Below are 102,603 nucleotides of genomic sequence, written 5' to 3'. Positions count from 1 at the left end.
TAAAGAAAGAAAACCCAAAAGGCAGAGCCTCTTGAAGTGATGGCCTTCACCGATCTCCTGGGTGGAAATGCTCTTCTTGCCTCTTGGGCCTGGTGGGCGAAGGTCTGCTGGCTGCTAGCCCACCAAAAGAGATGGGCCCCTCACTCCAGAGCTTTCCAAGGTGGCCCATTCTGCTGCTGGACGGATTGAGCCCGGTTCCTGAAATTCTTCCCTCCCCACAGCTGGGTTCTTCCCCCTGAGTCCTCACAGGGCAATGGCAGTGACTTGAGGGCAGGGACCACGTGTCCGTCTTTCATCCTAGAGCCCAGCCCGGAGCCTGACCCAGAGTCCGTGCTCAGGAAACCTTTGTGGAGCTGAGTCACTGGAGAGATTTGGCAGAGAAACTCACCCAAGCCCGAAGCCTCTGGAACCTCTGGGATATTCTTCAGCAGATCGTCCTGCTTGCTCGGCGCCTGATGTGTGGGGGGAGTGGGCAATGGTGCTTAATCACGTTCTGTGTCAATTAAGTGTTTGGCTCGGTGCTGCCCCTGGGAGGGACAGGAGGGCGGTGATCCCACGGGGGTCAGGGCAGCCTGGGCGCAAGTCCTGGGATGGAAACTGTGGGCAGGAGGACGGGCTGAGTGTGTGTGGATTCTCCTCTGCAGACCTCAATGGCAAGTCTGTTATTTCGGAGATGAGGGTGCTTGCGTCTCATTAGAGCAAATCCCAAACCCTCCTCCTGGGGCTTTCAGGTGAGAGGCCGGAACGGTTTTTCAAAAAAAATTAGTTGTGTTTTCTGGGGTGGGGATGGGCCACAGCTGTGTCCCTGGCCCCCGTGGCTGACAGGATCCAAGGAAGAGCGGGCTTCCTGATCTACCCAGGCAAGTTGGGTGAGCGGGAAACGGGAGGCCAAGTGGGCTCCAAGAAGTCTCCTCAAGCATCCAGAGGCTCACCCCAAACCTCGGTGCTTGTGGAAGCTCATGGGCCAAGTCTGGGGTCTTGCAAGTAAGGGGGCTGCTTCCACTGTGACATCTTCTCAGACCCAGACACTTCTACTTACACGGACCCCTGTGGTGACACTGGGTCCACCTGGATAATTTAGGATCATCTTTTTTTTTTTTAAGTAACTATTTCTTTTTTTTTTTTTAATTTTATTTATTTATTTATTTATTTATGCCTGTGTTGGGTCTTCGTTTCTGTGTGAGGGCTTCCTCTAGTTGCGGCAAGTGGGGGCCACTCTTCATCGCGGTGCGCGGGCCTCTCACTGTCGCGGCCTCTCTTGCTGCGGAGCACAGGCTCCAGACGCGCAGGCTCAGTAGTTGTGGCTCACGGGCCTAGTTGCTCCGCGGCATGTGGGCTCTTCCCAGACCAGGGCTCGAACCCGTATCCCCTGCACTGGCAGGCAGATTCTCAACCACTGCGCCACCAGGGAAGCCCCAGGATCATCTTATTTTAAGGTCACTGATTAGCAACCTTTTTTTCCCCCTTGCCAGGAAACCCAACATATTCACAGGTTTGGGGGTTAGGATGTAGATATTTTGGGGGGCCATCTGGCTCCTCTCTGTCCCAGAGCCTGGCACTCAGAGGAGGCTCTCGCTGTATTTGTTACCGGCTGGGTGGACAGTGGTTGACGGGTGTGGGAGGACAGAGCTGCACCCAGTACCTGGGACATCCCCTCCTCGGGGCATTAGCAAGACCTTGAGATGAAAACAAGCCTCGCTCTGGTCTCTGGAGCAGCTGTGCCCACTCGTGCCTCTTAGAATGACCTATAGGCACACACACACCAAAAAAGAAACGGGAGAGAAAGATTAAAAATAGATTTTATTTAACCCAATATATGCAAAATATTACCATTAAAGTGATTAGTATGTATTACTAATGAGATATTTTACATTCTTGTTTTTCATTTGAAGCCTTTGAAATCCGATATGCATTTTGCACTTAAAGCACATCTCAGATCAGACTGGCCACGTTTCAAGGGCTCCAAGAACCACATGTGGCTAGTGGCCACTGCATTGGGCAGTGCACATCTAAATCACTAGGCATTCACAGAGAAGGTTTGGTAATTTAGAAGTAACAACTACGTACTCCAGGCCAGGACAGACCCACTTAGTAAGTTACAGTCACTGTAATTCTTATTCCCTCTCCCTCCCTCTACTTCTTCTTTCCTCCATCAGCCTTCTGGCAACTGGGCTGTGAGTTTAATTTTTATTTACTTATTTATTTATTTATGGCTGTGTTGGGTCTTCGTTTCTGTGCGAGGGCTTTCTCTAGTTGCGGCAAGTGGGGGCCACTCTTCATCGCAGTGCGCGGGCCTCTCATTATCGCGGCCTCTCTTGTTGCGGAGCACAGGCTCCAGACGCGCAGGCTCAGTAATTGTGGCTCACAGGTCTAGTTGCTCCACGGCATGTGGGATCTTCCCAGACCAGGGCTCGAACCCGTGTCCCTTGCATTGGCAGGCAGATTCTCAACCACTGCGCCACCAGGGAAGCCCTGGGCTGTGAGTTTAATCTCAGCTCTTCTCCTTACTGACTGGGGACCTTGCCTGAGTCACTCACCCTTTGAAGCTTCCGTTTATTCGTCTGTAAAATGGAGATGGTAATCCTTACTCGCTGATAGTCAAAAGGACCAAACAGCACGTTCCTGGCCCTGGCTTCCGTGGACACTCCTGTTCTCTGCACCATCAGCCTCAGACCCTCAGTGGCCCCGCACTGAGGGCAGTTGCCAGGAGCTTCCCTCTAGCGGAGAGGCAGAAGGGGAAGACTGTATTATAACTAGAAAATACTGTAAGGCCAATGGTAAAGCTTCAGTGGACTAAAGTCAGAAATATATATATATATTTGGCAGCAACATGCGGCTTATGGGATCTTAGTTCCCTGACCAGAGATCAAACCCGGGCCCTTGGCAGCGAAAGCGCGGAGTTGTAACCACTGGGCTGCCAGAGAATTCCCTAAAGTCAGAAATATAACCCAGGGACACAAAGGAGATGAGAACCCTACACAGGGCCTCTGGGACTCTGAGCCTGAGAGCAGGACAAAATCTTGTGCTCAGGCACCTGTCCTGCATCAGCGCAGCCAGTTCTCCTCAGCTGTCCCACTGGAGTGAATTACATTATGGGAACCCCTTGGAGATACGGCAAGTTCAGTTCCAGACCACTGAAATAAAGCAAATATCACAATAAAGCGAGTCACGTGGATTTTTTTTTGTCTCCCAGTGTGTATAAAAGTTATGTTTACACTATGCTGTAGTCTATTAACTGTGCAATTGCCTTATGTCCAAAAGAACAATGTACATACTTTAATTCAAAAATTCTTTATTGCTAAAAAATGCTAACCATCATCTGCGCCTTCAGTGAGTCGGTAGTATATTCAAAGATCATGGATCATCATGACAAATATAATAATAATGACAAAGTTGGAAATATTGCGAGAATTACCAAAATGTGACACAGAGACATGAAGTGAGTAGCTGCTGTTGGAAAAATGGTGCCAGTAGATGCTTGATGCAGGGTGGCCTCAAACCTTCAATTTGTATTTGTAAAAAAGGCAACAGAGTGGAGATCAGTAAAACAAGGTGTGCCTGTAATTCCTCTGTAGTTGGGTCGCTGTGTGTCTCGAGGGACTGGTTTCATCTCCAGGAGCAAGTGGGGCAGGGAAAAGACCTCCTGAGTGGGTCAGTAGGTTGCAAGGATAAACAGAGGCATCCTGGCACTCAGTCATAAGGTCCCAACCCTTGTTCTGACTATTTGACACCCCCCGCAGGACAGTGACAGGCACCTTGGAAGCATCCTGTACCAGCTCCAGGAATTCTGGACTCTGGTGCTTTTATGTTTTTCTGCTGGACAGCAAAGGGGCCTTGTTATGCAGGGTGATTAACCAGTCCTGGAAGGGCTGTGTGCTTTTCTCAAGTTCATCAGAGGTGGGAGAGTCCCTGCTCTTTGTGGCTTTTCTTCACTGCTCTGCATCACCTACTTGCTCCTTAAGGGATGGGAGGGGACACATTTTGGAAAATAAAACTGCGGGGCAGTGTAATGATCAGATGCACACTTGCGGTTCTCTGTGAGGTAAGTGGCAGTGAATCAGAAACTCTTCTGGATTTGGGTTGAGTTCTATAAGCCTGTGTGAGTACGTGGAAAATCAAGGCTTGGTGTTTGGGGAACCCAGGAAAATTCTGGAAGTTTCCATTGTCTGGGGAGTTGACAGAGCCTGTGTCCCCAGGACTCCAAGATATCTCGGGCTCTCCACAGAGGGAGGACTTCCCAGCAGAAGTGCCCAAATCTCCAGAGCCCTGGGCAAGTGAGGAAGGCTGAAAGGAATTTACAAACAGATGGACAGCTGTGTCTGTCCACTGGGCAGTAATTGCATCCTATTAGCATTGCTAATTTGCATTGTTATCAGTTTCTACAACTTACAGAGTTGTGTTTTTTTTTGTTTTTTTTTTGGCCGTGACCCGTGGCTTGTGGGATCTCAGTTCCCCTACAGGGTTTTTTGTTATTTGGTTTCTTTAAATTAATTAATTAATTGATTTATGGCTGTGTTGAGTCTTCGTTGCTGTGCGCGGGCTTTCTCTAGTTGCAGCGAGCGGGGGCTACTCTTCGTGGCAGTGCACGGGCTTCTCATTGAGTATCTTCTCTTGTTGCGGAGCACAGGCTCTAGGCGTGTGGGCTTCAGTAGTTGTGGCTCACCGGCTCTAGAGCACAGGCTCAGTAGTTGTGGCGCCTGGGCTTATTTGCTCTGCTGCATGTGGGATCTTCCCGGACCAGGGATCGAACCCGTGACCCCTGCATTGGCAGGCGGATTCTTAACCACTGCGCCACCAGGGAAGCCCAGGGATGTGATTTTTGGTTGCTCATGTCAAGATGTCTGTGTGAGAAGCTCTGTAGGTTACTGTTTTCCCTGTGCGCACCCAAATAAGCAATCTGTGGGCACTGTACGAATGTCATGGTCCTCATGAAATGTGCCTCCTGGATTTGACACCCATTAACGATTCTTGTCTTTACCAACCTTTACAATGATGGTTGCAAAATGGAAATTTTCCAATTCAGCATTCCTTCACACATACCGGTCTGCAGTTGGCTTTCTACGATAAGCAAGAGCCCTCCTTTCTCCCCCACTTATTTATTTATGTATTTATTTTTGGTATGCCCTCATGATTTTTTCAAAATAAATTTATTACAACTTCTTAATTATCTTGGTGCTCAAATTGTCCCAAGTGTGATCAGTGGGAGCCCTGTCAAGCTGGCTCCTGGGTCCTTTAGCCATGCACCATCATTTTTTTTTTTTTTTTGAATACTTCCTTACTTTCTGGTATAACAAGGTATTTCAGGCTCATCTTGGCCTTTCCTGTCCCAGTCCTGGAATCAGCCATTTTTCCAAGGAGCCCTGGTTCCTGTTAGTGAGGAATGGTGTTAAGCACCAAGATCTGGGCAGTAGGTGTGCTCATTTTTGCTGTGGTGTCTTTGAGACTCTTCCAAAGGACAGAGCTAGAAAACAAATACACGTATATGCACACGCACATTCATGTACCTACAGGTATATACACATACACAAATGCTTGTATTCACACCTGTGCCTGTTTTAGAGACCATGTGTCCACACCAATACCCCCATTTCCAACCCATCCTCCTGTCCATATTTGTATTTCTATTTTCAATACCAGCAACACCTTTATGCATTTGCTCAATCCTATAATATATCCTAAAATAGCATTAGAACTGCTGCACAATGTCCACTACAAACAACAAATCTGGTAAAGAGTTCCAGAGTTTTCCCTGTTCTGCTGACCTCCCCGCTCCCCCCCGCAAAGACTAAGAGTATATAGTGAAATCCTGGATTCACAAACGCTGGGGGTACTTCTCCTCAGTCTCTTCTGTGGGGTCATGATATCCATCAGCAGTACAGTTGGGTTCATTTGTCTCAGTTTTCTTCAGTTTTAGGGTTTTTATCTTTCCGTCATCGTTAATTTGCTTTTATTTTTTGAGTATGTAGAAGGTGCTTCAAAACTTGAAACTATATAAACAGGTATATTCAGAGGACTGTCACGCATCCCAATCTCCCTCTTACCCTGTTTCCTCCCACCTCTTGTAGACAAACATCTTCATTGTTTTCTGGTTTATCTCTGAGTTTCTGTTTGTAAAGATAAGCATGTGTGCGTACACACACACACACACACACACACACACACACACGTTTTCTTATTTTTTTTTCCTTAGGCAAAAGGTAGCATACTATATATGCTCTTTTGTACTTTGCTTCTATCACTTAATAATGTAGCTTGGAAATGACTCCATAGCTGTTCACAGAGAGCTTCCTCATTCTTTTTGGCATCTGTAGTGTACTCCATTGTGGAGATAAACAATAGTTAATTCAACCAATCTCCTATGATTGATCGGTAATCAGTGACAATTTCATTTGTCCCATCTGTGTCTTTTTAAAAAATTGTGATAAAATACACATAACATAAAAATTACTGTTAACCATTTTGAGGTATATAATTCAGTGGCATGAAGTACATTCACATTGTTGTGCAACCACCATCACCATCATCTCCAGAACTCTTTTAATCTTACAAAACTAAAACTCTGTCCCCATGAAACCATAACTCCCCATTCTCCCACCCCCAACCCTGGGCAACCACCACTCTACTTTCTGTCTCTATGAATTTGACAACTCTAGGTACCTTGTGCAAATGGAATCAAACAATATGTGTCCTTCTGTGTCTGGTTTATTTCACTCAGCATAATGCCCTCAAGTTCCATCCATGTTGTAGCATGTGTCAGAATTTCCTTCCTTTTTAAGGCTGAATAATGTTCTGTCTTCTGTCCCTCTTAAAAATGAAGTTTTCCCCTATTTGAATTGGGTTGAACAGTAAGAAATGCAAAAAGTGAGCAATTGTACTGAGCTGTATAGTCTGCTGTGTCTAGCTGGGGAGTTATTATCTTAATTATGTGCAGAAAATTTGTAGTGTGTAATCCTTTCACCTAAAAAACTACTGACGAAAGAATTGATAATGTATGCTCCCCTCCCAGGAGATGGGGAGCAATTCCCACCTTCCTCCCTCTTGAGGGTGGGCTAGGCTTAGTGACTTACTTCCAAAGTAAAGAGTCTGGAAGGAGAAAAATAGTAGCTTTACAGTGGAGAAAACTGGCAGACACACCTTGACTGGGTGATCAAGGTGAATGTTATCCGTGATGAGTCATGAGGAGGTCAGGCACCTTGAAATGATGTGGTAAGAAGAGCACCTCACTTCTGTGGGGTTATTCCCCAAACCTATAGCCCCACTCTAATCACAGACACACAAAAAACATCAGAGAAACCCAGCCTGGGGGACATTCTACATGATTCCTGACCTGTACTTCTTAAGACTGTACTTCTTAAGACTGTCAAGGTCTTGAAAAACAAGGAGATTGAAGACCCTTTACAGACCAGAGGAGACCAAGGAGGCATCAAGACTAAATGCCATGTGGTCCCTGGATGGAATCCAGGGACAGAGAGAGGACATTAATGGGAACACTGATGAAATCCAAACCAAGCCTGGAGTTCAGTTAGTAGTAATGTCTCACTGTGAGTTTCTTAGTGACAAATACACCACAGTTATGTAAGATGCTATCAGTAGGGGAAACTGGGAGAGGGTATGGGGGTACATGCCGTACTATCTTTGCAACTTCTCTTTAATTCAAAAATTATTCCAAAATAGAAAGTTTATTTTGGAAAACTGCTAAAGATCAGAGAGCTGGTACATTGGCTCTCAGTATATTGAAAAATACAAACATTTGTTAAATAATGGTGAGGAACATTCTGACCAGAAATTTTAAAATATATATTTATTTATTTATTTGGTTGCCCTGGGTCTTAGTTGTGGCAGGCGGGCTCCTTAGTTGTGGCATGTGAACTCTTAGTTGCGGCATGCATGTGGGATCTAGTTCCCTGACCAGGGATTGAACTCAGGCCCCTTGCATTGGAAGCACAGAGTCTTAACCACTGCACCACCAGGGAAGTCCTTTGACCAGAAATTTTTTGAAGTAGAAAATATTATTTTTTTTGGCTGTGAGGCTTTCAGAATCTTTGAACCCCGGCCACCACAGTGAAAGCACCGAGTCCTAACCACTGGACCACCAGGGAGTTCCCTGCGGGGAACCAAGTCTTGAAGACTAGTCTTCAGGCTCACCCACGTTAAAGCGTGTGTCAGAGCTTCATTCCTTTGTAAGGCTGAATAATCTTCAGTGTGGTGAACTTTCATATGGAACTTTCTCCACAGTTTGGACAGCCAGTCAGATGCTGTCAAAACTTTATAAGTTGGGACTTCCCTGGTGGTCCAGTGGGTACGAGTCTGCGCTCCCAATGCAAGGGGTCTGGGTTCGCTCCCTGGTTGGGGAACTCGATCCCACATGCATGCCGCAACTAAGAGGTCACACGCCACAACTAAGAAGTCCACATGCTGAAAGTAAAAGATCCTGCATGCCACAGCGAAGATCCCACATACTGCAACTAAGACCCCGCGCAGCCAAAATAAATAAATAAATAAGTAAATAAAAATAAATCTTAAAAAAAAAACTATAAGTGTTGGACATAACACACACCTGGGGCCTAGTTCTTAAGACATGGATTGGCACCACTCATAGACTTTTGGGGTTGATTGGTCTGGGGTGTGGCCTGGAGAGTCGGTGGGTTCCAAGCTCCCAGGTGATTCTATTTTGCAGTCAAGGTTGAGAACTGCAGCCCTGGGGCCTGCTCCTGAGAGTCCCTGAGGGCAAGGGAGCAAGAGTCAGGGAAGGCTCCCTGGAGGAGGCAGTATCCAAGCAGAGGGGAGGCCTTAGGGAAGGCATGGGATAAAGAGCCACATGGAGGGTGGGAAGGAACAGGCCTGACACCCCTGGATGCCAGTTGGTATCTTTTGGGTGCAAACAAGAGAAAAATGCAGTCCAAACAGTCATGCGTGCAAAGGGAGTTTACTGGTGTCTCACCTGGAAGCTGGTTGGAAACACAGGACCTGGGCCCCACCCAGGTCTCCCTAGATCAGAATCTTCATGTTAACATCATCACCCAGGTGGTGGTGTCTTTGCACCTCAAGGTTTGAGAAGCATGGCTTTAGACGATGGAAAACTGAAACTTGGAACAGAATATTCTGGCTAACCAGGGGTTTTTCTACAAGCTGACACAGTAATTGTACCTGCAGATCTTGTCTGCAGATTTTCAAGCCTTTGCATACAAATCCCAGGAATGTTACTCATTTGGCTCCAAGCAAGGAGCAGGCACATGGCGCATTGTCACATGTGGGCCCCTGGGAATCCGAGGGGACCTGGGCTGACACCTGGATTTTCTTAGGTTCATCCTCCTATAGGAACATGACTTAGTTGTCTCGGATCTAAGCATATTGTGTTGCATGAGTGTTTGGCTCCTGGGAGGAGCTGGGCTAATCAGTATAAGAAGAAAATCAATTTTTAATTGATCATTTGGAATTGTTTATTTCCATACCTGTCTCTGATCATTGGTCTCTGTGCTCATTTCCTACAGGACAAGAAGTAATGAATTATCCATTCCATGTGTGTTAAAAGAGTCAGCCGATTCTCGTTGTTCACAGTAGTTAAGTCTCTAAACTCACTGTGAACACTGAGTCAGGGAATCAGTCCTGGGGAAATACAGGGTCAGGTTCCTGCGAGCCTCTGGTCACAAAATTTTGTCAACTGATCAATACATAACCTTGTTTTGTGAGAGTCTCTGTTTAAAGGCACCTTATTTTACATATATTGTTGGGTCAGTATCATTGAACTCAAGGCCCACAGCACTATAACTCCCACCTGAATGAAGCTTACGTAACACGGGTATTTTCTCTGTGGGGCCCGTCACAGCCTTCACATGCTTAGGACACTAAGCCATCACTTCTGCATTTTCGTGCCATTTTAAATGGTGCAACTATCAACAAATACTCAAAAATTAGCAAAAAGGTGGCATGAAAGAGACCTGGAAGACACACTTACTCACAGTATGAGAGCTGAAAACTCACTGTGATCAGGAGACATGTTTTTTGCTGCTCTGCTTGTCTGTGAATGATCTCAAAAATGTCCAATATTAGGGAGTTCCCTGGTGGTCTAGTGGTTAGGATTTGGCACTTTCACTGCCGTGGCCTTGAAATAGGAGGGAAGCAGTCAGGGTACAACCTTTGAAAGAATGATATAGCCTGAAGACATGACATAAACTGATTAAAACCAAATGGGTCCAAGATGGCGGACAAGTCAACTTCCACTAGACCTTGAGCCTCAGTATACGCTCACTGTAACACATCAGCAAGCTAAATGACACACCCACAGGCTCCATGACTGTTCTAAGGCGACCATAAGGATCAAAAAGTGAGCGGTGGCCCAATTCCTGGAAATCCCCGCCCCTTTGCAAAATAGCTGGAGTACTCCTCCCACTCATTAGCCTACGAAATTACCCACCCCTATAAAAACTGACAACTCCATACCCTGGTCCCTTTCTCACCGTCTGAGATGGCCCACACTCTGTGGAGTGTGTTTTTCTCTAAATAAATCCACTTCTTACCTATCATTTTGTCTCTCACTGAATTCTTTCTGCGACGAGACATCAAGAACCTGAGTTTCATTAAGTCCTGAAACCAGATGTGTGATCTCAGTTGGAAGACTGTAGGTTTTGGCTGGGTTCAAGTCCTGGAGGCGTGGGTTCAAGTCCCAATCAGGGTTTTGGCCGGGTATGAGTCCCAGCTGCGTGGGTTCAAGTCCCAATCTGGGTTTAGGATGGGTTCGAGTCCCGCACAGGCACGTGGGTTCAAGTCCCGATCTGAGGTGCATGGTTTCAGCCTAGGTTCAACCCAGGTTCAATCTTCTGGTTGGGGAACTGAGATTCCACAAGTCACGTGGTGAGGCCAAAAAAAAAAAAAAGCATCCAATATTGCTTTTGTGGTTATAAATAAATTTTAGCAAGTAGGTGAGTTCGTAAATATGGAATCTGCCAATAATGAGAACTGATTTCCCATACTTGGAGGAAAAACAGTTTTTACCATCATGAATTCCAGCTGAGAAGTCTGGAAGTTGAAGGCTGAATAATTTTGGAAGGCTGATTCTTTTTTTTTTTAATGGCTGATTTGGGCAAATAAATGCCAGCCAATGGGGAACAGTGCCAGCACAAGCCCCGTTTTTGCTCTATTGCCACTGCTGCTCCCTAACCAGGGGCAGCTCAGTCTGCCACCCCCACTGGATGGACCTCCCCCTGCCACTGCCCACCTCATCGAGAGACGCTCAGAGATCAGGACAATGCCAGGCAGTGGGAAGGCTCCAAAAAGCATGTGACACGTGAATGTACTTATGAATGAGCGTAGATAACCTGTCCACACGGGTGTCGGTTTTCCTACTATTGGAAAAAAACCCAACAAAAGAATTTTTTAAAAGACTAGGACAAAAGGAAGAAAGAAGAAACCTCTTACAGAACCTTGCCTCCTTGACTGCATCCCTCGAGTAGAAAGGAACACACTGAGTCTCACCAGCCCTTTCTCTGAAACCCAGTGTCTGAGGGAGCGGAAGGTCGGTTATCCTAAAATCTGATAAAGAATCTAATATTCAAAACAGCTCAGTTATGTGCACAGCCTTGAAAGGAGACACAAGCCAGATGTTCCCAAGATACGCCGGAATTATTCTGTTATCTTAAGGAGACAGTAATGTTTTTGAAGAGTGATGGGGTAAGACAGCCGAAGATTTTCTGTCCTTCGAATGTATATTTATAATCACTCCCAGTCTCAGTCATTCTGTTGCTCCTCTCAAAGGCATCCGCAACAAGACCAGGAATAAATGCAGGCACTCCTTCAGGCACTTGTCAAATCCAAGGGACACAGGTGGGAACTCCGCACATTACGCCCCTCCCCTGCAGCTGGGAGAGCCGAGAATGGCAACCCACTGGGACCGTAAGAGAGGGTGCAGCTTCCCACGCAGGAATTGATGATTATGAGGAACAAGAGCCATCAATGGTTGGGTTGAGCTTTTCCTCCAGAATTCAGCTCCATCTACCTGTCACAAAAAACTGAATTTATTTTTCAGGAAGACTCAGCAAGATTTCTTTCTAGCAAAGACCTGGAAAATCAGGGTGATTAAAAAGCATTTACTGGGCTTCCCTGGTGGCGCAGTGGTTGAGAATCTGCCTGCCAATGCAGGGGACACGGGTTCGAGCCCTGGTCTGGGAAGATCCCACATGCCGTGGAGCAACTAGGCCCGTGAGCCACAATTACTGAGCCTGCGCGTCTGGAGCCTGTGCTCCGCAACAAGAGAGGCCGCGATGGTGAGAGGCCCGCGCAACGCGATGAAGAGTGGTCCCCACTTGCCACAACTAGAGAAAGCCCTTGCACAGAAACGAAGACCCAACACAGCCATAAATAAATAAATAAAATTAAAAAAAAAAAAAAGAACCCGTATAATTAAAAAAAAAAAAGCATTTACTGCAGATGTTTTTACCAGCTGTGATAAAGGCAACCAGTGCAAAAGATTCCCAAGTAGCAGCATCTATGAGACAAATATAGTCTTAAAGGACAGATATCAGAACTTCCCAGGGTACCTGTCCCCCAGGTATCACTAAGCAGGTCAGACTCATGCTGATGGTGGAAGTTACTTGATCGAGGGGTACAAACACATGTGGCATTTTTATGGAGTGTGTACCATTCCCTGTTTCTCATTCTGAATCTCTTTACCTGAATCTCTTCTATAGATCCCTGGAAAGGGGGTGGGCTTCCTGGATCCCTGAGAGAGGGCACATAAGGAAAAGATGGAGCTATTTAAAGGAAACAATACACACTATTTATTTATATAAGTCTGTGAGCAAATTGCAACCTGTGCAGTTGAGGCAAATTATGTATAGACTGTCTACTGCTACATGTGAGTACCTGTAGTTTATAGATTGCCCTTGGGAATCTTGGATTTGAGACCAGGCAGCTCGGATTTCGATAGATAACTCCGGCACTCTTCTTCCCTGTGGCCAGCAGCCTGTCCCATCCATACGTTGCATGTAATTCTTTGACTTTCACAGGATAAAGGGGCATTCTTTCACAATGAAGCCGTCTCAGATAGAATCTATGTGTTCTACAGTGATTTCAGAGTTAGTTGGGAAAGAAATTTTTCTTTTCCTTTTTTTTCTTTTTCTTTTAAGCTGAGAACACAACTGCCAATGCAGCCTTTACAAAATAGGACATTGCCAAAAACAAAAATATTTAGGTGTTTCCCTTACAACGCATTTATGTAGGAAAGATCTGGATGTCTAAGGAAATATAATTAGAACATAGTTTTATTTATGTGTTTATTTATTTTTGGCCACACTGTGCTGCTTGTGGGATTTTAGTTTCCCAACCAGGGATCGAAACTGGGCCCTCGGCAGTGAGAGCGCAGACCCCTAACCACTGGACCACCAGGGAGTTCCCAGCACGTAATTTTAAGAATGCAATAGAACTTAATAAATCTCAGAAATGGCTAGGATAATCCAGTGTCCTGTAAATAAAGCTGAGCCCCCATTTAATGAGGCTAGAAAGTGACTAAGTCCTATCTGTTGTGTGGCAGGGATAGTTTCAGAGACGGGAGCTTTGGGGACGGCCCCCGAAGAGGGTGTCCTGGGGCCTTTCCCTTGATCTTGGGCAGAAGCTCCCACAGAGTCCCGGCAATACAGCAATATTGTGATGGTAGGTGTTATGATCATGGGCAAGAGATAGGGCAGCCAGACTGAGCCGGAGTGCAGAGGGACATGCCACCCACATGCCACGGACCTGGGGAGCAGGGGCCTACCTACCCCAAAGAGGCAGGAGAGAGAATAGACCAAGGATGTGGCATCAGTTGCCCTGACTTTGCACCTTCCTTCACCATTTGCTGGGGGCCTGGATACAAATGACAATCCTCCTGAACCTCTGCTTCCTCACTCCCAATCAAGCGGGTGATACTTACAGGGTGTGTCCCGAGGTCATTCTGTGGCTCCAATGAGTAATGTTGTGGAAGGCTTCGTTTTAAATATTTGGGGCAGAGGCAGCCGTTGGTATATCAGGTTAAAAGTGTCAACAAAATTACCCCAGTGGGTGTTGCCTGTACTTGGGTTGAATAGTGTCCCTGCACCCACAAAATGCATGTCCAATGGGAACCCCAAAATGTGACCTTATTTGGAAATGGGGTCTTTGCAGATGTAATCAGTTCAGATGAGGTCATACTGGACTAGGGCGGGCACTAAATCCAATGACTGGTGTCCTTATAAGGAGCCCCGTGGGGACACAGACATACACAGAGGTAGGGGACCATGTGACAACGGAAACGAAGATGGAAGTGTTGCAGCTACCAACCTAGGATTGTCCAGGACTGCCTGCAGCCCCCAGAAGCCGGAAGAGGCAGGGAAGGATTCTGCCCTAGAGCCTTGGGAGGGAGCGTGGTACTGTGACACCTTGATTTAGGACTTCTGGCCTCCAGGACTATGAGAGAAGACACTGCTATTGTTTTAAGCCCCCCAGTTTGTGGTGATTTGTTACAGCAGCCTCAGGAAACAAACACAGTTGTCCAAAAGGGTTAAACAGTTCTGCCAACCAGATGACAGATCCCCATGTCCCTGGGGACACACCTTTGCCCTCCTGCCTCCTGCACAAGCGAAAGCTTCAAGGTGACAGCAGATGGGACTGAAGCCCAAGAACAAACCTTCGGATTGGTTTCCAGAATAAGCAGGGACTTCGTTTTATTTACAGCATCTGCGTCAGTGCTTGGCACACAGTAGGAACTGCAGGTTTCTTTTCTTTCTTTTTTTGTTTTTCTAATTTTTATTGGAGTATGGTTGCTTTACAATGTTGTGTTAGCCTTCACTGCACAAGGAAATGAATCATCCATACACATACAGATATCCCCTCCCTTTTGGAGTTCCCTCCCATTTAGGTTAGTTACTACAGTGCATTAGGTAGAGTTCTCTGTGCTTTACAGTATGTTCCCATCAGTCGTCTATTTTATACATAGTTATCAATAATGTATATGTGTCAATCCCAGTCTCCCAACTCCTCCCTCGCCACACCTTTCCCCCTTGGTAGCAATACATTGTTCTCTACCTCTATGTTTCTATTTCTGCTTTGCAAATAAGATCATCTAGGAACTGCAGGTTTCTTGAATGAATGAAAGCCTGAGTATGGAGAACAAGATAAATAAGTATTGCTGCTATCCAAGTGGAGGGCAACAGGCTAAATAAATAAATAGTCTATAGACAAAATGATTACGAATGTCATGAAATACCATGAAGGAAATGCATAGCATGCTAACATACAAAAAGATGGAGAGACCTAGGACAGAGTCGCAGGGTGGCCAGTCGAGCAAACTAAGAAACAGAGAGGTTAAGCAACTTGCCCAAGGGCACACAGCCATCCTATCCTCTAACTCAGCCAGAATTATCAATCTACATTCGAACCTGATCAATAGAGGCTTAGGACTTTTATTGTCTTCTTCACCAACCCCCCATGCAAATAAAATCAAGGCCAAATTCTTAAGATAAAAAAGTCACTTTGATTTTGATAGGTTATTTGGTTCAAATGGAGGGAACTGAACTTCCACTGCCAGAGTCCTGGATTAGTAAATTATTAGTCATTTTCTCTATTAAATATGTGCTTGGATTCCTTAAAAAAGGCTTTCTAACCCCTCAGTAATTCACACGCTTGTAAATCCTAAGCCAGAAAGTCAGCAAAGGAGTTAATAACTTACTAAAGTGACAGAGTAAAAATTTAGATTAAATATCACAGTGTCTCTCACATTTGCTTCCTTGCATTAGAACCTACAATCTTACTATTTTACACGTTTCAACATTCAACTGCGAGCAAGTGCAGCCATTGGATGAGGGAAAGAATTTTAGTACCTTTACAGCTCCCTACTTGTATTGCCACTAGTCTGACAAAAAAAAATTAAATTACAGGTCTTTTCATTTTGCTTTATGTATTTTTCTTGTTTGAAGTATAGAGAAATGTTATTTCACCAGCGGTAACAGCACATGGCATAAATACAACTTTATATTTTCGATACCTTGCAGTGTGATTCTGATCAATCTTTAAGGTTAAGATTTTACTTGGTAAAATTTCTCAAATAATTGTAATAGATTTTTAAGAGGCAAAATAAATAATTGAATAAAATTCATGTCTACAATGCATCTAGAATGGATGAAAACAATATGAGCTCTCATAGGAAAATGGTGTTAATCTTGAACAAATTACTTTGTGAGTTATTAGATAGTACAGGGACCCCCCGCCCACACACACACACCCCATTTGTGTTATCAGCAAATTTTGAATTGACTCTCTTTGGGAACATTAACCACAGTAAAAATGGTCTGGACAAAGTGTATTAGTAAAAATCTCTTTATTAATTAAAAAAGGAAAAAAGGTAATTGTATTCTCTGCCAGGTCGCTTAAATCACTTGCTACTTGCAGATTCTTGCAGCTGCTTGAGATTTGCTCAGATCTTTGGGAAAACTAGTTGAAGACAAACAAGTGTGAGCCAGCAGTAAACAATTCAGAGTGTACCTGCTGGAGGGTTGAAGAGCTGTTACTTTGTGGAGAGAATCTGCTGAAACACCGCCAGACCATGCCCCTCACCCCCCACCCTACTCCCACCTGGTGTTTGTTTTCCAAAGCTACCTGAGCGTCCACAGCTCCTCACTGAAGCCAGCAGTGAGTCGAGCAGGAGTTTGTGGGAGAGAGGATGGAGGGTGTCTCAATCTCGGCATTATTGACATTTGAGGTTGGATTCTTTATCATGGAGGCTGTCCTGTGCCCTGTAGGATGTTTAGAAGCATCCCTGTCCTCTACCCTCTAGGTGCCAGTAGCACCGGAACCCCTCAGCTGTGACAACCAAAAGTCTCCAGATGTCTCCAAATGTTCCCCGGGGGGCAGAATTGCCATCCTCTCCTTGAAAGCCACTGTGCTAACTCAATCAGGCCAACTTTGGGGGCATGTGCCACATGAGCAAATAAAACTACAGGCCACCTGGTTAAAACTGAGTTTCAGATAAACATTGAATAATTTTTTAGTGTAAGTATGTCCCAAATATTACATGGTCCAGCCTGGGCATCCTGTATTTTATCTGGCAATGCTAGGTGGACTTGGGGAGAAATAGGACACTGAAATGAGCCCCGTTACGGAGCCAAAGTAGTCATCGATTCTGAAACAATCCAAAGATTAGATTAAATCCAAAGTAATTTCCAGAAGGTAATTTCCATCTCTTAGCTCCTGTGTTAGGACTGAATGCAATAAAATGTTTGTGACAGAACTGAAAGTGTCCTTAAGATGTGTTCCCTTTTTAGGTAGTTTGAAAAGATAATCCAATTTTATGATTTTATAAAACCACTACTGCTAAACATTTACTTACATGTCTACACATTTTACTTTTTTGTGCAAGTGAATTTATAAGTGAATTGGGTTCACTGATTTTTATTCTTTGAGTCCAGACTACTTTTAAAAAGATACAGTTATTGGAAAATAGTCTGGGTGAATTTTTTCTTTTTAAAATAAAAATAAAACATAACAAACTGTTTATGGTTTTAAAAAAAGTAAAACAATATAGAAATGTATAAAGTGAAAAGTGAAAGTCCCCTCTCCCACTATCTCTGATGCCCTAGACCTATTTCTGGAGATAACCACTATCAACAATTTCTGATAAATTATTGTGTTCTACCAGAAATTTTCTGTACATAATCAAGCAAATAAACACACCTGCCCTTCTGTGGTGGGCAGCCTTTGAGATGGTTCCCAGTGACCCGGAGTCCTGGTATTCGTGCCGGGGTCATCCTCGCCCCTTGAGTGTGGGCAAGATTCTGCTCTGTAGAATGCAGCCAAGTTGAGGGATATACTTCCATGATTAGACTACAAAAGACTGACTTGCGTCTCGTTAGCAGACTCCATTCCTCTCAGTGTTTAATCTTTGATGAAGCAAGCTGCCCTGTTGGGGAGGTCTCCCTGGCACGGAGCTCAGGCCCTCAATCCAGCAGCCCTGGAGGGACCGAATTCTGCCAACCACCATGTGAGTCTGGAAGTGGATTATTTCCCAGTTGAGCCTTCAGATGAGACCTTAGCCCTGGATGACACTTTTTTTTTTTCTTTTAATTTTATGTATTTATTTTTGGCTGCGTTGGGTCTTTGCTGCTGTGAGGGCTTTCTCTAGTCTCTAATTGCGGCGAGTGGGGGCTACTCTTCATTGCGGTGCACACGCTTCTCATTGCAGTTGCTTCTCTTGTTGCGGAGCATGAGTTCTAGGCAGGCGGGCTTCAGTAGTTGTGGCATGCGGGCTTCAGTAGTTGTGGTTCATGGGCTCTAGAACGCAGGCTCAGTAGTTGTGGTGCATGGGCTTAGTTGCTCCGCAGCATGTGGGGTCTTCCCAGACCAAGGATCAAACCCGTGTCCCCTGCATTGGCAGGCGGATTCTTTTTTTTTTTTTTTTTTTTTTAAAGGTATCAGCTAACACTTGTCAGAATAACCATCTTTTTTTTTTTTTTCAGCTACTTTATTTATTTATTTATTTATTTTTGGCTGTGTTGGGTCTTCGGTTCGTGCGAGGGCTTTCTCTAGTTGCGGCAAGCGGGGGCCACTCTTCATCGCGGTGCGGGGACCGCTCTTCATCGCGGTGCGCGGGCCTTTCACTATCACGGCCCCTCTCGTTCCGGGGCACAGGCTCCAGACGCGCAGGCTCAGTAGTTGTGGCTCACGGGCCCAGGTGCTCCGTGGCATGTGGGATCTTCCCAGACCAGGGCTCGAACCCGTGTCCCCTGCATTAGCAGGCAGATTCTCAACCACTGCGCCACCAGGGAAGCCCCTGGCAGGCGGATTCTTAACCACTGTGCCACCAGGGAAGTCCTGGATGACACCTTGATTGCAATCTTCTGCAAGACCCCAAGTGGAGGACCCCCCTAAGGAATGCCCAGATTCCTGACCCACAGAAACTGTGATGATAAATGCAGGTTGCCTTAAGCTGCTAAGTTTTGTGGTAGTTAGTTACGTAGCAATAGGTAACTGGTTGCTAGGTAACCTTCCTTTTACACAAATGGGATTTGACCCTCCAAGCTGTTTTGACTGCTCTGAGAAATAAGGAACAAGAGCTGGTCTAAAAGGAGAAACACCAGAACAAGGAGTAAGGAGTCAAAGTTGATGATTTCTTGATCACTAAGTATCACAGTCCAGCTGTGGTATCAGGGATGGATCGGGTACACAGCAGTGCCCTTGTTTAACTGCATTTTTTTTTAAAAATTAATTAATTAATTTACTTATTTTTGGCTGTGTTGGGTCTTCATTTCTGTGCCAGGGCTTTCTCTAGTTGCGGCGAGCGGGGGCCACTCTTCATCGCGGTGCGCGGACCTCTCACTATCGCGGCCTCTCTCGTTGCGGAGCACAGGCTCCAGACGCGCAGGCTCAGTAATTGTGGCTCACGGGCCCAGTTGCTCTGCGGCATGTGGGATCTTCCCAGACCAGGGCTCGAACCCGTGTCCCCTGCATTGGCAGGCGGATTCTCAACCACTGCACCACCAGGGAAGCCCCTAACTGCATTTTTTTATGCAACAATAACTTGTTGCCCTAAAGGTGTGGGGAGATATGAAGTGAGTATCAAGTTACAATCTAACATTTAGGAATAAGTGCAAAAAGGCAATTAAAACCAGAGAAGGGCCCAAAGCAAGACCTTTCAGCGCTGAGTCAGAAACCTGGGAATGATAAAGATTTCTGTGAGCTTCGCTCATTGTGAGTTACTTAGTACTTCCATGGAACCATTATTGCAGCAGCTAACACGTGGGATCACGTGTCTGAGTAAAATGAAACATCACAAATATCTAGGTGTCAATAACTTTAAATATGGAATAACTTCCCCTGTTTTATTGACATTTTTACTACAGGTTTTTTGATATAATGATCTCAATATTTTTAAAGAGCACTTTTACAGGGGTTCTCAAAGTGCCCACTGTCACAGTTTCCTGGCAAAATGTCAGAACATCAAGAGCCGAGCCTTTAAACCTGAGTTTCAGCCTATCCTAACCCTGCTTTTGCTAGTAACACAGAGCTTTAATTTACGGAGAGAAACCAAGCCCTTCAAAACATCATAGCTCTGGGAGGATCCCACATGCCGCGGAGCAACTAAGCCCGTGAGCCACAACTACTGAGCCCACGTGCCACAACTACTGACGCTCACGTGCCTAGAGCCTGTGCTCCGCAACAAGAGAAGCCACTGCAATGAGAAGCTTGTGCACCGCAACGAAGAGTAGCCCCCGCTCAACACAACTGGAGAAAGCCTGCATGCAGCAATGAGGACCCCATGCAGCCAAAAATAAATAAATAAATAAATTTATTTAAACAAAAATCATAGTTCAATTTGTTTCTGTCTTACAAACCAGCAATGTGTTTCTAAAACACACTGGTTGCCACTCAAGCCCTTCAAACGCAATTACTCTCCACTTTGTATAATCGATGCATTTCAGCCATGTTGACCGTAAAGCAATTCCTTTATAGAAACCATTGGTTTTTATGAATTTTTTTTTTATGAATTATGGTTTTCTCAGGGTATATGCCCAGTAGTGGGATTGCTGGTTCATATGGTAGTTCTACTTTTAATTTTTTAAGGAACCTCCATATTGGTTGTATCAATTTACATTCCCACCAACAGTGCAGGAGGGTTCCCTTTTCATCACACCCTTTCCAGCATTTATTGTTTCTAGATTTTATAATAATGGCCATTCTGACCGGTGTGAGGTGATACCTCATTGTAGTTTTGATTTGCATTTCTCTAATAATTAGTGATGTTGAGCATCTTCTCATGTGCGTCTTGGCCATCTCTATGTCTTCTTTGGTGAAATGTCTATTTAGGTCTTCTGCCCATTTTTTAATTGAATTGTTTGTTTTTTGATATTGAGCTCCATGAGCTATTTATATATTTTGGAGATAAATCCTTTGTCCATTGTTTCATTTGCAAATATTTTCTCCCATTCTGAGGTTTGTCTTTTCGTCTTGTTTATGGTTTCCTTTGCTGTGCAAATGCTTCAAGTTTAATTAGGTTCCATTTGTTTATTTTTGTTATGTGGCACATATATACAATGGAATATTACTCAGCCATAAAAAGAAACTAAGTTGAGTTATTTGTAGTGAGGTGGATGGACCTAGAGTCTGTCATACAGAGTGAAGTAAGTCAGAAAGAGAAAAACAAATACCATATGCTAATACATATATATGGAATGTAAAAAAAAAAAAAAAAGATACTGATGAACCTAGTGGCAGGGCAGGAATAAAGATGTAGACATAGAGAATGGACTTGAGTACACGGGGAGGGGGAGGGGGAAGTTGGGGCAAAGTGAGAGTAGCATCGACATATATACGCTACCGAATGTAAAATAGTTAGCTAGTGGGAAGCAGCAGCATAACACAGGGAGATCAGCTCGGTGCTTTGCAATGACCTAGAGAGGTGGGTTAGGGAGGGTGGGAGGGAGGCTCAAGAGGAAGGGGATATGGGGATATATGTATGCATATGGCTGATTCACTTTGTTGTACAACAGAAACTAACACAGTATTCTGAAGCAATGATACTCCAATAAAGATCTATTAAAAAAAAACTTTACGGACACTTAAATTTGAATTTCATATAATTCCCACATGTCATGAAATATTATTCTTCTTTTGATTTTTTTCAACCATTAAAAAATGTAAAAACTATCGTATGGTTCTCTAGTCAAAAAAAAAACACATGGTGACCAGATTTAGTCCATGGGATAGAGCTTGTCAACCCCTGATCTAGATGGCACATTTTGTTCTCCCAGCTCCCAAAACTCTTTCTTCTGGGTCTGGATATTTTCAATGTCTTTTAGAGTTGGATTGCACAGTTACATATTTGCAGAAGGTGCAAACATGTAAAAGATTATTTTTTTCTGTTCATTAACCTGGACTTAAAAAAAAAATCCCACCTGTCCTTTGTTTTTTTACTGGTGAATTTAGTCCATTTACATTAATTGTCATTACTGACATACCTGGACTTGTTCCTACTATCATTTCAGTTTATCTTTTCTATTTCCTTTTAGTCCTTCCTTACTTAAAAAATGGATGTCGATATTTCCCCCACAATAATATAAGACTTTAGCACACCCTCATTCCTTGGTCTTCTCCCATCCCATGATGTTGGTAACTTTTAATTCTGTCTTATTGTGGATATATTTTCTCTATTTGTCTAAACTTAGAGATATCTAAAGAACAACAATAATATTTTTCAAGGAATTTTAGCATCTGTACTTCCTATATCTTTGTAGCTTCTCTTGTGGTTTCTTTCCTCTTATTTAAATACTTCATCCCAAACAATTTTGCTTGGGTCTTGTGTCTGAAAGCTTCTGAGGCCTGTATGTCTTTAGAATATTTTTATCACATCCTCATTTTTTGAAAGCAGTTTGACTGATTACAAAGTTCTAAGTTATTTTCCTTTAATATTTTGAAAATACTATTCCATTGTCCTTTCCTTTTTTAGGCTTGCAGTTTCACTGTTGCAACATTTATTACAAGGTCCTGGTAGTGATCTTTTAAAATTATTAATATTGAGATATGATTCATATACCATAAAATTCACCCTTTCAAACCACAATTCAGTGATTTCTAGCATATTCACAAAATCATGCAACCATCACCACTCTCTAATTCCAGAACATTTTTATCATGCAAAAAAGGAACCCTGTACTTATTAGCAACCAATCCCTGCTTCCTCCTACCCCCAGCCTCCAGCAACCACTAATCTAATTTCAAAACGACTATGTTGGGACTTCCCTGGTGGTCCAGTGGTAAAGAATCCGTCTTACAATGCAGGGGACATGGGTTCCATCCCTGGTCAGGGAACTAAGATCCCACATGCCACGGGGCAACTAAGCCTGAGCGCCACAACTACTGAGCTCACGTGCCTCAAACTAGAGAGCCTGCGTGCCGCGAACTACAGAGCCCACGTGCTGTGGAACCCGCACGCCACACGCCACAACTAGAGAGAAGCCCGCGTGCCGCAATAAAAAGTTCCCGCGTGCCTCAACGAAGATCCCGCGTGCCACAACTAAGACCCGAAGCAGCCAAAAATAAATTAGTAAGTAAATAAGTAATTAAAATAATTTTAAAATCTTAAAAAAAAAAAGACTATGTTTTTGCCTATCTGGACATTCCATATCCAGAAAACCATGCTCATTCTCCACCCCATTAAACAACCTCGCAGATCAAGTCTTTACCATCTTTTCCTCTTAGGGGTTGTATTGTGTCTCAGTCCTAAGCCCCAGCACCTCAGAATGTGACCTTATTTGGAAATAGGGTCATTGCAGATTGAGCCCTAATCCAATATGACTGGTGTCCTTATAAAAAGGGGGGATTTGGGTACAGTTAGTCACACACAGAGGGAAGACGATGTTAAGATGCAGGGTGAAGATGGCTTTGTGACTGGAATCTACGAGCCGAGAAACACCAAAGACTGCAGCAAACCCAAGAAGCTGGAAGAGGCAAGGAACCCTGGAGCCCTCAGAGGAAGCACGGCCCTGTGGCACCTTGATCTTGATTTCCGGCTTCCGGAACTGTGAGACAGTACATCTGTGTTGGTTTAGCAACTCAGTTTTTTGGTTATGCAGCCACGGGACAGGAGACCCTTCTCAGACTGTCCTCCTCCAGCGGGGTCCTGGGGGGAGCAGCGGGAGAGCAGCTGCTCTGCTCATGTCTCACAAGCGCTGGGCTTTGGGGCCCTCCTGATTGTACCTGGGGACACCTGGACCAGAAGTGTGGGGCCCCTCAAGCACAGGGAGCAGGCAGGCACTGCTGTTCCAAAGGTGGTGGTGGGTAGAGGCCAAAGAGGAGCTCACCGCTCCCCTGTTCTTACCTCTAAGGCCACGGGCTGCTTCTGTGCCAGAAGATTCAAACAGCCCTGTCACCCAGGAGCCCCTGTCACCCAGGTGTGCTCACAGGTTGTCCCTTTTGCCTCTCAAGCTCTTCCAGGGTTGATCAGGGGAGGGAGCCACTGCTGTGCTAATGCTACCTCTTGGTCTGAACAATCCCACCCACCCATCATATATATATATTTTTTTGTTGGGCATTTTCTCTGTACCAGGTCCTGTGCCAGTCACTGGATACATACGAGGTAAAAATACAAGATATGCCAGCCTTCAGGTTGCCCACAGCCTGGTGAGGGAGCCAGGAACACGTTTCAAGAATAGAAAGTAAACCAGTCACTCCCCACTCACACTCTGGATTAAATCTCTTAGCTGCCCCTGCCTTCGGCCCCAGCGGCGTTCCATGCACCCCTCGTTCCCGGCATGCTAGTCCCTGGCCTTTCCTCAGTTCCTTGAACATATGCCAAGTGATGGAGGTAAGAGAAAACATTGTTTTAATTTTATAGATTAATTGAAACCCAGAGGGGTTACATAGTGCACCTCAAATAACTCACCTGAGGGATACTGAAGAGGGATTGAAACTCAGGCCATCTGTGGGGTGGAAATGGTTGGTTAACAACACCCCCTGCCCCGCCCCAATATCATTCTCCTCTTCTTTGATAACAGAAGCTTGAACTTTATCTGGGCACACTGCCACCTGCTTCCCTGGAAACCTTGTGTGGCTGTGTAGCTCCCTAAGCCCTGGGTATATGAGACACAAATCAAAGTGTGTGTAGTTCTTCCAGGAAATCTCCTGCAAAGGATGGGGGCCTGCCCTCTCCCCATGCCTCTCCTTTCATCTTGCCACTTGGAACACAGACTGGATAGCCTGGACCATGAGGATGGGACCACACTCTAGAGGTGGTAGAGCAAGAGCTGGAAAAAACTTGGGTCCCCAACAGCTTTGCCAAGTAGCCCTAGAGTGTCTGCTTTGAATTTCAATGTGAGAAAGAAACAAACGTCCATCTTGTTTTAGCCTCTGTTATATATTTTTTTAACTCTTATTTGCAGTCAGGGTGGGTTTCATGGGTGCATCACTTTGCAGTGGCCCAGGCTCCCTCACTTAGAAGGGGCCCCACCCCTTGGTTGACTGCTCTGCTGTTGCCATCTTGAAATTCTTAATGATATTTTAACAAGGGGCTCTGTGTTTTCATTTTGAACAGGGCCCTGAACATTCTGTAGCCGGTTCTGTTTGCAGCTGAACTGAATCCTAAATGATACAGTCTGACTCTGAAGCTCATACTCTTGCTGCTCTCTGGACAACTGTCCTCTGGGTTACCCAGGTCTAAGATCAACCTTCTGTGTCTGAAGTGTAGGGAACATGGGTTGTTTTTGCCTCTTAGTGTCCATTGGCCTTTCCATTAGAAGGACCCCCAATTTCCTTTGTGGTTGTGGGTTTGGGAGGGGCGACCTCACCCCAACTCCAGGGCTGGGAATCTGAAGTAGGCCCAAGACAATCAATGTTTTCCATTCCCTGGTCATAGGGTTGATTCAGGATGGGGACATTGACCCACTTGCAGCTAATGACAGGCAGACCTAGAACTTTTTTTTAATTGAAGTATAGTTGCTGTACAATGTTATATAATTTATAGCTGTACAATATAGTGATTCACAATTTTTAAAGGTTATACTCCATTTATAATTATTATAAAATATTGGTTATTTTCCCTATGTTGTACAATATATCCTTGTAGCTTATTTTATTCCTAATAATTTGTACCTCTTAATACCCTACCCCTATATCACCCCTCCCCTGTCCCTCTCCCCACTGGCAACCACTAGTTTGTTCTCTATATCTGTCTGCTTTTTTTTTGTTATATTCACTAGTTTTTTGTATTTTTTAGATTCCTCATGTAAATGATATTCTATTTGTCTTGTATCAAAAGTATTTGTCTTTCTCTTTCTGACTTATTTCACTTAGCATAATGCCCTCCAAGTCCATCCATATTGCTGCAAATGGCAAAATTTCATTCTTTTTTATGGCTGAGTAGTATTCCATTGTATATACATACCACCTCTTCTTTATCCATTCATCTGCTGATGGACACTTAGGTTGCTTCCATGTCTTGGCTGTTATAAATAATGCTGCTATGAACATTGGGGCACATGGGCAGACCCAGACCTTTCGTTTCATCTGTAGAGAAAAGGAGCTCCAACATGGATGCAGAGAAGCTAAAACCTGAGGACACCGTTTCCGCCCTTGGATGAAGTTTTCTCTCCACCTGGTCCCCGACCCTGACTTTCCAGTTACTAGAACCAATAAACTCCACATCCACCACTACCACCACTATCTTTTTCTTTAAAGCCATTTAAATTGTATTTTCTGTCACTTGCAATGGCAAAAGTCTCAATTAACTCAGAAAATTTTCACAGAGGGAAACCTTCACGCTAATGTCTTAATGAAAATATTAACAGGACTATCAGCTTTGCAGGGTTTTGATGTTTTGTTTTGTTTCTCAGCCACTTTAACACAGCAAATCATGTTTGGGAAAATGATCAAGATGCCTTTTAGGACCTGGGCAGCTAAGAGTCTGTCTAGACTCTCCTGCCTCCATATCACAGTGGAATAAAGAGTCTGTTTACCTAGAGTGTACTTTTAGGTCTTTAAGAAGGATACTCAGAGGTACACCAGATAAAAGATAAGTACAATGAACAGCATAAAAATTGTCTATCAATTTTATTAAACAACCGTTTCTGCCATCCTCAAGAGGATAGGAAACTGGAAAATATCACAATTTTGACTTCTCTAAAATGTTTAGTCTCAAGTTGATATAATTCATAGAGCCAGTAAAATTTAATCTTTTTTGTGTGTCTGTGATAAAGTATACATAACATAAAATTTACCATTTTAACCATTTTTAAGTGTACAATTCAGTGACAGTAAATACTTTCACAGCATCTATAACCATCACCATTATCTATTTCCAGAACTTTATCATTATCCTAAACAGAACTCAGTCTTTATACTCTAATATTTTAAAATTACAACAAAGAACACTGATACAAGACAAACTTGATCCAACTGGGAAACGTTTCTATTTTAATAGGTTGACTCCTTCCTAAACACTGTGATAGCAAACCTATATTTATGCCAGAACTCTGGAAGCATTCACATAAGTAGGTAAAGGGTTTTCAGATGTTAATAATCTAAGATGCGTCTTAGAGCTAGAATTTGAATCTGTCATTCCTAATATCTTTTCTTTTTTTAATTAATTAATTAATTATTTATTTTTGGCCGTGTTGGGTCTTTGTTGCTGCACGCAGGCTTTCTCTAGTTGCGGCGAGCAGGGGCTACTCTTCGTTGCAGTGCGCGGGCTTCTCACTGCGGTGGCTTCTCTTGTTGCGGATCACAGGCTCTAGGTGAGCAGGCTCAGTAGTTGTGGTTCATGGGCTCTAGAGCACAGGCTCAGTAGTTGTGGCGCGCGGGTTTAGTTGCTCTGCGGCATGTGGGATCTTCCCGGACCAGGGCTCAAACCCGTGTCCCCTGCATTGGCAGGCAGATTCTTAACCTCTGTGCCACCAGGGAAGTCCTTGTCATTCCTAATTTCTTACTCCCTATAACATTTTACTCTCTTGCCCAGTGGGTTAATAAATTAAAAATTGTATTAAAACTTATAAATCCAAGACGTACCCTGTATTAACATCTCCCCTCATAAAATTATTATTTAAAAGGGAATCTGTATGGAATCACTGTTGTAAACTTTAACATCTTTTCTCTCTAGTTATAGTTCAAAGAACATCATGTTTTCAACATGTTTTCAAGTTTTCCCCCTTACAATTGTAAAGAGACTGATAAAATAAATATGTTTTGTTTAGTGGAGAGGTTGGCAAAACATAAATAAAAGGATATGACAGTCTTTTTTCCTATTAATCCGTGGCTTGAAGCCTTTGAAATAACTTGATCAGTGGTTGGTATTGTGTGATATGGTGACCCCCAAATGCCTGTCAGTTCGCTGGCATGCCATTTTTCAACAGCACTGTGTAATTATGGTGGGCTTTATTGACATAATAAATGTGAGAGCACAGGTGGTATCCATTTCCATCTGTTTAATTGAAGAAATGAAAGATCTTTTAATATGGAGTTGACATGGAGAATTTGTCAAGCCACAATAAAATTTTGCAATAGCTGTGACCTTGGGGTCAGAAAATGACTGATCAAGAGGAAAAAATTTTTATGACATAGAAGTGACTATAGTGACTTATTTTATTCTTAGCTGTGAGGCTGGTGGAGAGAATGAACTGCTTCCCACCACCGTCTGTTCTAAAGCTGAGTAGGAAAACCTATACAAATATTGTCTGATGTCATAAGCTATCATTAAAATATGGTCAACCTCTATTTCAAGAATGCTGAAAAAAAAGCGAAGAGTCCTGGAATTCTACTATACTAGGTAGCCCTTTTAAGCTGACATCAGTGTGCACAAACACTAAGACATGAATAAAACGCATCGGTGATTTTCTTTGAAACAGTACATGAGGCCACATACAGATAACTTTTTCTCATACAACTCAAGATGTAAATATCAAAAGAACATTTAATTTAAGGGCAAAACATAAAAAGTTGTGCAAATTCCAAGGATCTTTTTTTAAATTTTTACTTTATATTGGACTACAGTTGATTTACAATGTTGTGTTAGTTTCAGGTGTAACCAAGGATCTTTTTTTTAAAAAAAAAAAGCTGACTGCTTTCGATCAATGAATTGGAACAGAACTTTGTGCCTTCTATTCATTGCCTCTCTGTCTTAGCTGTGGTAAGAATTAAATGACAGATGGCAAAGAAAACTTTGGTGTGTCTTTAAAGGTGATTCATGCTGGGAAAACTTGAATTTAAACAACAGATAATAATATGTGTTATAAGGGGTACCTTTTTTCTCCTCCTCTTCCATAAACCAGAACTTTTAGGATGGTATAGATATTTCTGGAAGTTCTCTGCAGACTTGAAGTGTTGGGTTTTCCAATGCCGAGAAGTTCACAGTTGCCTGGCTCATAGTTTCGACAAGAACAATGAGGAAATTTGAGGTTCACTTAAAAAAAATAATGGCTTTATGAGATATCATTCACATATCACACAGTTCACCCTCTTAAAGTATACAATTGAACCATTTTTCGTATAGTTAGAGTTGTGCAACTATCTGGTTCCTGAAATTTTCCTCACCCCTTAAAGAAACCCGGTACCCATGAAACAGTAATTTGCCCCTTTCTCTCCCTCCCCTTAACCCTAGGCAAACATTAATCTACTTTCCGTCTCTACGGATTTGTCTATTATGGTCATTTCACATAAGCGCAATCATATAATGTGTGTCAGTTTGTGACTGGCTTCTTTCACTTAGTATAATGGTTTCAAGTCCCTCCTTGCTGTAACAGGTATCAGTACTTCATTCCTTTTTATGGCCAAATAATATTCCATTGTATGGATAGACCATTTTCACTATTTCTAAGTACATCCATCCATCCGTCAGTTTAGGGACATTTGGATTGTTTCCATTTTGGGTTATTATGAATTATGAACATTCATGTACAACTTTTTGTGTGGACATATGTTTCCAGTTCTTTTTTTTAAAATTAATTAATTTATTTATTTTGGCTGCGTTGGGTCTTCATTGCTGTGTGCGGGCTTTCTCTAGTTGCGGCGAGGGGGGGCTACTCTTCGTTACGGTGCTCAGCCTTCTCATTGCGGTGGCTTCTGTTGTTGCGGAGCACAGGCTTTAGACGTGCGGGCTTCAGTAGTTGTGGCATGAGGGCTTAATTGCTCTGCGGGTTGTGGGATCTTCCCAGACCAGGGATCGAACCTGTGTCCCCTGCATTGGCAGGTGGATTCTTAACCACTGTACCATCAGGGAAGTCCCAGACAGTAACTCTATGATAAATTGTTTGAGGAACTGCCAGACTCTTTTTCCAAGCAGCTGTGCCTCTTTCATCCCCACCAGCCATGTAGTAAGGTTCTGTTTTCTCTGCATCCCTGTCAACACTTGTTATTGTCTGTCTTTTTAATAATAGTCATCCTCATGGATGTGAAGTCGCATCTCATTGTTGAGGCTCTTTTTTCAATTTGCATGATTCCATTGCCTGTGGACTAGATGTTTCTCCTCCATTCCCCCTCCTACTGCCCAGCCCTTCCCATAACTCCCATTGTTAATTTTAGTATTATGCCTATTTTAATACCTCATAAAGACCTATTTCCCTCATCACACCCTGTTTCCTAAGCCACTTCGAAGGCCGTCACAATTCCTTCACAACTTTCACTCTGATTGTGGCACCAGGTTGGAACATTCATTACTTGGTGGCATTTCCATGCCTCCTACCACATTTAACAATTCAATTGAGACCCACTCCCCCCACAAAAAAAGTGATCTTAAACGTGTAGAAAAACCAATTCGAGGGAAAGAATTTCCCAGTTGATGACCTGTGTGTGTCTGCTGCGTGGAACTTGGTGACACCTGTAGAATGCTGCTGAGGCTGCAGGACCCTGCGTGGCCGTTTCCATCTGAGCTGTACCAAGGAAGGACAGAAGCATTGACACTCCCAGGAAACATGTGAGGGTTCTCTGCTTCTTTTGTGTACTAGAATCTGGTTAATTTAGGGAAAGTTGAGTTGAAAAGGAGAATGGTAGAGCCATTTCAACTTGTTTTCATAGGCTGCCTGGCCCCAAAATACTATCAGCCAGGAATACCTGTTATGGTATTTTGCAACCCATTTTAGTGATGGTTATCAATGGAATGTAACCTTCTATGATTTCCCATCCATTATTTCATAGGGATGAGTACACTAACCATGACCCTTATGAGTTTAAAATAAAAGGGGGTGGGGGAGGAGTCATGTTTATTTACATTTTACATCGAGTAGAATAACTCTTCTAAGATTGTTACAGCAAACTAAGTTAGAACTAGAAAGAACTTGAAGAAGCCCTAAAATACAAATCTAATTGATCTCCCCTCATCACACACAGCAACCTCTATACACCCCAAGTGAGCAAGATGCCCCTCCTCCTTTTCAGCATTGCCACATTTTAGAGGTTGATATTATTCATGATTATCGAATGATTCTGTGCAAGTTGCCACATTAGCAGTGAGAGGATTCTGACATGAACAAGCTTTCAAAAGCTTCAGTCTAGGAGAGACTGACATATAAACAAATAAATAGACTGCATTTTCCCACAGGGTTTGGACTTTTGTATTCATCTCTGTCCCACTGGATCTGTCCAAACCTTTTATTTGACACATAAGGAAAATGAAGCTCAGAGAGTCTTGACCGACACAGCTAATTAGTGGCAAAACTGAAATTTTGACCGCACAGGCTGACTTTTAGTTTCTAGAATTCATTTATTTTCTCGTTTTAGACAACTGTGCGATAAAACAGCTAAGATGAGAGAACTCTGACTAATGTGCACTGAAATTAAGCATGTTGAGAAATATCCATGGTCCTTATCCCAGAGTGATCATTAAAAATAAAAATGTCTTTTGTAACTGAGGTTTTCTCTTGCTTCCTTTAGCATTTGCCCAACGTGTGGACAACACAGACAGGCTCTTGAGCTCTGAGCAGATTCCTAAACATGTAAAATAAACTGAACACAGAACAACATCTGGGATTTGGACCCAGAGGAAGGAAAGTGTAGGGCTGCATGTGGAAATCGGCTTTTCCCAAGCACCCATACTCTTAGCTTGGAGTAATTTGGACTATAAAGTCACCTAATTGGGCAGTCGTCATTCACGATGGTGTGGTGGCTTCATGTGGGGTAGCTCTTAAAAATGTCTTCTAGAAGTAACAATGAAGTACTGAGTGTCAGCCTCACTGACAATGAAAAACATGGGAATAAAGACTGTTGTCACAGGACCAGTAGCTGTTCCGTATCTGTTAAACTATTTGTATATTTGCAGTGCGGGAAATTCATTACTAAACATAAATTCATTACCTCTCTAAAAGTCTTGGGGGGAAGGGGCATATTTTAGAGAAATGGTGGGAAAGAGGGCTAGAGTTTTAATTTGAGTCCAAATTCTAGAACGTGATGAATTCCAAACTAAGGAATTGTTATTTTAATCCTGGGATCTGTAAACAGTGGCTCACAGGCCAAATCCGGCCCACTGCCTGTTTTGTAAATAAAATTTTATTGGACACAGACATGCTCGTTTGTTCAGGTATTGTCTATGGGTACATTTTACACTATGCAGGTAGAGTTGAGTCATTTTGACAAGACCATCTGGCCCACAGTGCCCTTTATATGATGACCCCTTACAGAAAAAGCTGGGCCCCGTAAGATAGGCAGGATTGAAGATTTCACAGCAGGGGAATGCTGGGATGGGAGCTGGGAGCTTAATCCAGCAGGAGGGTGTAGGGGGGCTGGACCAGGCAGAGGTAAGCTTCCAACGTGACACCACTGGGGCGAAATGAAGCAACAGAAATGGGAAGACCAGGGCAGGTTCAAGAGGTTTTCTAAATATGTGGGAATAGGATCTAAAAAAGAGTGGATATATGTATATGTGTAACTGATTCATTTTGCTGTTCAGCAGAAACTAACACAACATTGTAAACCAGCTATACTCCAATAAAAATTAATTTAAAAAATTAATTGCTTATATCTGGAATCTAAAAAAACAAGGGTACAAATGAACTTATTTACAAAGCAGAAGTAGAGTCAGGGATGTAGAAAACAAAGGTATGGTTACCAGGGGAATGGGGGGGGGAAGGTAGGATGAACCGGGAGATTGGGACTGACATATACACTACTATACACTACTATATATAAAATAGATAACTAATAAGAACCTGCTATATAGAACAGGGAACTCTACTCAATACTCTGTAATGGCCTAAATGGGAAAAGAATCTAAAATAAAAAAGAGTGGATATATGTATATGTATGTTATAACTGATTCACTTTGCTGTACAACTGAAACTAACACAACATTGTAAATCAACTACACTACAATAAAAATTTAATTAAAAAGTTAAAAGAAAGAAAGAAAGAAAAGATTTTCCAAAGAAAAATAGAACCCAACAGCTGATTAGGTGAAGGTAGAGTAGAAGATGCAAGGCTACATTTCAGGCTCTGAGCTTGGGTTACTAGTGCACGTTTATGACAGAACGTGAAGAAGAAGGGCCGGCCTGAGCTTCTGAGTTTAGTTTTAGGTGCCCTGAGCTTAGCTCCACCTGGTCCCTCTAGTGGGTAGAGATGCCTGCAGCCGGGTGGCACTATGGAGCTGGAAGCTGAGAGGTCAGTGATGTGGTTCATTGCAATGTAGCTGGTAAAGTTGTTTGCAATAATTTCAGAAGGTTTAAAAAATTGTATATGTCTAACATAAACTGTGGTGAAACTGGCCCAGGACAGCCCTCCAGAGAGGTGGGCCTTCCTAATGTTGTCACAGGAGTAACCCTCCAGTGGGGCGGGCTGGGGGGCAGCCGGGTTCTCTTCCCCAAATGGAAGCCTGTGTTTTGTGTGCTCATGACCTCCTTCTCCTCCAGCTCTCCTTCCCTCAACACGTTCTCTTTGGTACAGTGCACAGCAGGCATGTAGGGCACAGAAATGACACACTGCAATACGTAGCATGGACCACAGACACCAAATGACAGGCACCGTGGCTCGATTCCAGACCACCGCAATAAAACTGAGTCGCACAAGTGTTTTGGTTTCCTTGTGCATTATAAAAGTTATATTTACACTATGCTTAGTCTATTAAGTGTGCAATAGCATTATGTCTAAAAAAAACAATGTACATACCTTAATTTAAAAGTTCTTTACCGGGGGACTTCCCTGGTGGCGCAGTGGTTAAGAATCTGCCTGCCAATGCAAGGGACACGGGTTCAAGCCCTGGTCCAGGAAGATCTCACATTCCACGGAGCAACTAAGCCCGTGAGCCACAGCTACTGAGTCCACGTGCCTTAACTACTGAAGCCCCTGCGCCTAGAGCCTGTGCTCCACAACAAGAGAAGCAACCGCAATGAAAAGCCCGTGCACTGCAATGAAGAGTAGCCCCTGCTCGCCACAACTAGTGAAAGCCCTCGCCCAGCAACGAAGACCCAACCCAGCCAAAATAAATAAATAAATAAAATAAATTTATAAAAAAAAAAAGAGGGCTTCCCTGGTGGCGCAGTGGTTGAGAATCTGCCTGCCAATGCAGGGGACACGGGTTCGAGCCCTGGTCTGGGAAGATCCCATATGCCGCGGAGCAACTAGGCCCGTGAGCCACAATTACTGAGCCTGCGCGTCTGGAGCCTGTGCTCCGCAACAAGAGAGGCTGCGACAGTGAGAGGCCCGCGCACCGCGATGAAGAGTGGCCCCCGCTTGCCGCAACTAGAGAAAGCCCTCGCACAGAAACGAAGACCCAACACAGTCAAAAATAAATAAATAAATAAATAAATAAATAAATAAATAAATAAATAAATAAATAAATAAATAAAGAGAGAGAGAGAGAATCATAATAAAACTAGGTGTGACTGTGTTCCAGACCCTGCTCCTGACTCAGTTTAGTTTATTTACTGTAGATCAGCTCGTACATCAGGCTCTTAGTAGGTTTTTCCGTTTCACTTTGTAGTTAAACCCTGATCCTTAACTAATTTCATTCATTCGCCAACGTTTACAGTTTCCCCTCTCAGTTACTGTGCTCGGGGAACAAATCAAGTTTTTGTTGTTGTTGTTTGAGCCCCTCGGACTTGAGAAGGAATCTGTTCTTCCCACAGCTCCTGAATCCTGACTCAGCAGTTTGCAGGGAACATTCCTGGGCTCGTGGTCCTCAGGTTACTCCGGAGTTGCTACTGCTTTGTGTTTTTATGAACGCTCTCTTTTCCGATGCAACTTCAAATTTTCCTGAATCCGGCTCCCCCCAAATGCCTCTCATGTGCTCCAATAGCTCTTCAATTGCTCCATTTTGCCCCTAAACCCGATTTCCACATTTAGTTTTTCCAACCCCATTCACGGGTTACTTCGCTTCTCTTCAGAAAAATTTTGCAAAAATTTACACAAATATCTGTAAATGCTAGTGCATCTACATCTGTTTTTTTTTTTTTATGGTTAATTGATTTTCTTTCTTTTTTTTTTAGTTGAAGTATAGTTAATTTACAATGTTGTGTTAGTTTCAGGTGTACAGCAAAGTGATTCGGTTATATATATACATATATATATTTTTCAGGTTCTTTTCCCTTATAGGTTATTACAAAATACTGAGGACATTTCCCCATGCTATACAGTAGGTCCTTGTTGTACAATCTGTTTAAATGTTGGCTGGTCCCATTACAGACGGAAGAGTGGAGAGTGAGGCTAATAATTAAGTTGCCTGTATTTCAGCTCCTGGGAGGGATATTGTAATCACTGGACCAACTTTAGAAAAGTTATTTTGTTGTTGAATAAATAAAAGGTGGTCTTGTAATTCATTAAAAGAATTGTCAATTTTTTCCCCACCAATTAGTACGTGTGAAGTTGATTACTACATGTTTTCCCTGTCACGCCTTTGTGACATGCTCCTTGATGGTCTGACAGCTGGCATGCTCCGGGGAGGTGACGGGTGTAGCCTCACGCCATTTCTTTAGCCAGACACACAAGCTATTTCAGTGCTGACCTTTGTTCACTCACCCTCGACTTCTACATCAAGTGGCAAGGCTAGGCATTCCCTGTCCTTGCTTCTGTTCACATCCATCCAAAATATATTAAGTTAATTCTATTGTGAAGAACAAAGCAAGTTCACAGAATTGCTATAAAAATGGAAGAAATGAATGCTTTACGCAATGAGGGCGGGGGTCCCAATTTTATTATTAACATCAAACAATCCCATTCTTTCAGGCTTGTGTTTTGAAGCAGCATGTCTTATGAAAAGCCTGTTGTATCCTGGTGAGGCTGACTATGCTTGCTTAATCTTAGATAGCTCTCAGCAAAAATTATTTGCTAAAATATGAAAAAATACAAACAAAAATTTAAACCATTATTCCCCCACTGAGGCTCAAATGAAAAGTGCATGCAAACTATTTCTATACCTTTTTTTTTTTCTTTAGAATTGACTTAAAATCTTTAGGGAAGATCAACGCATGTTCTTGTAAAGACAAAGACTGGAAAGGAATATGGAAAAAATTTTAAAGCTTTCTCTATTAAATTTTAAATGGTGGGAATGCAGGTACTTCATTTTCCTTTCCACTATTATTTAGGAAATTAAAAACTAACAAAGGAAGGAATTCCCTGGCTGTCCAGTGGTTAGGACTCGGTGCTCTCACTGCTGGGGCCTGAGTTCAATCCCTGGTCAGGAAACTAAGATCCTGGAAACCGTGCAGCCCTGCCAAAAAAAAAAAAAAAAAAAAAAAACCACAAAAAAAACTATGTTTTGATAACTACATAAGACTTGCCCCTGATGTTGTATTTTTCTTTTGTCTTATATGGTTGTGTAATAAGTATCAAAGTTGTTTTTCCTTTTAAAGAAAGAAGCTCAATAATTTAAGTAATGCTACATGTGGACAGTAGTTTGTGACAAATTTAAAGGATTTTGTTATTGGATCTTAACTTATTTGCCCCTGATTAGTACTCTATTAACAAAAATTAGTTTATAAGTCATTAGACTAAAAAGATTTCCAAATGGTACTAACTAAAAAGCTAGCGATGTTTTGTCAGGTTCACCTAAGCTCAATATTTAGCACATCAAGTTATACATATAGTGTATATCTATATGTATATATCTGAAATGATATAAATAGCATCATCAGTATTTATCGTTATTGTTCTAGCAGCCTGGCCTTCCTTTACACTCCCCCATCAGGTGACAGGGTCTGCATCCAGCACCCATTCCCCATCTAAAAACCTTATGAGCAATCATGCACCCTTTCCTTCCATGCACTATTCTTTTGAGATAGAGTCACACGCAGTATAAGAAATAATAGAGATCCCTGTTACACTTGATCCACTTCTCCCCAATCAGAACATCCTGCAAGCTCACAACTAGGTTACTGAAGTAGACACACCCAGTCTTTTCCAGATTTCCCCGGTTTCACTAGCACTTGTTTGTAGGTGTGCATTCAGCTGCTGCACTTTCTATAGCAACGCCTCCTGCATTTCTGCCGTGTTTCAGCAGAAAAGATCCCCAGCATCTTCCTGGGCGCCTGGTTCTTAGCACCCCGGACTCCCGCCCCGGAGGGTCCTCGAGTCTGGAGGACAGGCTTGGGCCCCCGGGAAAGGAAAGAAACGGGAACCACTCGCGCCCAGCCTCCCGGAGTCCCGCTCCTCATGACCCGCACTCCAGAAGGACTGAGGCCCTCAAGGCGGCCCGAGGGAACAGGGCAGGGCCGAGGGCGGAGTCAGGGCGCAGGGGCGGGGCTGGATAGGAGTTAGAACTCTGGGGGTGTCAGGGCGTGTGTGGAATCGGAGTTCGGGGGCGGGGCGGGGCGGGGCGGGGCGGGGGTGGGGTCGGAGCTGGGGGTCGGAGCAGAGCCCGGGCGTGGGTGGAGTCGAAGCTCGTGGGGCGGGGAGGAGCGGATTCGGGGGCGAAGTCTGAGGTCGGCGGGGGCGGGGCAGAGTCGGCGTGGGTGGAGTCGGCTCTCGGGACGGGCGGGGCCAGCGCGAGGCGGGGCGGGGCCTGCGCTAACGGTCGCGCGGCATTCCTCGCGCGACGGTAGTCGAGCTGTTGGGTTGTGGGCCGAACGCGCTGTGGAGAAGCGGCCAGGCGGGGCCTGTGTGTGGTGGACCGCTGTCCAGGTGCGAGGAGCGGCTAAGCGAGCGCTCCCGGGAGAAGCCGGCGCGGACGCCTGAGGTGAAGCCCGGTGGCGGCGGGCGGCGGGTCCCGCGCGGCTGTGGGCGGTGGATGGCTGGCTCTCGTCCGCTCCTGAGGGCGGATCTCAGGGCTGCGGCGTCCGCGGTGGGAGCGGCCTCCCCTCCCAGCTGCCCGCGCGCTTGGCAGGTGGTGGTGAAGGCGAGGCCCGCGCCTCTGAGCCCCCGGCCCCGAGTCCTGGCCGACCCTCGGGCCACCCCCGTCTCCCCGCGCGGTGGAAGCCGGCGGGTTAGGGTTCGTAGGACACGCCCGGATGCGAAGTGGGCAGGTGACGTCGGCTTTTAGTCCAAACACGCGGGGACACAGTCACGTAGCAACACGCAGAACACCTTAGAGTGTGGACGTCCGCGTAGAGCGCGGCGAGTGCAGACGCGGGGGTGTAATCATGCGGGATATATACCCACGTCCTGCAGTGACTCAAAAATGAATTCCCCCCAGAGACTGGCTTACGTTAGGGTTCGCGCTTCGTGTTGGACATTCTGTGGGTTTGACAGATGCCTGAGGACACACAGGGTTACAGGATCCTTCAGAGCAGTTTCACTGCCTCGGAAACTCCCTACCCATGACTCACCCCTCCCTCCCGCAACTTTAGATGGTGTGCTGTCTCTATAGTTTTGCCTTTTCCAGAAATGTCATAGAGTTGGAATCTTCAGAATACATTTTAAAACATAGAGTGAATAGGGAGAGTCGCATTTCACCTCAGAGTTTCAAAGGGACCGCTTTCAATCTCTGTTTGCCAAGCGCTGGACTTCTCATCTATAAGGTGCAAAAGTGTGAGGAGGGCATGAAATGACAAACTTTGGGAAATGGTATTTGAATGCAAGTCATGCATGTTTCCTCTTTCTTTCCTCCCTCCCTTCCTTCCTTCCTCCCTCCCTTCCTTCCTCTCCTTCCTTCCTTCCTTCCTTTTTTTTTCTCTCCTTCCTTCCTCCCTCCCTCCCTCTCTCTTTCTTTCTCTCTCTTTCTCTTCTTCATTCTTTTTTTCAAAACAGCTTTTAGTTAGAAATTTTGAAACTACCTTGAATGGTTACTAACAAGCATTCTTCTAGAATTTCAAACTACAGGGCGTGCCCTGGTGGTCTAGTGGTTAGGACTTGGCCCTTTCACTGCCGTGGCCTGGTTCATTCCCTGGTTGGGGAACTAAAATCCCACAAGCCGCACGATGGGGCCGGGAAAAAAAAAAAAAAAACTTAAAAAAAGTGCAAAATTTGCTGAGTTCCCATTGAAGCAGTAAAAGGAGTAAAATCTACTTTTTTGAATTGGATTTATAAAGATAATTGAGCAACTGTTCCCCTCTGTGAGAGATGACCAATTTTGTCAAAGTTTGTTAAAAAATCTTTGGTTTGTGATGAAAGTTTGGCGGGATTTCCATGTATAGAAATAACCACATAAAGAGGACTTCTCTGTAGTAGCCCCAGCACAGAGTAAAATAGCAAATTATAGGACCATCATTGCTGAGCTCTTTGAAAGCTCTATTTATCTAGAATAGCAGGATATAAACTGTACTTGTTTCTATAATTTAAATGCTGGATATAAATGTAAAATTAGCTGTTAACTAAAGTTCTATTTATCCAAAAAGTTAATTATAGCAATATTATTCTCAAATTACAAATCAGGTTGATTTTAGGACTCATTCATTAATTTAGTCAGCAAATAACCAGTAGCTCCTATGCATGATGCACTAAACTAGGCACTGTAGGACACAAAAGGGGGCAAGATAAGGCACAGCCCTATCATCATAGACCCCACTCTGTAATGAGGGAGAAAGACAGCACACAAGCAACAATTATGAATTAGGAATGCTAAGAGAGGGAATAGAGGCTGGGGGATACTTGAAGGAGGGTAGTAGGAAAGTCTTCTCTTTGAGATCCAAAGAATGCTGAAGATCCTGTCTTGAGAAGATGTGAGGGTGGCATTGGAGAGGATGCTCAAGGAAGAGGGAACTGTGTATACCAAGGCCCCAGGTCCCATCTGTGGAAAGGAGAGCAGCCGCGGTGTCTGGAGAGTGGTAATGGGGGTGGGGGGTGTGGGAGGCAGGGAATAATGTGAAATGAGGAGGAGACGGGCAGAGGCCAGATCAGCTGGGCGTTACAAGACTGTAGCAGATGGGGCTTCCCTGGTGGCGCAGTGGTTGAGAATCTGCCTGCCAATGCAGGGGACACGGGTTCGAGCCCTGGTCTGGGAAGATCCCACATGCCACGGAGCAACTGGGCCCGTGAGCCACAACTACTGAGCCTGCGCGTCTGGAGCCTGTGCTCCGCAACAAGAGAGGCCGCGACAGTGAGAGGCCCGCGCACTGCGATGAAGAGTGGCCCCCACTCGCCGCAACTAGAGAAAGCCCTCGCACAGAAACGAAGACCCAACACAGCAAAAATAAATAAATAAATAAATTAATTAAAAAAAAAAAAAAAAAAAAAAGACTGTAGCAGAGTTTGGATTTAACTGCGTGCAACTGGGAAGAGTTTTAAGCAAGGGAGAGACAATCTAAGTTTTTAAAGAATTCTCAGTTGTGTGGGGAAGAGATGGAGGAGACACGAGTGGAAGCAGAGGGTGGTAAGGTCAGGGAGATGGGGGGAAATGATCAGATTCAAGAGATAATTAGGAGGGAGAATTGGCAGGACTTGGTAAGGATTGTTTTGGATCTGGGCGGTGAAAGAGAGGAAAGGTTAATGATGACAGAGTGGATGGTAAGGGAATTTTCTTTCTTTCTTTTTTCTTTTTTTTAACATTTATTTACTTGGCTGCTCTGGGTCTTCGTTGTGGCTCTCGGGATCTTTGCTGCCGCATGTGGGATCTTTAGTTGAGGCATGTGGGATCTAGTTCCCTGACCAGGGATCGAACCCGGGCCCCCTGCATTGGGAATTCGAAGTCTTAGCCACTGGATCACCAGGGAAGTCCGGTAATGGAATTTTCTGTTGGCAGGGTCTGAGGTAGCTCCAGGGCACCAGCACAGCACCTGGCACACAGGCCTCCGTGAATAATTGTTGTACTGATAGGAATGGAAAGCACATACAGGAGGCACAAACACACACACTCCTTCCTGGCCCTGGAAAAATGTCAGCAAAGTTTATGAATTGCCCCCTTCAGCCCTCTGCTCGCAACTCCTCCATCCTGGGCCCAGGACTCTGACTCACTCTGGCCTGCTCAGAATTTGAGACCATGGCATCAAAATCAGAAAGTTGGTGGGGTTTGCCCTTAGGGTCTGACTGACAGCCTCAGCTGACCTGTGGGTCAGAGCCAGCAGCTAGCAATGCCTCTTCCTTTTCTGGGTCCAGAGTCCCCTTCTCTTTTTCCAGAGCCACAACGAGAGTAAGGACCAAGCAGTGCAGCTTTGTCCTCTGGAGGAAAGCTCTAGCAAGTAGGAGCATGAGGGGCTTGGGCCCTACCATGCCCTCATGAAACCTAAAGCAAGGGACCAGGAAGGCCCTGGGAGGAATGGGCCAGGCCAGGCTGGGCTCTGATCCAGGCGGGAGGTAGCCCTTCAAAAGTAGGAGGAGGGCACAGAACTCAGGGAAGGGAATTTGGGAGACCTGGGTTGGGGGGCTGTCAGAGATGGTCATGGTGTATCTAGTGTCTGTAGTATAGGGTCAGCCTCATAGTAGACACTCCACAACTATTACCTGTTACATTGCCATCATGTTACCTTAACCAGACTAGTTTCACCACCACCTCTTCTTTACTTTTACCCTTATCAAGTATCTGAGTCAGTGGCCTTGAGGCTGTATACATCTCTAGTCCCACATCTGGCCCTCTGTTTTCGTTGCTCCTCTCTGACCACCCCCCATCCTGATTTAGGGACTGATACATATCAGACACTCAACCAATGCATGTTGAATGAATAAACTATGTATAAAAACCAGGTAATTGCAGTACTCTAGATGAGGAATGACTGAGCCTTGGGCTGAGGAGATGGCATTGGAGATGGAGAAAAGGAGATATTTAAAATATATTTGGAAAGTAGAAGGGACAGTAGTTGCTCTTGAATGGTGTAATCTCTGTATCACCATATTGAGCTCTTTATTTCATGTTAATTTTGTATTTCTCAAAATGTCCATGTAGAGAAGCAAGTTGTCATTTTTTTGGTAGACAGACACTAAGGTATATCACCATATATTTTGAATAATAGTAGAAAGTGAAGGAACTTCAAAGAGTTCATGTGATATCACTTGTAAGTCAATAACCACCAAGAGATATTAAGGGGTAAAAATTTGGAGAACTCAATATGTAGATGGATAGTGTTTTTACACAAAATCTGGCTACTGAATAGTTCTTCCTCTCTAACTTCAAGTGTGTAGCACTTGACAGGCTCTCAATAAATGTTTGTTGAGTGGATGGATGAATGAATGAATCCATCAGGGTTTGTCAAGAATTTCAGAGACTGAAATTGCATAGTAAGCGAGATCAGACTAGGCTGAAGAATAAGTAGGACCTTAAGGCTGCTTAATTCCCCATTGTTTATTCTGGCTTGAATGCAGAAGCTGCTACATTGGATAAGAATGAAAAGCAGTGTTCTCATCTGTCAAGAGCCTGTGAACATCTAGGCACCTTACGTACATTATTTTGAATTCTCACAACAACACTGGAGGGTAAATATTATCCATATTTTGTGGATGAGAAAATTAAAGCTCAGTAATTCAAAACATTTGGCTACAAACTAGTGGCGCTGGAATTCATAATCATATTTGACTAACTCCACAGTCTTCCTGAAACTTGTATTATGCGACATGTCCTGAAAGTGCAGCCTGTAGCTGAGGGCATTCACTGTTAAAGAGGCCACGTAATATGAAGTGAAATGCAGTAAATCTGCTAGTTTGGTGTAGCTGACAGTTGTTATTACACTAAAACCTTTTCTAGTGATGATATGGAGGGACAAGCCACCATTTCATTTATTTGTTTATTGAGTGCTTTTTATGTGCAAGGTAGCATTGAAATGCACATACAAAAAATTTTTAAGATGCTACCTCTGCCCTGATGGAGCTTACTTACCATTCAGAGGTGAGGATAAAGTACTACCTATCCCCTTACACAGTGTAACTAAATGCATGATTCGAGGTGGTTACAATAGAGTTTTGCTATGTTTTTTTAAAGTAGGCTTTATGGTAATAAATATTTAAATCTGCAAATGTCCCATTGAATCATCTCTCATCTGAAACTAAATTTGCAGGGTGCTCAAATATTGCTAAATTATTTTTTTGAAAAGTGAAAGTCAAAAATTGAAACCTAACTATATCATTCAAAACTTTAAAAGGACATTTTGAAACATGCTTTTTACAGGTTGAATCTAACTTGCATTTCATTGTTGTAACATAAAATTTTCCCAAAGAATGAGTAGAATATCCAGTACTTTCCTAATAAATACTTTTTTCAGTCTTGGAATTTTTCAAGGTTTATTTCAGTTGTTTAATTTATGCATCTAAATTATATTTTCTAATATGCAGGTAAAAGAATGGCTAACTCCATTGCATCAAAGAACTTTACTGCACTTTCAGACCTGCATCCAAATATGGCTAATCTGGTAGGTTTCAGCGGTGTAGTGGTTCATTTGATCTCTGTTGAAACTTTAGGTGGTAATATTACATTATGTCAACATTATTGATTCGTTTCAACACGTGCTTGTATAATTGACAAGTATACAGATACTCACTGCATTAGTGATTGTTAGATATTAAACACTCCTAAACTTCTTTGTATTTATGCCAGCTAAATGAAAATTAATCTTTCTTTTGTCTATGGATTAGGAGATTGTAGATATGACTAGCGATTGTTAAAAATTATCAAAAGTTTACTTGTATTATATTTTATTTTATTTATTTATTTTTGGCTGCGTTGGGTCTTCGTTGCTGCAGGGGCTTTCTCTACTTGCTGCGAGCTGGGGCTACTCTTTGTTGCGGTGCATGGGCTTCTCATCATGGTGGCTTCTGTTGTTGCAGAGCACGGGCTCTAGGCACATGGGCTTCAGAAGTTGTAGCTCGCAGGCTCTAGAGCACAGGCTCAGTAGTTGCGGTGCACGGGCTTAGTTGCTCTGCGGCATGTGGGATCTTCCCGAACCAGGGATCGAACCCCTGTCCACTGCATTGGCAGGCGGATTCTTAACCACTGCGCCACCAGGGAAGCCCTTGTACTATATTTTAACTAAATATTTAGTAAGTACTCAAATTTAGCATTATAAAATTAAAACATTGTCGTTCAGCAGTATCTATTCTCTAGTCAAATTGTACAAGTTATATACTGAAATACTTGCTATTATGCTGCTTTTATGAGATAAAGGTACACAAAAGATGTATTTCTGAAATCATTATGTGAAAATTCATTTTGGGGGAAGGGGTTCTGGGGGAATCAGTCATGTCAAGTATGCCAAGATTGTTATTTATTTAAAAGAAATCTAGGTGGAATCATCTTATAAGGTGAAGAACTCATTGTAAAGCAATTATCATACTGCCTTACTTTTCCTACCCCCAGCAGTCTGCTGTTTACATTTGGAATTTGCAAATCAGATTTCTTAAAATGGGATAAATTTACATATAACTTCAATAATTTGCAATTTAAACTTTATTAATGTTAAAAATAATTATTGATTTTACAATTTTTCTTGAAAGGTAAACTATTTGTTAATTGCCTCTTCAGTTAGAAAATCTTACTCAATATTTCCATTAGTTGTTTTCCCAACAAAATTCAGTGAGATCTGCATGCATATGGAATTTAAAGAAATAATAGCAATGTGTCTAAATGTAATAAGACTAGCTAATAGCTCAGCTAGGATGTGGTAGTCTTAAAAGCTTGAATGTATTTTATTTATATTTTTTTCAGATTTATTTTGGCTGCGTTGGGTTCTCGTTTTTGTGCGCGGGCTTTCTCTAGCTGCAGTGAGTGGGGGTTACTCTTCGTTGCAGTGCGTGGGCTTCTCACTGTGGTGGCTTCTCTTTGTTGCGGGAGCACGGGCTCTAGGCATGCGGGCTTCAGGAGTTGTGGCTCGTGAGCTCTAGAGCACAGGCTCACTTTGTTTTGTGCATGGCTTAGTTGCTCCGTGGCGTGTGGGAACTTCCCAGACCAGGGCTCAAACCTGTGTCCCCTGCATTGGCAGGCGGATTATTAACCACTGCACCACCAGGGAAGTCCTTGAATGTATTTTAAATGTAACAGATTATTGCAAGGTTGAAATCAGTTGCTAGAATTAGTGATATAAATTCATCCTTTCAGAAAAAGGTAGTTATTTTTATTTCTTAAAGCATTTAAAAAATACTTAATTTTTCTTTGTCACTGAAGAGAACATTAAAAATTTTAAAGATGTTAATATCTTTAAGGTTTAAGATCTAGGACTTCAGAGCTTAGATTTATTAGCAGCAATATGCAAGTTTTGTTACAATCTAGTTTATGTTACTGTCCAGCATGTTTGCATTAAGAAGCTAAGCAATTTTATGTGGATTGTTAGAAAACCCTATATAAAAGAAAGCTTTGAAGACCATGGCAAATTAAATTGCATTATACATGTGCTTTGAATGAATTCAGTAAGGACTGATAGCATAGGGCAGTTACTGTGCTCCACCTAATGATTGAAAATAAAGTAGAAACATACTAAGTATTAAATGATTATATTTGTAATATCAGTTAACTGTCTTATTACTTTGTACTACTCCTTGTGGAGCTGAACATTTATGAAGTTGTTTTAGATGTTTGTCTGGAATAAATACATTTAAATGGTTCCTAGTTAAAAATGTTTGTTAGAGCCAGTAAAATATAACAAGTCCATGAAATTAAATTTACCATCTCCATATGTGTTTAATATTCATCTTCTATAACCTTTTTGTTTTTCAGAAAATAATCGGCATAGTTATTGGAAAAACAGATGTCAAAGGCTTTCCAGACAGAAAAAGCTGAGTTCTATTTAACTCTTTGCTCCATTTTTCATCAACTGTGGCTTATGACTACAACAAAGTATATTTAAGTGATTAAATTTCTCATGCCTGTTTAACTCCCTAAGAGCAACAGCCATGTTCTCTATTGCATGGTAAAGTACTTGATTTAAGGCCACATGTGTGGCCTTAAATCATTCTTAATGATTTTATTTGATATCTCTAAAACATAATTTTAAAAGCTGTGTATACAGTACTAAAATAGCTAAATTGGTCAACTCATTAATGTGTATCAACGAGTACTTATTGAGCACCTCCACTTTGTAAAACCCGGTGTAAAGGTAAGAGAGAGAGATGTTGTATGTAGTCTCATCATCCTCAGTTATCAAAGTGTCTGAAAGGATGGACGTGGAGCTAGTTTGACTGGGCTCAGCACCGAGTCATCTGAGATCTATTCTATGTACAGCTGTGAAATCGGGGTAAATAAAGCTGGGATGAGAATTAAATGAGCTCATACATGGAAGGGTGTGTAAGGCACAGTAAGAACTCCATGTTAACTATCAATATCAGCCTAAGAGATACAAGTACACAGGTTAATCTTCATAGAAGACAGAAAGTGATAAGGAGGAAGGTTTTCCAGCAGGGATATGTCGTGACAGTGTTGAGCGAGAGAAGTATGGCAGCAGTATCTATGTATTTACTCAAAGAACCAGACAATTCAGTGGAAAAAGATCATCTTTCACATGTGGAAAATACAGTTAAGTTTGGCTTTAGTGGTTCTTATTGAGTTGCTTGAACTGTGCAAGAATTTTAGGACTATGGAAACACAATCCAAGACTAAAATTGGATTTTTAAAATCAACTGACCCTCAAACTTTTGTAGTTTACATGCAGAGATAAACTATAGAATGCCAAAAGTAGCAATTCACTATTATTAGCTTTTAAAGTGTCAATGCTTTTTGTTAAAAGGTACAGTATAAGTCCTTCTAAACAGCCTGAGGGAATCCGAGCTCTAGTCAGCCAGCCAGTAATTTTGACAGAAGAAGACAATTAATTGTGGCTGTGTTAATTGACTTATGGTGTAGTGATAGGTACCTTTATTTTTATTTTATTTTTTATAATATTCTGTTGTTAATTTTGAGGTAAATAGCAAAGATGTCATCTCCCACCCATACTCATTTGTCTTCTCTTTACTGAATCATAATTAATTAGATCAGAATTACCACTTGAATAGTTTGAGAAATCCTGCATCTCTGTTTTCTAAGCTGTAAAAGGAATAACTTGAAATATATGAATTAGAAAAGGTCAATATTTAAATATTTGCTTAAATTACAGCAATTAAATATAATTTTCACCTATTAGACGGTGAGTGTAGGGCACCATTTCTGTAGTGTTTGACTATTTTTTTTTAAAATTTATTTATTTATTTAATTTATTTATTTTTGGCTGCGTTGGGTCTTCCTTGCTGTGTGCGTGCTTTCTCCAGTTGCGGTGAGCGGGGGCTACTCTTCGTAGTGGTGCGTGGGCTTCTCATTGCGGTGGCTTCTCTTGTTGCGGAGCACGGGCTCTAGGCGCGCGGGCTTCAGTAGTTGGGGCACGAGGACTCAGTAGTTGTGGCTTTGGGGCTCTAGAGCGCAGGCTCAGTAGTTGCGGCGCACGGGCTTCATTGCTCCGCGGTGTGTGGGAACTTCCTGGACCAGGGCTTGAACCCTTGTCCCCTGCATTGGCAGGCGGATTCTTAACCACTGCGCCACCAGGGAAGCCCTGACTATTTTTTATAGTTGTCTGTACAGTATTCCTTTTTTGGAGAAGATATGCTTACTGACTTTAAAAAACATTACACATATCAATATACTGTCATAAAAAATTCAAGCAGTGCAGAAGGTCATAGAGTCAAAAAGAGAAATTCTTCATTTAACCCTCAACTTTTCCCATCCCAGCCCCACCCCAAAGGTAAGCACTAATCACAGTTCAATAGATATCTATAATGTGCATTTGTATGTTAGGTTGTATTACTTTTTTTTTTTTTTTTAATTTTATTTATTTATTTATTTATTTGGCTGTGTTGGGTCTTCGTTTCTGTGCGAGGGCTTTCTCTAGTTGCAGAGAGCGGGGGCCACTCTTCATCGCGGTGCGCGGGCCTCTCACTGTCGCGGCCTCTCTTGTTGGGGAGCACAGGCTCCAGATGCGCAGGCTCAGTAGTTGTGGCTCAAGGGCCCAGCTGCTCCGCGGCATGTGGGATCCTCCCGGACCGGGGCACGAACCCGTGTCCCCTGCATTGGCAGGCAGATTCTCAACCACTGCGCCACCAGGGAAGCCCGGTTGTATTACTTTTTAAAAACTTTTTAATTTGAAGTATAGTTGATATATAATGTTATAGAACTTACAGGTATACAGTATAGTGATTTACAGTTTAAAAGTTATATTTCATTATAGTTATTATAAAATACTTGCTGTATTCCGCGTGTAGCTTATTTTGTACCTAGAAGTTTGTACCTCTTAATCCCCTACCCCTATATTGCCCCTCCCCCTTCCCCCCTTCCCTCCTTCCCCCCTTCCCCCCTTCCCTCCTTCCCTCCTTCCCCCCTTCCCCCCTTCCCTCTCCCCACTGGTAACCACTATCTGTGATTCTGCTTTTTTGTTATATTCACTAGTTTGTTATATTTTTTAGATTCCACATATAAATGATATCATACAGTATTTGTCTTTCGTCTGACTTATTTCACTTAGCATAATGCCCTCCAAGTCTATCCATGCTGCTGCAAATGGTAACATTTCATTGTTTTTTATGGCTGAGTAAAAATTTCATTGTGCATATATATATGTGTGTGTGTGTGTGTGTATATATATATATATATATATATATATCTATCTCACAACTTCTTTATTCATCTGGTGATGGACACTTAGGTTGCTTTCATGTCTTGGCGATTGTAAATAATGCTGCTATGAACATTGGGGTGCATGTATCTTTTCAAATTAGTGTTTTGTTTTTTTCAGATATATACTCAGAAGTGGAATCGCTGGGTCATACGGTAGTTCTATTTTTAGTTTTCTGAGATGCGTCCATACCGATTTGCACAGTGGCTGCACCAATTTACATTCCCACCAACAGTGTACAAAGTTCCCTTTGTACATTCTCACCAGCGTTTGTTATTTGTGTTCTTTTTGACGATAGCCATTCTGACAGGTGTGAGGTGATAGCTCATTGTTGTTTTGATTTGTATTTCCCTGATAATTAGTGACATTGAACATCTTTTCATGTGCCTGTTGGCCATCTGCATTTCCTCTTTGGAAGAATGTCTATTCAGTTCTTCTACCTAGTTTTTAAATTGGGTTGTTAGTTTTTTTGATGTTGAGTTGTATAGGCTGTTGATATATGTTGCATATTAACCCCTTATTGGTTATATCATTTGCAAATATTTTCTCCCATTCAGTAGTTTGTCTTTTCATTTTGTTGATGGTTTCCTTTGCTGTGCAAAAGCGTTTAGGTTTAATTAGGTTCCATTTGTTTATTTTTGCTTTTATTGCCTTTGTTTTAGGAATGGATCCAATAAAATATTGACACAATTTATGTGAAAGAGTGTTCTGCCTATGTTTTCCTCTAGGAGTTTTATGGTATCTGGTCTTACATTTAGATCTTTAATCCATTTTTAGTTTATTTTGTATATGGTATTAGAGAATGTTCTAATTTCATTCTTTAACGTGTAGCTGTCCAGTTTTCCCAGCACCACTTATTGAAGAGACTGTCTTTTCTCCATTGTAGATTCTTGCCTCCTTTGTTGTAGATTAATTGACCATAAGTGTGTGGGTTTATTTCTGGGCTCTCTATCCTGTTCCATTGATCTATGTGTCTGTTTTTGTGCCAGTACCACTGCTGTTTTATATTACTTTTTTAATTAGGATTAATCTCCAAAATTTACAAGCAGCTCAATAACAAAAAAACAAACAACCCAATCCAAAAATGGGCAGAAGACCTAAACAGACATTTCTCCAAAGAAGATATACAGATGGCCAACAGACACATGAAAGAATGCTCAACATCCTTAATCATTAGAGAAATGCAAATCAAAACTACAATGAGGTATAATCTCACACCAGTCAGAATGGCCATCATCCAAAAATCTAGAAACAATAAATGCTGGAGAGGGTGTGGAGAAAAGGGAACACTCTTGCACTGTTGGTGGGAATGTAAATTGATACAGCCACTATGGAGAACAGTATGGAGGTTCCTTAAAAAACTAAAAATAGAACTACCATACGACCCAGCAATCCCACTACTGGGCATATACCCTGAGAAAACCATAATTCAAAAAGAGTCATGTACCAAAATGTTCATTGCAGCTCTATTTACAATAGCCAGGACATGGAAGCAACCAAAATGTCCATCATCGGATGAATGGATAAAGAAGATGTGGCACATATATACAATGGAATATTACTCAGCCATAAAAAGAAATGAAATGGAGGTATTTGTAATGAGGTGGATGGAGTTAGAGTCTGTCATACAGAGTGAAGTAAGTCAGAAAGAGAAAAACAAATACAGTATGCTAACACATATATATGGAATCTAAGGAAAAAAAAAAAAAAAGGACATGAAGAACCTAGTGGCAAGATGGGAATAAAGACACAGACCTACTAAAGAATGGACTTGAGGATATGGGGAGGGGGAGGGGTGAGATGTGACAGGGTGAGAGAGTGTCATGGACATATATACACTACCAAATGTAAAATAGATAGCTAGTGGGAAGCAGCCGCATAGCACAGGGAGATCAGCTTGGTGCTTTGTGACCACCTAGAGGGGTGGGATAGGGAGGGTGGGAGGGAGAGAGATGCAAGAGGGAAGAGATATGGGAACATATGTATATGTATAACTGATTCACTTCGTTTTAAAGCAGAAACTAACACACCATTGTAAAGCAATTATACTTCAATAAAGATGTTAAAAATATATATATATTACTTTTTTAATTAGCAAAACAATAAAGAAATTTTATTTTGGAAAAAAGGTACTTGCTGACCCCTAGTGGTATCTTTTAGCAGCACACATTTATTTGTTTTGAAATAATTTAGATCTGAATTATGACTTAGGTTAAAACAACAGTAAGAGAGAAATGGAGACTCTAAGCTAATATCTGGATGGTTCAAGCCTACATGTCATTTCCCTCCAAATATACAGATAACTGGGGAAGGGGAACATAGGGGTAACAGTGAGGTGAGTTATCTACCTTGGCAGCTTAGAATTCATAAAAGCATAACTTACATAATTTATATCTGAAATAATATTTTACACCATGTGTTTGAGTGTTTTTAGCATCAAATAATCATATTTGTTCAAAGTTAAAATAAAACTTTTCATCTGAAAAATAAAAGCATTGGTTTTCCCTTAGATATTGGATCAGAAAGGTACACTTTCAGTTTCACCATTCGTGATTCAACAACCCATTTTATAAATGCAACATCGTGGGGCAAGGAAGATTACATCAGATCACTTTCTGATGGCTTTCGTGTTGGCGAGTGCGGTAAGTTGGCATGGATTCTTAAACTGTTTCTCTTACAGTATTATTCCCATGATATGTTTGTGATAACTACACTGAGGGAGTCAAAATGAAATAAGACACAATTCTTATTCTCAAGAACCTTACCAGAAAAAAGTCAAGTGTTAAGAGTATAACACAAGGCATTCAGCATTTAACTGAAACATACAAACATGATAATCACATATTTTTACTAAGTAGCTCTATGATCTTTGGTTTATTTCTATTTCATTTTGCATCAGTCCCTCTTGTGGCTCTAATCATTTATCTTTCTGTAAACATATAATAGGAATGCTAAATAGATTTTGATAAAAGATATTTGAATTTTTAATGGATTTTAAGAAAACTTCAGCCTAAAATACCAAATCTTTCATATCGTCTACCCATCCCAATAGCCCTCTGATGGTACAGTGTAGTATATTGAAAAGAACAAGACCTTGAGAACAGGTAGATCTGGATTCAATTCCAAGTACCAACATTTATTACATTGTGGCTTTGAGAAAATTTCTTAATCTTGTTGGGTCTCAACTATGAATTAACACCCTATAGATTCTTGTGAATGTTAAATGAGATAGTGTGCCTGTTATAAAGTGTAGAACTTAGTCACTCAATAGATGACAGCTCTAGCCTCATACAAGAAACAAGAAAGCATGTATACCAGCTCTCTTTCATGGTAGAAAAAAGAAGGGAAAGGGTAACAGAGACAATTAAACTACTCCTCTCTAACCCTGCAGATCAAGCAGCCTAGTACCCATACTAGTTACTCAGCACCCAATCATATTATTAACTTTCAGGATTACATATAGTATCTCTCTAACTGAATAATAAGGTAGTTGAACATATGGACTATGAAGGCAAAAAACTTTGCAAATGGTCACAGGGCGCAGTACAAGCAAAACATTTCTTGGCTGAATGCCAGAACATTAGTTACCTAGAGCTAAAGATATATTTCGGTATTAACCTATGTTCCATGTTGATGGTTGTTGTGAGGATGAATGAGATAAGGGATTTTAAAGGTGTAAATCTGATGATGCTTATAGAAGTAAATAAGATTTTGGTGTGGTAGAATAAAAAGATTACAGATTTTTGAATTAGAATTACAAATAGAATTAGAACAGTTCTAATTCCAACTCTACTACTTTCTAGATATAATACCTCAAGAAAGTTATTTAACCTCTGTGAACTTCAATTTCTTCATTTGGAAAGAGGGATAATAATGAGGGATGGTTGTGTGAGGAATTAGCAAAATAGAGCACAAAAAAGTCTAACATAGACCATAGGAAATGGAAACCCTAAAATGTTAAGTCATAAAACTGATAAGTTGTGGGGCTCAAATCAGGACCCAAATTTTGCATTGCTCTTTCTAACTACCACTATTATTTTTGAGGACAGCTGTGAATTGGGTGAAGATCAATTTATTTTATAGAAGGGCATGTTGTAACCAAATCAAATGTTCAGTGTAACTGATTGTAATTCAATAAAGTAATATTAATGTGGATCATATGTTGGGATTTAAACACAAAGTATAAGAAATGTCATCTGAGATCAAATTGATTGGTCATACCCCAGAATTCTGTTGCTCACAGTGCCACAAGAAAATGATTGTGAAGGATACATAACACCAACTCAAAATTAGAAATAACATTGTAATGTTCATTGTTATGTACACTCATTTTTTAAATTTATCCTGTTACTTTTTTGTAATAGCATCATATTTTCCCCTCTGTTTTAGTGATAATTGAAAATCCCCTGATCCAAAGAAAGGAATTAGAAAGAGAAGAAAAGTTCAGCCCTGCAACTCCTAGGTAAATCTAACACAGAGGTCAGAATGATTACTACTTTATGCCAGAATGATTATTACTAATAAGTTTTTGCATGTCAGATTAACAGAGAGCTTATTAAAAGTGTATACTTCAGTTTGAAAATTAAGAGTTTAATTCTGCTTCACAATATTTATCTTTGATTATGAAGTAATTTACTTTGACGTAAGATCACATAAAAAATGGCTTTGTTTTTAGTACTTTGATTCTCATTCTTAGATTACAAAAATCTGACTCTAGTCACATTAAAGCTGAACAATGAAAAGGTAAATCATGGAAGTCATATATCTATTTTTTCATCTCAATTTATAACTCTCTTCACATGCCTTACTATCTTAGTTCAGGTTCCAGGGCTCTGGAAGCAGAGCCCAGAGGAGGATTTTTGTGCAGATGATTTGTTGAGGGAGAGCCCTTAGAAGCAGCCTGTAAGGATAGCATTGGGGGGAAGGTGAGCAAAGAGGCAGGTTCAGCAGGAGCCCAGTCTCATCCTGACCCAGATGGGAGCTCTGGAGCATGAGTGGCACCTCAAAGTGGTACCACCCTAAAGAAAGAGGCCTGGGCTTTTGTAACCTATATTTACAAGTTTTTGGCTGAAGTCCACCCCCTACTCCTGCGGAGGAGGGAAGGCTTAAAGGTATTTCTGGCTGAGGGCAAATCTCGAGAGAGAAGGGTGTAGCTGGTAAAGAGCTCTGGGTGGGCACAAAAGTCTCTACTACACATGCACCTGCACCCATTTTTCTGACCTCATCTTATAGGTCTCATTTCTCTGCAGCCACATGAAGAGTCCTCCACTTTATGAACATCCTGGGCTCATTTTGCACTAACAGCATTGCATGTTCCCTTCCCTCTGCAAAGAACAATCTTATTTGCTCTTCTCATTGAAGTGTCAGCTTAAATGTCACCTCCTTAGATCTTCCCCCACCTACTCTGTCTGTAGTAGCTCTTCCAGTATGCATTACTAGGACTTCGTCCTGTATACAGGGTATGTGTACCATACCTGATCACAATCTGGGATTATTTGATTAATTGTTCTTATCTGTCTCCCTCTCTCACATGTAAACTCCGTGAGATCATAGGTCTTGTGTGTCTTCCTCACCACTGTACCCCCTGTGCCTAGACTAGGGTCTGGCACATAATAGGCCCTCAGTAAGTGTTTATGGAATGAACACATGAATGGAGGGAGGGAAGAGCATCCTTGGCAGAGGGAACAAACATGAAACCTCCTGGCCTTTTCCAGAACAGTTAATAGTAGTTTAAACCTTATGAAACTGTTGATGTTTGACTACGTTTTTCTCTAAAATGGCAGTTTTATAGCCTAGGAATATGATGTGGCTGGAATATAGGCAGGGGAACAGCAGGAGAAGCTCGAGAGAGAAGCAGAGACACTTCACAGACAGCTTTGCTTGTTGTACCAACTTCATGCTTTGGTGATGGCTAGCCCAGAAGATCTTTTGAGCTGGGAAATAATATATTCATATTCGTGGTTTAGGAAGATCACTTTGGCTACCTGAGGAGGACGGACAGTAGGGGAACAAAGCTTAGGAGACAAGCAGTAGTTTGGGTAAGAAGTGATGAGAGAAACACCTAAAGCAGTAGCAGGGGGAGGAGGCGGGGGGTGGGGGGGTCCTGGATTAGAGGACTAGAAAGAGGCTCCATGGAGGACACTTGGGAGTTGATTGGCTGGAAGGGGAAGAGCACCTCAAGTGTATAAATATTGTGCATCTGTTCCTCCAGAGCACCACAGAGGTAAGGAAAGCACATAGGCAGGGCAGTCAGTGTCATAGAGGTGGAAATCACCCTCCCCCCCCCACAATGTTTTAGAGTGCTTTTATACCCTTTTTTTTACAGAGAAAGAAATGAAACTCAGAGTATTGTGCAAGATCAGACTATTAGTGTGCTTAAAACTCAGACACAGTTGGTCTTTAAAACATTTTCTTAATGAAAATACATTTTAGACAAAAAATATTTTACAAAGCTTTTCAATGTTTCTAAGAGTGAAAAGTATAAATCTTCTTAATATAATTTTTAAAATATAGTTTAAGTTATAACCAAAGTTTGACTGTGAACTTTGAAGTATTTTTCTATTAGAAAATAATTTGATATTAACTTCTGGTGTGTGTTTTTACAATTTAGCGATTATAAGCTATTGCTCAGTGAGAATCACTCAATGGTAAAAGTTTGTTCCAGTTATGAAGTGGATGCGAAGCTACTTTCTTTGATATACTTACCTGTTAAAGAGTCTTGTGATTATTATTCATTGGGTGACATTGTTGCAAACGGACACAGTCTTGATGGGAGAATTATTAATGTCCTTGCAGCTGTGAGGTCGGTAAGTTAAAACCCCAACAAAGCCAAGTTCAATTTGGTGGGGGGAGTTCTATCATTTTATTTGTGTTTGGAAAGTAATAATCAACTGGAGTAAAATTTCCTCTGTATCTTGATCCATCCTCCGTTGAATTTAGAAAATAACACTTCTCATTAAAGGGAAAGCAGCATTTTAGCTGTGAATGAGTAGCAAAATAAAATTGTATTTGAATGTTAAATGCAGTACACAGTCATAAATGATCCGCTAACTATATGAGAGCTTTTCATACTTGAGTTAAACAAAAGGCACAAATAGAAAGGGTAAATTCATTGACTTTAAGATCTCCAGGAAGTTCTTCAAAGGGGCTTAGGTTGAATAAATCAAGGAATCAATTCAGTGCGTGTTCTCAGAGCTGTCCTGAGTTGAGGGAGAGAGCGAGAAACCCACGGTGCTGCAGTAGGGGCCCTGTGAGCTAATGCATAGCATCAGGTGCTGAAAAGCAGGGCAGAACGACCCTCCATGGGGTGCCGGGGAATGTCTCACCATCCTTTGCTTCCACATCTCCCTCTTACCCAATTATTGCAGCAAGTTTTGAACTCCATTGGACAGACTAGAATCACTTGGCAGGGAGCAAATTTTCACAAAATAAAGTACACAAATAAAGGGACAAGAACAATTTTCAATATACAGAATGATGATAATCAGAAGATAAAAAAAAGGGAAATAGATTTGGGTACTTATAGTTAATGTTGTAAGTAATTGCTAATTGCGTTTCCATATTAAATGACTGAGTGTCGACTATCCCCATGACAGGCCAACAGAGGCCTGCCTGCGTTGTTCCCCAGCCCAGCCCAGCCCAGCCCAGCACAGTGCCTGCCACACAGTGAGCACTCAGTATCATTCAGGATGGAGGAATAAATACCCGATATGACAGTATTGAAAAATGGGAAAAATTCCTTTCTGGGCAACTTAGGTTCAATCTTACTTAAAGGCAGGATATGATCTCTCAATTTCCCTGAAATTCCATATAATGCCATTATATTACAATGTAGTAAGGATTTTCTAAAACTCAGTATGAATATAAAACCTGCAACAGCTTTTTCCATGTCCGCCTTCCTGCCTCCACCCCTTGAGTCTAGTACCACCTTTCATAGGATTATATTATTTCTTTTATTTTCATGCCTTTTTTCTCCCATTTTGCTTCCATCCCTCTTACATTTCCTTATCTTTACGTTTTTATTTAACCTGTTTTCTTCCTTCTCGCCTCTACTTAGGTCTCTTCACTTTAAAACTCCTTTTCATACAGTTTTCTTGCATGCTGTGATATGGTAGGCCTCTCTCATACTCTGGCTGTCCTTTCCTCTGACTTTCTTTCTAGATGCTCTCTTCTGCAGGCAGCTGTGGCTCTTTCTTCAGCTTCTTCCCAAGGAGCTCAGCCCTGACAACAGATGCATGGGTGACAGTGGCATAGGGGGCAGCTGACTGTTCATGCTTGGGCCATTGCTGTGTGGCCATCAGAGGTGCTGCTGTTCCATGTGAGAACTCCCTGAGGGCACAGAAGGGCCCCTGAGTTCACCCCCACCTCCATGATCCTCTTACACCACAGTGTGGACTGAATCAGACGGTATATCAAAGCACATTCCCATTTATCCCTCTTTCGATTCTCACCAGCTTGTCCCTAGGAAGGCAGCAAAGGAGGTATCAATATCCATACCTGGGCTAGCAAGACGAGGACACTGAGGCCCAGAGAGATGAAATCATCCAGTCACATGAACTCCGTGCCAGGCCCTACGCTAAGCCATGGGGATACATAGATATTGAAAATGTACTTTCTACCCTCAATGAGTCCACATAGATGCCACCCAGGGACTTGTCATGGAGCATTTGTTCTAACATGTTGAAAAGATCCCACAGTCTTGACTTAAAGCACACATATCTGTATCTCTCTTCAGTCAAAGTGTGGTGACTTACAACTTAAATACACCTAGTTCAGAGATAAAAGATGCTGTTAAATCATCAAATATATATTAGTGATTCTAGCTATTTTGATATTTCTAATTTGTTGTTTAAAAGGTAAACATTTGAGTATTTCCATCAACAAACATTTAAGTACCTCTACAACTCTAGGTGAAGAAAAATAATGATTTTCTTCAATTACTAAGGTTGGAGAGCCAAAATACTTTACAACTTCAGACCGAAGAAAAGGCCAGAGGTGTGAAGTTAAACTCTATGATGAGACAGAGTCTTCTTTTGCAATGATATGGTAACTTCCCACATCTGTTCCAAACTGTGAAATCTGTGCTATTATCACCAAGTCAGACATTTTAATTTCATCAGGAGATGATGGATTTCATATCAGGAGAGGAGTAATGATAGAGAAATGGTGTTTAAAAAATAAACCTTCCTCTTGTATGTTGAGTCATTATAGTCTATGATTACCTTAAAATGAGATCTTTAGATGGCATGGGATTTCATAGATGGACTCTACTGTAACTTGTTTATTATTATACTCTGTTTTGTAACAAATCGTCATTTACTAAGTCTCATTGATAAAGAACGAGCCAGACTTTCTGTGATTCCTTGGGTGGTACCCTGGAGCCAAGCCATGGAAAGATGGTAGAAAAGCAAGCATTGTCACAGGCTGGGTTCTATGGGCCTCCCAGATGTGGGGCAGGGCTACATCCTGAAGCATCACAGGGTATAACATGGTACTGTTTAGACTCCAGATGCCTGGGTACCAAAGAAAGCACGTAATTTGAAACAGGGCTTCAACCTATCAAGTCCCCCGAGCAGTTTATCCATGGTGGGGCCCTCCCTTAATGGCATGAAAGAGTGACTTCAAAATTTTTAAACTTGTAGTCACTCAGTTCTAACTAGCCTGGAGTGATCTGGGTGATAGGAAAAGAAGGAATTGAAGGAGCAGAAGTTGTTAGATATGAATGGTGCTGAAAGGAATGATTTTCATAGGTGTTAAATTTTCTGTGAGATAGGGAGTGTAGCCCTGCAAAATGCAGGAGAAACCAAAATCCTTAACTGTGCTTTGGACCCTATGGGGGATTATTAACCTCATCAATTAAGACATCCTTTTTCTGGTAAATAATGTGGTCACTGCCAGTTTTTTTCTAATGTATTTGATTTTTATCACTTCTTTTTTGACACACGCAGTTGGGATAATGAATCTATTCTACTTGCACAGAGCTGGGTGCCACGAGAAACAGGTATCATACTTCAATGATTGTGTTCAATATTTGTCATTTTTTTATCCCTCTGTGTAATAATTTTAAAATGGCTTTTTTCCCAAACAGTAATATTTGCCTCAGATGTAAGAATAAGTTTTGACAAATTTCGGAACTGCATGACAGCAACTGTAATCTCAAAAACCATTATTACAACTAATCCAGGTAAAAAGCTATTTGAAATTTTTTATCCCTTTGGAAATGACTACATCATGTATTCCAATATTTGTGCAGTGTGTTTAAGAATGAAAATGAAGCTTGGATTTCATTTGAATGAAAAGTGAAAAACTGCTTCATATGACTTTGAAAAACTTACAATGAGCTATATCTTTGATATCTTTACAAAAGAAATGTGAAAAACCAGACTCATTTTTAAAGCATCATCTCTTGTGATGACTTTGAGAGCTCATTGCTATTGATTGGATAACCTAAATTACTGACTATTTAAAAAATAAATTTAATTTTACTGCATTCAAGTAACAGCACTAGAGAGTGGAGAACATATATATAGAATCATTAGTTCATAATTGCTAGTGGTTGTTAAAGGGTTTAAAGCTGTTCTAGCATGAAATCAGGGAAGCAAGTTTGGGGAGATGAGGGGTTGGTGCCCTTAAGCATCCTCTGAGTGCTTTGTAGTGCAGATAGAAAGATCAGCCCAACACTGCAGAAGAGTACAGAATTCCCAGAAGTGAATAATCCTTCAAAATCTCAAGAAGATATAAATACAGTAGGTATCATTTTAAATATAAGTTCACTCTACTGGTCAATAACGAAGCATTAATAGTGACTGAGAACTATAAAGCAATTTTGTCTTTGACCAAACTTATCAGAATTTTTAAAAGTAAAATTACTATGAGATATGATATAAAATAACAAGACTTTTTAAATATAAGTGTGTTGGATCTTGCTCATCTACTGCAGGAATGTTGTCTCCTTAAAAGCAGTGTCATGGGAGGTGATACGACACTCATTGATTTGTTCTTGTTGAGCTCTCGTCTACTGTGCACATGCTGTGTGCTGGGCACTGTTCTGGGTCCAGTGACAAAACACAAATATCTCTCCTGCTCATGGAGCTCACGTCCTAGCAGGGGGTAGACAGAGAATGAACAATAAAGATAGCACATCCATGAATTATGAAATGCTTGAGAAGTAAAAGAGGAACAGGGTCAGGAGGGTCTAGAATGCCACGGTGTGTGTAGGGCAGGTTGCTGTTTACATAGGGTGGTCAGGTAGGCCTCACTGGGAGGGCAACATTTGAGCAAAGACGCGGTGAGGCAGTGAGGGGGTTAACAATGAGGAAAGAGCACACCAGGCAGAGGGACCAGCCAGTGCAAAGGCCCTGAGGCCAGTGTGGCTGGATCTGATAGAGCAGGGCAGGAGGAAGAGTGGAGGTCAGAGAAGAAATGGAGGTGATCGAGAAGGACTTACTGATAAAAGAATGCTGGCTTTTACTTTGTAGGAAAGGGGGAGCAGGGCAGTGACATTATCTAAGTTCTAAAAGGATTGCTCTGGCTTCTTTGTTGTAAATTAATGGGGACACAACCATGGTCTGTTCTTACCACAGGGCAATAGTGTCACTCTTCAATTACTTTTTTTTTTCTTTTGAGGAGAGTACTATGGTTTCTTATTTTTAATATTTTATTAATAGACTAATAGACTATTTTTAGTATATTTAATAACATCAATGATAGAAAATCTTCATCCTCTAAGGGTAAATTTGGTCTGGGAAAATTTCTAAAAGACAGTTGGATTTGTCTGGTGGAAAAGGTTATCAAGCTTGACAGTACTAATCGTATCGAAACCTCAAGACTAAGTTAATGAGACAGATTTGAAGGATGTTGTGCGTTTGGCTCTGAAAACAGATTCAAAGGGGAAATGTCAAAGTGTTTTGAGCAATGCTAACATCATTAGAATAAATGCCTTATTTCTCAAGGAGACAAATATAAAGGAGAATATGTATAATGGTGTGTGAATTTCAATATGCTTATTTAAATCAGTCTTATTTCTAATTTCCTGGGCTACACATGCCACATAGAAATTAAGAACCTCTAAATGGTTTGAGCTTTCATCCTAGCCAGCATGTCCAGGCTTCCTGCCCCGAGAGAGTTCATCAGATGGGGAAGGCAGAATTTCTGTCCCCCCACAGACAGTCTGGGATGACCCTGTTGTCCTTAGAGCTCTTGACAGCAGTGCCTACACCCCACCCTTCCTACCAGCTTCTGTCCCAGGATGCTCATTAATTTACAGATATTTAGTGAATGCCTTTTATTTGCCAACTATTGAGGTAACTTTAACACTTTCTGGAACAAGGAAGTACATGAGTGGATGGATGCTCAGATGGATGGAAGGATAGTCACTATAACTGAAGTACAGAAATGAAAAGGCAAAACCCCTGTCTGGGATTCCAGTCTAGTTCTGAGAAAGAACCAACAGTGATAAGACTTGTGGTACAACAGGACGAGGAGGAAGAAACCCTGACTCTGTCCAGGGGAGTCAGGGGGTCCAAGCATTGGCAGGACGGTTTGCAGAATGTTGGAGATGGTGAGGGAGGGCTGAAGACAAGCAGGTGTTAGAGGTTGGGGCTTGGAGTTGAAGGGTGTCAGAGTTAGAGAGCCCCTCTTCAAAATCAGATTTGTGCCTTCTGGCACATTATCTCACTATTCCTGAGGATACTCATGTCCCAAATTGAGGAGCAAGCTTTTTTTTTTTTTTGAAGTATTTTTTTTATTTATTTATTTATTTGGCTGCTTCGGGTCTTTGTTGTGGCATGTGGGGTCTTTAGTTGCGGCATGCAGGCTTCTTTCTAGTTGTGGCGCACAGCTCCAGAGCACGCAAGCTCTCTAGTTGTGGCATGCAGACTCTCTAGTTGTGGCGCGCGGGCTCCAGAGCACACAGGCAGGATTCTCTCCAGTTGTGTCACGCGGGCTCTAGAGCACTCAGGCTCAGTAGTTGCGGTGCGCGGGCTTAGTTGCCCCGTGGCATGTAGGATCTTAGTTCCCTGACCAGGGATCAAACCCACATCCCCTGCATTGGAAGGCAGATTCTTAACCACTGGACTACCAGGGAAGTCCCGAGGAGCAAGGTTTTGTTTTGTTTTGTTTTTTAATTATAAGAATCTTTTTAAAAAATTAATTGGGCTTCCCTGGTGGCGCAGTGGTTGAGAATCTGCCTGCCAATGCATGGGACACGGGTTCGAGACCTGGTCTGGGAGGATCCCACATGCCGCGGAGCGGCTGGGCCCATGAGCCACAATTACTGAGCCTGCGCGTCTGGAGCCTGTGCTCCGCAACAGAGAGGCCGCAGCAGTGAGAGGCCCGCGCACTGCGATGAAGAGTGGCCCCCGCTTGCCACAACTAGAGAAAGCCCTCGCACAGAAATGAAGACCCAACACAGCCATAAATAAATAAGTAAATAAATAAAATTTTTAAAAATTATTTATTTATTTATTTTTGGCTGCATTGGGCTTTCTCTAGTTGTGGCTAGCGGGGGGCTATTCTTTGTTGCGGTGCGCAGGCTTCTCATTGTGGTGGCTTCTCTTGTTGTGGAGCATGGGCTCTAGGCACATGGGCTTCAGTAGCTGTGGCCCGTGGGCTCAGTAGTTGTGGCTCACGGGCTCCAGAGAGCAGGCTCAGTAGTTGTGGCACACGGTCTTTGTTGCTTCGCGGCATGTGGGATCTTCCTGGACCAGGGATCGAACCCGTGTCCCCTGCATTGGCAGGCAGATTCTTAACCACTGCGCCACCAGGTAAGTCTGGAGCAAGCTTTTTTTTTTTTTTTTTTTAATAATTTTTTTAAAAATTTATTTTTATTTATTTATGGCTGTGTTGGGTCTTCGTTTCTGTGCGAGGGCTTTCTCTAGTTGTGGCAAGCGGGGGCCACTCTTCATCGCAGTGCGCGGGCCTCTCACTATCGCGGCCTCTCTTGTTGCAGAGCACAGGCTCCAGACGCGCAGGCTCAGTAATTGCGGCTCACGGGCCCAGTTGCTCCGCGGCATGTGGGATCTTCCCAGACCAGGGCTCGAACCCGTGTCCCCTGCATTGGCAGGCAGATTCTCAACCACTGCACCACCAGGGAAGCCCTGGAGCAAGCGTTTTAAACAACCTTAAAAAAATTTTTTTTCTGACTAGAAAAGAAATACATATAAAATTCAAAAAATACATAAAAACATAAAAAGAACGATCAGCTGTAAATTCACCATCTCATAAGAGATAATCATTTCTTTGATACATATTCTTCCAGATAACTTTGCTCATGTATCTTTTTTAAAATGAAAGGGAATTGTATGACGATGTTTTGTAAGCTGCTCTTTAAACTCGTGATATCTGGTGTACATCTCTCTGTGTTAATGGGGCACCCCATCACATTGTTAATGGCTTTGTAATATTGTGTTTGATTGTATTCTTATACGTCTTCACTTTTTACTGTTAAAAATAATTTTGGATCATTTACAGTGATTTAAAAAATAATCAGTTTGCTGTTTACTTATTATGCATTTTCAATTAAGATACACCAGAAGCTAACATCCTATTGAATTTTATAAGAGAAAATAAAGAAACGAATCCTCTGGATGATGAAATTGACAGTTATTTGAAAGAATCCACAAATTGTAAGTGACCTTTAAATATTATTTGAATTTTTAAAAGGCCAGAATTTGGGCCTATAAAGTTACTTAGTAAAAGATATATTCTTATTATGTAACTGCTACACTTCCACTTTTTTTTTAAATAATTAATTAATTAATTAATTTTTGGCTGTGTTGGGTCTTCGTTTCTGTGCGAGGGCTTTCTCCAGTTGCGGCAAGCGGGGGCCACTCTTCATCGCGGTGCGCGGGCCTCCCACTATCGCGGCCTCACTTGTTGCGGAGCACAGGCTCCAGTCGCGCAGGCTCAGTAGTTGTGGCTCACATGCTTAGTTGCTCCGCGGCATGTGGGATCTTCCCAGACCAGGGCTCGAACCCGTGTTCCCTGCATTGGCAGGCAGATTCTTAACCACTGCGCCACTAGGGAAGCCCTATACTTCCACTTTTAAAAAGGTAGTTTAAAACTTTTGGAGGCTTATATAACCTTTTGCCAATCTGATGAGAGCTATGACCTTTTCCCCAGAAAAGTAGCTGTACCCACACATAGAATTTTGCATAAAATGTCATGTGTTCACAGACCCCAGACTGAAGCTTGACTTTAAAAGGGATGCTGGGACTTCCCTGGCAGGCCAGTGGTTAAGACTCCACGCTTCCAAAGCAGGGGGCACGAGTTCTTTCTCTCTGGTTGGGGAACTAAGATCCCACATGCCTCGTGGTGTGGCCAAAAAAAAAAAAAGGATGTGGTTTGTTGCCGTCTGTGGCTTATGCTTAGACACTCAGGAGAATGGGGAAAAGCAGAGGGAAGACTTCAATCATTCCCTGAAGGCATGTTCTTGTAACTTCATCCTAGGAGGTGAAATACTTCCTAATAATTCCTCTTAAGAGAGTAAGTAACAATTGAATTAAGCATGAAATAAGTTATTCTGCAAGTCACATTAACTTGTAAAAGAAGAACTTTGTTATGCTTTCCTGGGGGATATTTAACATGTTTCCTTTCTTTCTTTCTTTTTGTTTTGTTTTGTTTTTCGGCTGTGCAGCGTGGCTTGTGGGGAACTAAGTCTCGCGGTGCAGCCATAAATAAATAAATAAATATAGTCTCTTCACCATTTAAAAAATTGAGTTGACTTGTCTTTTTCTTATTGATTTTTAAGAATCCTTTAGATATTCTGGATATGAATCCTTTATCTCCTTATAGATTGCTAGCATCTCCCACTCTATGGCTTGCCTTTTCATTCTTTTAATGGAATCTTCTGATGATCAGAAATTATTCATTTTAATAAAGACTAATTTCTCATTCTTTTCCTTTTTTGCTTTTATGTCCTTTTATATAATCAGTTTTAATATATCATATATAATAATTTTTCTATTACATAACTTAAGCTACTACATATTCTCATTTGAGCTTTGTAGCTTTTCTATTTGGATATAATCCTTCGGAGTTCTTAGAATATATTTAGAACTTCCATGACTTTTTTTTTTTTTTTTAGTAAATACAATAGTTGATGTCTATACAGTTGAACAATTAAAGGTAAAAGCTTTGAAGAATGAAGGAAAAGCTGATCCTATCTATGGAATTCTTTATGCTTACATTTCTACACTGAACATTGATGATGAAACTACAAAAGTAGTTCGAAATAGATGGTAAGCAACCAAATTACTTTTAGAAAGTTCATTCTTATAAGAAATAAAAACAATTATTGTTAATAAATTTTAAACTCTATAAAAGTTAAGCTATTCTTTGACATAATAGTGGTTATGCATTTGAATAGTGGTTATGCATTATGCATAAGTGGTTATGCATTTGACAAACTATTTAGATTCAAAATTATAATTGCCTTTTAAAGCAAAATTTAATTTACTGTGTTTCAGCAACCCTAAAATAGAAAGATATAATAATGCCGAAACTTTTAACTGGGATGACAAACTATTGTTTTATGACAATTCAAAAATTATTTTGGTGACCACATCCTATAGCAATACAAGTAATAGCATTTTAATAAATTATTTCAACTGTATGAAGAATATGATTTCCAACCTCTCCTAGGTCAAAGTTAGTATCTACTTGCATAGAAAAGTAAACCCAAGTAGATTTAATAATCTTAGCCAAAAAATGCTTGGCAAGAAAATTCTAAAATGTTATTGTGAAAGTCTCCCTATGGATTTATAATTGACATTTTTATTGACATAGTTCTAGATTCACATGGCACTGTAAGAAATAATATATAAACTGTACACTTTGTCCAGTTTCCCCCAATGGTAACATTTTGCAAAACTATAGTATCACATCGTAGACAGTAATGACATTAATTAAATCCATTGATCTTATTCAGATTTCCCCAGATTAATATGCATCGTGTGTGTGTGTGTGTGTGAAATTTCATATAGTTTTATCATGTGTAGGTTTGTGTATCAACCACCACAATCAAGAAATTGGCCTATGGATTTTTAAAACATTGTATGATTTGGTATTAAAGTTGAAAAAAACTAATGTAGAGGCTGTTGTGTAAGGCAGGTGTTTATTTTTTGAAAAATATTTTTCAAAAATTAAAAACAATGTTATTGTCTCCCTTATTTTTCCTACATCTTTAATATTGATATCTGAGGAAAAGTATCTAAAATTTAATTCAAAAGTGATCTGTGGCTTACAAGAAACCAGTATCTTCAGATCATTCCCTCTGCTTGAGAAATTTGAATTAGTCTTCCTATTCAAATTGGCAAAGTAATGACTGCTTCAAAAATATAAAACAGCATGGAATTACCCCTTAAAGAGAGGAGAATGTGTCACTAGCAGTACTAGCAGCATTTAGAGTGTGAACCTCCCCAACCCTCAGGTTATTCTGTGGATGTACAGAGGACTTAGTACAGGACCAAGTGAGCATTCATGGAACCCAGGCTTTCTAGGCACAAGACAGGATTCCTGCCCTCAAACTCTGAGCCAGGAGATAAACAAACATACCTGCAATAACATGGAATAGGATGTGATAGGGTGTAAGTCCGTGCTGAAGTGTAAGTTGTGCAGCTGTTCAGAGAAGGGGGGGAGCTGGGGTGCAAGTGAGGAAGGCCCCAGTTGGGGAGTGATCCTGGGCAAGAACCCCAGCATGGGGGAAGGTAGGAGGCAGAACTGTGAGAGGACTGGCTTGTCCCAGTTTCTGAAGCAGGAATACTGAAAATGAGGTTGACTGAATAGAAAGCATGTTGTATTGCTGTGCATTGTTCCTTGCTATTTTGTAGGTCTATTTTGTACCCTGCTCAGTGCTGAGCACTCTGTAATTAGTTACTCTGTAAATATTCCAGGTGCTGACTTAGGCTAAAAGTCTAAGTGATAATTCTTCTGCTAGAGATCAGATTTGTCACTTAGGGCCTTCACATTCTATCTTGTCTTTGTTTCTTTTCAGTTCAGGCTGTGGTTACATTGTAAATGAAGCATCCAGCACTTGTACAACTTGCAACAAAGATTCTTCAGAATTTAAATCAGTTTTTCGCAGCTTCCATATGCTAATTGATCTTACTGATCACACAGGTACCCTCCATTCCTGTAGTCTCACAGGAAGTGTTGCTGAGGAGACTTTGGGCTTCACGGTAAATAATAAAAAGGAAAATATGTTTAGAAATACTTCCAAATTGAATTCGCTTCCCCAAACATATAGGTTATTTTGGTGAACATTTGATAGAAATTAATTCATTAATAAAGAGGTCTGGGAAAAATCAATCTTGACTTAAACACACATTGTTTTAATGAACAAATAATTACATATTGCATATTAAAATCCTAGCTAACATTAACTGTTAGGAATAACAAGAGAGGTCCTTGGTGACAGTGGAGAATAAACATGACATTTTATATAGTCAAATAACAATGGGCAAAACAACACCTTGGAGACACTGAGCAGGGTCCTCTGTGAGGAGGGTTTGGCACTATTTCACCTACCCAGGTGTATAAGGTCAGCCACGAGCTCTTCCTCAGTCTGCCCCATAGCACAGCAGCAGAGATTAGCTTGTGTGCTTGATGTTAGGTTTGATGTTTTTTATTGTTAGAACCCGCTCATGAAGTTTACCATTAAACCTCAGTGGTTTCCACTTTGTTAAGGGGAGCTTTCTGTGCCGAGCCACCTGGCTGGCTTCAAACATTCAGTTTAGAGCCTTTCTATCTAGCCTTATCTCCTCCATCAAGAGAATTGACCTGTAATTACTATGGATAAAATTCCATTTCCAGTGAGCAAATTTGTTTTACATTATTGTCAAGATGAGTTATCTATATATTCTTTGGAAATATTTGTTTAATTTTTTTTATCCAGGTAAATGAGTTTCTTGCAATGACGGATGAACAGAAAACAGCATTAAAGTGGCAATTTCTTTTGGAAAGAAGCAAAATTTATTTAAAAGTTAGTGCATTTTATAGTACTGTATTATTCTTTTTAAAAAAATATTTATTTATTTATTTGGTTGCGCCGGGTCTTAGTTGTGGCAGGCAGGCTCCTTAGTTGTGGCGTGCGAACTCTTAGTTGTGGCATGCATGTGAGATCTAGTTCCCTGACCAGGGATTGAACCCGGGCCCCCTGCACTGGGAGTGTGGGCTCTTAACCACTGCGTCACCAGGGAAGTCCCAGTACTATGTTATTCTATATGTTCAAGCAATAAGAAAATCCTGGAGTATGATGTAATAAATTAGGGAATTTGTTATTTTTTAAATAAATTTATTTATTTTTATTTATTTTTGGCTGCATTGGGTCTTCATTGCTGCGTGCAGGCTTTCTCTAGTTGCAGCGAGCAGGGGCTACTCTTTGTTGTGGTGCACGGGCTTCTCATTGCGGTGGCTTCTCTTGTTGCAGAGCATGGGCTCTAGGCGCGTGGGCTTCAGTAGTTGTGGCATGCGGGCTCAGTAGTTGTGGCGCACGGGCTTAGTTGCTCCACGGCATGTGGCATCCTCCCGGACCAGGGCTCGAACCCGTGTCCCCTGCACTGGCAGGCAGATTCTTAACCACTGCGCCACCAGGGAAGCCCAGGAATTTGTTATTTTTAATAATGCCCAGTTCCCAGATGTGCAGAAGGATTTGGCTACCATAGAAACAGTGTAAGTAATCAGCTTTTTTCATATAGTATAAAGAAGTTACAAATGATACAAAAGAAAAAGACCAACAAAGAAAATATTAACTCCGTTAATGTTAACTCCAAGGCTAGGAACTGGGCTTTAGAGTCAAAGCTGGGTCCCCCCCCCGCCCCCATGTGCGATGCTCCTCACTTCAGTGAGCAGTATTCAATAGCAAGTTAAATGCTGCAGTGAGACAGACTTGGGTTTGACTCCCAGTCCCACCATTCCTCAGCCTATGTGACCCTGGGGAGGTTAATTAACTTCTCTAAGCCTCTAAAATTCTGTGCTCCTACAACTCTGATCAGAGCAGACTCCCGCAGCAATAGCAACACTTCAGTGTTGGAAGGCCACAGAACCTTAGTGTTAAAAGTGTAAAATGGGCAGTGGGACAAACTCCCCTTGTTTTGCAAATGAGGAAAATAGGACCAAGAAATGTTGCTTCTTGCCCCAGGTCATAGGTGAGATAGGGCTACAGTCTACATTATTTCAGATGTTTCCTCTTTTACACTCTTAAAAATTTTTGAGCTCTTAAGTGAGTTATATCTGTCAACATTTATTGTACTAGAACTTAACATTGAGAAAAATTTTAAATGTATTTATGAGCACACATTCTTTTAGCAGTTAGAACAATGATATCATCTCATGTCATGTAGCCTCTCGAAAACTACAGTGCACTCTGGTGAAAGAATGAGAGTAAGAAAGGCAAACAGCATTTTCGTATTATTATGAAGATAGCTTTGATCTCATGGATACCCTGAAAGAGTCTTTGAGAACACTGGGTCTGCTCCATCTCAGCCTCATAAGCAGGTTTTCCCATTTTCCTGTGGCTTCCTTTCCTTGCAGCCTCAAGCATATCTGAATAGATTGCAGACATGGAGTCATCAATGGCCTCAACAATATTTCTAGGACCTCAGTTGGAGGCCTCTTTATTACTAGGCCAAAGGGGGAAAATTACAGTAATATACTGCATCTCTTCCACCATTTGCATGAATCCACCTAAATACTGTACTGTCTATTCCCCAAATCAGCATATACTCAGATCCTTGTCCAACTTTGTGGTTTCCCTCCAAACAGGAGGTACCAGTTGCTCTGAGTTTGATCAATTTAAATTCATGGTAATTTATTTATAGTTTCCCAAACTTGATTCAAATATAGCAACAAATTGCTCTCAAGTAAATGGATATTGTACCTTTCCAAAGAATATGTTAAAAAGATATTTGTCAGATTTAACAAAGATTTCAAGCAGGTAGTGATTATATCACAAAATGTAATAAAGATTGTGAGCCTCCGGCTTCCCTGGTGGCGCAGTGGTTGATAGTCTGCCTGCCAATGCAGGGGACACGGGTTTGAGCCCTGGTCTGGGAGGATCCCACATGCCGCGGAGCAACTAGGCCCGTGAGCCACAACTACTGAGCCTGCGCGACTGGAGCCTGTGCTCCGCGACAAGTGAGGCCGCGATAGTGGGAGGCCCGCGCACCGCGATGAAGAGTGGCCCCCGCTTGCTGCAACTGGAGAGAGCCCTTGCACGGAGGCAAAGACCCAACACAGCCAAAAAATAAATAAATAATAAAAGTGCTCAAAAAAAAAAAAAGATTGTGAGCCTCAAATACAATTTCAATTGTTATAAATCAGTTAAAACAGAACATGTAATTTAAAAAATAAGAACTTACATTGCTCTGCTAATAAGATAAAAACAAAGGATTTCCATATAGGACATTTTGTATATTTATCATATTTCAATTAAAAATAATGGCTACTTAAAGTGGTTCATTTGGAGGGATTTCAAAGTGAGTTATTCATTTCAATGTTTTAAAACACATAGTGATATTAGTATCACAGATCTTGTAAGATCTGATATTAGTGTTAAAGAATAATTTTCAAAAAGGTTAAATTGACTCATACAAAATAAAATGAATACATGTCAAAGATTTAATTCAATTCATTAATTAATGAAGGAAATTAAAATGCCTAGCTGATGTGTCCTTCCACTCTATACTAAATAAAATGTTGGTGAGAGTGCTTTGTAAATTGTAAAAAGTGAGACATCATTATTAATCAACTGCATCATTATATCGTTGTGCTCTAACAGGTCACGTTACTGCTGCAGGTTCACGTCTGTCACAATTGGTTGTTTGAACACACTTTAAGCCCTTTTTTCTACCTGTTGGATTTGAAATCCCAACTTTCCTACCTGAGAAAAAGGTCATGAAAAATTGATGTGGATTTTTACAAAATCACTGTCAGAAGCCAGATCTATAATTTTTCTCCCAACTCTGCCTGAGACTGGAACTCTTTCCACTGTCTTACAGCTTTAATTGAAGTTTTTGTTCATATCTGTGAAGGAAACTCATTGCTGTTCTTTATTTGTGGTCGTTGGTTTTCAGCTTTGTATACCAGGTGATTTTAGAAACTAACTCTCTTTTTCTCCCTGCAGTTTTTTTTATCTCACAGAGCAAGGGGTGGACTGAGAGTGAGTGTGCTCTCCTGTAAGCTCGCAGATCCTATCGAGGCAAGTAGGAACTTGTCTGGACAAGGAAATATTTAAAAACCAGACGTCATTTTAAACTCTGGAAAAGAATACGAGTTTTAACCGCCTTTAAAGTGGAAAATGAGTTTGAAAATTACAGATAAAATTGTATTTTGTTCAAATGTGGTGAGAATGTTTCTGTAAATTGTTATTCTGTTTCCCCCTGGAGTCCGTTAAGAGTAAATCCTAAAATCTCCCTCTTATTCAAGTTCATTTCTTAGAAGGCCTTTTCTACCGGCTTTGCCCTCTCTCTTCCCAAGTTGGAAAGTGTTTGCATGAATTAATAAACAAGTTTAATCTTTCCCACAGATATGAATGATTTCTTTTCTTAAGCCCCTTTCCTCTTTGTCTTGTTTGCCTGGAGAAAGATCAGAACCTATAAAACAACGTGGATATGGCTCAGACTACTTTGCTGGAGCTGATGGGCACAGACGACCGGTTCTCCCAGTGCTGGGTGGGGACGGCAGAAGTCCATGGGTGATGCTGTGCAACTGTTTTGATCACTGTAGAGCTCTTCTAGTCGGTTGCTTTCTCTGATGACACATCAGAGCTACCCGATGCTTGTGAAGGCTTGCTGACTCAGACTTGACATTTGTGAGTCTGAATCAACTCGGGGGAGACCAACTTCAGAAGTTTCACAAGCGGTGACGAGTCTTAGGAACTTGGAAGGGTGGGCGACCTGCTCTGCTTTGACAGGGGGACGGTCCCTCCACTTCAGCTGCCTTTGCAGCAGCCCCAGAGCGCTCTGCTCAGCTCCACACCATCTCCGGTCACTGGTCACTTGCTTCAGGGCACAGACCCACCACTGCGGTCAGTGTTGATCCACAGTGTGGGAGGTTTGTCCAGCGTAATTTGGGTCTGGCACTTCAAAGGCTACACTTCACCCACCACAGGAGTGAAAAAAAGAAGAAGTAAGTGAACGAAATTCTTTTATAAAGCTGGTGTTGGGAGATAAACTTATCTTGTCAGTAATGTTTTCTCTGGCTTTAACCATATGCAGCCATGGGGGAGGGATGTGAGTTGACACTTAGTGTGTCTAAATTGTGGTAATAAATGATGTAATGAAGATCTTGACCATAGTTGTGCAAATATCAAGTGTACCTGATGAAGGGCTTCCTTCCTTTCTCCCTCGGGGAGGGGATAGGTGTGTTAATCAGGGTGAATTGTGAAGGTGGACAGGGAAGGAAGGAAGGAAGGAAGGAGAGTGGTGCAGGGACAAGGATGCCTGGCTTAGATAGTGTGTCCGGCGCTGCTGTGCCAGGCCTCCTGGGGCTCTGACCTGTAGCAGCAGGTGTCAAAGTGCCAACACCTGGCACTTTGGGTGCCAGAACCAGCTGTCTGGGCTCCTATAGTCCATGGCCCTCAGCTGCTCTGGCTGTTTCACCACTAGCCTCAACTGCATAATACAGGTGCAAAATACCAGCATTCTCAAAGTAGGTGCATATGCAGTACTTAGTGTTCCCTAACCAAGGCCTGTGAAGGCCTAGTGGGCAGCAGAGGGCTCTGCATGACTTCCTCACTGCTACCATGGTGACCTCTCAGTGGCATTTAACTAAGGAGACCCCATGCCTGTCACTAGAGGGACATCACAGTTGCTTATTTCATCTGATGAAATTGGAATCTACAGGGCTAGCTGTCATGCCACACTGAATCAGAGGTACTTCACAGAGCTTACTTAACTTACACATTAACAGAATGAAGATTACAAACTGGTCAGTATCTAAAATTTGGCTGTAGTTTAGCCAGAATGCAGGTACTTGAAGTATCGATGAAAGAAAGAAGCATTCTGTCCCATCAACACAAAATCTACAACTCCCTCTATTTCTCTGTTACTCTCCAGAAGCTGCTTTTCCTGGTCCTAGTGACTTCTGATCTACATGTTTTATATTGCTTTACATAAATAGTTTGGTGACTATATAATTTTTCCTAATCTTCTATTAGTGGTTCATTTAAATACAGTTTTCCTTTCCTAATTCTGCTTTGGTGAGGGTTTTTGTTGTTGTGGTTCAATACTCTGTACGTGGCAGAAACACAATATGTATTTATCCACCTATTACTCATCTTGAGGAACCCTGGAGTTGTTTTTGCTTTTTAAATATTTTTTATCATAAAGTTTTATGTGTTTATTGTAGAAAAATTAGAGAAAATGATAAAAAAAAAAAAAAGGAAAAGGAAAGAAAAGAAAACCCATAATCTCCCATCCCAATTTTTTTAAACTGGTAGAAAGTATATTCTTTTCTTATAAATGTGTTTTTGTTTTTTTTTTTATTGTGGTAAAATATACATCACATAAAATTTACCATTTTGACCATTTTTAAGTGTACAATTGAGTGGCATTAAGTACATTCACAATTTTGTGTAAACATCACCACTATCCATTTCCAGAAATTTTTAATCATCACAAATTGAAATTCTGTACTCATTAAGACAATAACTCCCCATCTCCCCCTCCCCCAGTTTCTGATAACCTCTGATCTACTTGGTCTCTATGAGTTTGGCTATTCTTGGTACCTGATATACATGGAATCATACAATATTTGTCCTTTTGTGTCTAGCTTATTTTTCTGAGCATAACGTTTTCAAGGTTCATCCATGTTATAACGTGTCAGAATTTCATTCCTTTTTATGGCTGAGTAGTATGTATGAATTGGATAAATGTACCACCTTTTGTTTATCTATTAATATCTTGGTGGACAATTGGGCTGTTCCACCTTTTGGCTATTGTGATTAGCCAATCATAGCTACCTTGAACATCTGTGTGCAAGCATCTCACATTTTTGTAAATGTCTTTCCTGAGTTTTTATCATCTCTCTATCCATCTATGTTAAAGCATATAATTTACAAAATAAAACCAAAAAATTAAAAACACATATAATTTACAAATACAGGTTATACTATAACCTGCTTTTACACTTAATAATTTATAATAAAGTTTTCATGCCATTAAGTATTCTACATAATTTCAATAGCTACATATTATTTTATTATATGAGTATATGATAGTGAATGTAATCAATTTAATAACATTTGACATTTAAAATGTTTCCCATTTTTTGCTATTACAAATGATGGCTGTAGCTAAATCTTTGGCCACATTCTTAATTATTTCTTTGGGATAAGTTTCTAGATATTAAATTGCTGCAACAATGTTACATTATTGAATACTTTTTAATGTGATGGATTTTGTAATAAGCACTTTATTTATATTATCTGATTTATGCAATTACTGTTATTTTGCCCACTTTATAGATGGGACACGAAGGCCAAGTTAGAGGAGGTAGATGTGGAGGTGGCTGAGTGGGCAGGCTCTGTGGCTGCAGGCTCAACCCCCTCTGCTACTCCCAGGATGGACTCCAGCTCTAAGCTTCTCCACATTTGTGGTTCCCCTTTGGTAAATGGGGATAATAATATACCAACTCCTGCTGGCAACTGTTAAGACTAAGTAAGTTAGTATATGTAAAGTGCTTAGACTCATGCACTTAGCATATGATCAATAAGTACCAGTTAGGGGCTTCCCTGGTGGCGCAGTGGTTGAGAATCTGCCTGCCAATGCAGGGGACACGGGTTCGAGCCCTGGTCTGGGAAGATCCCACATGCCGCGGAGCAACTAGGCCCGTGAGCCACAACTACTGAGCCTGCGCGTCTGGAGCCTGTGCTCCGCAACAAAGGAGGCCGCGACAGTGAGAGGCCCGCGCACCGTGATGAAGAATGGCCCCCGCTTGCCGCAACTAGAGAAAGCCCTCGCACAGAAACGAAGACCCAACACAGCCAAAAATAAATAAATAAATAAATAAAAATTAAAAAAAAGAAAATAAGTACCAGTTATTGTAAACGTCGAGGTATAGCAATATCATTGGCACTCATATTTGGCAATATATTTGTTGTATTATGTCTATTCTGCTTTTATAATTTGAATTTTTTTCTAGTATCTTATTAGATTTACAATTACTTTACTCTTTCCCTTTAGAATATATGAAGGTTTTAGCATATGAATTAATTGAAAGGAAATATAAAACTTCCTTGAAATCAGATCCTACACCAACATTTACACCAAAGATGTGCCCAATAGTCTTGTTAAGAAGATAACTGTGGGGACTTACCTGGTGGTGCAATGGTTAAAAATCTACCTGCCAATACAGGGGACACGGGTTTGATCCCTGATCTGGGAAGATCCCACATGTCGCGGAGCAACTAAACCCGTGCACCTCAACTACTGAGCCTGAGCTCTAGAGCCCTCGAGCCACAACTACTGAAGCCCGCGTGCCTAGAGCCTGTACTCTGCAACGAGAAGCCACCGCAATGAGAAGCCTGCACACCTTAAGAAAGTAGTCCCCGCTCGCCGCAACTAGAGAAAGCCCGTGCGCTGCAACGAAGACCCAACGCAATCAAAAATAAATAAATTTATAAAAAAAAAAGATAACTGTATAAACACATGAGAAGATATCAGCTTCACTATTAATCAGAGAAACGCAAATTAAAAAGACCATAGCCACAATACCCAGTGTTGGCTAGGGTGTGAGCAAAAAGGTCAAGTACAAATTAGTATATCCTTTGTCAAGTACAAATTAGTATATCCTTTCCCCTGGGCAATTTGGCAAAAAGTATCAAAATGTAACGTGCAAACTATTTAATCAATTTCACTTCTAAGACTTTCCCTAAGGAAATAAACAAGTGCCAAATATGTGTATGGAGGATGTTCCTTGCATCATAGTTTCTAGTAGCAAAGCATTTGAAACCTATGCAACCTCTAGCGCAGGGGTTCCCAACCCCTGGTCCGGGCTGCACAGCAGGAGGTGAGTGGCCGGAGAGGGAGCGAAGCTTCATCTGTATTTACAGCTGCTTCCCATGGCTTGCATTACCACCTGAGCTCCACCTCCTGTCAGCAGTATGGTGAGTTGTATAATTATTTCATTATATATTACAATGTAATAGTAATAGAAATAAAGTGTACAATAAATGTAATGCACTTGAATCATCTGGAAACCGTTCTTCCCCTTACCCCCCCTCTGTGGAAAACTTGTCTTCCATGAAACCGGTCCCTGGTGCTAGAAACGTTGGGCACCGCTTCTCTAGGGGAGTGTTGGGCTCCACCCAGATCTCTGGTAGGCACCTAGCCCTCAGCCTCTATGAAGGTTGGAGAATTACCTGGGGAAGTTACAGGAGAGGTGGGGGAGCAGATTCTGGCAATGACTTCCCCTTGGGATGGTCAGTGGACTGAAGCTCATCTCCAGTTCTGAGACCCTGTTCTTTCTTAGTTTGTTCCCTGCCTTTTCTACTTCCTCTTCACTTCCTTTCTCCTGAGAGCACTCCTAAAAATCACGTGAACAAATATCCCCACGTAAGGCTCTGCTTCTGGGGTACATGATCTAAGACACAGTCATTAAAAGTGGTTATGAAAATATGCACCGACCTGGAAAGATATTCACAGTATATGCCTAATGAACAATTAAAAAAAAAAAAAAGTCCAGAAGAACAGATGTCAAGCCATATACTCTATAGGAACTAATAATATCATGGATTTTTTAAAAGTTGTGATAAGGGTATTGTGACTATATAGGAGAATGTCCTTATTTCTATGAGATGCATGCTGAAAGGGTAGAGTGTTTCTGCAACTCACTTAGTTTTCAGTTTTCCAAAACGTGTGTGTTTGTGTGTGTGTATACACACAGGGTGTGGGGTGGGAAGAGAGAGAATGAACATAGCAAATGTCAACAATTGTTGAATTTAGTGCAGGGTATATGGAGTTTGTTGTATTAGTCTTTCAATTTTATAGTAGGTTTAAATTTATTCAAAAATAAAAGTTGGTGAAAATGTACTTTCTGGGTATTAGGATTATTGCGATTTTAGCAACATCAGGAATTATGAGAATTGGTATCTCTCTTTTTGATTCCTGCAGTCAAGGAGTTTGTGTGCTATACCTGCAATGCTGATAGCAGCTGTCTGTGACAAAGCTTGTGCCACCACTGGGTGAACATTGACCTCAGGGGCACCGTACATTATCTGGATGCTGGCTTGTTCACCCAAGGGGGCCATATGTGAACACTGCTCCTGCTGTGTACCTTTAGCTTGCTTTCAGATCTGTCAGCTTGGTAGACTTGGTTCAGCTGGACCTCATATCTGATAGTTTTACTAATAAACTCTCAATATAAGCATACCCTTGATTCATCTCTCCCACTATGGGAACCTAGCCAAAGGAAATAACTACTAGCAAATAATTAGAAAATATCTCAATGACCAAAAATGGAGGACTGACTTCATCATATGCAATCACTGAAATGTGCTGACTGACATGAAAAGACAGTCACGATATATAGTGAAAAAAGGTTAGAAAAGTGTATGATATGAACAAATTGTATTTAAAAGATCACAATTACATCTGCAGATTTGGAAGAATGTACACCAAATGCTTAATTTGGACTGTCTCTGTGCATATGAAATTTGGGGTGTTTTGGTTTTTAGCTTATACATATTTTCTGAGTCTTCTATAATAAACATCTATTGCTTAAGCATTTGTAAAAAGAAATGTTATTAAAAGATAAAAGAAGGGAGTTCCCCAGTGGCCTAGTGGTTAGGATTCTGGGCTTTCACTGCTGCGGCCCGGATGTGGCCAAACAAAACAAAACAAAACAAAAAAGATAAAAGATAGCATGACATTTTATAAACAAATCCAACTATGACACTTCCTCATAATAAATTATAAATTGGGGGTTGCATAATACCTAAACATTTGAACTTTCTAATATATCTACTTAAAAGACGCAGCCTGTGTTGTGGTCAAGACTTCAGGTTTTGTACATTTAGAATGGATAAACAAGGTCCTACTATATAGCACAGGGAGCTATATCCAATCTCCTGGGATAAACCATAATGGAAAAGAATATTTTTTAAAAATTTCTATATGTGTAAAACTGAGTCACTTTGCTGTGCAGCAGAGATTGGCACAACATTGTAAATCAACTATACTTCAGTAAAAAAAAATACGGAGAAAAAAGACTTCAGGATTTGGTCTTGGGATGGCTGGGTTACATCTTGGCTCTGCCACTTAGCTGAGTGACCATACAGCCAGGCTGGCTAGCCTCTAAATCTGTCTCCATCTGTGTAACAGGGATGGTAGTAATAATACCACCCTCCAGTTTTGTTGAGGATTAAATAATACACAGAAAACTCTTGGCACAGTGCCTAGTAGTACTAAGTGCTCAATAAATGTTAGGAGCCAGCAGGTGCCTTCTGTTTAGGCTAACAGCAGGAGCTCCTGCCTGCCTAAGCCTAAAGGACTCCGCCAGGCACTCTGACAGCTGTGTTGTGCATCTCACTTAGCTTTTTGTCAGAGAAGGGAGCAGGTGAGAGCAAAAGCAGCACTCAGAGGCAGTTTGACTTCCCTGAAGCTTCCTTATCGCTGGGTGCGAGGTACAGGTGCTGATTAACTCTGTTAATAAAGCACAGTATTCTGGAGGCCAAAGGCCAAAGACCAAGGTCTGAAGCCCCTTAATGAGGATGTGTCCCTCCTAACCACTATTGGGGGGAAAAAAGTACACTTTTAGGTCACACAAAAGACAGCATATTTATTTGGGAAACCATAGTTTCAAAATTATCTCCTGAACTCAGAATCTATGGGCCAGAATACACACCCTAAGTAAACAAGTGAGGTTTTCATTAATTGTTCACTTATTAAATAAAACTTTTAATTAACTATGTGGAGTAGTGTTTTTCCACATTTGCATGATAAGAATCACTTGGAGTGCCAGAGATTGATTCCATTAATTAATACATTAGGCCTGGGATGGCCCAGTAATTTGGAAATTTTTACTTTTACAAATACCTCCAGATGATTTTCATGATCAAGGGGCTTTGGGAAACACTGATGAAACGTGCTTTTCCATTTCCTTTGCAGATTTTAAGTCTTGAACACGTGGTCCCAGAATGACCCACTGAAGTCTTATCCAGTCCAGTTTCAGGAAAGGAAAGTAAGTTTTCTGAACATTTGGCTTGTTGTTTCCTAGGAGGCACTGCTTCTCATTTCCATTTCTGGCCCAGCTCTTCTAGATCAAGTTTTTCTCCGACGGTCCATCTTCCTTGAGTTGAGGCATAGCAATCCAATCATCTTAAAAAATTGGTTTCTCATTAAAGTATTATCACATTAAATAACCTTTTCTTGCTTTTGTCTTGTTCCCCTTCCCCCTGAAACGTGTTAAGAAGTTAGGGTGCTTTGTATACACTCAATATTCTGGCTTTTCCACCTTAAATCTCATACTGACGACCCCGTGTATGCCAGCCTGGATCTCATCGTTTTCTTTAACGGGTCCCACTCCCTTTGGCGTCCCGGTCAAGATAATATCTCCTTCTTCCAAGGTCATGATCTTTGAAACGTAGCTGATGATGTAGGGGATGGAAAAAATCATGGAGGATGTATCACCCTCCTGCCTGAGTTCGCCGTTGACCTTGAGCCAGAGCTTCAGGTTGTGAGGGTCAGGGATCTTCTCTTTGGGCACGAACGCGCTGACCGGGCAGGAGGCCGTGAAGCTCTTGGCCAGAGTCCAGGGCAGCCCCTTTTTCTTGCACTCGTCCTGCACGTCCCTGGCGGTCATGTCCAGGCACAGGGCATAGCCGGCCACATAGTCCATGGCTGCGGCCTCCGGGACGGCGCGGCAGCGCTTGCCCATCACCACGGCCAGCTCGAGCTCGTGGTGCAGGTTGCGGGTGTAGGCGGGCACGAGGACCGGCGAGCCCTCGGGGGCGTACGCGGTTGACGGCTTCAGGAACAGCACCGGCTCGCTCAGTGCGGCGCTCTGCATCTCCCTGACGTGGTCTGCGTAGTTCCTGCCCACGCACACGATGTTCTTCCCCCACTCCCAGAAGCGGGACAGCGGTCTGGTGGCAGCCATGCTCCTGCCTGTTGCCCCCCGGAGTCACGTGGACTCTGCCCGGCTGGCCACCGGACGCCGAAGGCTACCCGGAGAGGACCAACTACCTCGGAGAGCCGTCCCGCGGACTCCGCCAAGTGCCCGGGAGTCGCGGCGCCCGTCCTCTTGGGAGCGGCTGTCCAGTGGCTGCCCCGGGGCTGCCCGGCCTCAGGACACGGCCCGCTCCCCGGAGAAAAGCTGAGAATCTTGCGCAGGTGCCTCTCAGGTGGCCCTCAGATCCGCGGCAGCCGGACGCGAGGGAGGCACCGGTGTGGCCGCGAGCGCTGATTGGCCGGAGGGCGGGGCGAGCTGAGGACACGGGTTTGTACGCGAGCGCTGATTGGCCGGGGGCGGGGCGGCGGGCGCTGATTGGCCGCGGTGTGCCGTCGCTGGCGTGAAGAGCCCGCCCGCCCCTCGCGCCGCAGCCCGCCCTCCGCCTCGGTCATGGTGCTGGCCCGCGGGCTGCTCGGCTACCGGACCCTAGCTACGCTGAGAGCCTCCTGCGCCCGTCGCGGCCTGGGTAGGTGGGCCGGGGCTGCCGCAGGGCCGGACAGGCCGGGGTGCCAAGGCGCTGGCCTGACAGGGGCCGGGGCCACGGTGACCGGCCCGCGGGGGCGAGGCGAGGCGAGCCGCCCGGCCGGCGGGTCCTGGCTGGCGTCGTAGCCGGGCTAACGGCGGTTAGGCCGGCCGCAATCCGTGAGGCGTTCCAGCGCGGGGCCCGCACCGGGCGGGCGGCGGGGAGCCGCTGGGGCCGCCGCGGCTGACGCTGTTTTTTATTGACACAGGATTTTAACCCCTAACTGACGTCGGCAGGCAAGCCGATTGGGGTCGAGAAAAGGCCACACAGCAGTTGAGTCAGACTTTGAGAGGGCTGAAGACAGAGTGGGGTAACTTGTCAGCTGGGGGTTGCTGAAGGATTTGTGCTAGGTAAGGAAATGGGTGTTCCAGGGACGCTCAGGAGCCCTGTCTTAGGACCCCTGGTTCCCCAAGGTCTGCCCGGCAGCCAGCGAGCGCCCCCATCCTCCTTGACTGCGGCGCCCCATACAAACCCCATTATTTCTAACGCCTGGGATGATGGAACTGTGCCTGAAGCCGCACAGAATGCTGTGTATATTCTCCACGAAGTGAATCACAGCTTTTCATGTGAGCTGTGGCCGGCAAGAAAAGCCTGGGGCAGAACTGGGTTCTGTGAGCTGTGGGACCCTTGCCCTCTTTGGGTCTCCTATACCCACCTCAAAAATGGGAGGCGATGGACGCCCTGACCTCCAAGGGCCTGCTCTTCCAGCTGTCAGATTCCATTTTCACTGTGTTACCTCTTGCTTTGTTGGAATATTTTGACTTTGATTTTGAAATCGCCTTTATTTCCTGATATCTTATCTGGCTGATGTAGCAATAGGGGCAGTGGGTTAAGCTGAGTCTTTGGAGCTGGCTAGCAGTTAGCTAAATGACCGCAGAGCCCTAGGTAGGGAGATGGAGCAGAAGGAAGCCATCCTTGGCCACTTCCAGATCTCACTGAGAGCAGTCAAGGTTCTGGAGTGCGCAGTGTGTCACCATTATTAAGGAAAGAGCTGGGTTTTTTCCATTTAGGGAACTCGTCAGAGCATCAGAGCTAAGAGTTTCTGTGTCAGGAGTCAGGCGGGTGGTGGAAGTGGGACTGTAGGGAATCAGCAAGAGTGTGGCTGCCCCGTTCAGAGGGGGCTCCAGCCCTTTGATGCCATGCAGAAGGAGGGATCCAGTTCAAGAGAAGCCCAACAAAATGTGTCTCAAGGCTTGGCCTTGACTCTGCTCTGTAGTCCTCCTGGAGCTCGGATGGCACGTATCGGGGCTAAGAGGAGGTGGCATAGCACAGAAACCTGATCATATGAAAATGTTTGTTTTGCCGAGCATGAAGAGAAGGGCCTGGAAAAAGCCCAGCTGGTTGTCAAAAGGAGGACTTAGCTACCTCTGTGTGATCCTTAACGCTGCAATTCAGGCAGTTCCCTGGCCATGGCAGATGAGCTTGAATTCTGCATCAGACGGCCCCCATGGACGTGGTCTATCAGTCTGTCGGTCGATGCTGCCTGCTCTCTGGATCCCTTTTTTTGGAGAGGTCCCATCCCAAGCACCTACCTACTCCAGAATTTCATGGCTGTCTTCTGTCCCCTTTTGCAGTTTTAATCCCTTTCACGCTAAGATTTAAAGTATTGTTGGGGGCTTTTGGGAATTTTTAGATTGAATAGGAGTTTCATTGTTGAAAACATTTTGGCACCTGTCTCCTGGGCGGAGGATGCTTTTTTGCCCCTCGGTCACTCCCAGCCCACCCTGGCAGCCTTCTTTGGCTCAGTTGGATGGTGATTCTGTATCATGCATACTCGAATCTAGAACAGTTGTGACCAGCTGTCCCATTTCTCAGGCCCCGGGTGGCTTTTGTGCATTATCCAAATTTCGAGTTCCTGCCATTCGAAAGTGGATATTGTTTACTTTTCTGGCTCGAGACCTGAGAAGGGCTGTGAGTAACTGCACAGGACTCAGGCTCTGTTAGCTTGCAGAGGCAGCCATGTGCCGAGGGAAAAGAGCCTGGCCTGGCGCTTTCATTCTTCATGGTGTTTCTCTGAATCAGGTGTGAACAACCCCAGAACTGGCAGTGGTCACATCTGATAAAGGTTTGAATCACAGGCACAGGCTGGCATTTGTGTCCTTTTAGAACCTTTGAAAAAGAAAATAGGGATCCTAAGTCTGAAAGAGCTGATTTCCACAATTATAAACATGAATTGTGTTCTCTGTTTTCCTTACGGATGTGGTTAAATGAGGCTATCCTCTTCTTTATCAAAGAACTTAGAAAACCTCATATTTGGAGGCTCACCACGTTGCATCCCTGAGATGTCACTTCCCCGGATGCCTGGACTGCTGGGCCAAGGGCTTGCTTTGAAGTCTCGGCCCAGCGTGGCCTCGTGTGGACGCTGACTGGAACCGCATTTTGTCTTCAGGTCCAGCCCTGCTGGGAATCTTTCTCCATCACACGGATTTAAGGAAGAGCTTGACCGTGGAGCAGGGCACGATGAAGGTTGAGTTACTGCCTGCTCTGACCGACAATTACATGTACCTGATCATCGATGATGACACCAAGGAGGCTGCCATTGTGGACCCGGTGCAGCCCCAGAAGGTGGGAGGCGAGGCCCCAGCACCAGTTCTTCATCTCCTGATGAGTTTGATAACCACAGTGCCCTTGCAACTTGGCCAAAGCTGAACAGAAATTAATCCATTTGGTTTTTGAAAAACAATTAAACTAGTGTCCAGCCACTCTGTTATAGGGGCAAAGGGCCAGTGAGAGGGGTGGAAGCGACCAAAGGCTTTGGAGTGGAGAGAAAAGGGCTCCTGTCTGTAGAGTCCCTGGGCAAGAGAAGTAGGAGCCCTTCTCAGCACTTTCTCCTCCTCCTCAGGGCTTTCTGCCCCTTAGTGCTGCCTCTAGGAGTGGCAGTCTCTGCTGGAGGGGCTTTGAGAGGTTGTGGGTGGGACTGAACTGCTGAACGGATCAAGGGAGAAAAAGCCTCCTTGTCACCCTGCTCTCCTGGAGCTGGGGCAAATCGGCAGGCTCCACTGGGCATCACCCTGCAGACTGATGAGCCAGTGCCGGGGTGTGACTGTGGCCTGTGTCCTGCCTCATGTTTGGTTGCAGGTTGTAGAAATGGTGAGGAAGCACGGTGTGAAGCTGACTACAGTGCTCACCACCCACCACCACTGGTAAGTGCTCCAGAGGCCGAACTTCTGTGCCAGCAGAGTTGCTTGGGCCTTAACAGCTATGCCGCGCACACCCCAAGGGGGAGTGTCCACCAGGTGGAGGGGGGTGGGGCGCTTGCAGGCTCCCAGGGGTCCCCCCACAGGTGGGAGCCTAGGGGCTCAGAGCCCTGGAAGCCCTTCTCCCCTCCACAGCTATGAGCTAAGGGTCAGCCCCAGTGGGGTTCTGACGGGGCTTCTGGGCGCTAGCCTCTGTGCTGCTGCCCTGTGTCCCTCAGGCCTGGTGATGGGGTCTGGTGACTTGGGGGCTCCAAGGGGAGAGGCTTATGCTGTATATCCTGTGGCCATGGGTGGACCTTTGGCAACATCTTTGAAAGCTCTTGTACTTGTGTGGTGGGAAATTGGCCTCGATGTCGGGGAATGAACTAGTCTAGACATTAGTGTTTTTGAAAATCAAGCAGTCATATTTGGAGAGGTTGCGTTTTTTTTGATATTTGAAGGCTAAAGGATGAAAAAAGTTCTTATATTTGGGTCTTAGGACTAGAGTTGCCTGCCCAAGGCCCTTGTGGGTTTTTGAAACTTTTGAGGCTGTTCAAAGCTAGGAAAAAAATGTTTATTTGGCTCTGAATTTTCTTTTCCAAATAACTGCCCAAGGGCAGCTAGTGTCTTTGAACCTGTTCCTATGGCATCTCTCGGAGCTTGGGGCGTGTGTTCGGGTAAAAGGACACCTTTCATCTTCTGTGTGGGAGTGTCACGTGGATGTGGTTGGCCAAAGTCTGCTAAGTGTTGGAAACTTGTTGGTTGATGTAACTAAGTCGCTGAGAATCTTTGGGGTTGTTTAGCCTCTGGGGTATCAGGTGTAACTTCCTGACTGATTTAGGCCCAAGGATCTGCAGTGGCTACTTAGCACAGCCGCTCCTTCTCTCAGGAACTCCGCCCCGTGTGGTGCTGAGGCGCCCTTACTCCTCTGGCCTCTGTCGGGCTGCGTTGGGGGGCTGCTTGGGGACTCCACCTCCCCAGCTTTTCACAGTGCGTGTCTCTCTCCCACGGCTTTTCCCACATTGTGATGCCTTATAAAACTAAACCAGGCCCCAAACTGAGCTCCAGGGTGTGGCCTGTGCCACCCTCCCACTTATAGGTGGCATTTTCGGGGGTCAGTGATGAGTGTGCTGAGTGCTTGGTGCCAGCCTGTGTGTATCAGCCCCCTGCAGGGCAGGGAGCAGAAGGCTGCCCTTTCTTATCTGTGAACCCTGCTGTTTCTGGGCCCGTAGGTGAATGTGTAGTGAGGAGCAGGTGTTCCCTGGTGATTGGAAAGCCCTCGCCTCATCCTGGAAAGGCTAATCTTCTGGGCTCAGGACACTCCCAGCCCTGCCCCGAGACCCTGGCAGGGCTTGCACTAGTGTATTTCTCGCCCCACAAGGCCGAGGCGTGGAGCTCTTCTCTTGACCCGAGAAGCGTGGGGAACTCCTGAATGAGTGTCCAGGAGGTGCCTCACTGCTGGCTGCACATTCGAGTCATGTGGGGAGGTCATTCCGAGCTGGCCTGTCCCTGGGTGGACAGATCCCCCTCTGGCAGCTGTGCATTGTTTTAGAAGACAGCTTTGTGATCTGCTCGGGGCAGTGGGTCTGTGAATCAGACCCACTGGTCTGTGAATCAGAATCACCTGAGGGCCTTTAAAACTCCTGGGCTGCGGGCTTGCCCAGGCCCACTGCATCAGGATGTGTGGGTGGGAGTCAGGCCTTGGCGCTGCTTACAGATCCTCAGGTGACTCTGATGCGCCCAAAGTCTGGGAACCACGGGCGTAGGGATTATCCAGGTGTTTGTGATTTGGTTCATCTGCTCCAGAAGCTTCTGCAGCAACACGGCAGGGGCACAGAAGTGCCTCTCTTGGGAATGGGGTGTCTGAGGACATTCTTTTTCAGTGGAGCCAAATGACAGACAAGAAGCGAGGATCCTGGGTTGGAAGATGCATTTCTCTTCTGAGAAACATAACTGGGAAAAATAAAAATGCCGTTTTGTCAGGGTGTAAAAGCAGGCAAACCCTCTTCGTATCAGTAGTAGCCCCAGCTCCCCTTTTCGACTTCAGGGACCACGCTGGCGGGAACGAGAAGCTGGTCAAGTTGGAGCCTGGGTTGAAGGTGTATGGGGGTGATGACCGGATCGGAGCCCTGACTCACAGGGTCACACACCTGTCCACACTGCAGGTGAGGAGTGAATGGAAGGGGCTCAACTGTGGCCTTGCTGGGCTCCAGGCCCTAGAGCCGCCTCCTGCTGGCTGTCCCCTCACTTACCCCAGGAACCCAGAGGGGCACTCAAGGGCTTAGCTGTGGAGACGACCTGGCCTGTGCATGGGTGGATGGGCTCTGGGGGCTGCCTGGGCCTGGATAGTCCCTTCTGTCGAGAGCATTGCAAGCAAATTAGCGTGCAAATGGTGACTGGCTGAGGGGAGAAGCTGTATGCATGGTTTTGAGACAACTGGGGACATTGAAATACGGACTCTACATGGGATCATATTTCACATCAGTGTTAAATTTCTTGGGTGTTGATGATAGTGAGGTTATATGGGAGGATGTCCTTTTCTCAGGAGATGTAGCGGAGTGTCTAGGGGCAGTGTGTCAGGATATGTGTGTGTGAACAGAGCAGGTGCCGCACAGGTGGGACCTGTTAGCATTTAGTGACCCAGGTAAAGGGCACACGGATTCATTGTCATTTTAGTTTTTGGTAGGTTTGAACGTTTTTGAAGTAAAGAGTGGGGTGGGGGGCGGAGGCAGAGAAGGGAAACAAAACAAAAGGCCAGGCATCTAAGAAGGAAAAGTGTCTTTTCTGGCAAGACGCCTGGTTCAGATTTGGCCTGGTTTTGAGGAGAAAACAAAATCAGCCCTTTGGTTTACATACCAGCAAACACCGGCTTCCAGGGGGTCCCTGCATCTGGGGTACCCTCAAGGACTGGGTCCTGTGGTCACCAGCAAGACCCATGACTTGCTCAGTGGAGCAGTGGCTGTGGAAGCCCACCCGCCCTTAATGGCACCTCCTGCTGTGGGGCGGGCCTGGGGTCTGGGAGAATCTGTGAGCCTTAGGACAGGCTCCCCACATGCAGGGAGCACAGGCCAGCGTGTGCTCTGTTTAAGGTGGGGTCTCTCAACGTCAAGTGCCTGTCGACGCCATGTCACACTTCCGGACACATCTGCTACTTTGTGAGCAAACCCAACAGTCCCGAGCCCCCCGTGGTGTTCACAGGTGAGTATTCAGGTGTTTGAGCTGGGGGGTCTGGCGTTCTTTGCAAAGACTCTCTTGGTGTAGGGATGGCTTTGCACACCTTTGGGCAGAGCAGCAGAGCATCTCCTGCCAGGCAGACTGTGCTGGGCTCTGTGAGGAGGACCACAGCCCTCAGGGTAGAGCTTGGGACTCGGCTTCAAACACATCCAGGGTACAGGCAGCCATGGTGCGAACATGGTGGGGGTGCTACCTCCTGGCGGGGCTGGCCCGAATGCGCCCCTCTGATCCTGGTCATCGCTGTCAGGTGCATGGGGACAAGCCTTTTCTTGAGAGACTCTGCCTGGTGGGGGTGCAGTCCCAGCCCCCACTACCTCCAGCAGCAGACAGGTGGGCAAGTGGGGGGCCAAGGGAGACCCCAAATGGAGCCGGTCAGACCCGCCTTGTGTGGGGCCTGATTGGTGCTGGGCGCTGCCCCATCCTTCCACGGGCTGTGAGCTGAGTGGGTCTGGCAAAAGCCAGCCCCAGGTCAGGGTGTCGCACACGGTGGCCCAAAGAGCTTGGAAGGTGGTGGTGAAGCCCCACCAGCATCGGGCTGTGCGAGTGGCTCTCGGTTGGGGCGAGCAGGCCTTTCCAGCAATTGGAGGTGTTTCTCCTTTTGAGAGGAAATGGAAGAATCTTGATGGTTGTTGGGGAACCTGTGAAGCGGAGCGGCCGTGTGACGGTGGGTGTTCAGGGCAGTGTGAGCCAGTGGCCGTGGATGGGCACAGAGCAGGCCTCTCTGCCCCCTTAGCTTGTTTAACGAGTATAAGCAGTTTTCAGTCTGAGTCTTCCCCAGTTATGTAACAATTATGATATTATAACTGCAGTGAAAGTTTGTTTAAAAATACAACAGTTGAAGCAGTGTGGGCTCCTGGAGTGGGGAAAGGGTGTCGATGGGAAAGCCACATGAGGTCAGGGGTGGGGACGCTAGCATGAAGGGAGACACAGGCCGAATGAGGGGTCACAGGGCCTCTGGACTGTCCCTGCAGCTTGTCTGTAAATCCAAAATTATTTCCAAATCTATTATGTTTATTTTTAAAAATACAGTCATTTTCAGGGTCTTCGCTGCAGTAGCAGGATGTGTGGGCTCTGAGCCAACTGCTGAGTGTGGGCCACGGGCCCCTGGGCATGTTGTGGGAGCCCCTGGCCTCCCGATGGGCCTCGGCAAACAGCGCTTTGGGGCAGGTGGGCCGGCTGCCTGCACGAGGTGTGACCCCCTCTCTTAAGCACAGTTTCTCCTGCGTCAATGGTGGGTGTGGGGTCTCCCCCACTGGGTGGTTGTGGGTGTGAGGTGAGGGGTGTGGAACCAGCGCTGGGCCCGGTGAACTCTCACAACTGCGCTCCTGTCCCTGCCCTGCTGCCCGGCCCCTGGGTGTCTGTCTGCCCCCCGGCAGGGCCTGGGGTTGTGCGGGCCCGTGGCGCTGGCCCCCTTGGACCGCACTCATGTTAGAAGCTGAGTGCCGGCTGTGGAAGGTGTAGAGGGCTGGTTACCGCCAGGCAGGCCCTGGACCGTGTCCTGCACGTGCTGTTCTCTAGTCCGCATGACAGCGGCCGGCAGGGGAGCGTGTTGTCTAATTGGTAGCTTTTATAATAGGTGAGAGTCACACAGGGTCCTCAGTGGTGAAGCTGAGCTGTCTGGGGCATCAGCAGTGAGGACCAGGGGAGCAGGGCAGTCCAGCAGGGCCCTAGCTGGCCTCTGTGTGCACGGCTGAGGAACCTGCAGCGTCCAGAGGTGAGGTGACTGGCAGCTCCAGGCCTCGAGCTTGGATGTGAGTGACCCATAGCCCCGCTCCCTTCTCCTCTGGGGTGAGCTGAACAAAGGGAAAAGGATGCAAGCAGAGGAGGTGACAGCCCAGAGAAGGGTGTGCATGTGGCCCTGGGACGTGGTGGGCAGGACTGGGCACCCACAGAGCAGGGGAGGAAGATGGGATGGCTGTCTGGAGGGGCAGGCCTGGAGCAGGGTGCTGTGATGGCACTAGCGGGTTGTCTGTGTTTGAGAGGTCAGGATCTGGGACCTCAGATTTGGGAACTCATGGCAGCGAGCGCCAGGAGCAGCTCAGGTGGCGGCGGTGGGGAAATGGAGGCTGAAGTCGATGCTAGAACCATGGCCCAGTGTGCAGGGAGGAGAGGCAAGGCTGGCTCTGCAGAGCCTGGGGTTGGGGCAGCCTGCGTAGGGGAGGGACGCCTCCAGGCACTCTTAGCAGCTGGTGGTGAAGGTTGAGAGCAGACAGCGAGAGGCTGGGGGTGCAGGTGAATGGTGGTCCCACTGCCAGGGAGAGACGTGGGGAACCCCGGGTCTCTCAGTGTCCTTCTGGTTGAGGACATGGCCCCATGGAGGAGGCCCAGGCTGGCTCCCCAGCCCCTGTGGCAGGAGGCCCATGAAATTCCGGTGTGTAAACAGCAGGTACTGCTGGTCCCTGGAGGGAGGACCAGATCCCCCCAGCCTACTGTGCCTGCTCACGGCCTGTCCTCCTCTGGGCGCTCCTTGGCCTCTCACTGGTGCCCAGACACAAGGTTGAGGGGTACTTCAGGGCATAGCCCCAGTCCTGCGTGTTGAGGCTTTGCTCATGGGCTACCCAACTCATCTGTGGTCTTGTTCTGAGGGGACAGTGCTGCACCATGGCCACTGGGTGGGCCTTGGCTCCTGCCTGGCCTGGCCTGGAGCTCCCTGGGAAGAGGCCTGGCAAACGCTGGTGGAGGGGGATTGTTGCTCCCTATTGTGGGGTCCCAGGCCCTCCCCGACCCAGGGGCCTGGATAACAAATGTGCCGTGGGTGTCCGCTGGGCATGAAGCCCGTTCTCAGGGAAGAGCCTTGGGGGAGGGAAGCAGCACGTGGAGACCGGGTGGGTATCAGGTGGGGGGAGGGCTGCGGCAGGAAGGGGGCAAGTCTGGGAGGTGGCAGGTCCGTGTCTCAAGGGCCCCTGGGGGCTGTGGTCCCGCGTGAGGGGCTCCTGGAGGGTCCAGGCAAGATCATGGGGGTCTTACAGAATGGTGCTGGCTGTCGGGAGTAAGGGAAGTCACAGGAAGGTCTGGCCTGGGAGGGGGCTGCTGGATGGGTGGGGGAAAGGGCTGGGTTTTGGGGGTTCTCAGAGCTATGGCTGATAGAACTGGGCAGTGAAGGGAGCAGCCAGGGTGACCCTAAGGTTTGGGTCTGAACAGCTGTTTGGGGCCTGGTGGTGCCAGTTAGTGCAACTTGAGGGAAAAGGTTTGGGAAGGGTGGAAACCAGTACTCGTGGGTCGTCCCTGGGCCCTGTCGGGGTGGAGGTCAGGTCTGGGGCTGTGGCCCGGTCAGCACAGGGGTCAGAGCGGAGCCCCGGCCCTCGAGGGGGCGTGCACTGCTGACAGCCCCTCCAGCTCCACGCTGTTCTGTCTTGCAGGCGACACATTGTTTGTGGCTGGCTGCGGGAAGTTCTACGAGGGGACAGCGGATGAGATGTACAAAGCCCTGCTCGAGGTCCTGGGCCGGCTCCCTCCAGACACGGTAGGCGGTGCCCCACCCGCCACCCGCTCGCTCGCCGGGTGGTGGGAGGACCCTGCTGGCTCCCCCCATTGGGGTCTCCCCTGCATCTTGGGAGGAGCAGGAGGGTAGAGGCATTGCTTCTGGAAGTGTGTTTTTTCTTTAAGCATACTTTTCATTGTCATTTAACATACACGCAAGACGTGTCCTTGTCCTGAGGGACGTCTCGTGGGTGCTGCCCCCAGGACCAGCCAGGTCCCTCACACCCATCTCTGAGGGGCTAGAGGGCGAGTTAACGAGTCTCCTCAGAGCTGGCGGGCTTGGCTTTTTCCCCAGAGAGTGTTCTGTGGCCACGAATACACCATCAACAACCTCAAGTTTGCTCGCCACGTGGAGCCCAGCAACGCCGCCATCCAGGAGAAACTGGCCTGGGCCAAGGTGAGCGTGATGCACTCGGGCGCGTCCTAGGGTCAGGCACGGTGCTGCCACTTTCCCAGGAGCACGGAGCTCACGGTGCCCGCTTCAGAGTGGGCAGAAAGTGCTCCTCCAGGCAGTGGGCGAGGCGGGGTTTAGACAGCCCAGCTTGGAGCAAGAAGCCCTGGTTGTCTGCTTAAGATCCTTTCTGACTCTGTGGGTCCGGGCTGGGCCTGGGATACTGCATTTTCAACAAATGCCCAGGTGAGACCGAAGCAGCAGGTCCCAGCCCCTCCCTGCTGTCTGTGGGCAGTGGATTCACCCTGGAGGCTGCTTGTCTGAAAGGCATTTATTTCAAACACGGCCTCCAACATGCCCCGTGGCTCGGCCCAGGGGTTGGCGTGTTGTCCTGGAGGCATCTTCTGAGGGGGGGTTTGTAAACGCTGCTGCAGGCAGCTGGGCTGAGGACGTTCTCCTGGACTCAGGTGTCTGTGTTCCCTCTTCAGTCACTGAGAAATGGTGTTGATAAGAAACGCACACACCTGGGAGTCCTCAGGTGCTGGGCTCCCTTCTGCTGAGTTCAGTGAGGAATGGTCTCATAGTTTTGTTTCTTTCATAAGTCACCTGTTTTTGTCAAGCATCTTTATCAATTTTGCGAGGTGGGCTTGCAAAATAATACTTATAAAAATTCAGACACTACCGTAATAGGTTGATAAATATTATTCCTTTTTTTTTTTTTTTTACAATGTGCACCTAAGAATACTTAATATAAAAAACTCATCCTGTGTGTTGTTTTGTGGCTTCCTTGTCACTTAATAATGGGTCTTAGTGCTCTTTCCATAGCAGTCCAAACATATTGAGCTTATTCTTTTCATGGTTATCTGCTTGAGGGTAATTTACATACAATAAAACATACCTGTTTTAAGTGAGCATTATACAGTTTGAATTTTGACAGTATATGCTCCTGTGTCAGCCCCACTACAATCAAGATAGAGAACATTTCCCCTATCGTAGAAGGTTCCTTGCCCCTCCCCATTCAGTCCCCAACTACTGATCTGCTTTCTGTCATTATAAATTACTCTTCTCTAGATTTTCATATAAACAGAATCACACAACATTACTCTGTTGTGTCTGACTCTTTTTGCTCAGCATGTTTTCGAGATTTTTTTTTTTTAATTTCTGAGTAGTATCTCATATGGACATACTACAATTTGTTTATCCACTCACCTGGATGGACTCTTGGGTAGTTCCCAGTTTTTTGCTATTTTAAATAAAATTACTGTGAACGTTTGTGTGCAGGTCTTTGTGTGGACACATGTTTTCATTGCTTGTGGGAACATACCTAAGAGTGTAATTGCTGGGTTGTGTGGTAAGTGTATGTTTAACTTTTAAGAAACTACTACCAAACTTTTCCAATTAGTTGTACCATTTGGCATCCTCACTAGCAATGCGTGAGTTCCAGTAGATCCACATGCTCACCAACGCTTGGTATTGCTGATCTTTTAAATTTTAGCCATTCTAATAGGTGTGTCGTGGTAGCTTGTAGTTTTTAAGTTTCCATTTCTCTGATGGCTAATGATACTGAGTGTCCTTTCATGTACCTATTGGTCCTTTACATGTCTTCTTTTGTGAAGTATATGTTCAAGTCTTTTTTTCCATTTTAAAAACTCAGTTGTCTTCTGAGTTGTGAGAATTCCTTATACATTCTGGAAACAAGTCTTTGTCAGATATATATCTCAAATATTTTATCCCAGTTTGTGGCTTGCCTTTCCATTTTCTTAACAGTGTCTTTCAAAGAATAAAAGTTTATACTTTTGGTGAAGTTTAGTTTATTAATATTTTCTTTTATGCTTTTTGTGTCCTAAGAAATCTTTGCATACCCCTACATCACAAAGACTTTGTCCTCTGTTTTCTCCTAGCAGTTGTATAGTCTTAGCTTTTATGTTTATATAAATTTATGTTTAGGTCAGTGATCCACTTCAAGTTAATGTTTGTGGTGTAAGGTAAGGGTAGAAGTTCACTTTTTTGCATATTGACATCTAGTTGCTCAGCACCATTAGATGAAAAGACTTTCCTTTCTTCATTGGATGACCTTGGCATCTTTACTGAATAAAATGGACCATGTGGGCATGAATCTACTTCTGGACTCTATTCTGTTCCATTGATCTACATGACTTATTCTTGCGTCAGTAGTACTGTCCTGATCACTGTAGCTTATGGTAAATCTAAGAATCAGGTAGTATAAATCCTCTAACTTTATTCCTTTTTGAAATTCATTTTGGCTCTTCTAAGTCCTTTACATTTTCATATAAATTTTAGGATCATCTTGTTAATTTCTACAAAAAGCTTGGCTTTTTTTTTTTAATTTAAAAAAATTTATATTTATTTTTGGCTGTGTTGGGTCTTCGTTTCTGTGCAAGGGCTTTCTCTAGTTGCGGCAAGCGGGAGCCACTCTTCATCGCGGTGCGCGGGCCTCTCACTGTCGCGGCCTCTCTTGTTGCGGAGCACAAGCTCCAGACGCGCAGGCTCAGTAGTTGTGGCTCAAGGGCCTAGTTGCTCCGCAGCATGTGGGATCTTCCCGGACCAGGGCTTGAACCCGTGTCCCCTGCATTGGCAGGCAGATTCTCAACCACTGCGCCACCAGGGAAGCCCCAGCTTGGCTTTTGATTGTGTTGTAACAAAAGATTTGGAGAGACTTGAGATCCTAACGATATGGCGTCTTTCCATAAATATGATATAGCCTTACATTTATTAAGGTCTTTAGTTTTTCTCAGCAGTATTTTGTAATTTTCAGTGTTAAAGATCTTGCACATACTGTTAAATGTATCCCTAAATACTTCATGGTTTTAGATTTTATTGTAAATGATTATTGATAGTCTTCAGAAATACAATTGATTTTTGTATTTTGACCTTGTTTCCTTGTGACCTTGCTTAACTCACTTAGTCTAGCATCTTTTTCATAGGTTCCTTAGCACACAATCATGCCATCAACGTTAAGATAGTTTTATTTCTTCCTTTCCAGTCTATATGCCTTTTAATTATTTTTCTTGCCTTGTTGCACTGGCTAAGATCTTTAGGACAGTGTTAAGTAGACATGGTGAGAGTGGACACCTTTGGCTTGTTCCCAGTCTTAGGGGGAAAGCATTCAGTCTTTCACCATTAAGTATGATATTAGCTGTGAGTTTTTTGTAAGTCTTCTTTATCAAGTTGTTGAAGTTCACATACATTCCTGGTTTTCTGAGAGTTTTTGTCATGAGTGGGTGTTGAATTTTGTCAAATGATTTTTCATCTATTATGTAATCATACATTTTTTTCTCCCTTACTCTGTTAATGTGGTGAAGTTTTTCACTTGGTTTCAAATGTTAAACCAACCTTGCTTTCTGGATAAACCTTAGTCGTGTCTATTTTTGTGTCTGTGTTCATAAGGGATATTGGTCTGTAGTTTTATTTTCTTGTAATGCCTTTGTCTAATATCAGGGTAACGCTGGCCTCATAAAATGAGTTGGAAGTGCTTCCTCCTATTTTCTGAAAGAGTTTTTCTATGATAGTTATTATTTCTTCCTTTAGTGATTGTTAGAATTCACTGACATAGCCTTCTGGACATTGAATTCTTTTTTGTGGAAAGATTTTTTTGTTATGAATTAATGTCTTTAATTTGTGTGGGGCTGTTAGATTTTTATATTTTCTTGAGTCAGTTTTGTTAGCAACTAGTATCTTGCAAGGAATTTGTCCATTTCATCAAGGTTTTCAAATTTACTGGCATAGTTTTCATAGTTTCCCTTTTTATTATCAAGCTTGTTGAGGTTTAGTTCACATGTAATAAATTGCATCCATTTAAAGTGAACAATTGAGTGAATTTTGACAGACGTATATACCAATTAAACAACTCCCACTATATTTAAGATACATAACATTTCCATCACCCCCCCAAAACTTCCTCATGCCTCATTTTCTCTGCCCTGCTCCAGTATGCCACTAGAACTTAGTTCACATTTTCTAGAATTTCATATAAATGGAACTATACAGTATGTATTCTTTCATCTTTTTTTTACTCAGCAGAATGATTTTGAGATTCATTCATGTTGCTGCATGTATCAGTTCATTCCTTTTCACTGCCAGGTAGTATTCCTTTGTTTGGATATTACCACATTTTGTTTATCCATTCACCTGTCGATAGACATTTGTGTTTCTAGTTATTGGCCATTGTGAATAAAGCTGCTATGAACGTTTGTGTACAAGTCTTCGTGTGACACATGTTTTAATTACTCTTGAGTAAATATCTAGGAGTGGAACAGCTGGGTTGTATTAGGTGTATGTATTAAGTCGAAACTTGTTCAGTCTTTTTTAAAATTTATTTTATTTTTTTATTTTTGGCTGCATTGGGTCTTTAGTTGCAGCATGCAGGATCTTTGCGGCACGTGGGATCTTTCATTGCGGCACGCGGGATCTTTCATTGCAGTGCACGGGCTTCTCTCTAGTTGTGGCGTGCAGGTTTTATCTCTGTAGTTGTGGCGCACGGGCTTCAGAGCATGTGGGCTCTGTAGTTCACGGCATGTGGGGCTCTCTAGTTGAGGCGCGTGGGCTCAGTAGTTGTGGCGCCTGGGCTTAGTTGCCCCATGGCATGTGAGATCTTAGTTCCCTGACCAGGGATCAAACCCACGTCCCCTGCATTGCAGGACGGATTCTTTACCACTGGACCACCAGGGAAGTCCCAAGTCGAAACTTGTAAAGAAACTGCCAAGCTGTTTTCTAAGCGACTGTATTGTTTTACATTCCCACCAGCAAAGTATGAGAGTTCCAGGTGTTCCACGTCCTCACCAACACTTGGTATTGTCTGTCTTTTTAATTTTAGTCATTTTAATGGGTGTGTAGTAGTATTTCATTATGGTTTTAATTTGCATTTCCCTAGTGCCTAATAATGTTGAACATCTTTCCATGTGCCTGTTGGCCATTTTGTGAAGAGTTTGTTCAGATTTTTTGCCTATTTAAAAAACTGGATTGTCTTCTTATTGTTGAATAATAAGTTTTTTTTTTTAAAGTATATTCTAGGTACAAGTCCTTTTTCAGATATGTGTATTGTGAATAGTTTCTCCCATTCTGTGACTTGCCTTTTGTTTTCTCAACAGTGTCTTTTGAAGAGCAAACATTTTAAATTCTGATGAAGTCCAGCATATTAATTTTCTTTTGTGGTTCATACTTTTTATCTCCCATCTAAAAAATCTTCACTTTTGCCAAGGTCAAAAAAACCTCCTGTGTTTTCTTTTGGAACCTTTATAGTTTTAGCTTTTATTTTAGATCAGTATGATTTAAACCGCCAACCCCCCCGCCGCCCACCGCCAATATTTGTTGGATCTGTAGTGATTGCCCCTCTTTCATTTCTGATGTTGGCAATTTTTTTCATTGTTCTTATCAATTTTGTTGATCTTTTAAAAGCACAACTTTTGCCTTAATTTTCTTTGTTTTTCCATTGCACTGATTTCTGTTCTTAAAAAGATAAAGTTTAAAAAATTCTTTCCTTCTACTTACTTTGGATTTGCTTTGCTCTTCTTTTTATAGATTCTTAGTATGGAACCCAAGGTCATTGATTTTATTTTTTATTATTTAATAAAAATAATTATTTTTATAATTATTAGCTTAGTTGCTCCACGGCATGTGGGATCTTCCCAGACCAGGGCTCAAACCCACGTCCCCTGCATTGGCAGGCGAATTCTTAACCACTGTGCCACCAGGGAAGTCCCGGTCATTGATTTTAGATCTTTCTTCTTTTCTAATATAAGCACTTAAAAGCTAAAAACTTACCCCCAAGTACTGCTTTAGCAGCACAAATTTTGACATGCTTTATTTTCATTATCTTCAATTTGAAATATTTTAAGATATCCCTTGTGATTTCTTCTTTGACACATAGGTTATACTGAACTGTGTTAAACTTTTTTTTAGCCTTTTCAACTTTTTATTATGAAAATTTTCACACATACAGAAAAGATGAAAGAATTTCATAGTGAACAGTCATATACCCAACACCTTTCTAGTAACATTTTACTAATTTTATCGCTGCCTATTTACCCATCTTACTTTCCTTCTTTTTAATAAGTAAAACATACTAATGTGTGGACGTCAACCGTAAATCATTTTACCAATCCAATTAGGGAGAACAGTTAGAGTTTCTAACATTTTTGCTCTTATAAACTGTGCTACAGTGAACAACATCCTCAAATGTAAGTCTTTACATTTGTGTGCTTCATACTTCTGTAGGAAAAGTCTCTGCATGTTAACGCTCATCTTAATAGATAATCCAAAAGGTTATGACAGTTTACACTCCCCCAACTGTGCCTACAAGGACCTGTTTTAAAATTATCCTTAGAATAGTTCAGTTGTTTTCTTCCTTCATAAAAGGTGGAGGAAGATTTCTTAGGAGGAGTGAGAATGTCGGAGGAAGTGCAGGGAATATTATAAAACATTCTATGCTTGTTTTCACCAGAAGGGAAAGTTCAGAGATTAGCAATAAGCCTTCATCTTTTAAAAAAATAATTAATTAATTAATTTTTTGGCTGCGTTGGGTCTTCATTGCTGCACGGGCTTTCTCTACCTGCGGCGAGTGGGGACTACTCTTCATTGTGGTGCACAGGCTTCTCATTGTGGTGGCTTCTCTTGTGGAGCGTGGGCTCTAGGCACATGGGCTTCAGTAGTTGTGGCACGCAGGCTCAGTAGTTGTGGCTCGCGGGCTCTAGAGCGCAGGGTCAATAGCTGTGGTGCACGGGCTTAGTTATTCCGCAGCATGTGGGATCTTCCCGGACCAGGGCTCAAATCCGTGTCCCCTGCATTGGCAGGCGGATTCTTAACCACTGCACCACCAGGGAAGTCCCTAAGCCTTCATCTTGACCTCCCACCAGACTCCAACTTGACTCACCTCCAGCGGTTAAAGGATTACTTCTCGATGCCACTGCTCAGTGTGGGTGGGATCAGGACCTTTGGGTCTGAGGGCCCCTGATGGTCAGGAAGCCTGGGTGTGGGTGCTGACAATGGCTGTCCACTCACTGGCCCTGTGGCCCTCAAGGTGAGCCCAGCAGTAGCAGGGCAGGGGCTGCGGGCAGGGTGGAGACCCCCAGCTGTTAACTCTGACCTCCTTCCTGTAGGCATTTCTATAGGAGTGAACAGTTGGCCAGATGTCCCAGTATGCGTCTTCTCTCCGCCTGCCCTGGTCAGTGTTGATTAGAAGCAAGGCCGTCCTGGTCCTGAGTGGAGGAGGTGACGAGCTGCCTGAACACCCTGTGATGACACCTGCCCTCTGGGGGGCTGTCACCGCAGGGGAGGGACCCCGGGAACCTGTTGCCTCGCTGTTCTTCCTGGCAGTGAGGTGCTCACGACCCACATGCTGTCTTGGGGGTGGGGCTATGTTTTCTTCTTTTCTGTCTTCTGCATTTTTGCTAGTTATGACTTCTGTATTAATGAAAAGAAAGCTCCTTGTGCCCCTGCACCTCCAAGACAGCAAGGGAAGGAGAGAGGGTTGTTGGTGGCAGCTGGAGCACTCACATCTCCTCTCCACGGGCAGGGAAGGGCCTGTCCTGGTGCTGACCCACTGCTCACTTTATCTTCTCAGTCGGACGACATTGGAAGACCATTAGGAGGCTTTTTGAAGTGTCACCTTTAGAAGTTTTCGCATTAAAGGGACCCACTTTTCTTGCAGGAGAAGTACAGCATCGGGGAGCCCACGGTGCCATCCACCATCGCAGAGGAGTTCACCTACAACCCATTCATGAGAGTGAGGTGAGGGAGCGGTGGGTCCCATGCTGTCCTTGGGCATCTCCGCCTCCACCACCCCGACTCCTGAAGAGCCCGGGTGGGAGAGGAGGCTGCCCTGAAATCTCTGTTTAAAGTGTAGCCAAAGAATGACACACTTCTTCTTAAAGGGGGACGCTTTTCTTGGCGCCCTGGCTAGGGTGTAGGGTCCTTTCTGACCCTGGAGTCTGGATCCATAGGTGGACGAGACTTGTGCTTGGGGAGCCTCTAGGCGCTGGGCAGTGCCGGATGCCAGCGTGGAGTTGGTGTCCCCGCTTACCGGGTCACCAGCAGGACTGGCTCGGCCAGCATGTTTCCCACAGTTAGAAACACCTGAGTTGGCCGTTGGCTGTCGCACTTCATTTTTAAGAACGCCCCGCCTCCTACAGGCTCTTTTTCTTCCCCGGTGCCCTGGGAGGGGCGGTGGGCCCGCGGGCGCGGGGTGCGGCCTGCAGCCTGGTGCTTGGCTTCCGCAGGGAGAAGACTGTGCAGCAGCACGCAGGTGAGATGGACCCTGTGACCACCATGAGGGCCATCCGCAAAGAAAAGGACCAGTTCAAGGTGCCGCGGGACTGAGGTGGCCACGGGGCCTGGGTGTCCAAGGCTGCTGCTGTGGCCACCTTCAACCACATCTGGGTATTCAGGTGTGTTAGGTGAATTTCTGGCTAGGAGTGCAAGAAATTCAGTCTCAGTTTAATTTTAAATTAATTTCAGAGCACTTTGCTTGTGTTATCAAATGTTCTAATGCATATTTATAAGAGAAGTTTAGAAAGTGTTTATTCCCGGAAGCTCTGCTTGCAGACTGTGTGTTGTCTCCAGCCTTTCCACGGGGCCCCCATAGTTGCCGTGTGAGCCCCCATATGATGCCCCAGTAAGAGTCGTACCCGCCCTGCCCCCGGTGAGGCCGGCACGCCCTGGTTGTCATTCCTCGAAGTCCATGCTTACCAGAAGAAGGCCCCTGGGAGAGGCACACTCCCCTTACCTGGCATCGTCCCCTCCCTCCCCTCTCCCCTCCCCCAGCTACCTCTAGAGGAAGTCATCCTCTCATGTTTGATGACATCATCATGTCCTCGTGTCTGTGTTGATGTGCAGTGGAATTCCAGGGCTGGGGCAGGCCTGGAGCACCTACCTGGGCTGGGGTGATGCTGAAGAGCTGCCTCCATTGTGGGGCTGGGTCTGGGGGCTCGGGCGGGGAGAGTACAGGCTGGGAGGCTGTGGCATGTGGTACCCGAGGAGCTCCAAGCTCTGCACACCCGTCCCTGTAAAGGCTGGCCAGTCCCGGGGACGTTCCCAGGAACCAGTGTGGGGCACTATGCCTCGTGTGGGCAGAGGAGCTGACAGGAGGGACGCGGGGACGTCTGTGTGAGGTGGGGATGCCCTGGGCGCCTATGTGGCGTCAGCACCACTGCTGGCACTGTGCCGCCCCTGCTTGGGGGCGGGCCTCTTGGGCCCCCGGCAGGGAGAGGCCCCGAGTCCTTCCTCCTGGTGGCAGTGTGCAGGGAGCCTGCTCTTGAGATTGTGATGTGGTGTCCCTGCTCTGTAGCTGTTCCTTCTGCTCTTGGTTGGCCATCCTGGGAATTGGCTCCTCTCCTGCAGTCTCAGGCTGGTCCTGGTTACCCCGCCTCACATCTCAGGCAGAGCCGGCGGGACGTCCGAGCTGGGGGGATGGGGAGGGTGGGCCCAGAGGGTCATGGGGGCATCCAGGGCCCCGAGGCACGAGGAGGACAGGATGAGACTGGGGAACAGGCGGGGGCAGGAAGGGCTGCGGGGAGCCCTCCCAACCAACTCATTTCTGGATCTGGAGGTTCTCCAATGTGGCCTTGGTCTGTAATGAGAACAGACCCAGGGTCTACGAGGCTCTGCTCGCTGAGCCAGGTGCTCGAGTCTTCAGGTCTCACCTGCTGTGGTGATGCTCACCGAACACTCTTCCTGTCCAGCTGAGGCCCGCTGCTGCTGCTGTTGATGTCACCCCCCTGTACGCCTCATCCAGACGGGTCATGACGCAGCGTTGTTGTCGCCGCCCCCCTGGATTCCTCAGGTCCCTGTCCCAGCCAAGCACGGGCCCGTGTCACTCCGCAGCTGCCTGTGTGGGCTTCTTCAAAGATGATGATGTTCTAGGTGGAGCCAAAGCTCCCTGTGAGCAGCAGCCCCCACCCCCAGGGTGTCATGGAGTGGGGTTTGCACGGGTTCTCCTGGCGCTTTGTTTCATGGCTTTGTACCAGCGACTAGACACGCAGGTGCAGGCGTCTCAGGACATGCTGAGGCCTCGGTCTGTGATGCCCGAGGGTCGCTGTGGACCTGTGGGTGCTGTGCCCATCCCCCCAGGTGGCTCGTGTCGTTGGCAGCCCCTCCCCAGGGACACTGAGCTCCTCGCTAGTTTCCACCAGCAGCATAGTGCCCGCACTAGGGGTGAGTGCTTCTCCTTGGAACCAGCTGCCAAAAGCCCCCTTTCCCACTGGTGTCCACCCCAGTCCTGCGTCCCTCATCTAAAGAAACGTAAAGAAAAACGCACCCCACCACCCTGCTTCCGAGGCCACAGGCTGTCCCTCCTTGTCTTCCAAGAGCCCAGAGCTCTCAACAGTGGGCGTTTCGCTTTGCATGTTTTACCCTTGGTGATGGCGCTGCTGCCGGGCAATGGGGAGAGTCCTCAGGGCTATGGCCAGTGCCCTGTCATGTGTCTGTGACACGGGCTCTGAAGCGCTCTCATCCAGGCCCCGGCTGCCGTGCTGGGGAAGTGGGATTTCATTCTCGGAGAGCGTCTCCCACTGTGCTTGCAGACACCTGCCGCACCCAGTATCAGACACCTTCGTTCTCGCTGATCTGGGGGTGTGGATGGCACTTTGTGGAGGTTTCACGGGTGTTTACCTGGTTTGGGGGGAGGTTGACCGCTTTCCACACACTTATTGGCCACTTGGATTTCCTCACCTGGGGGCTGCCTCTTTTAGGTTTCTTCCCGGGTTTTCTACCAGGTTTTTGTTTCTTATTGATCAGTTAGGAGTCCTTTGTTTCATGTTGCATATTTTATGATTTCTTTGGTTCTGTGTGTTTGCAGTTTCCTCCTAGTTTGTTGTGGCTTCACACTCTGGTGTCTTGTTGAAGAAATTCTTAACGTAGTCAAATGTATATTTTTTCCTTCATGATAAATGCTTTTGTGTCCTGTGTAATAACTCTTTCCCACCTCTGATGCCTTCCTATAATTTCATCCAGTAGTTTTTTGTTTTGCTTTTCACACTCAGGTTTGTGATTCTTGTGACCGAGCTGTTTATGCTGGTGTCCGGGAGATGGACACCTGATATCCCACCCCCTCTGCACTGCTAGCTCTGGTGAGCCAGCATCCAGGGGTCCAGACCTGTTTCGTGGCTCTCCATCCCACCGGTATGTCTGTCTGTCCTGACGCTGGCCGCACATTCCCTGTTACAACAGCTTTAGGACCTTCAATTCCAGGAATGCTGCCCAACCTCATCTGGAGAGTCTTGGCCCTTTGCTCTTATGTATAAAGATTAGGATATTTATGTCTGGGATTTGGACTGGAATAATGTTGACTCGCTAGATTGGGAAGAAGTGACTTTTTTGTGATGTGGGGAGTTTCCAATTACGAACACGCTGCTTATCCATCCATCCGCTTGGGTCTCTGATGCTGTGTGTGCTGTGTGTGCAGGGCAACTCTGCTGCCGACCACAGCATTAGCACAAGCACAGGGGAAGGGCATGGCCCCCCGTCAAGACTGCCCTCACCTCAGACTCCAGCCAGAAGCTTGGGGGTCCCCGGCCACCTGCACTTCTGACCAGCTGGCTACAAGTTCAGAGGTTCTCATGCCCCCTCAGATTCAGTAACTCACTAGGTTGATTCAGAATTCAGGGAGGCGCAACACTTATGATTTTACAGTTTTATTATAAAGGATACAAACCGGGACCAGCCAAGCGAAGAGACCCACAGGGCGAGGTGGGGAGGGTCTGGGCCAAGCCGTGCCCTCACTCCATGGAATGCAGGCTCCCCACCGTGCTGGCACATCAGGAAGCTCACTGAGCCTCAGTATCCAGTTGGGTTGGGGTGTCACTGTGTCATCCACAGCGTGAACTCCGGCGCCCCCAGCCGTCCCACCTTCTGATCACAGGTGGAGCTCCCTGGTGACAGCTCTGAGTCACCACATTAGCATAAACTCAGGTGCACACTATGCTGTAAATGACAAAGTCCCCACCCCTCAGGACACTCCCAGGAGTTAGAGTCTCCCTCCCCAAACCAGGGACAAGACCAGACAAACTTTTCCATCAGGGTTTATAACTTTCTCCCTAGAGGCTGGTTCTGTGGGGACTCTGGCCCCTCAGTAGTTTGTTTTTTGATGCTGTTGTAAATGGTGTTTTGTTTTAAATCACTCCAGGGGTCAGGAGCGTATAGGAGTGCCGTCACCCTTGTTCCTGGGGACCCTGCTACGCTTGCCCAGCCTGATGGTAACTGTTTCTTTTGTGGGCCTTTGTGGTACCATCAACAGGGCTTTTGTTTTTCATGTCTCCTGTGTTGAAGCGAGGCAAGTGGGCCTTTATTCCTGACTTC

At 44.1% G+C, this 102,603-nt stretch overlaps 3 protein-coding genes across 9 annotated transcripts; 2 read left to right on the top strand and 1 right to left on the bottom strand.

Moving 5' to 3' along the window:
• The first annotated feature begins 37,405 nt into the window (after positions 1 to 37,405).
• Positions 37,406 to 70,836, top strand: MEIOB (meiosis specific with OB-fold). 6 transcript variants are annotated; one of them, XM_059897354.1, is made up of 14 exons: positions 37,406 to 37,576; positions 43,033 to 43,109; positions 45,407 to 45,464; positions 50,834 to 50,965; positions 52,713 to 52,785; positions 54,934 to 55,129; positions 57,268 to 57,368; positions 58,271 to 58,323; positions 58,411 to 58,506; positions 62,846 to 62,947; positions 64,408 to 64,561; positions 66,316 to 66,499; positions 67,216 to 67,302; positions 70,444 to 70,836. In XM_059897354.1, the coding sequence occupies exons 2-14, from the start codon at positions 43,041 to 43,043 to the stop codon at positions 70,552 to 70,554; spliced, it is 1,416 nt and encodes a 471-aa protein (XP_059753337.1). In that variant the 5' UTR covers positions 37,406 to 37,576; positions 43,033 to 43,040; the 3' UTR covers positions 70,555 to 70,836. The 6 variants fall into 6 exon arrangements, with proteins under 6 accessions (XP_059753337.1, XP_059753336.1, XP_059753338.1 ...); XM_059897353.1 differs by lacking the exon at positions 70,444 to 70,836 and adding an exon at positions 70,099 to 70,430; XM_059897355.1 differs by lacking the exons at positions 62,846 to 62,947; positions 70,444 to 70,836 and adding an exon at positions 70,099 to 70,430.
• A 6,468-nt stretch (positions 70,837 to 77,304) lies between these two features.
• On the bottom strand, positions 77,305 to 79,716 carry FAHD1 (fumarylacetoacetate hydrolase domain containing 1). Its single transcript, XM_059897285.1, has one exon. It carries the CDS (start codon positions 79,416 to 79,418, stop codon positions 78,753 to 78,755), a length of 666 nt encoding a protein of 221 aa, XP_059753268.1. The 5' UTR covers positions 79,419 to 79,716; the 3' UTR covers positions 77,305 to 78,752.
• A 102-nt stretch (positions 79,717 to 79,818) lies between these two features.
• On the top strand, positions 79,819 to 98,840 carry HAGH (hydroxyacylglutathione hydrolase). 2 transcript variants are annotated; one of them, XM_059897283.1, is made up of 9 exons: positions 79,826 to 79,956; positions 82,403 to 82,578; positions 83,092 to 83,156; positions 85,237 to 85,354; positions 86,279 to 86,387; positions 89,783 to 89,886; positions 90,199 to 90,300; positions 97,961 to 98,040; positions 98,529 to 98,840. In XM_059897283.1, exons 1-9 carry the CDS (start codon positions 79,881 to 79,883, stop codon positions 98,626 to 98,628), a joined length of 930 nt encoding a protein of 309 aa, XP_059753266.1. In that variant the 5' UTR covers positions 79,826 to 79,880; the 3' UTR covers positions 98,629 to 98,840. The 2 variants fall into 2 exon arrangements, with proteins under 2 accessions (XP_059753267.1, XP_059753266.1); XM_059897284.1 differs by lacking the exon at positions 86,279 to 86,387 and having other exon boundaries at positions 79,819 to 79,956; positions 98,529 to 98,619.
• Positions 98,841 to 102,603: the final 3,763 nt, after the last annotated feature.

Source organism: Balaenoptera ricei, chromosome 15 (assembly GCF_028023285.1).
Source record: "Balaenoptera ricei isolate mBalRic1 chromosome 15, mBalRic1.hap2, whole genome shotgun sequence".
Taxonomy (NCBI): Eukaryota; Metazoa; Chordata; class Mammalia; order Artiodactyla; family Balaenopteridae; genus Balaenoptera; species Balaenoptera ricei.
Note: the sequence above shows the minus strand (reverse complement) of the source record. Positions and strands in the feature narration are given on the sequence as shown.

Coding starts and splice junctions, on each gene's coding strand:
- FAHD1 (XM_059897285.1), bottom strand. CDS start 79,418: ATGGCTGCCACCAGACCGCTGTCCCGCTTCTGGGAGTGGGGGAAGAAC.
- MEIOB (XM_059897353.1), top strand. CDS start 43,041: ATGGCTAACTCCATTGCATCAAAGAACTTTACTGCACTTTCAGACCTG. Junction 55,130..57,267: donor TCCTTGCAGCTGTGAGGTCG/GTAAGTTAAAAC, acceptor TCAATTACTAAG/GTTGGAGAGCCAAAATACTT. Junction 62,948..64,407: donor TTTGAAAGAATCCACAAATT/GTAAGTGACCTT, acceptor TTTTTTTTTTAG/TAAATACAATAGTTGATGTC.
- HAGH (XM_059897283.1), top strand. CDS start 79,881: ATGGTGCTGGCCCGCGGGCTGCTCGGCTACCGGACCCTAGCTACGCTG. Junction 86,388..89,782: donor GCCCCCCGTGGTGTTCACAG/GTGAGTATTCAG, acceptor TCTGTCTTGCAG/GCGACACATTGTTTGTGGCT. Junction 98,041..98,528: donor AACCCATTCATGAGAGTGAG/GTGAGGGAGCGG, acceptor TGGCTTCCGCAG/GGAGAAGACTGTGCAGCAGC.